Here is a 144,179-nt window from a genome sequence, read left to right on the forward strand (position 1 = left end):
TTTTGTGTGTTTGATTTAATTCGAACCTACACTAATTCAAAAATGTCCCTAAAAAATTTCAAGTGAAAATCTCATTTTCAATTTCCCTTAAATTAAATTTCTGGTATGAGTGAAATTGGCTCACATCCGTAAAAGTAGAAATTCTATCGAGGTGATCCTGAAGAAACAGCAAACTGGACGCTTGGTTAATCGAAAAAAGTTAAATCCAATGTTTTATATTAGAAGATTTTCTATGGTAAGTACCTCCTTTCCTTCGGTCAAACTGGCATGTTTTACTTGAGCAAAGTAGGACGTTCAGTTCTGACATGTATGTCTGAAGTCTTGGGAATTTTCAAAATAACGAACAAGAGAGGAAAAAGTCATTGAAAATTCGAGCTCCCCCACATCGGCTCTAACCGGAGCGTTTCTGACTCCCCATAAAGTGCAATTGATGGGCTATCCGCTGTACAGCCCTGATTGATGCACAACAACAAGAAATGTGTGGTTTACTGGTATATAATGACTATTATCACCTCGACTATAAATATTCAGATCGTCTTTAAAGGGACATTTCAGTTTAATTATACAGATGTTCTTCACATCGCTCTTCTGCTTGAATATAAAGACTTTCTTCACCTCTTTTTAAAGGTTCCTTTCAACTCGGGCTAAAAAGACTCCCTTCAGCTCGCTTTTTAAAGACTCCCTTCAGCTCGCTTTATAAAGACTCCCTTCAGCTCGCTTTAAAAGACTCCCTTCAGCTCGCTTTATAAAGACTCCCTTCAGCTCGGTCTATTAAGACCCCCTTCAGCTCGGTCTATAAAGACTCCCTTCAGCTCTGTATATAAAGACTCCCTTCAGCTCATCTATAAAGACCCCCTTCAGCTCTTCTATAAAAACTCCCTTCATCACTCCCATAAAGACTCCCTTCATCTCGTCTATAAATACTACCTTCATATTCAGGTCGTCTATTAAGATTCCCTTTGGCTCGTCTATAAATTCTGCCTTCATCTCGTCTATAAATACTCCCTTCAGCTCGTCTATCAAAACTACAAATACAAATATCGATTTCTTGACTTTGACGACCCCATCTAAAATCCTATGAGCGATATTTTTGTAGAATATTTTTGGACCAAATTTTTTCTTGTTTCGTTTACGGTTTAAGAAACGGCAGAAGACGCACGAAATGTTATGAAGAAATAATTCTAATTGGACTACAGACAAGTCGTCTGAAAAATAACCGGTAAAAGTCGGAAACAAAGCTATGAAGCACCTAAAAATTAATTACGACATTTGTGTTCTTAATATACTTACAACGACATCCCCATTTTCCCCTTTTCACCTCCAAAATATTGTTGAACTGTATTTTCAGTTAAGTTCATACAGCACTCGGTGTAGTTTTATATAAAATCTGTGCAATATGAAAATATTAAATTCAATGACCCCCTTCCGTATTAAATCACGCTCCTCATAAATCAATCCTTTATTAAAAGAAAGAAAATGCTCCCATTGTGTTTGTTTACTTTACAAATACTAAATATATTTATTTGTTCCATTTTTTATGTATTCAATATAAACAAGATCTCGTTTCATGTAGTGGTGTTTTTGTTATCATTTTTTTAATTCATTCATATAAGAAGACACGATAAAATCGTGTACTACTCGCATTTTTTTTTATTATCCAAACGTATAAATGTGTAGATACCAGATATATACTCAAGATGCGTAGACATTATCTGTCAACACGACAGAGCAATTCCAGCCTACACTTTAATTTTTTATTGCCAAGTGGTGATAATAACGTTTAACTAAAACGCGTGCATTTATTTATCGAGTGGTGTAGTAGATTGTTGTTGTTTTTTTAGATTGTGGCGTATGCATTTCATTGTGTGTTTTTTATTTATGTAAAATATGTTTTTTTTGTTTGGTATATTAATAGGTGGGTGGATCGTAAGGTGTTCTATTTTGATGTGAAACAAATAATTTGAAAAGTTTCTATTAAGATGAATTGTTCTGTCATTTAATTTGTAACACCTATTGGTGTAAGGAGGTCATTTGAAAGCAAAATTTTATAAGGAATTTTTATTAAAAATTATAGATATCAATATCACATATATTTATTACCACATCCAATACATGTATTTTTAAATTGATTTAAATTTTAAATAAGTAATTTTTAAAACTGAATTTATGTCAATTTGTAAAAGTTAATAAATTATAAAACATATATATTCCTTAGAATTTGTATTCTATACAAATTGTCATTTATTTGCGTTCGGTGTCATTACAACAACATAAAAAAAATTAACCTAATTTACAAAACTATAAAAAGATCGATACGATTGATCATTTTTATAAAATGTGTGTTTTTGTTGTTGTTGTTTTATTTTTTAGTAAACACAATAAAAAGTAAGACACATCTATCTCATCGGCCGACCTACTTCACCTGATTACTGTGCGTACGCCACCAATACCACCATCGAACATTCCAATACAAATATTTATCGATTGGCTCTAAATCAAACACACACAAAATGCGCAATTTTGCTGCATTTTCTGAAGGTCGTACAAATTTAGATACGTTATCGATCTTTAGACAATAAAGAAGGCAACAAGAAATGAAATAAATAAATGCCTTTAGGGCTGATTCATTCAGTGATTATATTTCTTACAAATTGGAACCGCAGTGGATCTATTGATAACATTGATCATTTTATTATCACCTCGAACAAGTTAATCTTTAAAATGTCTTAAATTGGAAAGACATTTATATGGGGGCAATGTTAAAACATTGACCTCTGTAATCCTAAAAATCTAAAATTTCGGTCGAATATCAAAATCAAACAATTCTGCCAGAAATTCTTTTACCCTCTTTCGATTATACATTGAATTATATTCACCTGGCATTTTACTGTCAGAAGTTCAAATGGGGCAATGCTTTTGTGTGAAAAGAACAAACTATCAGGGCTTATATATTCATTTCGGGAAGACATGAATCGGTGTATGAAAGGGGATTGGTTAACCTCTAATCTAATATCAGTTCTATTAACGTAAGAGGACATGTTATTAATATTAATATTGTTTAATATTACCACACAAGAGAATGACCGACTTGTCATACAGTTCTGCAGAATGTTAATGTTTAGTGGAAGTTTTGTAAAGTGTCATATGGTGGCCACGCCCTTCCATACTGCTCACTTGCTGGTTTTTATACCCTCCAACATAAGGTGGACTGTATATTAAATGGGTCATTCCGTTTGCAACACATCGAAATATACATATATGGGAAATTACAAAATTCTTTTGAAATTTTAATTAAAACAAAACGTTTTTTGAATTTCAGATTTTTTGGTTGTATGGTTAAAGGGAATACGGGTTTTCCTTAATCTTCTAAAATATGCGACGCTTTCTTCTTCAAATACTTTTAGATGATTGTTAAATATCGGTAGATTACTCTCATAAAAGTTTCAACTTTAATATTTTGGATTCCCATTGAGTAGAAAATGTCCCTACCAAAAATTATCAACATTGGTCTAGGTTTCCGAGTAGCCCCCATATAATGGAAACTCCCATTCTTAGGTATTTTGTGGGTTTTGGACACGTTTTCCAACCGAATTGGCCTTAAATTTGATTTTTCAGGTTATCATGGGGTGTAAAATCTTTCTACTAAAAATGATCAATATGGCATCACCTTTTTACGGAATTCCCCATATAACACTATATTCCAAATTTCGGGATTTTGGGAAGCTTGGACAATGGCTTCAACCAAATTATCTGTAGTTTTATATTTTGGATTCTCATTGAGTAGGAAATTTCAATGATCAATATTGGCCCAAATTTCAGGGTAGCCTCTATGATTTTGGGAGGTTTGGGCATGTTTTAACCGAATTCGCTCTAATTTAATTGATTAAATTCGTATGGGATGTCGAATCTTCCTACCAAAAATAATCAAAGTTTGGTATTGCTCCCATAGAACGGTACCATCCCATTTTCGGTATTTTCCAATCGATGGGGCTGTAATTTGGTATAAAAGAGTTCTGGAAGGCTGACATATATACAAATTTGTGCGGTGTATATACATATAGGCTCAGGTTTTGATATGATCCCATATAAATGTGCGCATGGAAGTGGCAACAATTTGATATATCGGATTCCTTGTGAATAAACAAATCAATTAAAAACTCGTTTAAATTTTTTTCAACTGAAGTGTCTGCAACTCGGAACACTATTTTTTTCGGAGCATAAATAAACCATTACATAAAACCATAAAATAGACAACATATAAATGTCCCGATCGTTAAAAAAAAATTTAATGCACGCCCCGTGGTTGAGGGTATATAATGTTCGGCCGGCCGTACTTAACGCAATTTTTACTTGTTGAATATGAAGTAAAGTGAAGAAATTGAATGCACGCCCCGTGGTTGAGGGTATATAATGTTCGGCCGGCCGAACTTAACGCAATTTTTACTTGTTGAATATGAAGTAAAGTGAAGAAATAGCACAGAATAGAATATAATAGAATAATATATTTAAAAGTATGTGTACGCTGATAATATAGAGGGTGAGATGAAAAAACAGCAACTAACTTCAGACTGCTGTCATTTCTAAGCCACTCGTCCGAAAGCTGTTAAATTTTTTTTCCAGTGACAGCTCATTATATTGTTTACAAGCGTACAAAAGCATTTTGGTAAGAATTTTCCAGAAAAAAGTTATTCGTGATGGAACAGAACGTAAATAGACTGAAAAGCGCTAAAGAGCATGGCCGAAAGTGGTGAACTGTCGAATTTGGTTTTCTTCGATGAGAAAACATTCTTTGTCCAGCAGTTTGTAAACAAACAAAATGATCGTGTTTACTTGCCAAAGTGGTTAGCTAAAAATGTGAACCTTCGGTTGGCCACCAAAACTCAAGCTCCAGCCATGGTGATGGTGTGGGCCGCCATAACAGCCGATGATAGCTCTTCGCTCGTATTAATCTAATATCATCAGAATATATGCTGAATATTATCGCGAAAATATTCTGAGGGGTGTACTAAAGCCTTGGGCACGCAAACATTGTGGCCGCAGACCTTGGACATTCCAACAGGACCATCCTGAGTGCGATGGTGGACGCGAGAATGGTTAAAAATAAGGTTCCTCGCTGTTAAATTTTTTCTAGTGACAGCTCATTATATTGTTTACAAGCGTACAAAAGCATTTTGGTAAGAATTTTCCAGAAAAAAGTTATTCGTGATGGAACCGAAATAATATAGACTGAAAAGAGCTAAAGAGCATGGACGAAACTGGTGAACTGCCGAATTTGGTTTTCTTCGATGAGAAAACATTCTTTGTCCAGAGGCCGCAATTATGGCATAAACACCGCGAATTTCTACATGGAGAAGGGGATTGGGCCAAATAATAAGCGTGCCTGTATTCTATAGCGTATATATTTACTCCTGAATGACATAGAGCCGAGAAGTTAATAGTATATCCAAGAGGAGTGGTTGACCTTTAAATTGATACCAATTATATTGTCGCATGTACTCGGATGTGGGAGTTACATTTAAATATTTACAGGTGCTTACGTACTATGATATTATTTAATAACCTATTACCACACTGGAAGCGCAAATACAGCGCGGATCGCTTTGAAATTTTCCATGAGAATCCAGGAATGGTCAAGGATAACGCCTATAATTTTCGGTGATGATCAGATAATAATATTGGGATGAGGTTTTTTTTCTAGTCCATATATTGAAATTGAAAGTCGAACATCATAACACAACCCACCGTGAAGGGAATCTGGACAAGTAAATATATAGCGAAATATTTTCCATGCTCAGAATATATAACCACAGAAAGTTAGATTTTCGTGGAAGTTGTGTAGGGTAGCATATGGTCGGCCCCGTCTGACTATACTGCTCCGCTCACTGGTTATTTTATATATGTAAAATGCCGTCTTGTTTGTTTTATGAATCATACCATTATATTCTTTATTTGTATTTAGTTATTACAACAATACGATCACTGTGTGATAAATGGACAAGCCAAAACAAATTGAATTCCATTTACCCCCATAAATTACAGTTAATATTCGAAACGTTTCTGCTTTTCAATACACAAGTTCAAAACTGAATTCCTTATAGGAATTTCACATGCGTAGCTAATGTATTCTGTCTCTTTATTTTTTATGCTTTTTAGCCAAAAAGCGTACAACAAATGGTTCCGGCTAAAAAAAATATTATGTGTGTGCATTTAATTCAGACAAAATAAAACAAAAAATATATAACACCAATATGTTTTTATATCATACATCTGTATGTCGTTTTAGTTTTAATGTATTGCGTGGTTCGGTGGGGCTTATTAACTAAAACAAGACAAATGGAATACCACACATTAAAACAAAAAACAAAGAAATTGTTTATATAAAAAACAACAACATCACATTGTAGGCGTTATTACAGAATTTATTTTCTTAAATGAAGAAGAAAAAAACTAAAGATGAAGAACAACAAAACCAACAAAAAATCTGAGAGTTGTCTGAACTTTTACCTTGAAACTGAATCGAAGAAAATTAAAACAACATTTTGTAGACAATCGAATGGTTATTACATTTAACCCATTCGAGGGGAGATAGTATTTTACATTTTATAAATTACATGTAGTTCGATAAGATTCGTTTAAATTGAATTCTGTTGACTGATGATGACTACCTCTCTTTTTTATTTATGAAGTAGTTTGTTCACAATAACTGTGTTGCCATTAAATGATAAAAGGCAAACATGTAACTGCTGCTGCTGTTGATGGCTTTTTATTTCGAACTGATAAAACAATAAACAATCCACCAGCATAGATATCACCATAATCAGCAGCAGTGCGGACCTATACGTCGTCATCATCCGAAATAAAATAAAAAAAAACATGAATAAAAAACAATCTGATATCAACCTACGTAATAATAAAGTTAGGCCAAGCACCACCACCACCGGCACAGCAACAGATACTTGAAAGTCTAACGTATAAAAATCGTAACCAACAACAACAGTTCAACAACTTTTACTTGCTAACCATATTATGGAAATGCTGTCAGATCATAATCATAGACACGATCCAAGATAGTCGGTGGTTTTCCCCTTCATCCAGAGTTCGGGTGTGGGTGTATAATTAAATTTCATTTCTCAATGTGGAAATTTTCATGATTATAACTGACATATCAAAATAATAAAAAAAAACAACACTCTCATACAAATTACGAAAATAAAAAATCTCCAAAGATCTTAAAATGTCCGCCCAAAAAACACATTTTCACATACACACTAAAAGTATTTTAGTTTTTTTTTTCTCAGTCCAGGGAAGTGAGGAAGTTGGGTGTCTGCCTAAAAAGTGTAACATGAAATAATCCCCGACAGTGCGAGACAATGTTTTGAAGTCATAAGTGCATTAAGGTGCTAATGCGGATATCTCTTGTGTCAGCTCTGTGCTACAACGTGCGAGAGGGGGTGCAGACAACCATAATAGCTCTACCGCTTGTCATTTTGTCATATTTAGTGTGGCGGAAGTCAATCATAAAAATAAAAACTTATATTTTGACATTAATTGTACACGCACATAACTTAAGAAAAGTGCACATTGCTAAGCTCTTTTTTCGTTGGTGTTGTTGTTCTTTTTTTGAAGTGAGCAAAAAAATTAAAAATATAATGCGCCGGCGCAAATACTTTAAATGGCGTTTAATGGATTTGCTTGCAGAGATGCCAAATTGTGGAAATATTAAAATGTGAATTTGTTATAACCTCAACGATAATGTGGAGGACTTGTAAAATATGTAACAACTGGAAATATTGGTCATAGATACCGCAGAGTCCGGTTTTATACATAGATCCCGGAGAGTCCGGTTTATACATAAATTTTTCCTACAATGTTTGGTATTAGGAATGATCTACATTTGTTCGGTCTCTTTTAGGTATAGACCCATATTACGTATCATTTTCCCCCATTTATAAAGGTTTCGCCCGCTTACCAAAATAAGGCGAATATTCCTACCTACGATTTCGGAATTAACATTTCCCATGTTGTAGTGCTACAAAAGTCACATGCATACAGCACACGATCTCTCTATATACCATAACAACGAATTCGCATGACGTCCCCATAAGTATCAACCGCGAAAGCATTTACCCGCGTTTTCTACAGTACCATATAATTCTCATTCAAACATAAAATTTTCAGTTTTATCCGAATTGGTTGTATAGAATACTTTTTATGGGTACACATTGTGGGAACTGTTCTACATAAAGGCTTCGACTTACTGTTCCATGACCGTACAATCATCTATGCCAACTGGAGGGCGTGGAATACCGGAAACTTGCTGGTTAAACTGCTCAGGCTGATGTCTCCACCACTTACGGAGTTTGGACTTCTTTTCCGAAACTTCACGTACGATTGACTGTCACGCATATAATTCATTAACCCATATTTCCATCTTTACTGGAGGAAATTCTTCTCGACGTCTTCAAATAGTATGACTTTGTTGACGTTTTCAAATGATGTAGATAGGTCAAGCGCTACCAATACAACACGATGACCCTACCTGTTCTGGTTTAGTCTTCAAGTTGTCTGTGATGGTTCGTTACTGGCGACAAAAGTGAGATCGGCCTGTACGATTAACCTTCTCTAGTATTCCTGCCTAACTTAAGAAGCGGTACCTACCCTGGCTTGTCTTCAGAACAATGTGGTGGCTATCGACAACATTACTGTTTTGGCATCACCATAGGTATTATGTCCGAATTTTAGATTGTTAGATCATTCAGCGTTTCCGTAACCTTCTTTTCAGGTTTCGGTAGTTACTTAACCGTAGCCAACAGTTCACTCCACCCATTAACAATATTTCAACAATTCAGATGCTTTAACCATTTATTTCGCCGCTTATGCTCCACAACTAATCAGCCGTGAGCTCCCTATATCTGGGATCTGCGGGTTAGAACGACGGATATCTTCGCGTTCTATGCCAACTCCTTCAATTGGGAATTTGGGTATTTGACCTGCAGAAATAAATCTAGCGCCTGCATCTGGGGTTCCGGAATATATTTTTAGCAATCTGAACCGATGGTTGGTGAATTCTCTCAACCTCTTTCAGTCAGTATTCCTTTGGTTAGGGTATGTGCGGGGTTCATAGGTGACGAAATCAGGTGGTCTATATATGGAGACAATTATATGGACGTTGTCTGATATATGAGAAATGACAGGCTGGCAGTTAACACCATTTATTAAACCGGGTTACACGAATATATAGAAATAAATTCTGATAATCTCTCCTAATTTTGGTTGAGGTATGCGCCGTCCTCTGCATTTGAGTTCGAATTACATTCAAATTTGTAACGATCTCAACCATTCAATTCCTCGGAGTTCTTAAGGATTAGACATCTTAAGAATTAGACATTAGGCATCATTTCATGGCGAATTATGCATTTACATTCTTAAAAGACAAACCTGGCTAAAGGATTTAAACCGACTGACTATTTAAAGTAGAGTTATGTAATCTCGTTCCTGGACCGGTTTGTTCTTTTTTGGTTCACTCCACAAAAGGAATTAGTTTCACAGTTCCGTTAATAAAGCCAATGAACAGGAAGATATAAATGAACAATTGCATCAAAGGAACTATTGAACGAGAGAAATTAACGAAAGGACTAGATGAACGAAAGAACCGGACATAAAATTAGTTCGTTCTGGAACGACCCAACTATATGAACGAGAGCAGAAAAACAACGAAAGGAACTAAATCATTCCGTTTTTGAATAGCGCCGTTAAACTAGTTCGTTCTGGAACGAACTAAATTAAATTTGAACTAAATTAAAGTCATCAAGTCGATATTGGAAACGAATATATTTTAATATTTTTGCTTACCATCAATCCATATTGAACATGCGTTTTAAAAAACGGTAACCATGGCAACCCCTTTGGCGAACAGCAAACTTCGTTTCTTGGCCTTTATGTAAAATTAACAACAGCGTGCTGAATGAACATTTTGTACAATCTTTGTCTATTTTCTGTTTTTGTGATCACACATTTGTTTGAAGTGCGCACTTTAGGACGGCCTACACGTAAATGCACTGTTAGCTTGACTGGTGATTTGGCTCTAAGTTGTAGTTTTACATGTCTGGGCGGTTTATCACGGTGCCGCCATCAAATTCAAAACTTCAAACAGCCAACAACAACAACCTGAACCCAAAAGAGATAAAAATATGCGCACAAATAAATGTTAAGCGGTGTTATTTCGCATTTGTTGTTGTTGTTGCTGTTGGTATTTTTTAAAAACAACCAAAAACTTGAACTGGGGAAAAAACTATAACCAGAAATTCATAAAACAGCCAAGTTCAATTAACAGCAGTGTTCAAAAAACACAACCAACCGAACAAACAGTATTTTTGTATGAAGTTTATTTTTAAACACTTCCCACATCATTGTAGAAAAAAGCCGCTTTGCTATTGACCATAAAAAAATGTGAATAATTTTTGTGTTTTCGGTCGCCACAAATTGTTGAACCATAACCAACGTCGTCGTCGCCGCCGCCGTTGATGTTTGGAACAAAAATGGGGAAGTAGTTGCCAATAGAGTTGAAGTATAAAAAAACAACAACACATGAAAAGGGGGAAAATATCATTAGCCAGAGGGAATAGCTGAATGATACACTGCCAGAAAATAATGTTTTAAGTGATCGAAATTTTATGGCCTTATCTTGAATGGCTCTTAAAATTATCTGTGCGTTACTTTTTCTAAGTTTCGTATGCTGTTGTGTTACATACCAGCCACAGCAGCATCTGCGGCGGCTCGAATGTAGCAACGAATCATGTGTGTCTGATTATTGTTAGTAACATTCCATTGCTTTCGACAAGCAATTTGGTTGGTAAAGCTGGTTGCTATAGCTGCTGCTTCTACGGACTTTATCTCAATTGTTTTGTGCCAAATACTTGGTCATAATGATTTTGTTGTAATGCTTTGTTTATTTTTGTTTTGTTGTGTATGTGTGCTTAAAGAACAATTCAACACCAGTCCAAAACCATTCGAAAACATTCGAATATCTGAAGAAACAGAAGAAAAAAAAATCCCATCTTATTTTATGCAATTGCGGTTAACCATTTGGTTCACAGTTATCGGCATATTTTATTTCGTTAGTTGGCTTTCTGTTTTTTATAGTATTTTCTTTTGTTGGTTTATTCGTGGCCCAAAATGAATGAATACGCAGCAAAAGAGTGAGAAAGAGCCGTTAAATACGTACACTATTCGCACAAAAATTTGCATAAAATTGCAACCGCATTATTTGACTGGTTTGCCATTTCTACGAAATGGGATGGGCAGCAGTTAATGGTTTAGTAACAAAACACAACAACAAATGTCCCAATTATATCTGACGAGAGGTGTCTAGGCTTTGGCAAGTTTGTTGTTCATTTTAAATATATACATTTTATATTTCAGCCAGGAGAAGAATAGAAGGCCTCGTATAGAAATCGCATAACGAACATACCTTCTATGGTCATTATACCCAAAGATATACATGTTATAATTCATTCTAAAAGTTTCAATACTTTCAAAACCTTTTAGTAACGCTCATAGAAAAAATATATAATGGGGATGAAAGCCCTTAGTAATTGTGGTAGAAAACATTACATTCGCCTCTGTTCCGAACCGTAAAATTCTAAACGCGCTGGATTTGTCATTGATAAAGAAATATTTTACAAATTTGTACATAACGGTACAAAAAGTACATAATTCATTTTAAAACAGTTGCCATATAGATGTTCCGCCCACATTTAATATATTTTTAATTTGGTGCAATTTGGGTTCCAAATTCCTGCAACCCAAACGTGAGGGGAGCAGTAAAGTCGGCCCGTCGGACCTTATTATAACCTACACAACCCCCACCGAGCTCTAAGTTTCTGCGGATCTATATTCCGAGGCTAGAGGACAACAGCTACTCTATGGCATATTTTCCAAATGTTTTCCCGGAGTAAAAAATATTCCATAAGATTTAAATTTTCTTATTTTACAACAAAAAGTTTTAGATCATTTATGACTTTCATTAAAATTGGTTGGTCAGATAGCCTTCACCATGTATAGTTTGTGATGTTCGCTTGTAATTGTGGCGTCTAAAGACGTCATTGACCATAAGCGGGCCGAACTTTTTACACCCTCCACCCTGAGGATGAAATACATAATATATTATGTTGGAGAAAAAGAGATCCATTATTTTTTCGGCAGATGGCTGTACTCGTAAATTATCGATCAAACAAACACAGTAAAAATATATTTTGCTGTTTTTTGTTTGGTACATTCAGTTGTGTGTTACATGGTGTCAAAAATGGAAGTGAACAAACAGAAAATTCGGTACATTTTACAGTTTTTCTTTGACAAAGGCGAAAATGCAACACAAGCGACTAAAATTGTGAATGGTGTTGCATCAAACTCCTATTGAAAATGGAGAAAATCGGTTGAGATTTAGATATAGCTCCCATATTTATTTTTGTCCGATTTGATATAAATGATGCATCAAACTCCTAATATTTTTCCGATTGTGACAAAATTTTGCACAACGCACAGAATCAGGTCCATACTTATGTTGCAATCGGTTCAGATTTGAATATAGCTCCCATGTATAATTTCGTCCAATTTTATGTGAATGATGCACCAAACTCTCAATATTTGTCCGATTGATACAACATTTTGCACGGAGTACTGAATTAGGTCCAGATTGATGTCTGCGATGTTTTGTTAAAATCGGTTCAGATTTAGATGTGGCTCCCATATATAGTTTCGTCCGATGAATGATGAACTAAACTCCCAATATTTGCCCGATTGGGACAAAATTCTGCACAGAGTACTCAATTAGGTCCAGACTGATATCTGCTAAGTTTTGGTAAAATCGGTTCAGATTTAGATATAGGTCCCATATATAGTTTCGTCCGATTTTTTGTGAATGATACACCAAACTCCCAATATTTGTCCGATTGGGACACAATTTGTATTGCGAATGCAATTGAGGAAACAATTAAGTGTGATAAGGGCATATGTTTGTCCTATTTACTCGAAATTTGGCAGAGGGTATTAAATATAGAGTGATAAAAAAATGGTGTATGCAACGGTTGCTCAATTAGGTCCATGTGTTTATATATAGCTTCCATACATAATTTTACTCCATGTAATACTAATGGTACTCCAAAGAATCCAAGTCTGCCCGTTTGATATGCAATTTTTCATAGATTTCAGAATGGTATGTGTATGGATTTTTTCAATTGGTTCAAATACCTATTTGGATAACACATTTAATTTTGCCCGATTCCTTCTCAATGGTCCTCCAACGGTTCTATGTCTGTTCTATCTACAGGATATTGTAGATATTAACACCTCTTGTATGTACCCAAAGTGGTGAAGAGTATCATATAGTCGGCCTCGTCCGACTTTTGAACTTTCCTTACTGGTTGATGTTAAAGAGGCACCTCGCACAGGTACACCGGTCTTCCATAAAATCGGAGAAATGGTCGAAGTTGACAGGCTTGTTAGCAGTCATAATATAGGCTAGGAGCTAAAACTGGATCATAAAATTGTTTTAACCCTTTGACGTATCAATTAGCGCAACGAAGTTCGCTTCCAACTGTTAACACACAACTTGCATTAGACTTTGTACTCAACTGCAACATTTTTTTGTTCACATTATTAGCTGAAAATAACGGGAAATTGCAATTCTCTTTTCATCAAATGTACACTTCTACACACCATGAGTTAGACTCGTGGTGTGTCGAATTTGGCTCGTCTTCAAGACAGGCATTATCAAATGCATACTGGTGAAAAAAATACCCAAGGATGTCACGATATGTAAGTTCACGCACGGCATCTATGTCTATGGCACAACGGCCTCTTTTGGATGAGTGCAGTCACAATAGAATTCATTAAACCAGTTTTTCACAGTTCTGAAATGATTTTTCCGATAACTGTAAACAACACAACACATGATCGTACGTCAATCCGTACTGAGTATGTTATGCAATATATAAACTCCAAATGGGAATGTCAGACTTCTATTAGAAGAGAAGTATATTAACATGAGAACAATATTATATATGATATCACTACGAGGCATGTTATAACATTTAAAGAATTATTAATCTTCTATAGAAGATTTTCTGTTTTTATTCTTTGTTCTATATTAAAATTATTATTGTATTACAAAACTGTTTATGTATCATCATTTTCTATGGTTCAATTTTGTGACTCAATCGAAAAAATTAGTACAATTTCTAGAAACCACACAAAACTAGAATTTATAATTGGAACTCAGTTTTAATAAATTTTCGAACTGAATCACACTTTTGTATTATTTAAAAAATAATACAAAATTATGAGTAAACAATGGTTAATTAACAAAGTTTATGCATGGATGGTAAAAATGAAGGCAAAACTGAATTTTGTTCAACAACCGTAGATCCGCTTCTTTTGTTTCATTTCGTCGTATCCCAAGGGAGACAGCATTTCAAAAAAAAAAAAAAAACTTCTAATGCATTAACTATTTCCTCTTTTGCGTAATTAGAACTAACACGAACCTTATTTTTACTATAATAAATTTAATTATTTCAATATTATAAAATAACAAAAAATAATACCAATTACGAGTAATCTAATTTGTGGGCTAATAAAAAATCAAAGTCCCAATTTTTTTTGATCGTGTTTTGTTTTTGCATAATAATTAATTTATGGAATTTCCTCGTCACATTATAACAAAGAGCCAACAAGCAAACAAAAAGCCTAATTATGTACAAAAATGTGTATAGTAATTATATTTTATGCATTTGCTTATTTTGGGAACGACGTCGGCTACACATACGAACAAAATGTGTGATAAATGCTTTTACGTGATTTTCTGTAAAAATTAGCTCTACTAACGAACAAACGGACGACATCAGTAATAATAACGCCGCCACAATGTAATTTTGGTAGAGGGGAGGGGCGAGAATATTCATTGCTAACAACTGGAGTGCAAAAATGGATTGCGGCATTTGTTTCTTTGAGACTCCATAACATACACGAATCTCGCCTCGTCGTCGAATACCCTTCGTGTGCGTCATAAATTATGACAGTTTAGTACTCGTATATGAATTATCATCATCATCTCCACTACATCTTATGACGTTATCGTGCAATTACAATCAATAACTGACATGTTTTGGTCAAATGTCAACAATTTGTTTTATAAATTCAACACCTGACCTTGTTGTGATGGTGTTTTGTTTTTAATTATCCATTTTGCCGTCATATATAATTAATGTAAAACCTAAATAACCTAATGTGAATAGTGTATTGGTATGTGATTTTAATGTCCAAACGTATATGGTAGTAATAAATTGATCTTTTAAGCTATACGGAGTAAATAGAGTAATTAAAACTATATTAGGGTAGGTTGACCGGAAGCCTCCCTACTACAGGGTTATCCAAAATGGACTTGACACATTTGCATTTTATTTATGAGCACACCTTTATACTAATCAACATATTAATGTCAATTTATTCAGTAAATTCGATATTTCAGTATATTGATGTACACGAACGAACAACGTCTGCAAATTATAAACAATTTACTACCGCAGGTTCGTTATAAAAATTTGCAGTTCAAAAAAAATACGTACGTCTCTGATTCGATTTTGTTTAAAAAATCGTTTGGAAGATAGTCATTGGCGACAAATATGGATCTATGCGTATGGACCGTGTGAGTCTTCGAAGACGAGCCAGATCCACGAAATATTTCAAAGCTAATATTCGGTTGTTTTATTGGCAAAATAGGTTATGTGAAGACCTTTCTTCTTGAGCAATGTAGGAGGTCACCCTGCCAATGCACATATCAACTCGAACTAGCACATTTTTGACCGGACCAAAAGTGGAATTGATAGGTCTTCCATGAGAATATATTCTATCTTTAAAAAGGTCTTACATCTTAAAGATACCACTTATCTTCATATGACATCTAGAAGCTCTTCCACATACAGAAGATCTCTATTTTCAATTTTTATTTTCAAAAGACCTCTAGATGTTTCCTTAAGGCAGAATAACTATCTTAAGGAACATCTAGAAGGGTTGTATATAAGTCCTAGGAAGTATTCACTATATAGAATACATTCGTAATGACATTCTTAATGTCATGGAAGGCTAAATAGGGAATTCTGCCCATATAAGACCGCTTAAAAAAAACTAAACATGAAAGCTTGTTTTTATACCCTCAGTGTTATGGTTAATAAGAATATATACATATTTCCTTGGACCACACAATTTAGAGTCGATTTACAAATGTCCGTCCGTCTGTCTATCTCACGATATCTCTCTACGGAAGTAACCGATTACATCTAAACATAGCATATATGTATTTCAAACTGAAATCTCTTTAAAAGATGAGGTATATCGGTCCAGTCCTTCTGCCAACTTCCTCACTAAATGTTAAACATTTTAATTAAACTTAATTTTATAATATCATGCGAACGGACTTTTGAGTTGAACCAAACTTGGCACATCCTAATATCTTTACTGAATCTAGATCAAGTCTGAAGATGGGACCCAGCGGTTCATTCTTTCTGGTACCTCCCCAAAAAATGTCAAAATGGTCAATATTTATAAATGCAATGGAATTGCCCGATATGATCCAAACTGTGCACATCGTAATATTTCTATCGAAGATAAGGAAATCGGTCCACTTCTTCTGGTTTGAAAACTTTATATGAAATTAACGGAATATTCAAATGTCGTCCAAATTTTGCACATAGTAACAGTCTTACCTATTCTACATCAAATCCGAAGATGAGACCAATCGATCCACTCCTTCTGGTTCCTAACATACAAATGGGTCAACATTTTGCTGACAATTCTTAGGTTGGGAAAAAAAAAATCCTTTATCCATTTGAACTATAGGACTTTATTTAACATGCTTCAGAAGGTTCAAATATGCACCGTTTTGTTGTATGATTTGTTTGTTTTTGTTTTACAGGTAACTTTATAATGCCTCTCTCATAGAAGTACTGCTCTCAAAAAAAAAAAAAAAATATATATATAGTATTCGATTTTCACAATCCTCCCCATATACAATTTTTTATCATTAAAGAAATTTTGCAGTGCAAGAAAAATATGATAATCGCTTGGTGCCAAGTCCGGACTGTATGGCGGATGCATTAAAACTCTCCAACCAAGTTCCCGATGGGTGACCTGGTGAACACGACAGGGTAGATTTTACGACTGCTAACATTCCGGTCAACTTCGATCATTTCTCCGATTTTATCGACATATTCATAATGAATTTCTTTTCCCCCCAACCTAACATTTTCTATTACTTCCTTCTTATTATGATGCGAACGGACGATCCAATTTGAACTAAATTTTGCAAATAATATTTGAACTATGCCTGTATAATTTGGAAGATGAGATTTATCGGTCCACTCTTTCTATTTCCTCACTCACAAAGTTTCAAAATTTTAAATCTTATTTGAAACGAACGGAGTAGCCGTATTTCATCCAAAGTTTGCACACCGTAGTATGTTTCCTTAAATAGGTCAGATTCGAATATGGAAGCCGTCAGTTCACTCCTTCTGGTAAATTTCCCACAAAATGTAAATATTTTGACAATTTTTTAATCAATTATTTTACGCAAATATTTTTTCCAAACATAGTCTAGATGATAAAAACATATACCTCAAGGAAATCGCAATAAAACCTGTGTGTAATTCCGTAGACCACCGCCATCCATAGACAACATAGACGGCAACACCGTTGGACACTTTTTTACTACCTCCCGAGGGTCTTCCAATTGCAGAAGAAAAAATTTCAATTCTCCTCCATATTCACAAGAGTCCTCCGTTGGTCTTCTATCCTCAGAAGACCTTTAGAAGGTCTACCATCTTCACAAGATCTATAGAAGGTCTTCCATCGGCAGGAGACATATATAGAAAACCTATTAAAGCTCCTCTATCTTTACAACACCACTACTTTTATAAAGAATACCTATAAAATGCATTTCATGAGGTTTCCTACATACCTCTAGAAGATAGACATTAAGGTAGAATTCTACCCATGGAAGATCGTTTAACGATTCATCCATGGAAACCGTTTTTTTAAGAATTCTTCTAGAAACTATTTTATCCGTGGTTGATCTGAAGATGCAATACTATTTATAAAAGACCTCTTGACGGTAGTCTACCTATAGTAAATTTTTAGAATGCAGTTCATCTATGGAAAACATTTATAAGCTTTTTTTACATATATAGCGGACATATATAGACCGATTATTGATAAATCGGCTTATATTTATAGAAGACATCTTTAACGAGGGTCACAAACTTTTCTTCTAATTATGAACAAATTTTACAAAACCTGTCTCTAGACCACTTCTACAAGAAAGACCCCTAGAATAAATTATATCTATGGAAGAACTTTACAAAATCTATCTGCTATAAACGTCTAAACGATCTTCAAAAAATTGTTTTCGGGCAGTTATTCTCCTTGCAACTTCTTATATACCATCTGTCAGTGTAATGCAGACCCCCGATCTTGGTTCTTATCTATTGAACATATTTCAAATATCTCCTTAAGCCACAACGACAATGTCAATGTTATTTGTACCTGTTAATAAATAAATTAGCTGGCGGAAACTTCAAAGTTGATGACACAAATAGAGGTAAGTAAATAAAAAAAAACTTAATCATGACAAAGATAAACCGAAAAAAGTAAACAAAATGATCTCAAGCAAAACTCAGAAAAAAAATCGCAACTTATATTACTAAATACAAAAATAATACAACAATAGTAAATTTTGTGTAAATCTTCGGCTTGGAACAAGTGGAAAAATAAACAAAACAGAAAAAATGCGTAACTAAATTAAGATATTTGCGGCGTCATTGATATGGGCCAAATGAACACAAAACAAAAATTTAAAAAAAAACCCAAAAAGGCCAAACCGAAAATAAACACTTGTTTCATATTAAGTGAACAGCAGCAAAGGTAGAAACAACAACATTAAAATCCATAAAATTACACACACTGCATATGGAAGAGACAAACAAAAGCTATGGCCAAAAAGGGATCCCAATATCCATTTATGATTGGAATTGAAATGACTGCATTGCACTTTACGCTGAGTGTGTTGGGATCCAAAAATAACCAAAATTAATGTGAGAATGCTTTTCTCAGCTTGATGGGTTGGGGTGGATGGCTGACTGCATTCGGCATTTGATCGAATTTGGGATTTGGCTGTTCGCTTGGTGGTAAGAGACCTGTTGCGATACATATACGCACAACACATAAATTCATTATGAAAAATGGAGCATGTAATCTATCATATGACTATCGATACGTTATGATATATTAATGCTAATTTTGTAATTCGATTCGAATTGGAATGGAATAGAAAGGCATTGTTACTTTTTTCTTATTAGAGGGTCATTAAAACGAATTCAAAGAAGAAAAGTTTCTCTAAAAAGATCCATACCAGTGAATGGCATTCAATCGAAGAGTAGCAGAGAGATATTGGTAATTTGATGTTTTGTAGTTCATAATGATGATAATGACGTTTCAGAGATTGATGCTGCCGCTCCCGCTGTTACTGCAGCTCATTTTAATGACACATGCAGCAGCGGCAGCAGCATGTTGGGCGGATTTTAATGTAGCTTTATGTAAATTAAGATGTTAATGACATACTACAAAAACAGCAACAACAATAGTAACATCAACGACAACTAACTGCCATAACTATGACTCACTTTTTAAATGAGAGACACACACACATATTTGTTTGAAAAATCGTAGTTATGTTCAATAAAACTGGTTGGTTTGAAAATGACAGGAAATACATTGTATTATATTTAGTCATCTATAGATGTATCTTTTCTACATCATCATCGTTGTCATCTATTGCCACCTGTAAATGCATAAGGCGTGACGTGATTGAAATAATATGTGAAGAACAAGTGTGTGTATAGTATCCACATCGTAATGCAAATCATAAACTGATTTCATTGCAATCGGATATTTTTCTTTTCTTTGGAAATATGAGCCGTGAAAAAAATCTTCAATAAAGCTTTGAATGAGTTTTGTACTTAAAAGAGTCCATGTTTATGTGTGTTAACTCATGGCAATTAAGTTTCCATTGCTATTGGCAGGGTGGGTACGGAGTTAATGAACAGAAAATGATGAATAGTCTACTAATCGATATTTTTTCGATTTTCCCTACAAACCCATAAAAAAGCTGACAGATCGCGGGTACACAAAAATTTCGGCGAAAAAATAGGTTTTTTTTCAAAAAATGTTCACCAAAATATATATATCAAATAACTCAAATTCGCGAGTACAACAATCCTAAAACTGATAAAATATATATATGTAAATACAAAATACTTATTACTTTCTGTCGATTTTGCATTAGTTTTTATACCCTACACAACAACTGTTGTCAGTGCATTATAGCTTTGTGCAGCCCTAAAAGTTTGTAACGCCGCGAAATATTGGTCCCACCTTTAAGTATACCTTTAAGTATACCGATCGTCATATCTCGACTAGCTGAGTCGATCTAGACATGTGTGTCCGTCCGTCCGTCCCTCTGTCCATTATAATTTGTAAACACGATACAGGCCACAGTTATGGACCAATCTTCACGAAATTTTGCATGTAGGATGGGTTCTGGCCAATGAAGACCCCTATTGGTTTTGGGAAAGATCGGTTAATATTTAGGGGATGAAATGGACCAAATACTGATTTTTCCGGTTTAGCGGGTCAAATGGACCCTGACTTTTGTGTGAAAAATGACAAAATTTGTATTTTATAGCGTATATATTTACTCCTGAAGGACATAGACCCGAGAAGTATATATTATATCCAAGAGGAGTGGTTGACCTTTAAATTAATACCAATTATATTGTTGTATGTGCTCGGATGTGGGAGTTACACCTAAATATTTACAGGTATCTCCGTATTCGTATATTATTTAGTAACCCATTTTCGCTCTAGAGAGCGGAACTATAGCGCTGAACGCTTTGAAATGTTCCATGAGGTTCCAGTTATGGTCAAGGATAACGCCTATAATTTTCGGTGATGATCAGATAATAATTTTGGAATGAAGTGGACCGAAAACTTAATTTATTGTGTTATTTTAGATTCGATCTATAGAACACAAATGAAAGACGAACATCACAACACAACCCATGGTGAAGGAAATCTGGACAATGAAGGGAAACTGTGAGGAAGAGGTGCTGTTTACCTTATATCATATTTTGGATAGTTGCAATCTGTGAACAGAACTTTGTTCTAAAATTGCGGAAAAATTCGGGGCTCAAAGGGTTAAAGGTAGATGCAGATACTTTTTCGAAAACGACGCATAATAGATATAATTCTCATTTTGTAGGCTTCTACTTACACTTTGGCAAACATAAAGGGGTGAACCTCGGCTTTAGCTATGTTTCGAATTCCTACATCTAGAAAGAATAGGCCGATAAGTGTACTAGGTTCTGCAAAGCTTAATTAAAAAAAGATAGTCCGTTCGCATGATAATAAAAAATAATTTTCAGCAAAAATTTTTGAACATTATGAGTGAACCTTCGAAATTGAATTATGTTTGAAAGAAATATTAGGTTGGGGAAAAAGAAAAGAAATTAGGTTGAGCCGTCGAAAATGTCGATAAAATTGGAGAAACGATCGAAATTGAATCGATCATAAAACTGTTTTAAACCATTTACACAAAGCTGGAATCAAAAAGATGCTCGATGTTTGGGTGCCACACCAATTAACAGAAAAAAATAGGATGGATCGAATTTCCATCTGCGAAGCCTTGGCCAAACGGAATGAGATATACCTACTTCTTAAACGGATGTTGACTGGAGATGAGAAATGGATCACATACGATAACCCTTTGCGAAAACGATCGTGGTCAAAGAGTAGTGAAACACCTCAAACGGTGGCCAAACCAGGACTAACGGCCAGGAAGGTTCTGCTATGAATTTGTTAGGACTGGATCCGCTAAACGCAAAATTCTGATATATTCTGTCAACAACTGGACCGTTTGAAGCAACTCAAGCAATTGACCAGAAACGGCCACAATTGACCAACAAACACCTACAGTGACTCGCCAGAAACTTCGGGAGCTTGGTGTGGAAGTTTTAATACATCCGCCATACAGTGCGGATTTGGCACCAAGCGATTATCATATTTTTCTTGCGTTCCAAAATTTCTTTAATAATAAAAAATTTTTATCCAGGGAGGATTGTGAGCATGACTTCTATGAGAAATGCATTATGAAGTTACCTTTAACATGCCAACAAAGTATACCACAAAACGGCGCATCGGACATTCCAAAGCATGTTATATTAAATCCTAATATATTACGATGTGCACAACTGGAATCAAATCGGATATTTCATACCATTGAAGCCTTGTGTATAATCTTGTATTCACATTTAAATATTAATACTGCAAGGGACACTATATACCTAAAACTTAAGGATTTCGAAAAATCTTAATACAAGTATTTCAAATGTCTTGGAGAAGGGAAATATTGCCACACCTCCAGACGAAACTACACCATTTATTATAGAGCACCAACATGTAGTGATTTTTGTACATTAAATTGAGTATTACCCTGTAAATGTGTACGTACTACAGTATGTATTAAATTTCCTGACTATTTTACAACAAATGTTTTATGGTGTAAACTATAATATTTTTTTTTTTTTTTTTCATTCTGTTGCAAGTTTATTACGATTTTCCATTTGTTATTGCTTTTGTTTTCAATGTATTTCTTTGGGTGTCAGCATGCTAATTAAAAACAATACACAAAGCAGTTTATTAAAAATCTCAACTAAACAAATTGTACTCTATATGGTAAATGAAAAGAGAGGTTGGAATAGGTATGATTCCGAAAGGCAATAAAAGTCAACTCTTATCATGTAGATCATCTTGAAAGAGAAATTAATAAAAAAAACATTTACATGAATGATCCTTCGCCCTAAAAAGGCATAAAAACTCAAAAATTCAGCTTGAGCCAGGCTGGGATTTGAACCCTTGTTCCCATCATGGCATCTGTTGATTGTTGTCCGGCGCCTTAGCGTTCGAAGCCACCTTCCTATCTGCCTAAGGTTGCACAATATGCAGTTGTATACCATTGAAGAAAAATATTGTAATCTGTATGGAAGAAGTCCGTCACTAAAAGGAAAATCTGTTCTGAAAAGGAATGTTCTGGTGTGATGCCAAATGTCCGAACCTTGACACGGTTGAATTTAATTCGTAGATTCAATTTCGCAACAATATTCGACATAAATACAACTTATCAAGTAAATACATTTGTAAGCCACATTGCCCAATATGTCTGATGAGCCGCTTAACCAACCGCGAAACGGGTCGCATAATGGTGGGAATGTATTATTTCTCTGGCTTTCCTTTTCATTGCAACTCCGATCATGTAGCTCATCTCGAAAGAGAAATTAATAAAAAACATTTACATGACTGATCCTTCGCCCTAAAAAGACATAACAACTCATTGTTTTTTTTTCGTTAATAAATAATATTACATGACATTTGTTATTCTTATTATTTTTTTCAAAATACGTTTAGTCCTGATTTATATTAGGCGAGTTCACATGCGGCAATTCTTATCGTTCTCTTTTGAACTTGCTTCATGCGTCTATACAAGGCAATTCGGTTGCAAACAAATATTTTCTGAATTGAATTATTTTTTCTTACATGACACTACAAACAAAATACACAAAACGATTTTTTTCCATTTCTATTCCCCTTGCCCCTCTCTCCAGCAAATAAAGACTTTGGGCAAGTAAACTCGCCTAATCTAAATTGCGACTTAAGAATTAAGCTCCATTATTCGTATTTTGAAATTACAGTGGGAAAAGGTTACAATTTTTGCTATCAATGAAATGAAAATATGTAATACCAAATTTAAAATTATCAGATTAAAAAACTAGTTTGTTTACAGTGATCCTTAGAGTAATAACTAAGCCTGTATTAAATTTCTAATATTTCATGTTTTATATTTTACTCGCTAACAAAAACCTAACTAACATGGGTACAATGAAATTATTACAGAAGAACAACTCGGAAACTTAGTAACAATTAAAATAAGCAGAAACACTATGGGTAAGAACATATAATTATTTCTGTGGAAATAAAACGGCAAATCACAACAACAATTAGCGGTTAATGAATTCTAAGGAAAAAAGGTAAAATTGCAAACAAAAAATATGCCTCTTAGCAGAATATAATAAAAACTTCTTAACATTTAGTGTAATTAAATTTAATATTTCGCTACAATAACATTTACGTCAATTCTGGATTCATAATGTACGAGCGATTATGAATGAAATTCATAGAATCTGTTCGTTCTTTCTTTTCTCATGTATGTTCTTTAGGGTTCGTGAGTTATTCTTTTATATGTAAAAAGTTTAAATGAATCATGTTTATTTAAATTATGCAAAAAAGTTAAAAAAAAACATTTAAAAACCACAATGGTTGTTGGGTTTGTTTCTAAATTAAATAGCACTTGGTGGGGATACATTTGACAATACTAGAGCGAGAATTACTACAAAAATTGCACCAACGCTCATCGATTTGGTTGCAAATATAAACGAAAAATTCCAGACATGAGATTGATAAATATACTAAAATTAAAACCATTTGTTTTATATTCTGGATCAATGCATTATCCGAGAATAAAAAAATAATAATAATATCCTCGAAACCAAAATGAAATCAAACTATTAGGTTATAAATCACGTCTGCGTCCTTTGAAATACCTTAAATGGGTCGGGACAGTCCCATAGCAAACCTTAAGGCTCTAGCTCTATTCGTTAAGTCAATATTATTTGAAGTTTTCGCGCACTTTCGAATTTTCCACATGACGTCTTCTCACTACAAACGATTCCCATACAAACTTTCAAAATATGATTCGTTTAGGATTTTGATACAAATCTGGATTTTCTAGAAAAAAAAACATGTTTAATAGCACAAAGCCACAAACAAAATTAATACCACTTAACAATATTTTTGAAACAAATCAAACCCAAAACTTTAAATATCTCAATATAAGGAACAATTTACTCGAACCACTTTAAAACCCAGTGAGCGGAGCAGTATAGTCGGACGGGGCGGACCATATGATAACCTACACAACTTCCACGAAATTATAACTTTCTGTGGTTCTATATTCTGAGCTTGGGCAATATTTCGCGATAGTTGACCGTCTAGAGGTAAACAAATATTCATAAAACTAATATTCAGTACAGCCCTTCTAATTACTTGTCCAGATTCCTTTCACTGTGGGTTGCGTTCGACTCGAAAAAACACAACAAATTAAGTTTTCGGTCCATTTCATCCCAATATTATTATCCGATCATCATTGCAAATTACAGACGTTGTCCTTGACCATACCTGGATCCTCATCGAAAATTTCAGAGCGATCAACGCTATATTTTCGCCCTCTATTTAAGGTAACTCCCACATCCGAGTAGACACGCTAAATATTGACCGATCTTTATCAACAGGCATGCTTATTCTTTGGTCCGATTCCCTTCCCCATGTAAAAATTCGCGATGTTTGGGTCATAATTGCGGCCTCTGGAGCGACCAGAAAATCAGATAAAAATAAAGATTTTGATCCATTCATCCCCTAAATATGAACCGATCTTTAACAAAAACAATAGGGGTCTTCATTGGTCATGCATAATTTCGTAAAGATTGGACCAATATTTTGCGGTGTTACAAACTTTTGGGTTGCACAGGTTTATAATATCCTGACAACATTGTTTTGTAGGGTATAATAAACATATAATAAATAATATAAAATTCGGTATGAGCCTTTTGAGCTATTGCCTAATCTATGAAGTGATAATTCTAGTTCGCATAAATAAATATCGCATGAATGTACTTGATATCATTCGAACGGTCATTCCGATTTGAACCAAACTCTGTACAACCTATTATCTTTACCAAGTTTAGCACTTCAAGCACTTCAATTTTATACCCCCAAAAATAAGGGGCGAACATGACGATTTTTTATTGTTGAAACAAAGGAAGTCAATGTTTTCCAGGTTTTAGGATACAGTAACTGTGGTGTTGTCCAAAAAGTCCATTACTAGACTCTATCACAAACGTCAAACTCAATTACACGTAGCTCAGAACAGTTAAAAATTCGCGATAATTTTGGAATTCTCAAAATATGACAAGATTTATGTAAATAGTATATCGAATATTTTTTATTTGAAGTGCATGTTATATTTACACAACTTTTAACAAAAAGTTTTTTTTTTAATATTTAAACGTTTGTAAACATTGACAGCTAAATAATGGCATTTGAAAACAAAAATATACAACTTCCAATATAAAAATAGTTTTAACAAACATTCCAGCCATACTTACCAATATCAACTTTGCTATCTCAGCTTTGGCTTGGCAAAAATCAAGCCATTATTATTTATCCACAATCCACACACTATAATGTGACAGACAGACAAACAGCGAATGAATATTTCGAAATAACTTTAAAATAAAAAAAAACTCGTCAGAAATCGAAATGAGCGCACTTCCAGTGTAAACGTAGACAGAAAAAAAATTTCCTCCTGTATTGTTTTAAAATCGCGTTAGGTAGACAGACGACTTCGCTGTTGTCAGATGGAGGGATGGGGTGCCGCGCGACGTTTCTTAAGGAGCCAACAACAACAATAATAACTTGCTTGATTGTCGGCAAAAATGTATTTCTTTCTTTGTTGTTGGTGTTTGGTTGTATTTTCGGGAATTTTATTGTTGTTGTTAACACTCACACGCGATCTAGTATTCTGAGCTCACGTTTTGCAGATGCGATGACGGTTCTGCCACAACTCACAAAAAATTAAAAACAATGCAGCAACAAAAAATATCATACAGCGTTTATTGTTATTTTTTTTGCTTCTTGAACGAATATTAACGGCTGTAGTTTTGTATTTTGTTAGTTTTTTTTTCAATAAAAGGCCACAAAACTTGTTTTAAATTCTCTTTAGTTTTATTTTTGTTACTCTTTTTTCTTTCAACTAGTATTCCTCCAATTGTTTACGGGTTATCGTAGCCACACAAACACAACACGGTTATTCTATTTTTTTTAAATATGTGGCGGCAATGGCAAACTTTTTTATCCGCCGAACTTCAACTCGAAACGAACTCACGCAACGAAAAGTTAAACATCAACTGAATGAAAACACGGCAACAATTCAATGTTTTTGCTAAGATCACCACAAAATGCGGAGCACACACAAAACAGCCAACACTGCCTCAGATAGTCAGTCTCTCTTGTTGCTCTCTGTTGTGTGAGGCCGAAGCTCCCCTTTCCCACGTAGCAGCAGCACATTAGCATCATTAACAATGTTTTGAGTTGTGTGAGTTTGTTATTGTTTGTTGTTGTCGTGTGGCCCCCTCAGAAGAATTAGAGAGCGGTAGAGTACGAAAAGAGGCAATTCCCATTCAAAAGGTGCAAAATATTTTAAGTGCTGCTAACATAATATGAACAATTCAAAACGTTATGTTTGTGAATGTCGTCAGGCTCCACCATACAGTAGGCATTCAAAATACATAAAATCGTTTGGCACATAGAATGGAGGGAGCTATGATAAAACATGGTGGACAATCAAAGCTTCACATCGAAATCGTCATTGCATTCACGATAACCCTAGATATAACTTAACTTTTGGGAATATGCACATGTCTGTCCATGTTAAATTGTAAACAAAGAACGGGTAGCAGTTATTATCCGAATGAGATGAAATTTGGCACAGCTCATTTATTTGGCCCAAAGACAAACAATATTGACATTTGTGAAAATCGGTTCAGATTTAGATATTGCTTCCACAAATACATTTTCCTCCGTTTTTAGGTAAACTAAACTCTCAAGGTGTGCCCTATTAAAATAAATCGGATCAGATATATATATATATATATGTATATATAGTATATATATGCATATATATATATATATATCTATAGCTCCCATACGCATTTTCGTCCGATTTTATGTAAATAGTGCACCAACATCCCAAGGTTTGTCCGATTGAGACGACATTTTGCATATCAGATTTAGATATAACTCTCATATATATTTTCGTCCGATTTTAGGTAAACAGTGACCAAAATCCCATGGTTTGTTCGAGTGTATTGAATTGAGTTTAGAATAACGTGTGTTACGTTTCATTGAAATCGGATCATATACAGACATATCTTTTATATATGTTTTGGTCCGATTTTATGTAAATGTTGCACCAAAGGCCCAAAGTTGGGCCGATTGGCACAATTGCACGACGCGCTGAAGTTAGTATAACCTTACGTGAGGAAAGTTTCGTTGTTTGTCCGATTGAGACTAAATTTTGTAAATGGAATTGAATTAAATCTGAATGGCTATAGAATAGCGTGTTTGTTAATAAAATCCATTCAGATTTAGATATAGCTCCTATATATATATATTCGATTTTATGTATATGGTGCATCATCTTCCAAAGGTTTACCCGATTTAGACGAAATTTTGGATATCAAATTCAGATCGGTGTCGGTCTGTCCATTATAATTTTTAAACACAATACAGGCCACAGTTATGGACCAATCGTCATGAAATTTTGCATGTAGGACGGGTTCAAAGAAGACACCTATTGTTTCTGGTAATGATAGATAAAGTGGACAAAATGCAGATAAGTGTGCACATAAGTAAAATCAATGAAAAAATGGAACAATGTTATTTTTCTGCAATTCGCGATCTAATAATGAAACAGAAAGAATATTGTTTTCAATACTTATGTATATTTATTGTATTAATTTATTGTGATGGTTTGTAAAAAATAACGACTGCTTTTTAATTTGATATTATCGGTGCAGCTAAATGCAAAAAAAATTAATGTGATTAGGGGGGAAAGTAAAAATATTATGAGCAGTTATCTTAAATGTGCAGGTATGAATTGAGAGGGATTTTAAGAAAAATAAAGTGTATTTTGGGCAGAAAAATCAAAAATTCAGCTATGTTCATGGTAGCTAAATCAAAACTACTAATATCCTAGATGAGTAATTGACCTTTGAATGTATACCAATTATATCGTTGTATGTACTCAGATGTGGTAGTTATACTTAAATATATACAGGGGTCTACGTATTTTGATATTGACTGCTTGGTCATGGACGACACCTATAATTTTCGCTGATGATCAAATGATATTTCGTGAAAGAAAAAACGCGATCTTGTTTGTTTGGTTTTCTAATCGCTCTAGACGCCTCTAATATAATCCGAATATCAAAAATTTTCCATGGGAACGCGATCTGACCAACTATTTTGAATGTCTGTCATGATAATGAAGGTCAATATTTAGCGGCTCAATGATTTAGAATGTATACACCAATTAGTACAGTACACATGTTATCCTCTTCTCTATTTTGAAAGGCGCATAACTTGACCAAAAATTGAATTTTTTAGATTACTCTTTTGATATGTGTCGTACATAATCAGGTCTTGACATATCGACGCCTCCGAACCATAGTATGCTAAGTGAGTTTTTCAGCAGAAGCTCTCAAAATACGGAAGTTTCTTAAATCTTACGTGCCATGCTAAGTACATTTCTGCTTATAACTTTGGTTTGGATCGGACCGTAGTATCTAAAAATTTAATGAACTTTAAAACATGCTAAGTCGACTTAGCATACTATGGTTCGGAGGCGTCGATATGTAATATAAAAAATATATATTTAAAAATATATTTACTAGCTGCGTATTAAATATAAGTTCTAAAAACATTTTGTTGTCTGTAGGCAACATTGGACATCATTTATTCGATTAGAAAAGGCACATATTGAGACATAAAATATTCAATATTTGAAATTAAAATTTTAAATCATTGAATCATTGAAAAATCATTTAAATATTGAAAATGTTCTGTATAGATGTATTTTACCATCGATGAACCCGGAATCAATTTACAGAGCCTTCAATTGGATCTAGAAGTGAACATTTGTCATAGATATTTGTTGCTTTTGACCTTATAATTAATGGAGAAATAGCGCTATATATCTGGTTGTTATTATTAATTAATAATAATATTACGAATACTGTTACGAATACTGCGAATTTTGTGAACATTTTGAACTTTAAATATTCTTAACATAAATAAGAAATAGAAAGCCATATTATTAAAATGTGACTTATCCTTTTTTATATAGATATATTAGACAGATAGATTTTATTTCTGAAGAAGGAGATAAATAGTATGTTCCGTACTACAAGAATCTACTGCTTTTTACTACGATGAATTTTCCTTTATGATGTCGAAGAAAATAGTAAAATCTAGTAGATACGGGGACAGACCAAATATTATCGAACTGTTCGTATCTAAGTACAAAAAAAGAAAAAAAATCATCGACTTTGGTTTACCTTTTCTTGGATATGCCCATATGCATATTTCCGAAAGTAATTATGCATTTATTTAAATACATAAATAATTACGAAGATGTTCTCATGTTAATTCAAATTTAATATTTTTAAATGTTAATATACATAATCGAAGCGCCATCTTGTGATCAATAGTAGAACCACTGAATGTGTGTTATTAACAGCAACGTAAATATTTAAAATACCAATGCATGTTAACGCAAGCTCTTCTGTTAAATGAAAATGTCTCCAAAATGTAGTTTGATAGTTAACAGAAAAGCTGTTTTAACAACATTAAATGAAAATGAAAAGCTACACGCTATTATAACGGATTGTTAACTTTCGATCAAAAAATCTTAAAGATGCTCCTCCTAGACAGCAATAAAGCACAACGGGTAAAAGCCAAATTAAGGCTTAACGATCCAATCATCCATTTAAAAAAATTTCAGATACATCTTCTTTTGGCCAACAAAGCAAATTCCCATATTTTGTCTGGTCTATGGGTTAGTTCTGCATTCATCGTTCGACCGACCGCATTTTCTTATAAAAATGCAGGCAGGCTGGCTGTCGGTCGGCGGACTTGTAGACAGTCTTTTTTGTACTGGTTAGTTGCAATACTTTACAGCTGGTCGTCAGTTGTTGTTTCATTCTTCTTGTTTGTGTACACAACCAGTGGCATTTGGCTTGTTTTGGTTCTTCTTCTTTTTCTTGTTTGACTCTTCTGTTGCTGCGGTGGCTGCAGGCCAAGAAGATGATTGGCGAGTTGTTAGTGTGCGAATTGGGATGAGGATGGGGATATCTGTGCCAGAGCTAAATTTAAAAGCATCAACAATTGTATGTAGTTTATGTTTTGTGTTAAGCGTTATGGCACGAGTGACCCATTTTCCTTTCATGAAACGACAGCGAAAATGCTGGTCCGCATAGATGGCATCGATACATGTTTGATATTTTCATTGAGAAGCTTACATTGTGCAAACATTACAGTAAATGATCTCTATTAAAATCAATATTTATGAATCATTAGAAATATTCGATAGATGTGTAGTTTTTTTATGTGTTTATGATTTAAATTAAAATGTTAATGGAACATAATAAGGATCTATTATATTTTTAATGATTGTAACAGTAACCCACATTTCAAATCGATTGCTTTTAAAGTGATTTTGATAAGCGCTTTCCAACAAAAAGCGGCTAAATATTTAAGGGATTTTTGTCCAGCTCGAATTAAACTCATTTATACATTTTTATAGAATGTTTGATCATAGACGCATACCGTCCTCAGGATTTATTTTTATGTGTTGTTCTGTAGAAATAATGAACTAGTAATTTTATGTAGGAAAGGGTTTCTCAGGGTACTGAAGATTTTTTATAGACAAAGGAAAACGTTAAATTAAGGAACTGACCTATTTTATTACCGAAGCAGCTTTTCCACTCCGATTGAGAATAATCAAAATGTTTTTGAATGCTTTAGCAGAAGTTTCTCACGACGAATATCCTAGTGCTGGAATAAAGAGGAGTCATTGCTAACAAGTCAGGACTGCAAGACGGATGACCCATTAATTTATACGATCATTGTGCGAAAGCTATTATGAAATTTACACATTTCATTTCCAACCCTATTGTAATTGGTTTAAATTGTTTCAGATTTCTATGAAGCCGAGGTTCACTCTTTATAACTCGGGAATTATTAAAGTACTTAAGGAAAATTTAATAGTTTTGGATTTATTGATCTGTCGTTGCAAACGTTTCATGATATTGACCTCCAAAGTTTATTTACGTGGATGCTGTGTCTACTTTAAGGTAAACCCAGTAAGGGAAATAGTAAAGTCGGACTGGGTCGCCTATATGATACCCTTCACCACTTTGGGTATATTCTACTTTTGTATCCTTACATGTCAATGTTCCCTCGAAGGAACATAATCATGTCTTTCTGAAACCTATGATAAATTTAATTTCATGCGGGCAGATTTAGAATCGCCTGCGTACCATGTGACAAATTCATGGAAACCGATTTATAGCAAAATTAATATAAGCTATTCGGTATGCCGCAGTGTTAAAAAATTAATTTCAATAAGACATTAATTTCAACCGAAATACATATGGACCAATTTCAAAAAAACGCAATAACGTCATTCAATTCTCCATTTGATACGTTGTGCAAAATTTCGTCGTAATCGGACAAACATTAGGACTTTGATGCACCATTTATTTACCTAAAATCGGACGAAAATATATATGGGAGCTATATCGAAATCTGAACCGATTTTCCCGAAACTCATCATTCTATCCTCAATTCAGTACGCTATGCCAAATTTCGTGCAAATCGAAGGGTATAAAGGGACTTTGGTGCACTATTTACCTAAAATCGGACGAAAATATATATGGGAGCTATATCTAAATTTGAACCGATTTTCACGAAATTTAACACACATCGTTCTAGACTCAATTCAGTACGCTATGCCAAATTTCAGACGGAAATATTTATGGGAGCTATATCTAAATCTGGACCGTTTTTTCCCAATTTCAATATGGTTCGTCCTTGGGCCAAATAAATGAGTTGTGTCAAATTTCATCCAATTCAAATCAAAAATGCTACCTGTACTTTGTTTATAATTTAATAAATCGACTTAAAAATTGATTCAATTGTTAGGAATCTGAGTAATTTGATATATATATATATATGTATATTGTGTATGTAGTATGTACGGCTTCAGAGTAATACTCATCCGAAGGTTGACAGTTTGTGCGATCAAATTTCTAAAAAACATATTTTCCGGCAAAATTGTTAGGTCTTTCATTGGATTCATATGCGTACCAGTGATCTGTAAGCTTTTTTACGTTTTGGGTAAAATAAAATCTCCTTCATGAAAATGCTTCTACTTTTATATTAGAAGGTCTCCCCTATGAAGTAGGGGAGACCTTCGTCACTTTTTTTAGAGCTCTATATCTCAGTACTTATTCAACACATATAAAAAATTTGTGGCTGATTATTGTCCTCTGACACTTAATTATAAAAACAAATTTGTACAGTTTTGTAAAAAAAGTCAAATCCGCCGAATGTGCCCCAACCGGGGGTAGCTTCGGCATTTGATAAGGCACATTCTGCACCATAGTCATAGCCTGGTAATTATCATCGATATCAGTCTGGTTGAATCCTCTAAAGGCTCTATATGGTTTTAATATGCGACAAAATGATTGAATTCTAGGGTTATATTTTCTAGTGACGTTGAAATCTCAAGGTCGCACTCACCATCAGAAATAGGTTTTTTTCTATCGCATTTTCGTCAACACAAGTACGTTTAGTCTTATATATGTAATTTCGAACCATATTAAAGGATTATTTTTAAAGACAAACTCAAAAACATTTTAAGGAAATAATATTGCACTGTATATGGCCGAATGTGCCCCACTTTATATTTTTTTCAGTCTTGTAAAACATTATATTTTTAAATATTTCTATAATAATACACATCGTAATAATAATATTGTCTAAAATGTTGAAAAGTTTTATACACGAAATACTTACGAAATCGAATGGAAATATTACAAAAGCATCTGTAAAAATACAAAAACCCGTGCATCTAAATAAGTTTAATAGCTAGAAATTTCAAACTGAATAAATGACCCGTAACTTTTTTAAAAACTTATTTATGGGAAACTAAATTTTATATTTCAATGTTATATTTCAGTGGTATTTGTGTAGGGTATAATATGAACGGTACCGCCAGACTAGTGAGTTCCGCCCACAGGCTTTTTTATATATTTTTTTAAATATAATATTTTTACACATTTTTTAATCCCATCTTTATAGGGAAATGTTACATTCTCTGTTTACAAAAAATGTTTTTTCTAGAATGCCACACTGCTGAGGTTTTCACATTACCGTTAAACAGTTTCACAAACTTCACTTCCTGAACTAATTGGTACCAGGGAAAACACATCATATAAATGCAATAATTTGTGCCGTTATGATGTTAACAATGCTCTGGAATTTGACATCTTTGAGAAAAAATCGCTCATTGCTGTTGTGAAGTTGCCAGTGAAGTGAAGATGGCCCATATTCGTTGCGTTCCGTTTGTCGACAGCACCTTCAAATCTATGCCATTTCATCAACATGAATGGACGGAGGCGGCATGTTGTAAACGACGACCCTTTTTGTGTTGATCTTGTTGTTAATTTTCCTGATTTATTTTCATTAGAAATGTGAAATGTTACAAGTTTATTTTAATGTTCCATTGTTTTGGACCCTTTTCAGTCTCTCTCTCTCTACGTATCTGTGAGACACGAAGAAAATTTCCTGTTTATTGTTTTCTGGTGCCAGAAGTGTGTTGCAATAGTTGTATTCGGTTGTTTGCCGGTAAGTCATAAAACCGATGTAACTGTAGATATACAATGATACTTACATACCAACAAACATACATTGTTATTATTTTTATATTTTTTTGTTACTAACCGCTTCGTTATTTGAGAGCCTGACAGTATTTGTTCTTGTCTTCGTATTTTTAGACAACGTGTTTTTTGGGGGTTTAACTTGCAGTGCAACTGTTCAGTTGTTCGTTTGGCCAAGTTAAAACTGGTTTTTAGGTTTTCCATTTCAACTGTCGCATTGCAAATAATGAATTCCCTAGAATACGTCAATCAGCTAGTTTGGTGTATATGTATATAATACATATGCATATTTACATTAGGGAGGATCGAATAGACTATAAAATGAGGAATAGTAAAAACATTATCATTACAAAAGGATATAGTCATAAACAATTAACTTCTGTGTGGGTTCTAGAAGAAACTGGACCGAACTTTTTATGCTTTATATGGTAAATTATCTACATGTACGTCTTTATTCCCTTAGGGAATCAAATAATAACTTAAAGACATTCAGTTTGGAAGTTGAACCAGAAAAACCAACACATCGGAAATTAAGTTGGATTATCATCAGCTTTATGGCTAATGAGGGTATATACACTTTGTTACGACAAAAATGTGCCTCATCGGAATATTGGTTTCGAAGATAAGGAATATCGGCCCATTCCTTCTGGTACCTGCCCCCACAAAATGGTCAAAATTGTGTTAAAATTTTTTGATTAATCTCATGCGAACGGACTATTCGATTTTAACTGAACTTTCTAAAATTTATTATTTCTTTAAAAATCCTCTCGTCTGTGTGCCTTAAAAAATCACAGCCTCTTTTGGTCGTTGAATATTTATTTTATGTTGCTCCCTCTGTATGTCAGCAAAACATTTTCTTAAAAGACCCACACATCTGTAGGTCGATGGAAAAATATTGTTTAAAAACAGGCCGAAAAAATATCCTTCAAAAAGTCCATGCCGCTTTGGGTCTTTAAACAAATTAAAACGAGTAAATATTTCATAAGGATCGGACGGGCAGATCGTAACCCTTACGTAGGTATATGGAAATACATTGTAAATTGTATTAAAGATCAAGTTTTATATTTTGTGTTATCGTTGATTGTCAAAATGTCTTACCAAAAACGTACAATGGCCCCCACATAAAAGTCTTATCGATTTGAATGCCTACCTCATAGAGTATGGTCTTTATACCATCCATCCGAACTTGACGGCGTCTTATTTTTGAAAGATTACGAAATTTCCTACCCCTCCTAATGTTCAACAATTTAGTTTCGCATGTAGGTGTGAGTGTATAACATGTATTTACGTTATGATAGCTTTTAGTATAGAATTACTCTTCGACACGGTAGAGTAGAAATACAGCAGACCTGTCTGCTGTATGTTAAACAATTACCTTTCTTTTAATTTCAATTAGACAATATAATTAGAAAAGAATGAAACAAAGCTTTTCTGAATGCTTTCAAGTGAATGTAGCATAGAATGGGATAATTTTACAAGTATTTACGTTTCATATTGTTTTTTAATTAATACCAAGATCAAATTACATGTAAAATATCTTCCAGAGCGTAGTTGTTTCTAAATGGTTTATAAATTGGGAAGAACTACATTTATTTGTTGATTCAAAGTAATTGAAAGTTTAAAATATTAAACTAAAAATGAGTTTTCATAGACTTAGGACTTTTCATATGGGACATTAAAACACAATCTTTATATCTTCAATTGTTTTAAAATACAAAACAATAAGTTTTTTTATTTTTATCTTTAATAACATCGAGGGATTACACAATTTTCCGAAAAATATAACATGAAAACATTTATCTTGTATGATTTTTGAAAGAACAAAATTATTGTTATTTTTTGTTCACAAACATTAAAATAACCGATTTAGTGTCTGTTTCACTTAACCTCCAGTTAAATTGTGATATTGTCTGCTATAGAAACGTGTGATTTAATACTTTACCACTGTCCGTCAATCTGGGCCATAAAAATTCCGTTAAGATTATATCGAAAACATAAATAGTAGTTCATCAAGAACTTCACACAAAACAGAATTATGAAATGAAGTTAACTTTATTTAATAACAGGTAAAACGTGTTAATATGAGATTAAGTCGACATAGTTGTACCTACATCATTCACCATATGTTCAGAAAATTATTTTCATTGGAAATATATATATATATATATTTTTTTAATTTTTGTAGAAATGTAAAATCGGAGAACACATGTCTATTAACGAATAAATATCTAAGATCTTTTTAGTAGTTAGCTGGAAATTTAATGTCAATCAAATAATTGTTTTATATTTAGAACATGAAGGAAATTACGAATTAAAAAAATAATAAATATTATCAAATTTGTAGGATGCATTTAAAATCTTAAAAAGGGTTTTTAAATAACATAAACTTTTTTGAATTAACAGTATTTCAGTATCTGTCACTTTTGAAGCTACTATTTTTTGACAAAACATCCTAACATCGTAAATAGATTTTCTCTGAAAATGTCATATTACAGACACTTAGATTGGAAAAATTCAACGTACCGAATATAAGACGGAACCATGAGCATTTTATGGAAAGAATTATTTTATCCATCGGAAATCTAGAATGTCAAATAATATCGACTTCGGTGGGAAAATGCTGCTAGAATCCCGACAATAGGTCGAAACCTATACAAGGGCGCATCATCATAGTGGCACTAACATCTTAACGTCAGATTTTCTCTAATAACGGAAAAACCGATTGGTAAGGTTTCAAAGAGTTTCCCAATCACTGCCTCAGAGAGCTGCCCTAACCCTCCGATCCTCTTGTAGCAGAGAGCAATTTACGTAAATTGTAATTTCCGCCGCCCGCTCCCATGGATGAATATCCATCAAAGTCAATGGTTTTGGGCAATAAACGTAACGAGCATCATCATTCGATCCCTGAAGAACCAAGGGTGAGACAACTTATTTTTGAAGTCAAAAGTGAGATCATGAAAGAGTTCCGCGTACAATGCAACAAGTAAATATAGGGTAATGGTTTTATCTCTCGCTCTCAAACCCTGAAAGGAAGGACGACAGAACGGCTGTAAAATTTAAAAACGTAACTGTGTCAGACCCGATATGCTGCGTGTGTTGTTTCTAGGAAATCCCCGCGCCCCAATCTCGGTTTCAAAATTATTATTATTTTTTTTTTTTCTTTTAAATCTCTTCAACTCTTGAAGGTATAGCAAGTTTCTCTGTGAGTATATAACTATCGTATGATAGAATAAATCCAATCGTTGAATATCTTCCTTACTTTTTAAATTATTTTATGGTAAAAAATAGGCGATTCCTAAAACAATATTTTCAAAGTTTCGCCATCTTTTTAATTTTTGGAATTCAATTTGGAATTTGCGGATTGCGATGTTCCAGTGAGAAGTTATGATGCCCGTCATCAAAAATGAGGATTTTTATACCCTTCACCACACTGTGGCACAAGGTATTTAGTTTTGGTGCATATGTTTGTAACAGGCAAAAGGTTCCTTTTGAGAATAAGCATAGAATCACATTCTGAGCCGATTTATGCATGTCCGTCTGTCCGTCCATGTATTTTTGTGAACAAAGTACAGGTCGCATTTTTGATCCGATTTGGTAGTACATCTCACTTATTTGGCCCAAGGACGAAACCTATTGAAATTGGAGAAAATCGGTTCAGATTTAGATATAGCTCCCATATATTGTTTCGTCCGATTTTAGGAGACAAAATTTGGCCCAGAGTACTGAATTAGGTCTAGATTGATATATGCCAAGCTTGGTTGAAATCGGTTCAGATATAGATATAGCTCCCATATATAGTCTCGTCCGATTTGTATACCCTTCACCACATTGTGCTACAGGGTATTATGTCTTTGTGCATATGTTTGTAACAGGCAAAAGGAAACGAGGTAGACACATGGTTCCTTTTGAGATTATGCATAGAATCACTTTCTGAGTCGATTTATGCATGTCCGTCCGTCTGTCTGTCTGTCCATGTTAAATTGTAAACAAAGTACAGGTCGCATTTTTGATTCGAATTGGATGAAATTTAACAAAGCCCATTTTTTTGACCCAAGGACGGACCCGATTTTATGTAAATGGTGCACTAGACTTGAATGACGTCATTGGGATTTGTTGAAATTGGTGCTAATGCAGCCATATGGATTTCGAACGGGTGTCTGATTGAAATTAAATGTTTAACAGTATGTATCAATTTTAATATAAATTTTTTTCCATAAATTTGTCTTATGGTACTCAGACGACTCTAAATCTACCCAAATGAAATTAAATTTATCATAGGTTGTAGAAAGACATGAATATGTTCCTTCGAGGACATTGACATGCTATTTCAAGGATACATATATACAACATACCCAAAGTGGGGAAGGGTATCATATAGTCGGCCCAGTCCGCCTTTACTACATTCCTTACTGGCGTCAAAATTCTGGACAGAGAACATATCAAGGCGTCTATTGGTGCTTTAACCACACAAAATATCCTTTGGCCCTGCTTGGCACTAGGTTCTGAAATTCAATTTTTTTCATGTCAATGTTATATAACATTTTTCAATTATTCAATTATAAGTTATATTCACAAAAATATGTCATTTGTAAACCGTGGCCCACAATGTTATAAAAGTTTAATGAAAGTCCCCAGATTTCAAATATCTATGCTCATGTTGTTTATTTTAATGGCTTAGCCTCATTTTCCATCCGAATTAGTTGTACTTTTAAAACCCGCGCTTTTGAAGCGTTAAAAATATTTTACAAAAATTTGTCGCAATAGGTCGTTGTTTCGACACAGCTCCCATGTAAGTGTTGCTATCATGGCATTCCGAATTCCTGGAGGTTGAAACAATTTTTTTTAGAAAAATTCTATATAAATTTCTCTGTGTATGTAAATTATTTGACATAGCCTCCTTATATAGAGAAATGCGTGCTGCCCATTTTCGGTAGTTTTACTCCCAAAGTGAATATAAGTGGGCATTTCGGATGTCTGGTGAATAAAAAAACGTATTTAATTAAAGGCTCCGCTTAGTTTGAACTGTATTTGAACGATGTATCCTTGGGTTTAAATGATATATAGACTATTTTAAAGTTTTTTTATTTTTTATCACCATCATACCACAGTGTGTCACTCTTTTTCTCACTTCAACATTTTAGCAATCGAAAAAATAACCTTAAGATACTCCACCGCTTGTATTGTGTGGGAAAAATAAAACAAATTAAAACTGTAAAAAAAAAACAATAATTCCTGATGCAGTGAATTTGTAGTTGGTATGTTGTTATTGTAATTGGGGGGCCAATTTACACAAAAAAAGTCTACACAAGACCCGCACAGCTAGAAACAACATTCACACACAAAAACGGTAGCCGTTGAAAATGAATGGACGAGAAAAAAGCTTTGAGATTGCGCAGTGAGAAATCTACAACAGAGCTCGGTACGTTTTGGAGACAAGCGGCGCTGTGTTTGACTGACTGACATGCGCAAAACTTAAACCAGTTATGAGACAACTTTCATTACGTGCTGACGTTTCGAACGGATCACAACGTTTCAGTTTGGATATGCCGTCGTCGGAGTAAAACGGTTGAATTTTTGTGTTTACAACGAAGTTTTAACGAATTTTGAAGACCGTCACCGTCATTGCCGTGTTTTAAACTGTGCCGACCCGTGTGCGTTCGCGTGTGTTTGTATGTGTGAGTGAGTTTTTCCAACATAAAGTGAGTGAGTGATTGCAACAAGAAGACATCGACGTCTCGCCAACGAAACACTTTGGCATTTGTACAAGAAAAAAAAACGAAATTTGTTCGTTGTGTTAATTGAATGTGACAGTCGGATCTAGTCGAATTATTTTTGGGAAAAGGTGTGAAAATCGAAATTTAAAGAATTTATTTGGTTGAGTTAAAACCAGAAAAAAAGAATGCTAAGAAAATTTTCGTAATGGTATTATCAGTGGACTTTCATTTTGGGCTTTGGACCAGATAATAACGTTGTTTAAATTGAAAAAATTAAAGCGAGGTCAGCCAGTTAAAGTTGTTGCCGCTCAGATATTGTGGTTATTGTCGTTCAGTGATTTTGTTGTTGTTCGTGGTGGTGTTGCTGCTGTTGTTGTTTATTTTTAATAAGCCCAGTTACTTTGTAGTTCGTACTGGTTGCTGGTTATCCCCTAGTTCAGTCCATAATGCAATCGTGTTTGCAAGCTTAAATTTTAATTTACTTTTTTTGTTTTTGCCTAAAAAGAAACACACACACACGTTCCAGCCAAAAGTGATTAGTGTGGTCAAGTTGTAGTGGTGGTAAAAAACAAAATAAAAACGAAATACGGCAAATGTGTAACAATATCCAGTGTCCGTGTGTAAAGAGAAAGGATTTTTGAAAACGTTGGTGGTTCGTTGTTATTTTATATTTTCAATAACATTTAACGTTTATGGAGTCAATGATTTCTTTAAATAAAACAACAACAACAAAATTCAATACAAAAAATTGAATTCATTTAAAAGTCCAGTGTAAATAATGCCTTTTCAATGTGGGTTGCATTTAAAAATATATAAATCGATTAAGTTCTCTACAATGGAAAAAAATCTTAAAAAAAAAACAATCCCATAAAACTCACAGTTATATAAAAAAATTAAAATAACACCAAGTGCGAAATGTTAACAAAATTTGGATTCCGGTTTGAAAACAAAAACAAAAAAACCGACTGAAAAAACACAAACAGCAGCAGTCGCAAATAAAAATAAAAACAATAAAAGTTCTCGAAAACAGCAGCAAGCAAAGTGAAAAAAATACACATTACCAGCTCAGCAATGAAACAAAAGACTTAAGACACAAACATGTTTGCAGTTCAATCAGATGTTGCACAAAATAAAATAAAAAACAAACAACAACAAAAATACAACAACACACAAATTTGGATATCTTTGCAATTTTTCTACTTTGACAGAAATGGCAGTTTTGCACGAGTAAAAACTTAAACAATATATGGACTTTTTACAATTTTGTGAAATATAACATAATTTATGGGTATCACTGCCCCTCATCGCCATATAGGCAAATTGTGAAGAAATTTGAATATCTCTCGATTTTTTGTTTAATGCATTTAAAAGCCAAATAACAAATATCTACGAAAAAGGTCACTTTTTTGTTGGGCTACTTTTGGGGAATGGATTTTAATCTAACATACATTAGCTAATTGGAGGATAGAGTTTACGTCAATATATTATTTGCATATTTTTTATGTGAATTTTTGGAATTAAGTGGCATTTTAATCCAGATTCCAGGTATAGAGAATATAAAAATTTTAAATATGCTTTTAACACATTCTAGGATGATAATAAAAATTAATATGGGATGGGTTAGGATGACTGGATTGGCCTTCATTTCGAGGAACGAACCCATTTACTATCAAATTCATAAAAAACACATTTCTAGTTGTGGTTCGTAATGTTCATTTCCGTAACCATATGCTATATCATCTCAAAGAATCTGCTTTATCTCCGAGAAATTATTATATTAAAATAACAAGTAAGGGTCGAACATTTTATACAATCAACCAAGAGGAACACATTCAAAATACTTCAAGTTCATCAGGACTTTTATATGGGTGCTATGCCATGGTAAAAAACTTCCAGGAGACTTCCAAAAAAAATCTAGCTGTCGATTTTCACAATCTTCCCTAGATACCAATTTTTTATCATAAAAGATATTTTGCAATGCAAGAAAAATATGATAATCGCTTAGTGTCAAGTCCGAACTGTATGACGAATAAATTAAAACTTCCCAACCAAGCTTCTGAAGTTTCTGGCGAGTTACTGATGATGTGTGTGGCCTAGCGCTGTCCTGGTGAAACACGACTCCTCCCCTGTTGGCCAATTCTGGCCAATTGTTATCTTCAAACGGTCCAGATGGTGACAGTAGAGATCAAAATTTAGCGTTTGGCCACATGGCAGCAACTCATAATAAATAATCTTCTTTCAGTCACTCCAAATTCATAGCAGAACCTTCCTTGCCGTTAGTCCTGCTTTGGCCACTGTTTGTGGTGCTTCGCCGCTCTTTGACTACGTTCGTTTTCGTACAGGTTTATCGTATGTGATCCATTTCTTATCTCCAGCCATTAATCGTTCAAAAAATGGGTCTATCTCGTTCAGTTTGGCCAAGGCTTCGCAGATGGAAATTGGATCCATCCTGTTTTTTTTTCTTTTTATTGGTATGGCACCCAAAAATACAGCTTAATTTTGAACCCATTTGTAAATGGTTTAAAACAGTTTTATGGTCGATTTTTAGCTCCTGGGCTTCGATCAATTATCCGATTTTATCGAAATTTTCATAATGGATTTCTTTTCCCCCCACCTAATATAATAACGTCAATATTTATAGCGTGTTTGGCATAATGATATCTTATTATGATAAACACTTCATACGCATCTTACACCTACCATATTCTACAATTTATACGAAATCTTTAAGTGTACATCGATATATATTTTTTCTATGAAAGGATCGGGTAAAAGTAAACAGGAGCATTGAAACATTTCTTGTATTTGAAGACCCTACATAAAATCTTATGAACGACATATTTTAAAATATTTGTATGTCGGAAAATATTTGTTTGTGATATTTAGTCAACTGTGAATGAAAATAATAAATAAATTTTTAACAAAAATGTTACTCATAGAACTTTACTGAACATTTTGACCATCATGTTCGATAGGTTCCAGAAGTCGTGGGTCTACATCTTCAAATTTTGTCTATGCTTATTACGATGTCCACACCTTTGACAGGATTCGAACGAAAAGTTATATCTAAAGTTGAAAGGATTTTGACCTGATGGATGCTCATATATTCTCGAAATACTATACGAATAAAAATTTCTTGCGACCATTTTTTTTTACCTTAAATATTTCTCCTCTCAAAAAAAGTAGTATTATTTTTCCATATTAGATTTCAAACCTAATTCGTTTCATCATTTAAAACACAAACATATATATATACAACATTATTTGTATTTTACTACTATCATGACATCTTCAAGTACAATCTGTATGCAAATACTGTATTGTATTTGTTGTTATGTTTATCAAACTTTTTTTCTCAATTGTAACAAACGACAGATGTTTTTTCGGATTCATTGAAAAAAGTCATTTAAGTTTAAGACATACATTTTTGAACATCTGTGTTTAATCTACATTTGGATTGAAATGATGATAGTTAAACTTTATCCACAAACATTTGTGTATAGCAAACTTAATAACGAAAAGGAGGGAAGAAAGGGTAATGCTTTTAAAAATTTATGAATGGGATAAATATTGGATTAAATTGTATTCGATCTTTTTATCTATTTAAAACGTTTTATAAAATACACATTTAAAATCAGTGAGCAGTATAGTCGGACGAGGCCGACCATATGATACCCTACACAAATTCCACGAAAATATAACTTTATGTGGTTCTATATTCTGACCTGGGGCAATATTTCGCGATATTTGCAATGTAAAGGTCAACCACTCCTCTTGGATATACTATCTTCTGGGGTCTATGTACTTCAGGGTTAAATATATACGCTATAGAATATAGGACGAGGCCGACCATATGATACCCTACACAAATTTCACGAAAATATTACTTTGTGTGGTTCTATATTCTGACCTGGGGCAATATTTCGCGATATTTGCAATGTAAAGGTCAACCACTCCTCTTGGATATACTATCTTCTGGAGTCTATGTACTTCAGGGTTAAATATATACGCTATAGAATACAAATTTTGTTATTTTTCACACAAAAGTCAGGGTCCATTTGACCCGCTAAATATTGACCGATCTTTATCATGGTCATAATTGCGGCCTCTGGAGCGACCAGGAAATCAGATAAAAATAAAGTGTTTGGTCCATTTCATCCCCTAAATAATAACCGATCTTTACCAAAAACAATAGGGGTCTTCATTGGAGAGAACACATCCTGCATACACAATTTTGTGAAGATTAGTCCATAACTGTGGCCTGTATCGTGTTTACAAATTATAAAGGACAGTTGGACGGACACACATGTCTAGATCGACTCAGCTAGTCGAGATATGACGATCGTCAAAATATATTTTTCATAACCCACACCTTCATGAAAAATATATTTTGACAATGATCCCTGACCCTTAAAACTATATATTGTTCAAATCCACTCCTTCAATAGATTTTGAAAACATATATTTGTAACCAGTGAGCGAAGCAGTATAGTCGGACGGGGCCGACCATACGATACCCTACACAACTACCACGGAACTCAAATTTTCTGCGGATGTTTATTCCGAGCCTGGGCAATATTTCGTGATATATGCACCCTCTTGTCCGATGACTGACATATTTTCCAAATATTACACGTATTCAGTACAGCTATTGTCCAGATTCCCTTCACCATGGGTTGTGTTGTGATGTTCGCCTTTCATTTGTGGTCTATAGATCGACACGAAAATAACACAAAAAATTAAGTTTTCGGTTCACTTCATTCCAAAATTATTATCTGATCATCACCGAAAATGATAGGCGTTGTTCTTGACCATAACTGGAACCTCATGGAACATTTCAAAGCGATCAGCGCTATAGTTCTGCTCTCTAGAGTCATAATGGTTTTCTAAATAATATAAAAATACAGTGATACCTGTAAATATTTACGTGTAACTCCCACATCGGAGCACATACAACATTATAATTGGCATTAATTTAATGGTCAACCACTCCTCTTGGATATAATGTCAACTTCTCGGGTCTATGTCCTCCAGGGGTAAATATATACGCTATAGAATACAAATGTTGTCTTTTTTCACTCAAAAGTCAGAGTCCATTTGACCCGCTAAATATTGTCTGATCTTTATCAAAACAGGAATGCTTATTCTTTGGCCCGATCCCCTTCTCCATGCTAAATTTCACGATGTTCGGACCATAACTGCGGCCTCTGGAGCGACCAGAAAAACCGATAAAAATTTAGTATTTTTTCCATTTCATCCCCTAAATATTAACCGATCTTTCCCAAAAACAATAGGGGTCTTCGTTGGCCAGAACCCATCCTACATGCAAAATTTCGTGAAGATTGGTCCGTAACTGTGGCCTGTATCGTGTTTACAAATTATAATGGACAGACGGACGGACGGACACACATGTCTAGATCAACTCAGCTAGTCGAGATCTGACGATCGGTATACTTAAAGGTGGGTCTAGGACCAATATTTCGCGGCGTTACAAACTTTTGGGGCTGCACAAAGCTATAATACCCTGACAACATAGTTGTGTAGGGTATAAATATGTGTTTAAAGATCCACGTCTTAATAACGCTTGCAAAAAATATACTTTTAAAAGCCTATTAAATAAATAGCCCTCAAAAATATATATTTTTAAAATATATATCTTAATTTTTTTTAATTTACACATTTAATAACCCTTGTAGAATATAGCCCTGGAAAAAATACATTTTTAAAAATTATTCATCAATATAAAGATATATTTTAAAAATCCATAACTTCAATAGCCTAAAAAAATACATTTTTAATATGTTATCAGAAAATCTTAGAAAATATTTCATTTGCATCACCAATTCAGTTATTCAAAGTTGTAAAAATTCAAATTAATTAAAAAAATATGTTATTGTTTTTATGTAAGTTTGAAAAAAAAATGTAGTAGTTTTTCAAAAATTATTTTTTCGATGATATTTAAACACTCTTATGGCTACAAAAAAATGATTGAATTATACTTGAAAAAATTTTTCACATGCCTAAAAGTTAGTCAATTGATATAAATTTGCCATCCACAATATATTCCCCATTTTTGTTAAAGAGTTGCAAATGAAACAATAAATACCGTGTAATATTTCCTGTGCAACACAATAAAACTTTAATTACAAGTGTATACACCCAAATTCCCACCATCCTTCCATCGGACACATAATTCTCCGAAAAGAAGGAAATATTAGCCTCTAACAAAAAATAATTGCAGAAAAATAAATAATCCGCTTAACACACAAAAATATGTCCTCCAAATTTTATGTTTGATTTGCAATTTATTTTTTATTTACAACACCACTCTATAATAGTTGTGAAGGAATAAAAAAGAAACAAAAGACTTAAGAAACGAACCTTATGTTAATTTATCATAAATTTTCTTCAACAGCTGCAATTTTCAATTATATACAGTCTAACAGCACAAAAAATACAACATCATATAAAAATAAACACGTGAGAAAATTGAAAAATATTCAAGCATAAAAACAATAACAACAACAGCAGCAACATGATCATCAACAACACTTGGGTGAAGCTCCTTATGGGCATGGTAAATTTTTATGATAAAGAGTGATTATAAATTAATTGCATATTTGATGTGATGGCTATGACTAGATAAAATTAATAGAAAATAAAATTGAAATGAATGAAGAGAGAAGAAAGGAGAGAGATAAAGTGTTGAAAATTTGCAATTGTTCGATAAAGTAAATGATGTATTTTCAACAATGAAAAATAGTTAATATTAAAAACTTTTCTCTAAAAATAGTAACATAAGCAAAACACCACTACAACAACAGCATTAAATTCGTGTTGTGTACTAAACATATGAAAATCTTTTCCATTTGCCACCAGGTCTTTGGAATAACAAACATATGGACTTTTTGTCTTAATGTATATTTGTGATTATTCTCATAAAGCATCAGCATAAGAAAATAAATCTTCATTATTTGTATGAAAAATCACGAATTCATCAACTGGTTACTGGAGATAAATCTTCGAATAAAAACAAAAATACAAAGAAAAACAAATCAAAATAAACAAAAAGTAAAAAAAACAAATACCCAACAACAACGAAAAAATTGCGGGTAGTTGAGGTTTGAAAAAAAGTTTATAAACCCAAGTCAAGTATACGTCTATCAGCCAACAACCAGTAAGCCAGTAATTGCATGTACCACAAATCAGCCATCAAACAAACATTCATCCCGAGAGTCAGCAGCAGCACAAATAAAAAAACACACACACAGCTGTTATTGTAGCAGCAACAACACAGCAGCCGCTGCCGCTTTACATAGTTCAACAACATTTGACGTGTTGCCGCGCGCAATATGTAGTACGTTATTTTTGTGCATTAAACTTAAATTTACATAATTTAAAGAAAAAAAATAAAATAAAAACAATCGCCATCGTCAACAAACTTCAACAGCCAGCCAGTTCAACCACAAAATATTTCAAATTGGTATTTTGGGGGAGAAGACAAACAATTTCACTCGATACCTTTTTTATCTAATCAGCTATTAGTAGTGCACACATAATAATAATACCCTGCATAATAGCATAGCAACATAGAGAACATTGGCTTCTTCGAGCCTTATGAATATGTTGTTAACACCCATATTAACAACGACGAGTAAAAGAAAAATGTCATCACCACTGGGGAATAACTTCAAATTGGAGGGCCGTGAAAGAGTTGGAGTCTTATGGTTATGGATGCTGTTAATAATGGTCACATTGCGTGACACATCATGTCAAGGTAACGAACTTTTTCATATTTATATTTTATTTTTTTTTAGTTTAATAAGATGAACGTTATTTTTCTTTAATTTATTATTAAGTGCTCGTTATTATTAAATGTATTAATTATTTGCGAAAATTGAACATTTGATTAGTGTTTACACAATATGGAATAATAATTAAGAGTGTATTTATTTATAGCAATAAATTTTTAATTGAAGCATATAATGTTTGCATACCAGGGACGTGGTAAATCCACATAATAAATATCATACAAATGACCATATATGAGGTGAAACTTTGTATACCCATGTGGGTGCATTCAATATTTCTTAACTTTTATACACTCAGGTTAAACGGGATCTAAATAGGCGGGCTCTTTATGTGGAGCAATGGAGGGGGAGAAAACATTGATTAGCTTTTTTTTATTTTTTGAAAAACAATATATTACCTTGGTAATAGGTGATGGCGACAGAGGCCTGTGTGCTTAGACGTTGGAGGGTAAACGACAAGTCAACTGATCGCAGAGGATATTCTTATCAATTGTTCCAATAGGAGAGTGGATATATGTAACAAATTGAGCAAAACAATCATCACTATGTCTTCTCCTCAGAGGGATTTATAGAGGAGATGCCAGTAATGTCAATCAGCATTCGTGATTGACTGAGCTCGTGTAGTTGATGGGCAAAATATCTAGTTTATACAGGGGTTATGTAAATACATAGATGTATATTAGAAATTTTATTGAGAGGCCGTTTTCGACTCACCAACAATTGGGAATGTCGGAAATACAGCCACTTGTGTGAGAGAATTCAGGTAAAACCCTCAAATTACAGAAAGTTAAGCGTAATCTTTATTTGGGGGCTATGCCACACCATGGACCTACATTGATCATTTTCTGTGTAGATGTATGTAATCCTCCCAGAACCCGAAATCCCAATACATAACCACTTCTATTGGAAAATGCGTATAAAATTATCAAAATACCGTGAATGGGAACCATACCAAAACGTGGGGAGTTATTGATCACAATACCAAAGTGTTGGTACTTCAGTGGGAAAGTGTGACTAAAGTTGTCAAAATGTTGAAAATAGAACTGGACATTTGTATATGGACTTAATTTGATCAAGAATATATGCACTTCGTATTCGAAGATTTATTTGGCCGATTTCTGCTTTGTTTCGGGTTCATTTCGAATGTATGCTCGTGTAAGAAATGTTCAAGGATTTCGGGGTGTGATTCTCCGTTTTTGAGAGAGCGTCATTAGTCTTTGAACTAGCGTCGGTCAGGACTGAATCCTTTAACGCCATACAAAGATTTTATGTCATCAATGCACTCTTATCGTGATGGTCCCTGTTGAATGTTGTGAAAAGTGGCCGCACGAAAATGTTAATTTAATTCTTTGGCAAATTAATTTTAAGTTAATGTGAACAAAACAACACATGACAATACTTACAAGAAATGCCAAATAGTCCATAATCATTAAAATTATTTTTAAAACCTACGCCTCTCATTGTCCTAGAAAAATATATATATTCTTATTCACGTTTCTATAAGCCGTATTTTTCAAATGCACACCTTTAATTGTCTACATTCCGAGCCTATGCGACATTTGCACTCTCTTTACCCCTCAACATCTCCGCTGCGGCATCTTTTCCAAATCATACTTTCCCAGAGTAAAATAATCCATAAGATGCAAGTTTTGTTATTTTTTACAAAAAATGTTATTTCATTGACCCGTTAGATATTGAGACAGCCATTCGAATTAGTTGGCATTCCCCATGGACATTTTGTGGTGTTCGGCTTATAATAGTGACCCCTAGAACGACTAAAAAACCACACAAAAATAAAGTTTTCGGGCTAAATGTTACCTGATCATTAAAGGTGTCGCCCTTGACTATAACCGGAACTGCAAGCAAAATATCAAAGACATCTAGTAGGGCTGTAGCAATTGAAAGGTCAATCACTCTTCTTGAATGTACTGTCAACTCCTCCGGCCTATACCCTTTAGGAGGAAATATATAAGCCATAGAATGCAATGTAAGTATTTCTCACACAAAAGTCTTGGTCCATTTAAACCGCTAAATATTGACCGTTCTTCAGAAAAACAGACAAAAATGAAGTGTTTGGTCCATTTCATCCCCTAAATATTAACAGATCTTTGCCAAAAACTTCTTTGGCCGAAGCGGTTCTACATGCAAAATTTTTTGAAGATTTCTCCATAACTGTGGCCTGTAATTTGTTTACAAATTATAATGAACAGATGGACGAACGGACCGACACACATGTCTAGATCGACTAAGCTAGTCGATATAGTAAACTGTATACAAAAAGGTGGATCTAGGACCAATATTTTGCGGGGTCACACAAAGTTCTAATACCCTCACAACGTAATTGTGTAGGGTATAAACATAGTTTTTATTTATAAATCCACTCATCTATAGTCCTAGAAAAATACGAATTTTTTTTAAAAAACTTGTTGGATAGTCTTTAAAGGTATTTCCATATATATCTATATTTTTTTATAATCACGACTCGAATAGATCTTCAAGCATAGTTTGTTCATTTTATTTTTATTTTCATGGAAAACATATTTCACCCTCCGAGAACACAAAATGCATATTACAGCTACATATATTAGAAAATGAGACCTATGTAAAACAATTACATTGTACTCTAACTTATAAATACATATAAGGCTATGTTTTCAAATTGTTAGGATCATGAAAGTAAAAACAAAATTGTAAGTAAGAGTTGCAAAACGCCTCCAACACATTTCTCCCCTGCGAATGAGCATTCGAACCACTTAACAAACAAATTTCAAGTTAATCATTTCATTTTTGTTTGTTAACTTTCAAAAAATCATATCAATAATGGTTTCAAAAGTATTCCACTTAATTTTAAAGTAAGTTTTTACTTTTTCTGCAAAAACATTTCAATTTGAAAAGAAATATTTAATGGTCTTCATTGATATACCAATTACAGACAATGCGTTTTGAACAATTTCGCTTTCATTCAAATATTTTTTCATACCCCCTACTTATCGGCAATCTTCAGACGTCTCTGTGTGTGGGTTTCGTTTTTTTCGGTGTTTACATTGATTTTCGCATGTTCAACAACACAACACCAATTGGTGTTAGCTGCCAAAAATAAATCTAGAATAACACATTAAAGTGTATCAAAAATCAAACGGAAGTATTAACACGTTTCACAATATTTGCCCATTACTTCACACACAATGATGGAATAATAGCATAAAAAAAAGCAATCCTAGCGTAAAAACACTTAATAATATGAATCATAGAAATAAAAAAGATACTTATGATTGCCACCCTCTCGAATGGGTATAAAAACAAATTGATTAGAATTTATATATTTCATATTTCATCAAAAGACGAGACTACTAAATTTTTAAGTGCCCATTATTTCAAAATGAAAGGAAATATACCACTTTGTAGCTTTTTAATTTGCCCATAGTCAACAAAAAAATAATTCCCCGAAAAATCAAAAAGAACAAGATGATGATGTGAGAGAAAAAAAAAACACACAAAACTAGCCTAAGAAAACAATTTTATCTACATTGACCTTCATGGTTGGTTGGGTTGGTCTAATGTGAGCGGTCGTTTTTTCATCGTTCACAAAGAAGCTTCAGAAAAACACCTCCTCCGACAGTGCCCAATTTTTCACATGCTAGTTATGTTTTCATCGTGAATGTGCAAAAAATAAGCACACACAAAACGGAAATATATAATTTTTCTCTTTTGGTTGAGTGTGAGCTTCTGACAGCGTGGTGTTATAGTAAAGTTAATCTTAATGTATGTGAGTGTTGTGTGAGTGTTTATTTTTACTGTATAAACAAAATTATGTGAAATAGTTGTCAAAATTATATTAAATATATTCATGTTTGACATATATAATTTTAATTTATAGCAACTTGTTTTTTGTTTGCCAAACAAATTAACTAAAACAAAAGACTTAAGAAACAAACGTGTTCTGGGTCAAAGTAGTTTAGTCAGTGTAGCTTATGTATATGTATATAATGCAATTATGTTAGAGACGTTAGGGTGTCAAAACAATTGACATATAACAAACATGTTAATGTTAACATAAACAGAATTATAACGAAATTATTTAAATAACGGTCTGCAAATTATAACAAAGTGGTGTCAGCTAAGAGAGTTTTTATAGCATTTACCTCACTGAGGTATAGGGTATTATGTCTTTGTGCATATGTTTGTAACAGGAAAATGGAAATGAGATAGTCCCATGATTCTTGGCATAGAATCACATACTGAGTCAATTTATTTAAGTCGATTGGCACAACATTTTGCACAACGTAGGATAGTCCACCGTGTGCCAAGTTTTATTTTAATCGGTTCAGATTTAGATATAGCTCCCATATATATTTTATTCCGATTTTAGTTGAATGGTGTATCAAACTCTTCATGTCTGTTCGATTGACACCAAATTTAACACAACGTTCTAAAGATAGTATAGCCTAACATGTGTAGAGTTAAGGTATTAAATTGCGCTTAGAATATTGCGTTTTGTAAAAATTGGTTTAGATGTAAATATTGATCCCATATATATTATCGATTGACTTCATGATAATTGAGCACCAAAAATGAAATGAATTAAGATTGAATTTTGAATAGCGCTCTGTGTTGTAGCATAATTAATACTTTGATTTAAATCGATATACATAATGTTGTCCTTTTGTGCAAAAGCATTCTTAAATCTGACCTATTGAAATGGAATTTGGCATAGGTTACCGAGGACCTGTGTGTGGATTAATGTAGCCAATAAGAACTGATTGTACCAAATTTCAGCGAATTCGATTTTAAGAACCCCAAAATACGAAAAAAGGAATGGGATGTACCGTTATATGGGATCTACTAGAAAAAGTGGATAACGAATAATTAAACTTAATCAATACTATAACGGGTACAAATGTACCCGGTTAGTGATCAGTCCACATATAGATATATTTATTTTAGTCCAATAATATCTCCACAAAAAGGGACGGATTGAAACTATCTGAAATATTTTCCAAACATGTGTGTACTCGAATAAATAAACTGTGGCTGGTTGAACCATCAGACCTGCAGCTCAAAATTGAAAAAAAAAGAAAAATTCGAAGTTCTTAATTTTTTGTCTTGAGTATAGCATTGTATATAAAAACGCACATATCCTCTAATGGACATGTTCTATGATGGAACCGAACTATAGTTGCAGCATTAAGATTTCGTTCCACACATTGAGGTTCCAGAAGACTCGAACAGTATTAGTCTAGAACTATGTTTCTAGAAAGCTGATGAGTTCCAAACATCTAATTTCGTACAGAATCCGCTGTTAAGTGAAGCATTTCCAATATTTTTTCTTGGAGGGTAGCTTTCAATTATGGAGGTTTCAAGGAAAATTATATAATCACAACAACTCCAAATCCTCCCGTGACACAAGATTAGCGATAAAATGCGTCAATCAGCGTAGCTGTGAAATCACCCAGTCAGCATTTGTAGTCTGTGGAGGGCCACATAGAGGTACCAAATATATAACTACGGCAAACTTTGAACATCGTAATATTTCTTCCAAACATAGATCAGTACGACGATGACCGAAAGTTAATTTTATTATATCATGCGAAAGGATTTCAATCAAACTTTGTACGATATATTATCTTTTCCAAGCATAGATCAATTCCGAAAATTTGACGCTCTCCTCTCACATAAAGGGTTAAAATTGTCACTGTTTATAAATCAACATAAGGCGAAAGGAATATTCGATCTGAACCAATCTTTGCACAACCGTTTATTTTAGGCGAAAGGAATGTCCGATTTGAATCATAAATCAACATACGGCGAAAGGAATATTAGATCTGAACCAAACTTTGCACAACCGTTTATTTTTACCAATTCTATATTAGGCGAAAAGAAAAATGAGTTACATTACATTGCACAACCTAATATCATTTCCAAACCTAAATCAAGTCAGTCGGTCTTCTGTTTCTGGTACCTACCCCCAAATGGTCAACACTTTATAAGCTTTTAAATCTAATTAAAAGCATAATAAAACCTATGTGTAAATCAGAAGACCTCCGCAAACCATAGTTTATATCTGTCGGCGACACCGACTGACACATCGGTATGAAAATACGGCTATGACCTTGAAAACACATCGGCTACTACACTGCGTATCATAACTATAGACGCACCCTTAATTCAATTGGTATGTTAGTTGACAAATAAAATAGACCCATTAAGAATTCATCCGACAACATGGAAATGTCAAATAAAGTATTCCGTGGCTATAAAATGCTCCCAAGGTGGCGGTTACCGAAATATAGTTATTTCTTAATACAATATTTCGGTGGCGGTTCCTTAATGGCCTTGGGAGCATTTTATAGCCATTATTTGACATTTCCATGTTGTCGGATGAATTCAATGGAATACGTTCAAGTCTTGGAAGACAAATTATTGCCATTTTGGGAAAGCAGCAACAATCAAGGACTCGTTTTTTAGCAGGACAACGCACCAGTTCATAAAAGTGGCCATACTCAAGTATGGTTAAAATCGAAAAATATTAAAATTTCCGACCAGAATCCGATCGAGAACATGTGTGGAATCTTGCCTCGTCGTGTCTATGCAGAAAACCGCCAATACCAAACATTATTTTATTTCCAAGAAGTGATTATCGATGAATGGCGGTCAATCGATGAAGACTTGCGAATAATTTTGATCAACAGTGTGATGGATAAAATTTTTGAACTTATTCAAAATAAGGGAGGCCCTACCCATTATTTATAAAAGTTATTTTATTTTATTTAAGTTTTAAAAAATAAATTTTTCTAATTTTGTAAAAGTGCGTCTATAGTTATGCAACACCAGCAATTTTGAAAGTGCAAAATTCGGTGAAACCATAAAGAATAAATTAATTATTTTTTGTTGAATAATATGTGTTTTTGATCGTTTTATTGTGAACAATAACTTAATGGGTCCATTTTATTTGTCAACTAACATACCAATTGAATTAAGGGTGCGTCTATAGTTATGATACGCAGTGTATATTTTTAGTTACAACGAAGATGATTCCGTAACGTTGTTGTAATACATGTAATCCATTGTTGTAAATTATCTTAACGAATTTATCTCTGCTTATTGGCCATTTACACACAAACAAACATACGTAATATTACATTTCCATTTTTAACGGTTGATTGCGTAAAGAAACGTACAGTTACTTTTAATGTATGTCGTACGAGTTGACACAGCCGAACAGCGAAGGGAATTTAATACAAGGCATGTGCTATAAATTAAAGAGAATACTTACCGCAGCAAATTGCGAAATAGATGATGGTCTTCTCATATGGGATAGATGGGTGGAATTGAATGCTAAAAAATATATATAAAAATATAGAAGAAAAAAGTTAATAATTATTGGTGTCATATAACAAGAAAAGAAAATTGCAAATAAAAATTAAAAAAAGAAGATACAATTATGTTATGTGTACACAATTATATCCATATTTTTATATGCTCATATAAAGTTTATAAATTTGATTGATTTATTTGCGAAATCTTGATTTTATTGCATTAAATTATTTTGCAAAACATTTTTTGCAGTATTTTGCAATTTTATGGCTCAACTTTGTTTGTCTATAATTGGTTATGGCGCCAATTGTATTTCCTTTTAGGTTTGAAGAAAAAAAAAATAATTTAAAAATGACATAATATATATTTTTTCAACAGACGTTAGCGGTGGAAATCAGAAACCAGAAATTATTCCCATAACTATTTCAAAAATCGTTTTAATTGACTAGTTTACAATTAACTTGTGGTTATAAGGAAATGCATACAAGTTTTTCAGTTAAGCTTTTGTGATTTTTATTTTTAGATAAGGTATTATGTTATTTTGGGGATATGGTACCATGCTGTAACTGTAAATGTACAAAGGAGTGGTCATTGCTGTCAGCTCAGTCTTTTGTCTAAATCAGTCTGATGACTTCTTTCAGAATCCATATTTCAGATTTTGTCTCATTTCTCTGCCTTTGTTAATACTTTCCAAAGAATGTCACAAATGTTCAATCAAACCACTTCAAACTTAGACTCCATAGCACTTAAGACATCATGTTAATGACACTCAAAAATGTCAAACACCTTCTCTTTTTTTATTTTTTGATGTTAAATACTTTCCAATAGTTATCAAAAAATATGAATAAGGAAAAAACTACACCAAAACATGACAAGAAAATCACCAATTACCAACAAAAGTAGTTCATCCAGTTTCGCTTTCGTTTGTAAACAAAATCGAATAAAAAATATCAATTAAGTGTCATGTCTTTCTCTCACTTAAAAAAAGCTGGCAAAAAATTGTTTGCGGATACGCAAAATGGAAACTACAAAGAAACAAAAACGAAACATATGCTGCCAAATAAATGTTTAACGACAAAACAGGTTAAACTACATTGACGTCAGTGACTGTAAATCCTTTACACTGGCATATGGCGGCAATATACACAGAATATACAAATAGTGTTTTTGAGGAAAAACTATTGAAATTTATATCTGGTTTTAGATTCATAATTTTGTTGAATGTTGAAATTTTATTTACAGGAGTCGGCGAATTTTGCAAATTATAAAATATTCCGGTTTTGCTATTAGTGTTGATTATTACCTTTTTATTTAAGGAAATTAATGTTTCACAGGCTTGAGAAAATATTCGTTTGAAAATCCACGCCTCTTTGGTTGAGGATTCTTTGAGAAAATATTCTTTAAAAATCCACGCCTCTTTGGTTGAGGATTCTTTGAGAAAATATTCTTTAAAAATCCACGCCTCTTTGGTTGAGAATTGTTTGAGAAAATATTCTTTAAAAATCGCCACGCCTCTTTGGTTGAGGATTCTTTGAGAAAATATTCTTTAAAAATCCACGCCTCTTTGGTTGAGAATTGTTTGAGAAAATATTCTTTAAAAATCCACGCCTCTTTGGTTGAGAATTGTTTGAGAAAATATTCATTTAAAAATCCACGCCTCTTTGGTTGAGGATTCTTTGAGAAAATATTCATTTAAAAATCCACGCCTCTTTGGTTGAGAGAAAATATTCATTTAAAAATCCACGCCTCTTTGGTTGAGGATTCTTTGAGAAAATATTCATTTAAAAATCCACGCCTCTTTGGTTGAGGATTCTTTGAGAAAATATTCATTTAAAAATCCACGCCTCTTTGGTTGAGGATTCTTTGAGAAAATATTCATTTAAAAATCCACGCCTCTTTGGTTGAGGATTCTTTGAGAAAATATTCATTTAAAAATCCACGCCTCTTTGGTTGAGGAAAATATTCTTTAAAAATTCTTTGAGAAAATATTCATTTAAAAATCCACGCCTCTTTGGTTGAGGATTCTTTGAGAAAATATTCATTTAAAAATCCACGCCTCTTTGGTTGAGGATTCTTTGAGAAAATATTCATTTAAAAATCCACGCCTCTTTGGTTGAGGATTCTTTGAAAAAATATTCTTTAAAAATCCACGCCTCTTTTGAGGTTGAGAAAATATTCTTTAAAAATGAGAAAATATTCATTTAAAAATCCACGCCTCTTTGGTTGAGGATTCTTTGAGAAAATATTCATTTAAAAATCCACGCCTCTTTGGTTGAGGATTCTTTGAGAAAATATTCATTTAAAAATCCACGCCTCTTTGGTTGAGGATTCTTTGAGAAAAATATTCATTTAAAAATCCACGCCTCTTTGGTTGAGAAAATATTCTTTAAAAATCCACGCCTTGTTTGAGAAAATATTCATTTAAAAATCCACGCCTCTTTGGTTGAGGATTCTTGAAAAAAATCTTCTTTAAAAATCCACGCCTCTTTGGTTGAGGATTCTTGAAAAAAATCTTCTTTAAAAATCCACGCCTCTTTGGTTGAGGATTCTTGAAAAAAATCTTCTTTAAAAATCCACGCCTCTTTGGTTGAGGATTCTTTGAGAAAATATTCGTTTGAAAATCCACGCCTCTTTGGTTGAGGATTTTTTGAGAAAATATTCGTTTGAAAAACCACGCCTCTTTGGTTGAGGATTCTTTGAGAAAATATTCTGTTTAAAAATCCACGCCTCTTTAGTTGAGGATTCTTTGAGAAAATATTCTTTTTAAAAATCCACGCCTCTTTGGTTGAGGATTCTTTGAGAAAATATTCGTTTAAAAATCCACGCCTCTTTGGTTGAGGATTTTTTGAGAAAATATTCGTTTAAAAATCCACGCCTCTTTGGTTGAGGATTCTTGAAAAAATATTCTTTAAAAATCCACGCCTCTGAAGTCCTTGGAAAATATTCTTTAAAAATCCACGCCTCTGAAGTCCTTGGAAAATATTCTTTAAAAATCCACGCCTCTGAAGTCCTTGGAAAATATTCTTTAAAAATCCACGCCTCTTTGTAAGCTTTGAGAAAATATCTTTAAAAATCCACGCCTCTTTGGTTGAGGTTTAAAAATCCACGCCTCTTTGAGAAAATATTCGTTTAAAAATATTCTTTAAAAATCCACGCCTCTTTATAGAAAATATTCGTTTAAAAATCCACGCCTCTTTGGTTGAGGATTCTTTGAGAAAATATTCGTTTAAAAATCCACGCCTCTTTGGTTGATTCTTTAAAAATCCACGCTCTCTTTGAGAAAATATTCGTTTAAAAATCCACGCCTTTTTGGTTGAGAATTGTTTAAAAAGAAAATATTCGTTTAAAAATCCACGCCTCTTTGGTTGAGAATTGTTTGAGAAAATATTCGTTTAAAAATCCACGCCTCTTTGGTTGAAAATTGTTTGAGAAAATATTCGTTTAAAAATTGTTTGAGAAAATATTCGTTTAAAAATCCACGCCTCTTTGGTTAAGAATTGTTTGAGAAAATATTCGTTTAAAAATCCACGCCTCTTTGGTTGAGGATTGTTTGAGAAAATATTCGTTTAAAAATCCACGCCTCTTTGGTTGAGGATTCTTTGAGAAAATATTGGTTTAAAAATCCACGCCTTTTTGGTTGAGAATTGTTTGAGAAAATATTCGTTTAAAAATCCACGCCTCTTTGGTTGAGAATTGTTTGAGAAAATATTCGTTTAAAAATCCACGCCTCTTTGGTTAAGAATTGTTTGAGAAAATATTCGTTTAAAAATCCACGCCTCTTTGGTTGAGGATTCTTTGAGAAAATATTGGTTTAAAAATCCACGCCTCTTTGGTTGAGGATGCTTTGAGAAAATATTCGTTTAAAAATCCACGCCTCTTTGGTTGAGGATGCTTTGTGAAAATATTCGTTTCAAAATCCACGCCTCTTTGGTTGAGGATTCTTTGAGAAAATATTCGTTTAAAAATCCACGTCTCTTTGGTTGAGGATTCTTTGAGAAAATATTCTTTAAAAATCCACGCCTCTTTGGTTGAGGATTCTTTGAGAAAATATTCTTTATAAATCCACGCCTCTTTCATTCTTTGAGAAAATATTAGTTGGTAGTTAGGGGATTTTGTCCTTTTTAGAAATTTTAGGGGATTTCAGACCTTAAAAAAATAATAATATTTTTGGGGAAATTATTTTGTATCCGATACCTTTAGTAACACAAATGTGAATTTTTTCTTTCAAAATATTTTCCACATATGCATTTCATATGACCGAAAGACACACAAGTGCATAATTTCATGTTTTTGTTATTTAAATAACTTTCTATGCCGTTTGTGATGTCAACTTTCAAATTGGTAATTAGGTATGTGTTTTGTTGAACATTTTCTTTAAACAATGAAAGTTGAATAAAAGCCAAAATAGTAATATTAAAACTATTATAATAAAGAGACAATAACAAGACAACATAAATCAACTTATTTTTGCAGTAGTAAAAACCCAACTTCTTTCTTTTAATTTGTTACTTAATACAAAACGGTGAAAATTGTGTAATATTTTCTTAAGCGTTTTGTATAATATATTCTTTGTGCAAAAAAAATTCAAAGGTCTATTCAAAATACTATTGAACTTTGCGATTTTTATCTAAACGATAGACATTGAATTGAATTTAAAAGAAATGCCAGAGACGTCATTCATTCAAAACTTGTATGGATTTCATAATCATAATATATTCAAAATTTGTTTTTATTTGCAATATTTTGGTGATTTGCTTTTTGTGTTTTTATTTATTAGTTTAAAACTTTTATTTTCATTTTACTTTGTATCAAAGCGATAAATGCAATAATCACATGAGTCTCACCATGGCCACCTCACTCACTCATATGACGTTAAAACGTGCCAGTCTGCCTCATACATGTATTTTTGGCTAAGGGTTTGTTTGTCCCATAAACATGTTTAACCACTTTTTGTTCGTTAATTTCATTGGATTTGTTCATTTTGCCTATGGGGGCACAATAGGGTGGTAGACTCGTGTGATATAATTTACGATAATATTATTAATTGAAATCCTGTAAGTGTTTGGTTTAATGGCAGGGTCTTTAGTTCGGAAAATCATTCATGTTCGAGCGAAGATTATAGGATCTCTCCTTTTTGTAAGTACATAAACGATATTAGTTTCTAATGTCGATGTTGTAAGAATTTTTGGGAGAGGACTTATATTGCCGATAGTTACAATAAATTCCTTGTTAATATAAAGATTAATGCTTGTTTAGTTTAGATCACGCTTTATATGTCAGGAGGTACCAGGAAAAGTTGCGTTGTAGACCCCATATTTACATTGAATATAGATTTGGTAAAATATTCAATCAAGTCTTATACTCCTTACCGTACCAGAAAGATTGAACTGATTGATCTCATCTTCGGGCTAGATCTAGTCTTAGTAAATTTTTTTTCGAATTACAAAGTTTGTCACTGGATTTTTTTTATACTAGATTAGTTTGGGATGATATAAGTTTGATAAAAATATTAATGTGCTCAGTTTGGCTAAAATAGAATGCATCGTCTGTATAATACTATACATTTCTCTTAGCCTTTTTTTACAACAAATTTTGTACCCAACAAGCTACATCTATTGAGATCTTGTGGGCAGCAGCCAGCACGATAGATGGACGTACATTCCGAATCGATATCACATTGTCTGAAGTGGTTTTGGCGCAATGAAACTACTTCGATAAAACAAATTTCCATTTTGTTAAAGTGTATATACCATCGTTAGCCAGAAGACTGTGGTCCACCTTTGGCCAAGATAGCTACTTCTAAACGTTCTGTCATCGATTTCGAGAATTTGTTAGTATATGTATATGGAATTGTGGAAGAAATATTTTGGTCAAACAAGTTCGACGGTGTTAAGGGGACCCCCAACATTTCCACAATTTTTAACAGGATGACAAAGGAACATGCATCATTTTAAAGGCTTGGTACTTCATTTTAAAAAACTCGGTTAAAGAGGAGGTATTGCGGATGAGCACATTAAATGGATTTCAAATATTTGTAAATAGAAGATTAAGTACCTCTCCAGACGTTTTTCATCCGAAATCCCCTAAAACTCTAATAAGCAACCACGTCATCAACATAGAAATGGTGGGAGATAGCGTCATCCAGAGGAAAATGGCAACACTAAGACTAAAATGGCAACACCTACTACTGCACATAATTCAAAGAGACGTTATTTCTAGGCAACGATAGATGATTACCGCAGACCTACTAGGACTAATCGAATAGTACGGCGATGGTTTGTAGGCCATCGTAATCCTGTAAGCGGAGCAGTATAGTCGGACGGCCGACCATATTATACCCTACACAACAACCACGAACATTTAACTTTCTGAGGTTCTGTATTCTGAGCCTGGCCAATATTTCGCGATATTTGCACCCTCTTGACCCATTATAGGCCAACAGCTCCTCTTTCTAAATCTGATATAATTTTCTAAATCTTGTTTTCCCGATGTGAATATTTACGCCATAAAATAAACATTTGGTCACTTTAGGCTTTGGTTGATTTGACCCTCGGAATATTGACCGAAGTATTTGGTCACCGTGTGATGTTCTGCATAGAGCGACCCAACATAATCGAAAATTATAGACGTCGTATTTAACCATAACGGGAGCTTCATGTAAAATTTCAAAGCAATCAGCGCGACATTTTCGGCTACTAGAGGTCAACCACTCCTCTTGGATATACTATCAACGTCTCGGGTCTATGTCATTTAGAAGTAAATATATACGATCCAGAATATAAATTTTGTCCTATTTCACACAAAAGTCGGGGTCCTTTTAACAAGCTAAATATTGACCTCCATGCAAAACTTCGTGATGTTCGGTTCATAATTGTGGCCTCTAGAGCGACCAGAAAAACAGACAAAAATAAGGTTTTTGTTCCATTTCATCCCCTAAATATTAACCGATAGGGGTCTTCTTTGACCAGAACAGTTACAATTGCTCAATAACTGTGGCCTGTATCGTGTTTATAAATTATAATGGACAGCGGACGGACGGAAAAACATGTCTAGATCGACTCAGCTAGTCGAGATATGACGATCGGTATACTAGATGGGTCTAGGACCAATATTTTGCGACGTTACAAACTTCTGGAGCTGCACAAAGCTATAATACTCTGACAACACAGTTGTGTAGGGTATAAAAATGTAAACACATCGTGGTATTATTTAAAAAAAAATAGGTGTTATCGTCCAGATCCCATTGAGTGTAGAACATTTTTTTCCATATTTTGCAAAGATATTTTTTCGATTTTTTTGTTTTCCTAAAAGTTTTTTTTTTCAATTCCTGCTGTCGAGTTGTACTGTTTCATATATAAGGCTTTGACTCTTAGTTATTTTTCAACGGCCTTGATTTTGGAAGTCGCCAAACTCTTTTCGAAATAGACATATTAAATAAATAAGATAATAACCATATATGGGCATTACGGATATGTAAATTAGTTTTGGTATCATGGTTAAATTGATTGAGCCAACATGTAGGAGTTTACAAACAAAATGATGGACAATGTGTCAGTAAATGTGATCAGTTTATTTAAAATATATTTTTAATTCACCAACTGGACTATATCTAAACATAGCAAGCAATTCCCAACAGTTGGAAAATTGACATAATTTACACAACAATCTCCATTCTCTGCTTTACTCCATAGAAACAAAACTAGAACTGAAAGCTTTTTTTGTTTCATTTATTCCAGAGTACAGGAAACCAGTTTGCGACTAAAATTATGAGTTATTTGCACTTCAGGTTTTATTTTCAACTTGTTGTTGTTTTTTGTTTCTATTATTATTGTTACCTAGAACCACATAGAATGGAATATAAATTGTTGTATTTTATGCAAATAATAAAATTACAAACAAAAAAACGTAGAGCTGGAGGAGACTGGTTTATGGCGAAAGCGCCGGCATCTCCGTATATGTTAAATAAAAATAGAAATAAAAAATAAAACAACCGTCTCAACTACAACACAAAAAAAACTAAAACAAAAACAAATCAGTTAGCACTTGAGTTAATTTACGTCATTTGCTGGTTTAATCTTCTCACAGATTTTTTGTTTTTGCTTCAGACACAACAGCAAACTTTAAATACATACGTAGATGTAGATATGTATAACACTGTTAAACTGTTCAGACAGTTGTGTATGTCTGTCATTATCGGTTTGTCAATATCCAGAACTGGATGACCTTTAAAAGTTAGTTTGAATTACATGGCATGCATGTGGAGCAGATCTGTATGTTCGCATACATGTGGTCATATGATCATTTAGACCTATAAAGATATAAACGAAGGTACAACAAGAATAAGAAAAACATTACAAAGAAATACCATTGTAATTATCATCGTCATCATTACCGTCTATCCTATTCATGGATTTGTGTAGCTGCATTTCAATGTTGTTGTAGACATTGACCAAGAATTTGAAAATAAAGAAATAAACTTCGAAACAGCATAAAAAAATGTGAACAAAGTCATGATGAAGATCAGCTGAAATGAAACGGAAATTGTTTCGCATCGATCGGTCAATAAATCACCAATAGTTTTTATTTTCGGGGTTATACATATACCTATTTTGTGTGTTTGTGTTGAAGCTTCCGAAAAATAGAGTCTATATGTATTTTGTGTGTGTGGAAGCTTCCGAAAAGTAGTGTATGTCTGCGGTAGTGCAATTCTGTTTTGTGTGCTTCATTTGTATAGTTTTGTTAATTATACAGGTTTTAAATCAATATAAATTGCCCGTATATTATTCACCAAATGGAGGTCCATTTTACGTCTTTTGTGTAAATTTTAGTTGTGAGGGTCTTGTTTTCCCCTTAACAACATTACAAAATACTTTTATGTGTCTAAATCACAAGGACATTTTGTGTAACTGAATGTTAGGTCATAAAGATTATGGTCGAATGAATTGTACAATGTCCACTGTTGTGTATACCAGGAGGTATACAGTGAGCAACAGCCCGGCAGTACAAAATGAAAAAATTCGCTGTTGCAAACATAAATTTACTGTGAAAAAAATTCATTTCGGGGTGGGGGGGTCTCCCTCCGGGCCCCCCAAGATTGAAATGGCAGGAGGGCGCCCCCCCCCTGCGTACGTCCCTGGCATCCCCCTCATCTAGGACAAGCTACATCATACATACTTCATACTACATACTTCGCTGAAATAGAAAAGAAAACAAACTCATGGACTAATCATGTAAGATGACTATGATTTGTGGAAGCCCTATCATGAGTACGCAAATTTTAAGTTTGAATCTCACTCTTGACTTTTAAACCGTTTGAAAATTGTTCATCAATGTTTACAATGAAAAAAGGGGATTTATAATGACAAACTAGCGGGGATATATAAAAAAATTAATTAAAGTGCTCCAGGAAGAAAAATCGCAAAGGAGGAGCTGTTCAAACCATAATTCAAAGATTTCAGAAAATAAAAACATACACAATAATGTGGAGATTGATCTGAAGACTTAAACAACATGGATTTCTTGGACAAGATGCTCGTATCATGCCATTTATATCTATTTAATTTTGTAATTAATAAAAATGCATTCTTTTCGATGACGTGTGTGATTTCCGACCACTGGAATATGTGAATCCAAAAATGTCAATGTGATTTGAAAGACTACATGTCTAGCTCTGAAACTAGGATTATTGATATCGAACAAAAGTTAACAAAATGGCGAAGCTATGAAATTTTATTTTTGGAAAATTCTTTATTTTCGTCCACCAACCAAGTTAGAAAATACGGAAGATCTTGACCGATTAAATGTGTCCTAGTTCATCCGAGTTCGGGAAGTTTGGAACGGATTACTAGCTCTTGAGTTATAGCGCCCGTAATTAAAAAAAAAAAACTGTTTTGAGAAGTACGCGTTTAAAGTTTGAGAAGTACACTTGCAGTCGCATGATGCTGACACAATAAATGTGCTATATCTTCAAGAGTTGAGATTTTTACGTGAAATTTTAAAGGGACATTCTTAAATTAATGTAGGTTCGAATTAAAAAATCAGTTTTTTAGAATCGTGATTGAAGGAGCATTCAAATGCAAGACTCTCCAAAGGCATTGGAAAAATGGTGGACGTATGAAATTTAATTTGTGAAAATTCAATTTTTTTACCTCAAACCAGGTTAGAAAATATGGATGATCTTAACCGATGTTTGGAATAAGGAGTTCAAATTTGGAACCGATCGGATTATTAGATTATTATCGTGCCCGCCAAAAGACACAGTTTTGAGAAAACGCGCTTAAAGTTTGAGGAGCACTCCTGTTGTCGCATAATGCTAACACAATAAATCGGCTATATCTTTAAGAGATGTAGACTTTTTTAAGGAACATTCTTAAATTAGTGCAGATTCGAACTAAAAAAAAATTGGTTTAATTCCGTTCAATTATTGGCACACACCAGTTAATTCGGTCAATGAACGTGAAGATTTCGAGATCTAGCACTGTTCGTTCCTTTTGTGGAATAGTTTCATTGAACTAGTTCGTTCTGCAATATTTAAAATAGAACTTTGGAAATTTGTACTTACATTGTTACTTCTCACAGATGCTTCGTGTTGACATGGGGATATTATATTATAAAAAAGTCACCAAATTTTAAAAAGCTGTATCATTATATACACAGTTGCTTTTGTACTTGAAATTGAAAAACGGTCAAAATGACCGCCTTCGGCAATCTAGTGTTAAGGTGCTTACAATATAGTTCGGTCCATGATGGGCATATCAAAGTTCTTTCACATTTTCGGTATTTTGAAGATTTTATACAAATTTGTCCGAACTGATTGTAATATGGCATTTAATGCTATTGAATAGTAAAAAGTATCGTTGTGTTCGATGTGGATCCATATTTAGGCATTATGAAGAACTTAGCTTCTTGGAGAATAAATGCATCGTTCCATAAAACTTTAAATATAGGTTAATATTTTTTTACATGACTCTCATACAAAGACCACATTTAATCAGTACGTTGATATTCCTAGCTCAGTTTTTCAACCTGAGCGTTAATAATAATTTGGTTTTCCATTCCCCCAAATAAACAACACACCAGCAGCCAATTTACAATGACATAGTCTCTATTCAAGGGTCCCGAACCTTTTAAGAAATTTTGAATGCACACCAAATGGCGTAGGATTACAACGTTGACACGGCTGAATTTAACGATGTTTTAATTTTAGTTCTTAAATATGAAAATGATCGGTGCACGTTTCCAAATACGTAGCCAACACCCACTTAACAGTAACAACCCTTTGTATTTTCAATCTAATCTTCAAACGAATATTTTACATTACAGAGAATAAGTTAATTTCCAAAATAAACCATGGTTTGGCATAGTCCAAAGTACCGATCCCACTTCATTTTAGGTATTTAGATATGGCTGTAATTTGGCGAAAGAGTTCGAACGAACCTATAATTTTTATTTGTTTCTAACAAGCATTGTACTTATTATCACTTCCTTTAAACCACCTGCCATAAAAGATAACACATTGCCATAAAATTTGAAATGCGGGAATTTCTAACACTTACTAAATAACCTTCTTATCGTCTGCAGAACGATAAAAGGAGTACACAATTTTTCCAACTACCACCCCGCAGCTCGCACCACTGCCATATCTATTTGTTTTGGTCCCACTTTATTACAAAATGTTCTTGGAATTAAATGTTTGTTTCGTTTGTTTGTCTGTCTTGGCCATTCAAATGCAATTTGGTAATAGCAACAAAAAATCCAACATCACAACAGCGCACAGCAACAAACAATGCACATTGTATTCAACTTCGAGCAATTACACTGGCAGTGCTAACTAATAACTTGTTTAACCACTTCGAAATAAAAAATACAACAACTTCAGCATTTAATTAAAACATTTATTTGTGCCGAAGTGGTTGGTGTTGTTGGAACCAAAGCGTAAAAATTATTCCCGCATTATGGTGAGTAAACCTGAGAATTTTCATGAATGCAGTTAAATGTTTGGAAAAATGTTATCATTGTATTTTTTATGTTTAGTTGAGTTGTGTGCGTGTGTGTGTGAGTTTCTCACATGGAAATTAGTGCCTAACACAATATTGATAATTGTTTGAAAACTAAAAAACCGGTAAAATACTAGTAGCCATAATAACTCTCACTCTTTCAACAACGACGACAACAACAACAAAAAGAGGAATAAAGACTGCCGCCTTGGTTGCAACAAATCAACCAGTAACACCCAAACACCTTTTATAGGAAGTGCTGCTGCTGGTAGCCAGTCAATAAAGTAATTGGAAAGGAAATTGTAAAAAATTAAAGTATTTTAATTATTGTTATTTTTTGTTGTTGTTGTCTGCTGTATGTCTGTTACAGAATGCCTGCATTAATCGAAAGTACAGACATTTGTGTATAGGTCAGTACGTATGTGGGTCGTTGTGTTAATTTATTATTTGTATCTTTGCTAAATGGCTATAGAGTTTCAAAATAATGCCTTAAGGCTAGAAGTTTTACCAGTAGCAAGAGAAGAAATCGAAGTGGATATATTAATTGCTAATTGTATACTGGTTTTGTTATGGCTGGCATGAACACATACACCTTTATATATTTCTCTTTTTGATATTCCATCTTCATTCAAAGAAATTCAAGGTTTTTTGAAATAACATAATTTTTTAATATTTCAAATTTGTTTTTCCCCATATTTCAAATCCTAACAAAGAAGCCACATTTCCATTTTAATTTATATTCAAATATTAAACATTTTCCATTTGGAAAATAATTTTCATGGCATTCAACAACCTTTCTGTCTCAAAAAAAAACAAAAGATTTAAGACACAGACTTGAATAACCTTTGAACATTTTATTTGTTGTTGTTTTTCATTGCACGTTTGTCCAAAATTTCCAAGTGAAAGGTTGAAACCTCGAGAGACAAGTGTTTAATTTTCTACAAAAACAACAAATAATTTATTCCACCACAACAAGTTGAAATAACGCAGCTAATTAGTTTTTCATTCCCATGACCAAGATCAAGAATACTGTCTAAATTTGAATTTAAAATGTTTAAGAAAAAAAATATAAGAAAGTGTTTGTTTTTTTCTTGAGAAATAAAAAGCAGAACATGCCTTGAATAATTATGCTTGAGAATTTTTGGTTTGTTTTTGGCCCAAACTACTAGAACATGATAGCAATTTTGAAAAAACAACAACAAAGCAATTGTCACATAAATTCATTTATAATTGTCCAAAAGCTTTCTTTTCTAATATCTTTCTACATTTTTGTAATGGGATTAAAGTTTTAAATTGGACAGCAAGTGAATAAAAAAATAAATATAATTTCTTTGTCATGGGGTGATGGGGTCATAAATACACATCGAGAGAAAATGTAATGCTATTCTTTTTTGTAGGGGCTTTAGAAGTTCATTTAGACTTACGAAATGCGAATATAACCTGAATAGATGAAATGTGGTCAAATACGACATGTATGGCTTGTCCGAACTTTTTGCATTAGAATTAGGCATATCAAGAGTGACTCCATTCTTGATTTCAAAATTTCTTTCCAAAATGAATATAAATAATTTTAAATGACATTTAGGTTAGTAAGATGGAAGGTTTTTTGTCCTCCATTAAATTATAACTATCAAAATATAAAAAATGGGTAGGAATTGCTATATGTGTCCATGATAGAATTCGGGAGACAAACTCATAGTCCATAAGTTTGTGCGTTCGTCCGTTGTAATCACGATAGAGATCGCAATGTTTATGTTTTAGGATATGTCTTAGTATTTTTGGGATTAAAATGGCATATATTTTTTACACAAATAGCAATGCCCCATTTTCGATAAATTTAGCCGCATTTGCCAAACAAAGTGGCTGTAATTTGGTACTTCGGCTTTTTAGAGTACAAAAATTATCACTATACAGATTCTATCCATATAAGGGTTCCATCTACTTTTCCTTATTTTGAAGGTTTTTCCTACATTGTCAAAAATTTAAAAATAAATAAAAATCAAAAATATTTTCCTAAATAATAAACCAGTGAGCGGAGTAGTTTAGTCGGACGGTGCCGACCATTTGATACTCTACACAGCTACCATTGAAGTCTAAATTTATTTTAATCTGTATTCTGAGCCAGGACAATATTTCGTCATGCTTCCAAATCTTTTTTTCCCGAACCATAAAATAAAATATTGGTCATTTTAGATTTTGGTTGATTTGACCCTCGGAATTTTAACCGACCATCGTCTAACTAGCCGTTCTAGGTATTTGGTCAGATCTCCTAAACCGTGGAAAATATGTGATGTTCTGCATATATTAATGACCTCTAGATCGACTAGAAAATCGGTGTCGACTATAATTATGTTAAGGGGTGCAATATAATTATAGTCGACACCTTCAAAAATAAGGTTGGGGAAAAAGAAATCCATTATTAGTGATAGATTTCTCGTAAAGTATCGATCAAACAATTTCAGATTTAAGGTTATGGAAAGGTAACATTTCGCAGTAAAAAAAATATTTTTCTGTTTTTTATTTCAATTGTGAGTTACAGGGTCATAAAAATGGAAGTGAACACAGAGAAAATTCTGTACATTTTACAGTTTTTCTTCGACAATGGTGTTTATGGTTCCGATACTGTAACAGCCAATTATCTGCAATTTTGGTTTCGTAGATTCCGTTCAGGATTTTTTGATGTTAAAGATGCACCTCGCACAGGTAGGTCGGTCGTCGAAAATGTCGTTGAAATCGGAGAAATGATCGAAGTTGACCGACATGTTAGCAGTCGTAACATCGCTCAGGAGCTAAAAATCTACCATAACTGTTTTAAACCAATTACACAAAAATAATAATAACAATGAATCTCTTTTTCCTCAACCTAATACTTGCATATAACTCCCACATCCCACTACATAAAACTATAATTAGCAATTTAAAGGTCAACCACCCCTCTTGGATACATTATCGACTTCTAGGGTCTATGTAATTCAGAAGTATGTATACGCCCCAGAATACAAATTTTACATTTTCATTCTTTTTGTCATTTCTGGGTCGATTTGATCCGCTAAATTTTGACCCGCCTTCATTAAAACAGTAAATTTTATTCTATGGCCAGACCCGTCGGTCATCCCCTAAATACTAACGGATCATTATCAAAAACAATAGGAACCACTGAAGGCCAGAATCCATCCTACATGCAAAATTTCGTGAAGATTGGTCCATAACTGCGGCCTGCATCATGTTTACAAATTATAATGAACAGGCTGAGGACCACACATGTCTTGATCGACTGAGCTAGTCGAAATATGATGATCGGGATTCTTAAAGGTAGGCCTAGGACCAAAAAAACTCTCTTCAGTTCATTTATATAAAGACTCCAGCTCGTCTATATGAATGATCCATTCAGTTTTTTTGGAAAATTGAATCTGAGAGCCAACAACTATTTTCAGAAATTGAAATGACAAATTAAAATCACAAAAATTGTAAAAGGAGGAGTTCCATTCAAAATACCTAAAAAACACACAATTTTCTGTGACGCTTTTCAGCCTATTACAAACACGTTGGTTGGAAATCCCTCTTACGCATTTAAAAAAGTATAAAATGAAACGAGCCTTCCAAACCCTTTTGTTTGGAATATTCGTTTAGAGCCTTTGTAATATTTAATATGGGACCGGTTCTATATATTAATGTTATAGCTAAGCATGGACCTATAATGAAAATTATTTGCAGAATTGGAATTTTCATTTGTACGTTGAAAATATTTTACGAAGATGTACAGTCACTTCGGGTGCAATTGGTTGTTGAAAGCCTCAAAATGCCATTACATAATGTTTCCTCCATAAATCCGGTTTATTTTCATAAGATTTTTAAAATATAGGCTTCAATTCAATGAAAATAAGTAACAACATCGAATCGGGCAGACAAACTTTTTATATCCTTCAATATAAGGTGGACATCCAAAAAACCTAAAATCGATCGGGACATCTTAAATTTTTGGTAACAAGATTTGATACACATTGAAAACCTAAATTACCAAAATATAGCCACTTTGGCTGAAAATATCGACTATTGTGGTTTTCTACCCAAAATTACAGCCAATTCGGTTAAAAAAATATTCCCTAATTACCGAATATTACATGGGTGCCAGGGACGTACGTCCCCCCGAAATGAATTTTTTCACAGCAAACTTATGTTTGCAACAGCGATTTTTTTTCATACGTTGGTGATGGGTGCTGTTCCAATGAAGCGATATATTCCAATTTCAGTATCAAACATCCTGCGAGTAGTAGCAATTTATGTCCACAATTCTACAGTTTTACCTATCGTGATTTCAACAGACGGACAGAGAGACAGTCAAACATTGCTAATACTATATGTGGTCTTTGGTGAATATTTCGAGGAGTTCTTATTCTCTTCTTATGGTGAAGAACCATAACTATATCGATAAAAAAACTGTCACTAAAAAATTTTTACACCCTTTTAACATCTGTTAGTTCCCTTCATATTCAAAATGACATTTTCTGTGTGTAAAAATATGATGTAAATAAAAATATTTGTTTTTTACTATTCCCTTTCGCTTTCCTTATTACCACGACTGGGGTTTTTGGAGTTTATCAACAACTGGTCATCTTTATAATAGGTAGACACCCATTTTTTTCGTTTAATAACACAACCAAAACAAATCAGCATCAACGGCATCGTCATCATCATCCGCTTCCACATCATTCCCCATCATATTTCTTTCTTCATAAATGTTTTGTGTCTCTGCTGGATGATGATATAGACTTTTTTTTGGTGCGTTTAGCAGATTTTTGTGTGCGAGTGTGTGTGTATGTTGATGGTATCAATGACGCCGGTACCTTTACACGACGAAAACAAAAACAAAGACAACAAAAAACAACTTTCTCCAAATGGAAACTTAAACTGTTTTGTTGTTTACGAATATAACAACAACAATAATAGTAGCATCAACGATCGGCATTGACGAGATTCGATATCTCAAAAGAAGACAAAGAAAAAAAAATTGACCAAAAAATTCACTTTTTTGATTGTTTCTTCCATCATTATATTCTTATCATTAATTATGTTAATTATATGCAAAACCACATATACACACAAATGAATACATACTAACATTCCATGTAAACGCCGATCTTTCTGTATCAAATAGAGTTGAAGTTATGTATGATGTTTTCTGTGAATGAGTGGAGAGCTCCACAACAAACTATTAGCTCATGTTCGGCATCTAAGCTGGGAATGAATGATACAACATTGTGACGCCATTTTTTGCTGTTGTTGGTTTGTTTTTTGTTGTTAATAATTTTTGTTTTCATTTGCTATGAATCACGTGTTGGCAGGTGACTAACAATAAAATATTCTCTTCCACTGTTTTAGGGGAAGAGGAATAAGATAAATAAGTTCTATAATGAATTCGGTGTGAATGAAAATGAAATTGTTTAGAACTAGCTAAACTAATTGTTGAAAGTTAAACGCTCAACATATTTTATATTCACTTTACTGAAACTATAATTATTCTTTTGTTCGAGCAATGAATTTTAAACATAAATAACTCAATCCATGAAAATTTAAATTTCAACTAACATACTTTCCAGAAAAAAGAGCATTGCTCAGGAATTTGGCTACCTTTTAAATAATGGATATTTTTTTGATAGATCAGCCTCCCAGGAAATATTCAAACGCTTTAAAAATTAAGTAAAACTACTTGGAATTATTGTTACTGTTCGACTATATGATTTGATGGGTTAGAATAGAAACCGCATTCATAATAAGAATAAATAACAGCCATAACAGGTTCCGACATTTTATTGTTGTTCCATTGCCTTGAATTAAAATTTCGTAAAATATTTAGGGATATTCTGATTTGAAATAGACTTTAATAACATACCGGCGTTGGCCTGGGGTGAATTCCGAAACCTCAATATATCGGATAATCGTCACATTATTGCGAGGTAAAAACGTCGTTAATTTCCCCTAGGCTGAATTTTTTATACACTTCGGCAAGGGTATTTAAACATCGGTCGGATCCCTATATTGGGGCTATATAACAAATATACTCACATTGAAAATTATCTGCCTCCATGACTCTTATTAATTGAGTATCCGAAATACCAAATTTGGACTAGGATATCAAAAATACGCAACGCCGCGAAATATTGTGTCTAGACCCACCTTTAAGTATACTGATCGTCATATCTCGACTAGTTGAGTTGAGTAGACATGCGTGTACGTCCGTCTGTCCATTATAATTTGTAAACACGATACAGTCGACAGTTACGGACCAATCTTAACGAAATTTTGCATGAAGGATGGGTGCTTGCCAATGAATATCCCTATTGCTTTTGGTAAAGATTAGTTAATATTTAGGGGATGAAGTGGACCAAATACTTAATTTTTGTCCAGAGACTCCAGAGACCTCTGGAGTACGATTTTCGGCTGAAATCACAAGAGAGGCTCTAAATACTTCGAAAAAAAATTTTATGCATTGCCACTACTACTAGGAAGTTTGATTTTGAAAATCGTATATAATGATTATCGTTTTGATCGAGTTCCCACAATCAGAAGGTTGAAGCGTTTAATCGCATTTGTCACCAAAATGGTCTTAACTTGGCACTGCGGATTCTTAGATAGTAAACACCGCTATCGCAGGAAACAAATTTTCAATATAAATCGGAATTTTCACTGATTCCGCTAATTTTTTTATGTTGATTGTCCTACAGGATATTCCATCCTATTTGCCTGTTAATAATCATTTTAGATTTCCAAGTAATTGAAAACGTCTTGGCAAAAAAACTCATATTATGATAGACTACGAGCGGGAATCGACATTGACATTGTGGTAGTGACATTTGACTGCCAATGAGAATACATATAGACGATTCGGTTGAAAAACTTGTCCAAAATTTCCAAAATACCGACTTGGGTCAATATTAGTAATTTATAATACGGAGATGTGAGGATACTATATATTGGGATCACTCAGATCAATATCAATAATTTTCAGTACAAGGGTGTGCTATACAATGAAACCTCAAAATACCAAATTGCAGCCAACATGAATGCAAAAAGGTGTCCAAAATCCCTAAAGTATCGAAAATTGCGGGGTATCGTTATATGGGGGCTATTCTGATACATAGGACAACACCTAATGAGAATACAAAAAAAAAAAACAATTTACCTTTACTACGGTTGGTTAAAAACGTGTCCAAAATCGACAAAATACCGAATATTGAGGCTACCCAGAAACTTAGTTCAATCAGAACCCAAAATACAAAATTACAGTTAATGCGATTGAAACAAATCGAAAATAACTTGGACCAATGTATTCCATTAGCAATACCAAAGACCGGGAGTACTACCAATGTCTGTGAACATTTTCAGAGCTCTATCTTAAATATTTCGATCTCTCGCCTTATGGTGGACGGTATAAGAATATGTTTTCTTAATCCAATCCTTAAATAAATTTAATTAATACACGGCTTACGAATTTTTGTTATTTTTAAAATATAAAAAAATTTATTTCTCAATAAATATGTAAACATTCAAATCATGTTCATTGAATCCACATGTATTAATTAAATCCCAATAATCGTTAAATATTGCCTCCAAATGATGTTATATAACTAAATTATCTATATATTCTCATTCCCTATAAGTTACGTAGTATTTAGTAAACTTGTTTAAAGAGGTGGTCCGAAAACTCCTTTCATTTTCAAATCTAAATTCAAATGATGATTCAAGCTTCGGATTCAACTCACCTTAGCTCATTAATTAATAAGCGCATGTTTGTAGAAAACCTATTAATCACAATAAAGAAATTAAAAGCAACAACAACAATTTTTAAATTTATGGAACACAGAAACGACAAAAACCATCGACATTTGGGAGATATAATATATTTCTGGGATAGGTAAGACTTTTCGGTAGGATTAAAAATAGAATGTATAAATTATTAAAAATCAGTCTGAAATAGTTTCTGTGGGATATAAATCTTATAAAGGATTTTGGTCCTTCAATTCCCCTATTAAAAAATGGCAAGTATTTGTTTGTTAAATATATTATTTAAAATATTAAACAGTGGCACACATGTTTCTAGTTAATTTTTTCCAGAAAAATAAACAAAATAGGTAAAAGGGCCTCCTTACTTGAAGTCATTTGAACATGTTGAACTATAACATAAATAATAACTGGCTCGTAAAGTCGAACCGACAAAAGCAAAAAACTGGTCCACACTAAACGTGACATCATAAAGTACTTGTTGTTGTAGTTGTCGTTTAATGTTCCAGTTTTAAATAATATATTCAAACAAGAAACCTGACAACAATAATGTTAATTGTTGTTGTTGCTTTACTTCAGTTGTTTGGGGGTAAGGAGAAACGGTAAACCGATCTTTGTTTGACCTGTCTAAGCCACTAACTGAATTTACTTTTCTGTTTATTAATTATTAACGTAGCAACACTTGCGACTGGTTTCGAAGAGGAAATGTTGATGAAATAACTTGGTACTTAAATGCTTAAGTGCTGTAATAACAAATTGTTAGTCCAGTGTGATAAATGAAGAAAAGCAGAAAATGAGGAAGTGAATGATTATAAAGTTATTTGTGTGTCATTTTGTATGGTTGGTAAAGAGAGACGGGTGCCAGGGGCATTATGTATTTTTATTAGAAAATTTTCGAAATATGTAAAAATTATTACAAAAAGTGTAATTTCTCCAAGATATGAAATAAATATTTTAAGCTCAGTGATGCTTTAGGGTGTGGATGGTAGTAAAACATTGGCTTTGAAAGTTTGTTAAACACTGCGAGATTTGAAATCACATCAATACAATATTTTTCATAATAATCATAGAATAGTGATTCTTCGAAGCAAATTTTCGCCTGTTTATGCAATGTGGTGATATAACCACAATTCCTCTTGAATATCTTGGGATAATAAAGTTGTGGACCGCAATTAGTTTTCCTCAAGTTTTCGGAGAAATTTGAAGCAATAAAAAGATTATTGCGCACAATAAGCATCCGAGTTCTCAGCCCCACCTGTATGGACTTGGTGGTGATACATTTTGAACCTCCTCCCATGGATCTCTTTACCACGTATATGAAGAAAATTTCTGTACAGCTTCTCAAATCGTTTTATTATGCGGGAGCCCCTTGGCTGGAGAAATGGTAGAAAATACCAGATTTTTTTTTTAATTAAGTGGAATCTAATTCGTATTTATCTCGGACAGTTGATTTACAACACGTGCTTGACATGTGCTTGCTTGGATTTTAAAATACTATTTTTAAGGACCAATAGATGCGTAGATTTTTTAATAACATATTTTTCAAGGATCAACGAAGGCATAGATTTTGTTAAAGATTGTTTTAAGTACCAACGAAGTCGTGAAAGGCGTTGATTTTTAATTAATATTTGTCAAGGGCCAATACATGTGTAGGTTTTTTAAGAAATATTTTTTCAAGGATAAACATAGGGGTGGTTTTCAAAGATTTTTTTCAAAGACCAACAAAGGTTCATTGTTTTTTGGAAGATAATTTTTTCAATGAACAACAAAAACGTATTTTTTTTTAAAGAAGTTTTTTTTCTATGACTAACAGAGGCGTAGATTAAAAAAAGTGTTTTTTAAAAACCAACAAAGGCTTAGATTTTTTAGTTTATATATTTTTTTAAGGACCAACAAAGTCGTCGATTTTTTAAATAATATTTTTTTCAAGGACCAACAAAGGCGTTGATTTTTTAATGAATATATTTTTCAAGAACAGACAAATGCTTAGATTTTTTGAAGAATATATTTTTCAAGCAGATTAGTTCAACAATAATTTTTCAAGGACCAACAAAGTCATATTTGTTCAAAGAACTGTTAAAGAAGATTTTTTCTAGAGCCAAAAAGGTGTGATTTTTCTCAAGGACCAACAAAGGCGTACACTTTTTAAACAATATATTTTCAAGGTCCCTTAGGGGCGTAGATTTTTAAAAACAATATTTTTTCCAGGACCCTTAGAAGCGTAGATTAAAGATCCAATAGAAACGTGGATTTTTTAAGAATATTTTTAAAGCTCCGACAAAGGCGTAGATTTTTTAAGGAATATTTTTTCATGGACTGCTTATATTGTTTAATGAATATTTTTAAGGGACCAAAAAGGGGGTAATTTTTTGCAGATTTTTTTTCAAAGACCAACAAAGGCGTAAATTTTATTAAAGAATATTTTTCAAGAAGAAGATTTTTTTGAGAATATTTTTTCAAGACCCAAAAAGGCATTGATTTTTTTAGAATATTTTTCCAAGGACCAACTAACATGAACATTTTATGAAGGACCATAAGATTGTTAAAGGAATATTTTTTAAGAACCCTCAGAGGCGTAGAATATGTTTTCAATAGACAACAAAGACGAAGATTTCTTAAAGAATATTTTTCCAAGAGATAACAAAGCCGACAAAGGCTTAGATTTTTAAAGAATATTTTTTAAGGGCCAACCAATGCGTACATTTTTTAACGACTGACAAAGGCGTATATTTTTAAATGAGTAATTATTTTCAAGGACCAAGAAAGAGTTTATTATTTAAAGAATAGTTTTTTTTCAAGGACCAACAAAGGCATCAAGTTTTTATTTTTTCAAGGACTTTTTAAAGTATATTTTTTGAAAGCCAAAAGGTGTTGTGTTTTAAAAATATTTTTCAAGGGCAAAAAGTCGTTAATAAATTTTTTAATGAACAAAGTTTTTTTTTAATATTTTCTAAAGACCATAAAGGTGATGGTTTTTTAGATATTGTTTATTTAAATGACCAACAAAGGCGTGAGGTATGTAAAGATTATATATCGACTATCGACACTGTTACAACGACGATATCCAAGTGTCCCTCTTAACTGTTTAATATCGTCTACAATGTTTATTGCTTAGAGTGACTAATTTTACCGATGCCTCGACCGTTACCACATTGTCATATACTTTCTAACGTGTTATTAATTAATTTAATTTTTATTATTTCCCTTCTTTAGTCACATCTTACCCCCTGTTTATTTTATGACACATTTTAAAAGTTCCATATTTTCTCCAATGCGTCCAAAGTTTGTTCTTTTTGACCTTTTGCCATTTAACGTCAAATAAACACATACACATTTGATTGACAGTTGGGTTGACTCAGTCACAGCTGTAGCTTTGATAACTTCGTTATTTTTTTTTTAATTTCGGTGTTGATCAATTTAATGACGAAATGAAAGTTTCGTTGATAGCATTTTTTCAACTTCATTAGCTTTTACCATGACCAACCTGTTGTGGTGGTTGCCATGGCTGGCTGATCGATTGGTAAATAACGTGTGTAAGACATGCAAGTCAAACACGCGGTGGGACGTTCCCCTTAAAAAATAAAAAAAAACATAGTTGTTAAATATTTATCGGCTTATGTTGTTAACTTTTGCACTTGACTCCATTGAAAAATATCCAAAAGAAGGGAATTGCGTTAAGAATAGTAATTAGAGGGGGGATTGTCTGCATACACTTCTGTGTTAGATGATTTGTGGTAAGGCAAGTTTATGTGTTGGCGTTTGTTGTTGTTTTCTTGTTTTGTGAATGCATTCCAATGCGATTAACGAGCATTTTCAAGAGGTCACATGGATTATTATTTTTGAATATAATATTTAATAAATTTGTATTTTGCCGAATTTATATTGGTTGTTGATTAATGGGTATTTAAAAAAATAAATGTTAATAGAATTTATAAATAAAAATTAATCGGTCTATTGTCATTTTTTTAATTGCGTGCAGTAAAGGGCTGATACTTTTGAGAAATCATGAAAAATATTTTTTAAGGGTTTTGGTCGCTAAGGTAAGGCATTTCATCTATGGAACATATGTGAGATATAATGCAAAGATAAAGCATATATTGGATTTATCGACAAGACATTTATTCAATTCCACCAACATTTTAAGCACGTAAATGACCCACAAAATCCAGGAAAAAGTAAACAAGTGTTGAAGTTCGACCATATTGAATTTTTTATACCCTACACAATTTTTGGAGAATTTTTTGAAGAATTATTACAATTAAATGTTTATTTTGTGGAGTGTATTTTTTAAGGTTTTCATTAACTAGGGTTTTTTATTTCTAAGACTACGTTAAGCTTGGTTTTTGAGAGAATATATTTTTAGGGCTACATTTAGTGTTTTAACGATAAGCGAGGATTTTTGGGGGACTATTTTTAAGGACTACTATATATACACTCCAACGTCCACGTTTTTTTGCCCCTGTAGGCCAGTACAGCCCCATTTTTATACCCTTCGCCATAACGTTGGAGACCCCGTAATATATGGATATATGTATTATTACTGTAGGTCAGTACAGCCTCATTTGTATACCCTTCACCATAACGTTGGAGACCCCGTAATATATGGATATATGTATTTTGCATTCCCACATACAAGTCTAACCAAATTTTACTTACACTTTACGTTGGTCCGAAAGGCATCGGCCTGGTCGAAAAGAGGTGTGGTGTACACCACCACATGTTTAATAGCAGAACATACACTTAAGCCTATGAGTGGCTTGTTGTGTGCTCTAAAGAAGGAATAAAATAAGAAGATGTAATTTTTAGATTTGGTTTCCCAAATCTTCTAGAAATTCTATTTGTGAAGCCCTTCAGTTTTTTCCATACATACCCTCCTTAGGTCGGATATTTCATGTGTGTCATTTCCTTAAAATTTGGTTCGGAAGTTTGAAAGGCTGGACAGTGGCACAGGAAATGTTCCAACGTTTCGCTGTCTTCTCTTCATGCTCTATACCAGTTCATGCTCTACACCAATTTTATTGGTAACCCCCATATAACGGTAATCCCAAATGTTCAGTAATTTGAGCTCATTTTCCAATCGAAATCGCTGCATTTTGCTATTTTGTGTTCGTATCGGGTAGCAAATTTCTCTACAAAAATTATTAATATTAGCCCCCTATTGAAGGTACTCCCCATATAACCCCCTTTTTATACCCTTAACCACACTGTGGTACAAACATATGTCTTGTACATATGTTTGTAACAGGAAAAAGTAATCTGGATTGAGAGTCGATCTTTGTATGTCCGTCTGTCCATGTATTTTTGTGAGCAAAGTACAGGTCGCAATTATGATCCGAATTGGATGTAATTTTATATAGGTCACATATTTGACCAAAGAATGAAGCCTATCGAAATTGGAGAAAATCTATGCAAGGAAATTATAGAAAATCGGAAAATTTGTGTACTCTTGTACTCTATACGGTTTAACGGACGACAATGTGTTGTGTCGTTTGCAGTGAATTGTGACCATTTTCCTCAACTTTCGACGTGGATTATCTAAACAGAGACGATGAAACATTGTGCACCATGACAATGCGATCTCTCAAATATCGGTTCGAATGACTGGTCAAACGTGAAATTTAGGACAAATATCCACATTTTCATTATAAAGCCATAAATATATAAAGTAGTCTTCGTATAAGCTTCCAGTGTCTGGAAGAAAATATTAATATAGGTCGTATTAGTGTCTAAATAGTAAGGTCGAATAATAATATTGGTGAAAAGTAGGACAGAACCAACTAATATAACTGACCACATATTTATATACGTTTTCAAAATTGGGGGCCATTTAGAATAAAAATATCACAAATACTTTGCCAAGAAGAGACCATAATTGAGATAAATTGTACACTCATCATTAGGATCTGAAAATAGCGTTTATACTTTAATAATACAAATATTTTCAGTATCCAAAACATAATCTGAAAGACAATATTAGCATTATATTTATATTTTCAATTTAGATAAAAAAACAAATTTATTAATTAAACACTTTTTTTCTTCTTCTTACAGGTAAGCTCATTTCAATGACAACGAGTGAGTAAATTTAAGAATATATTCAGGGTATATACACCAATATGTATCATTGGTACAAGCACAGACCTTGATATTAAATTTGCAACTTAGATTATCGAAATGACATTTGCAAAAATCATTTGCAAAATTTAAAAAAAATTAATACAAACCACAAACTGGTTGTTTCTGAATTAAAACCAGCTCGATGAATTTTGAAATTATTTAATAAATGATGATGACATAAGAGTTTTGAACATGTCATTTGAATTAACATATGATATAAATCACAAAGATTTAAGACACAAACCTGAATATTTACAAAAATTAAGAAAACCCGGCGATTATTTTCTGCAATATGAAGAATTATGGGAAAATCTTAAGAAAACTGTTTAGAGATTAACAACAGCAATCAAAACGTTTATAAGCTGTTAAATGTTGTGCAAACAACAACCGGCCATTTAGTTTTTCTAGTAATCTTTTAAAACAAAACTGATTGAGAAAGGAAATACTAATCAATTAATATGCAATGCCGTCTATTGCAAAATATATATTTTTCAATTGCATTGCAATTGATTTTTTTTACATCATACCAGAAAACAACTTTCATGCAGCCATTACACCTACTTAAAATGTAATTTTTTGCTTCTACTCCAACTTCTTCTACTTATTGTGGTAAACTATTTCTGCGATCACTGTATAATTTATTTTAACGACATAAATGTAATTCCTAGACAACAGAGGAAAACATTTTTTTTCATTTTCATTTCACGACAATATGTTAAAGTCAAAAACCTATAATTTCCTCTTAAATTGATATGTAATCATAGAAGAAAAACCACAGACTTTAGTTTGATTTAATTATATACGTATGTAGCTGTAATAGAGCGAGCGTAAAACTACCTTATTGTCGGATGATTGACATCTTGGCGTTGGGAGTAATCGTATCGTAGTCAGGAAGCTTTATTTTTAGCTAACCATTGGCGGTTGACAAATAGTCCAAATGGGGTTGCATGAGAAACAGTATCACATATGCGAAGGCAATTTGTTCATATTAATAAATATTATATTTACTTTCATTTTTTCCTTAGTTAAAAGAGACCGATCAAAGATTCATTCCAGTTATTAGGAAAACATTTTGTCGTGGAAAGAGTTCAAATGAAAATTTATCTTCAAAGATAAATTGTTAACTGGCTGTAAGTCAATCAACCGTAGCATTTATTTTATGTATATGAGATGTCCAATCGTGTAAGAAAGATAGGTGTGAATATTATATAAAAGTGATTTTTTTAGCTATTATCTTTTTTGGCAACGCTTGGCAACTAAAATTGTACTACGCCAAAGGGTCAGGAGCTGTAAATCTGGTAGCATTGGCATTGAGGGCTGTGCAAAGCTAATGAGTAGAGTATCTAAACCTGTTTGGAAATTCGCACTGAAAGTGTGCGAAAAGTTTAGTTTGACTGTCATTTCCGGAATGGTGTAGTGCAGTGAACAGTATGCCAGACTACAAATCGATCGGTCCCGGATTATAATTCTAGGGGAAGAGGAAAAATTCTCCCAAAGTGGTTTTAACATAACAGTGGTGTAAGAGTAGAAAATAGCGCCATGCAGAGGAAAATGGCAAAACTAAATAAGTAATGACCCCAACCTAGGCAACAGTATAATAACCCCAGTGGAAGAGGAAAATTTCTTTCAAAGTGGTTTTCAAATATTGGCAAAAAGAGGCTTATGTCAGGAGGTTTCGAATGTATTTTATCTAGAGGGTGGGTACACATATAAAGAATGGCAACACTGAATAAGCAAGGACGCCAACCCTTCAACACAGTTCAAGGGGGGTGTTGTTTCTACGCAACAATAGATGACAGCCACATCATCTACTATAATCCTACGGCAGACAAATCATCTACCTAGCTGGAGTAAAAATAATTCAATAACGAAACAAACACAAAATTACGATTCTGTGTGGAAGACATATACTTCCATGAAGTGTATCAGATCAATTAAAAAATCAAACATTTCATTGTAAGCTTCAATTTTTTATAGTAAAGGTATCAGTGCGGGTTTTCGAACGCCCATGAGATGTGTTGTTTACATGGAATTGAAAAATCAATTTGTCAAAAAGTTGTATTATTCTATTATTCGACGAATCCGTTAAACCCCGAAAACCCCTTATTGTCCCCTTTAGACAATATTTCACGAAGTTAAAAAAAAAAAGTAAAAAAGTGTCAGACGGTGTTGCCGACAGATATATACCCTCACCTTATGGTCTGCGGATGAGGTCTTCGGAGTTATACACAGGTTTCATTATTATTTGTATATAAGGTATATGTTTTATTAAAGATGTTTCAGATTTTATGTTAATCAAATATATATTATTAACCCTTTGGTTCCGGTCCATTCGGCTGATATTGGATTTATAAATATTGAAAATGTTGACCATTTGTGGGGAGTTACCAATGGGCCCGTTGCATGTTATTATAAAATTAATTTTTTGCACAATTTTGACCGTTTTGTGGGCGAGGTACCAGAAGGATTGGGCCGATATTCCCCATCATCGAACATAAACTAAGTTTAGATGAAATCGACTATTCCCTTCGAGATTTATCGTGTGCACCAGTCAGACGAACAACGGACGGACGTGTGTAAATCGACTCCCAATTTATTGAAACCGATTTGGTCCAAAGAAACATGGGGTCTAAAACCAATATTTCGACGAGGCACATTTTCATCGTATCAGTGTGTATATACCCTCATTAGCCATAAGGCTGAGGGTATAATTATACTCCACTAGAATGAAATAAAGTAGATAAGACTCCGTCATCTTACATTTGAATGTGATCATCATTTCACCTTCCTTCATTACCTTATCCATTACTACTTGTCAACTTATCTTCCATGAAAGTAATTTTAATTAACTGCAATTTTTATTTCCGATTACCATAAATGGTCCTCTTGGATGGTGTTTATAACATTTCCGGTTTGCATCTTCTAATAAAAATTGCAGTTTAAAGAAATTTGTTAATTAAATAAAAATAAAATTTTCTAATAGCCATTTAGATTGCCAAGAGAAAGTACCTAAAAATTATTGTAAGGGCACAATGAAAGTAATTACGTGCCAAAGCATTGCCAAATCTGCCGGTTCGGCTAACCACAACACTTAGATGTCATACCGACGATTTTTGATGTTGATTTACATATGATGTACAGCTGATAAAGTGACGTTTTTTCTGGCTGCATAAATAATGGCGCATAAGGGGCAAAATTGTTCAAAAAGGTAACATCTGCATGAACTCAAATCTTTTTCGTCGTTTTTGTTTTATTTGGTTGAACATGGAAAACCACTCATCGTTGGGCATGCAAAATAAAAACAGGAGTTCAGTGTGTGGTAATAAAATAATATGTGTGTGGTTTCTTTTTTTCTTCAAGGAAGTATAAATGCTGGTTACATAGGTTTTATTTTCTGTTGTAGGAAAATTGCATATTTTCACACAAAAGAAAAGTAACGGCGTTAAATATTTGCCTGGTATACAGCTGCAGTTATGCACCAACACCATTCTTCTTTATTTACCGTTTTCTTTTAAAGTGCTAGGAAAATAGACAATGCGTGGACATCACATGTCACAAGTGGATATTTAAGTTGTTTTTGAGTTCATTGTTATTATTATTGTTGTTGTTGCTGGGCTAAGACTCTTATAAAACGTGACGTTTCAATTAGTGTCATCCATACAATAAAAATTGCTTATAAATACATTTGCTTCGTTGATGAAACTGTGTCACGATTTAAAGTCAAAAAACGTCCAAAACTATACAACAACAACAATTAAACGAAAGAAAAAGACATAACTGACTGACAACAAACTTGTTGATATTCATAGACTAGCATCTTGAGGTATTGGTTGTGTGGTATTATGCTGGTTACACCTATTTGTTTGTATACATACATTTCTTTATTATGGTATGAAGTTCTTTTTGAGTTGGTCATAAGAAGTCACCATTTTTAATGTCCACTCAGAAATTCCATTGTTTTAAACATAACTTATGGGCTAACCTAATTCAGTGGTTTCATTAGGATAGGCCTTTTATTGAGGTTGACTGGCTGGCTTTTAAACTTTTTCGATTTATTCTAAGAATATTTATGTGTCTCAACTCTAGGCAGGTTTGTTTCTTAAGTCTTTTGATTTATTCATAACACACTTTTTTTGTTCTTTGGCTTTTCTTCTGTGAATTTATCCACTTTTAAGCAGAACAAGCAAAGTGACACGCGTTGTTGATAAATTGTTTACCGGGTGAGGTGACAATCATAAATTTGGCGACCATGTTGAACATGAACTAAAAACATTCTACAGTAGTTGTCAAAAGAATATCACTGCGTGCGTAACTATTTTGAGGTAATCTAGTGAAAACAACACAATGTTTTTGTGTTATTACATGGCTTAATTTTAATTTACAATCTGAATAAAAATATCAACTGAAAATATTTATAAAAATATTCAGTCGATTGAGAAAATTTAGCAATATCAATAATTAGTTGTTATGCATGCAATAATTTTCAATTAAATAATTACTAAACAACAGTTGTTAAGATGTTGACATTTGTTAGAAAATGTGTTAATTCAATTATATACAATATTGATTTGATATTCATGTCTAAATGGTTAGATATAATTACTACACATTATTTAGCAAGATTTTAAATGCAATCATGCTTTTTGCAAAATGTTTAAATGTTATGATATTAGACATTGCATAAACTTATTGAAAATTATGAAAATAGTGAAATCATGTTATAACATTTAAAACGCTGTACACCCCACCATAAAAAAAATTAAATTAAAAAAAATCTGGTTGCGTCAGATGATTTTTCATTAATAAAATGGACATAGACTTTATAGTGGGAATCGAATAACAAAATTTGAAACTGCGTATAGGACATTTAAAAGCATGTTTGGTCTTTATTTTTAAATCGCGCTGAATTTATATTCAAAAATATATATTTTTTGTTATTTGAATTTTGCCTTGTAAGGGCAGTGATCATTTCAAAGTAATTTTAAGTGATTATTTATACTCTTTCGATTCGAACTTGATGATCAAAGTTTTGCAATGAAAAGGAAAGCCAGGAGAAGAACCTACGTACCCACCATTATGCGATGCGTTTCGCCGTTGGTTAAGCGGTTCATCAGGCATATTGGGCTATGTGGCTTTACAAAGGTCGTACGTTGATAACTTGTATTTATTCCGCCCTGATGCGAAACTTGCATATGCGAATTAAATTCAAATTTATCAAAGTTCGACATTTGTCTTCATTCTAGGAACAGTCCTTTTAAAAGCAGATTTTTGTTGTAGCGATGGATAATTAATCCAAACACCTACAATTGCTTCCACGTTAAGTGGTCTGGCAACATTTGTGTTGCTCCGAGGACCGAAGTTCGAGCCCTAGCCGTGCTCAGCTTGAATTAATTTTTGTTATTTGAATTTTCATTGCAAAACTTCGATCATTAAGCTCGACTCGAGTGAGATTAAAATAATCCCTTAAAAAAATATTCTTTAAAAAATCCACGCGTTCTTTCGCCCCTAAAAATAAAAATTCCTTCAAAAGTCCACACCTTCTTTAGCCCTAAAAATATTCTTTAAAAAAATCCACGCCTTCTTTCGCTCCTAAAAATAAAAATTCCTTAAAAAGTCCACACCTTCTTTAGCCCTAAAAATATTCTTTAAAAAAATCCACGCCTTCTTTAGCCCAAAAATTAATATTATTTAAAAAATCCAAGCTTTCTTCTTTAACCCTAAAATGAATATTCCTTAAAAATCCACGCCTTCTTTAGCCCTAAAATAAATATTCTTTAAAAAGCCACTCCTTCTTTTACATTTTAAATAAATATTCCTTAAAAAATCGAAATAAATATTTTTTAAAAAAATCCATTTCAAGTTGTATAGACCTTGAAAAATTATTCTTTAAAAAATGCACGCCTTCTTCAGTCCCTGACAAAATATTCTTAAACACAACGTTAGGTTCAGCCGGGCCGAACTTTGTATACCCTCCATGAGGTTGCTTTCAAAGTATATAAAATTAATGGGGTTCCTGAAAAAAATGGGAATTATGGAACTCAAAGTATGTTCAGTCTTATCATAACATGAGTTTTTTTTTTTTCAGAAACCCCCATTAATTTTAGATATTTTTAAAGTCATCCTCATGTTGAAGGGTATAAAAAGTTTGGTCCGGCTCGGTCAGTCGTATTTTACATCGAATACGGTTGAGAAACATGTTCAAAATCATCAAATTACTGAATACGATGTCTGTGCGAAATTTCAGAGCTTTGTCTTAAATATTGTGATCTCTATCGTGATTTCAATAGACTGATTAAGAAAATAAATACTCTGTGGGGTCTGCGAAAATATTTTGAGGTGCTACAAACGGAATGACAAACATAATATCCGCTATCTTCTTTAGCCCCTGAGCCTTTACTTTTTTAAATAAGAGGTATAATTAGAATTGTTTAGACAGTATTTTACCCTTTGAGATCTTTATATGTTAATCTACAACAATATCGGTTGGAAATTCGCATTATGACGGACTAACCGATTTAGTTCCTTAGTGTTCCTTAAAGGAAGTTTCTCAATCAAGGTCAAAATTTTCTTTTAATTTGTTTAGTTTCCAAGTTTCGCTCCGCTTTTTACAGCCTTAAAGAATTGAATTTTACATAAACGAATGTCGGTGTAGAATAATTGTAGGGTTTTCGGTCTTATTCGCCTTTAAGGTGGAATCTGATCAAACTTTTTTGGAGAATTAGGCCACACAATTTCCATATGTGTTGGATATAACATTCTTTATTGACATTTTACGATTTTTTTTGAAAATTTACAAATTTAGCACACAGTTCCCAAGAAATGAACCCGAAGCATTTTGCAAACATACTGCCGATCTTTGAAACAACAATCGGACATTTTATGAAAGTAGTATTACTGTGAAAAGTTGAAAATTTAATTTGAGCTGGAATGGTTAGCAAAATATATATTAAATTTCCCTTATTCTTGTACTATTTTTTTTTTTTGCATTTACTTCTTTTGGTGTTGTTTTGTAAGCTATTTATCTATGGAATTCGAATTTTAAACACGTTTTCGTGCTAAAAATTTGTGGCACAAAATATTAAGTAAACACAACCCACTAGCCATGAAGTTGCACAAGCGATTTTTCTCTTGTATTTGTAGTTATGGCAGGTGGGGTCATTGTTCGCCATTGTTTTTCATTTACAAAATATTTAACATAAATGGGATTATGCAAATGGCTAGCTAGAAAAATATTAGCAACAACAACAAAAATTAGTACATATCTATTAAGGTGTGGTGATTTAACATGAGCTTTAAGTAATAGCCTTAGTAATGCAGAAAAAACAAAATGAATTGCAATTAAAATATTGTTCAATAATAAATCGCTCATTGTATATATTCTCATAATTTTTCAAACAAATTTGTATTCTCTATTTGATCATAATGTTTCATTTATCTCCAATTTTATTCAGTATTAAGAGTTTTCCCTTTCATCTTCAATAGTTGTTTTTCTATGTTTTGACTGACATAATTACCCTTTTCCAAATGTAGCACAGCATGCATGGAAATTATGTAATAATGATGTTAGTAATGTGTTACACATTTATGGTTAACAAACTATAACCTTAAAAAATGAGTGAATGAATGAGTGATTACAAACTTGACAGCCTGACTTACCTAAATGAGCTGAGTGGTTGACTGACGATCTGACTGGCGTTAAAATATTTTAAATGTTTTGAACCCTCCCAATATTTAAGACCGTCCGACCGTCTTTGGAAAGTGTTGTAGTGATTACCAACCGTTTTGTAAACGAGATTAGATCTATCGTGGCAATGTTGTTACATACAGTGAGGAAAATGCGTATAGGTACACAATTATAACTTATTATTTATTATGAATAATGAATATCTATACTAATAAAAGAGTAATGCGATTGACTGAAATACTGACCGATTGACTGACTTAGCGATTCATCAGTGAGGGGCACTCTTGGTCCAAAGGAGTTAGATATGGCTTTTTTTTTTTAATTCGTACTAGAACGTCACGAAAAGTACTAAAAAGTAATAAATGTTGGACCATTTGTGTTTGGCGAACCGGTGCAGCTAGAACTCTGAATCTCCAGAAATATTCCGAAAAGTACTAAAATGTATTAATTTTTGTACAACGAAAAGTACTAAAAAGTAATAAATGTTGGACCATTTGTGTTTGGCGAACCGGTGCAGCTAGAACTCTGAATCTCCAGAAATATTCCGAAAAGTACTAAAATGTGTACAACTTCGTAGCATGTGAATGGATGGAGCTAAAAACTTGAAATTTGGAATGCGAATTAAGGTTGAGAAGTAGGGTCGATATAAGGAGGTGGTTTTGAAATCGTGTACTCATCTATACGAAAAGTACAATATTGTACAAATTTTATATGGTACCAAATTTAGATTTGGGTGAACCGATAAAGCTGGAATCTTGACATTTGGAGTTAGGATCACTGTTGGGGGGTAGAATTGAGCTATTTAGGACGTTTTGGAAATTCCTACTAATGTTAACTAAATTTTGTACAATTTAAATTTTAGGTGAACTGATGTATGACGTCTTGGAAATTTGTACTAAATTGTACCAAATGTGATTTGGGTGAACCGATTGAGCTGGAATCTTGAAATTTGATGTTAGGATCACTGTTTGGGCTTTCTACAAAGTTTTGATAATTCGTACTAATGTGTACTAAGTTTGGTACAATTTAAATTTTGGGTAAACCAATACAGCTGGAATCATTAAATTTGGAAATAAGACTACTTTTGGGGTGTACGATTGGGATATGTAGACAATTTTGGATAATTGTACTAATGTGTTCAAACTAGTACCAAATGTGGCGAACCGATAGAGCTGGAACACTGAAATTTCGAAATAAGGATTGGGATGTCGAAGTAGTTTTGGAAATTCATACCTGTGGGTACTAAATTTGGTACAAAATTTGGTACAATTTGAATTTTGTATGAACTGATAGAGCGTTCATCCTGAAATTTGGAGTTAGGATCATTGTTGGAATGTAGGATTGGGCTTTGTAGAAATTTTTGGAAATTCGTACTAATGTGTACTAAATGGTACCAAATTTGGATTTGGGTGAATCGATAGATCTGGAATCTTAAAATTTGACGTTAGGATCACTGTTGGGATGTTGGATTGGGCTTTGTAGAATGTTTTGGAAATTCTTACTAATGTGTACCAAATGTGGATTTGGGTATACCGATAGAGCTAGAACACTGACATTTGGAAATAAGGTTACTTAGAGATTGGGGTATGGATGTATTTTTGAAAATTCAAATTATAATAAATTTTTTACAATTTGAATTTCTAGAATCCTGAAATTTAGAGTTAAGATTCCTGTTGGGGTGTACGCTTGGGATATGTAAGCAATTTCGGAATTTGATACAATTTGGATTTAGGTGAAGCGATAGAGCTGGAATACCAAATATTTGGAATCAACATTGCTCTTGGAGTGTAGATTTGACGTTTTTAAATGTTTTTTTGGAAACTCATAGTTATGTGTACTACATTTGGTATAATTTGGATTTAGGGTAATCCTGACATTGGTAAACGAGATTTCTATTGGATTGTATGATGTAGGTAGTAATGGAAATTTGTACTAAATTTGATACTATCTAGGTTAAGGTGATCCGATAGAGCTCGAATCCTGAAATTTGAATTTAGAATTACTGTTGAAGTGTAGGATTGGGGAATGGGTGTAGTTTTGGAAATTTGTAGTTATTGGTACCATATGGTACTAAATTAGATACAATTTTGATTTACGTGAACCAACAGAGCTGAAATCCTAAAATTTGGAATTAAGATTACTTTTGGATCGTAGAATTGTGGTATGTGTGTAGTTTTGGAAATAAGTACTTATGTGTAGGTACTAAATTTGACACAATTTGAATTTTCAATGAACCGATAGAGTTAGAATTCTAAAATTTGGAGCTAGTATCACTGATGGGGTGTTGGATTGGAGTAAGTAAGAAGTTTTCGAAATGTCTTGTTAAGGTAGGTGCTTATGGAAATTTATATTAATGTGTACTAATTGGTACTAAATTTGGATTTGGCTAAACCTATATTTTAGTGTAATAATATAAATTTGGAAGAAACATGAATTATTTTTGAAACCATTGCCTCCAGGCAAAATATAAACAATTCTACTAAAACAAAATCGAATGTCTTGTGTACTACTAATGTTGCATTTTTAAAAAGAATCCGTGAGGGTACTTTAATAAATATATTATTTCAGTTCTGTACCTACTTACTGACTCTAGACTGTAGTATGTTACACAAATACCCTCATGTGTGAAAAAATAACGCTACGCCCCCCACATTTTTGTTTTGACATACCACACAAAGCCGACGCTTTACAAATAACATTAAGTATTTATATTTTTTCCTTTCATTTGTTTAACACTTGTATTTACTAAATGATGTTATGATTTACATCAATTTATTTTATGGTGTTTTGTTAAAATATTTAGGCTTAAAAATATACAATGCTACATGCGCAAACAAAACAAAAGACTTAAGAAACAAAAGTAATCATACGTAAACAAGATTGAGTTTACTAAAAATAACATGTATACGTATATACTGTGATGTGTATGAAACAATTTAAAATATACTTATTAATTATATTCCCTGTATTAAATTTGAATTAACCCAAATAGTGTACCCTTACCTTCCTCAACAAACAACAGTGATTCAGCCAGCCGTCACTCACCATCAATTCCCCTTGCTCAACAAATTTCGTTTAATATTCCAGACGATTAAGCTAATGAATCTATTATTAGTGCACTATTTTTTACACCTTCGCGTTAGATAAAACTCAGTAACTGTTTACATTGTCATGTTGTTGTCAAAGGGGAACAAAGTGTTTTTCGTTTCATGTTTACTCCCCATCCGTTAGATGTGCAGTGACAGAGGATTGCGTAGGCAAGACATTTACCGGCAGCTTTAATAAACGACATGTACTGCAACGTTGCAAAAACACCAACACTTGTTGGGGTACTAATACAAAAAATACAAAAAAATGCCATTATAAGGATAATGAATAATTTATAAATGTTTACAAAATATGTCGATGTAAATGAAAACTGCTGCATATATAAAACATGATGGGATATGTACGTAGTTAAAGTATTTTAAATTGTATTGTATGCAGGTGTATGTATATTGAATAGGTTTTGTGTTTTCTATAGGTGTGGCAAATTTATGATTGTGGTGAGTGCAGCAAATTAAATAGAACGCTGGGTGTAACTGTTTTAAAAATAGATTCAAACTTTTGTGTTGGAAATTGTTAAAGTAAACAAAAGTAAAAAGGCACAAATATAAAACACTTGCGAATTTGGATTTTTTGAAGGGAACATCTCGGTTGAAAAATAATACTAATTCTTAAAAAATACCGAAAATGGAGCGATATAGTTATATTTTTTGTTATATCAAAAGGTGGATTGATTTGTTTTCGGATCTACCACGTTCTGCATATATGCCCCCCAGCGTCATCCCCTTGTTCTCAGATTTTGATGGCAAGAAATTTTTTTGTGGAATGAAAAGTACTTCACAATTGCATCACAATTGCCTATCATATATGTCGACGTTTAGAAGCTGTGATTCCAGCTTCACTATCCACATCATATATGTCTAATATAGTACTGGAGGTACCACACACTCAAATTAGAAAACAGAACGAAAAACTTGAACAGTCGGGCCCATTTTATGGGGTTATGTAAATCCATGCAGGCATATATGAAACATTTTCTATGGACACTTTTTTATTCACAGGAATATGGAATTTCAAATTAAATTCACTTTGGTTTGTAAAAATAAGAACTATATCCCAATTGTTGGCTTGTTTCTAGCCGCATTTTCCATATTAAATTTGTCTAATGTGACATTTAAGATTCCCGATGGAGCTTCCCAATATATCAAAGAGTGCTACATGTTTTATTACTCCAAAAACCAAACACTCAGGTCGGACAACTAAAACTTAACGAAACGAATTGAGCGGAGCAGTATAGTCGGACGGAGCCGACCATAAGATACCCTACACAACTACCACTGAACTGGGCAATATTTCGCGATAATTGTATCCTCTTGAGGGATTAGAGGTCTCTATATATTTTCCCGTAGTGAATATTTCTGTTCATTTGACCCTCTATATATTGAACGATCTCCTTCCCCGTGTAAAATTCATGATGTTGTCTCTCTGTATAAACTGGAAACACAAACAAAAATAATGTTTTCGATCCATTTCATCCCGTAAATATAATCTGATATCTACTAAAAACAATAGGTGTCGATCTCGACCCCAAAATCTTCAAATAGTAGATTCACCTTGTACCGGTCTTGAAAGTGCAAAAGCCCTACTACAGGTGTTGTATATATAAAATAAATTCTGTATAAATAGGACCCTTTCTGTTGTCTTCTACAATAGATTTATAAAAGGCGTTTTTTCTGACTTTTAATTTTCCTTCAGATAAAACTAACTCACTTAACTTCGACAATTTTTAAAAATCTTCTTCATAAGAATTTAATTCATCCTCCGAAGATAGGGAGTATTTAGGTGCATTCCCTATTTTCGGTCGATCAGACAAAAATTGGCTGAGATATGAGTGTTATTTATGCAAAGATACAAACTACGAACAAATTTTCCTTAAAAAAGTATTTTTCAAAGCGGGATTCGGTCTTTATATGTTTTTGTAGCATTATTTTACACATACAAACATTGTCTTAAAGCGAGAGACTATTTTGACGGATTTATATGGCGAAGCTATCAATTTTTTTATATTAAAATCAAAATTAAGCAGTCCACCATTATTAATGGATAGTTTCTGATTTTGTTTCGCTAAAGGACATGCTTATTAGGTTCAATAATAAACTTATAATCATTTCCTTACACAAATATATGTTGATCGGTTTGATTGTTTTCGAACTATAGTGGCAAACCGCTTCAGTAAAAACTGTGTTTCGTAGTCGGACAAAAAATCCGAAATAGGATCCAGGTGTGATCTTTCATAGAAAAAAAAAATTAGTTAATTTTGGTCTTTTACTTGTAATAATTTCTTCAAAGATGTATTTTTGCTGCACAATATGTGACAGTAACCGCCAAACCCTTTCAGTGTTTTTGTCGAATAAAATAAAGAATAATAAAGTAATAAATCATTGAACTGAACTTCAATAAGACAATAATAAATATTAAAAAAAACAGGTGAATGTGAGTGGCTTTGATATATATTGTTCGACTTTGAATTCAAGATATACAAAAATCATATAATTTGAATTATGAAATTTGGTTAAAATATTTAAATAGGTTTATTTTAGAAATTTATTGTGAAAACTATTAAAAAAATAATTTATAAATGCATTGAAGTATGAATAAAATATTTAATTTATTAAAATAACATTTAAAGCGGATGTTTCAAAAATTCTCATCATCCATTCATTGTTTTACACAACTAATCACCCTAGATGCCATTGTGGAAAAGGGGTTAATAGACAATTTAATAAATCTTATTACAGGGAATATATATTTTTTAATATGCATTGTGTATTGTTACGAGATAACTGATTATAAATTCACATTTATCAAATTAAAATGTGGAAATTGTTAATTTAAATATTTCACATTATTACAATGGACAGTGGTGCAAAACATTAAAAAATAGAAATATTTTATATAATTTAAAAATTTATGCGCTCAAATGTGCACCCTGTTAGGGTGTCTTAATTTCAAGGTCGATCAATATAGATCAATGTCACTCACATTCACCTGTTTTTTTGTTTTTTAATATTTGTAATTGTTTTATTGAAGTTGAGCTAAATGATTTATTACTTTATCATTTTTTTATTATTTTACACCACTGTCCATATTTTTTCACTCATTTACCAACCATTTTACTTCTCAACAATCAACATCTTACAGTAATAATCAGATACAAGAACAATAATCAGTAGATAGTCTCACGTGAATTTACAACATTTAGAATGTAGTAGAATGATAATTGTAGGGAAGTGTGTTAAAACAATTATATTATAAATATACATATATAAAATACTTTAACTAATACACTTGCCAACTTACATGGTATGTGTGGGAACATTATGTCTGAAAATAGAAGATAAAACATTTTATGACGTTTAATTATTTTGTCTTTTTTTTAATTTTTGTGTATTGTTCTAAACTGACATACATAGCTAGAAATTTTTTCTGCGAAAAAATATTAAATGTACACGTTTAACAGTATTTAATGAGTTCACATGAGATCAGGTTTAACATTAACAATGGATCATTTAATTCCGCAATTGTATACCTATTTAAACATATTGTGAGGGTATTATAAATAAATATTTGGTTATGATAATTGGGGTATTAAATTGACGAACAATTTTATTTTTGTCTGTTCTGCTAAGATCTCTAGAGGACGCAATTAGGATATTACAAACCACATCAAACTAAATATTGTTTGGCGCCTTCTGATATTTCCATTGGAATGTTTGACATTTTTTTAGCATAAACGTACCATGTACGCTAATGTTATGTGTTGTTTACAGTGACTTGAAAAAAATTGCACAAAATAAAATGAAATTTACTCGTGAATATTTTCAAACGATCGTTAATTGCTCAGAAAACCTTTTATCTACGAACGCTAATATATCATAAATTAAAATTAACTGTCATATTATTCTCAAATATTTACCATAAAATATATATCATTATAAAACAAGACAGATCGTGATCGTATAATTTTTTAACAGATAGTAAAACGAATTTGTATACCCTCAGCCTTATGGCTAATGAGAGTATATACACTTTGATACGGTGAAAATGTGCCTCATAGAAATATTGGATCCCATTTTTCTTTGGGCCAAATCCGTTTTAGACAATTTGGAGTCAATTTACACATGTCCGTCTGTCCGTATATCTGGCCGGTTGGTGCGCACGATAACTCTAGAAGGAAGCAACCGATTTCGTCTAAACTTTGCACATCGTAATATTTCTTCCAAACTAAGTTTAAGTTCGAAGATTCGAATGTCGATCGACTTCTTCCTGTACGTCCCACACAAAATGGTAAAAATTGTGCTAAAAATAATTTTATAATATCATGCGAACGGACTGTCCGATTTGAACCAAACTTTGTGCAACCTATTATCTTTACTAAGCATAGATCAAGTCCGAAGATGCGATCTTCAGGTATCTCCACCACAAATGATCAACATTTTCAATATTTTTAATATTAATATCTATATCAGGCGAATGGAATGACCGATTTGAACTAAATTTTGCACAACCCATTATCTTTACGAAGTCTAGATCAAGATGGGACCCATTGATTCACTCCATCTGGTTAAAACGTTACCAAGTTCTCAAATCCGCATCGATTGGATTTGGTGTTACATTTCGAACAGTACGGATTTATATCAGAAAAATTGGTATTAAAAGAAAACAGAAAACTATATATTAGATGCATTAATAAGCACAAACGGATTGTTTTTGTTGGTCTTTGTGGATGAGACCAATTTCAACCTTCGGTACGGTCATATAACAAATAGGATACCCAACAAAATATAATATATGCGCAATACATTTATTTTTTATCTCGTTACTCTGTACGGCATCTAGGAATTTGGATTAACTTTGTTACTTTTTTTCCACAAAATAATAAATCTATATGAAATTTTGGAAAAATCTGATAATAGAATTGAATACTTCATTATAGTGGATGTAACTATACGGTTTTTGCATTCTGTAAATATATAAATTATGGGATCTCAGGTGAATATTTCGAGGTGTTGCAAAAGAAACTATATAATTATTCCCTGATGTTTCTATATAAAGAATTTTAGTCAAAAAGTTCGAAGAGGCCAAAATATGTTCAACTAAATCCATTATCGTGTTAGATTCAATTATGACGTAGAGGTGGTAGAAATTTTCATTGATTTGATATTGTTTTACTCTATTCATATTATTTTTATAAAACGAAAAACAATCGAATGACAACACAACACAACATTTGTGCCCTATTTATCTTCGTGCAAAAACAACTGTAATTTCTTGTCAAATGATTTTAATCCCCCCACGTACAATTTAATTCAATTTTTTTTCTTCGGAATAGAAAAAAAAACATCATAAATAACGGTTCATCTCAAGTCAATAACCTAAGATTTATAGCAACAAATCGTTCATACATATTCGTGTGTCACAATCGGCAAGATGGTCTAGAATGCGATTTTGTAAAACTGATATTCGTCATTCGTATGTGGGTTATTTGTGAAAATTAAGTCAGAGCAAAATGACGATGCGACAAACGTTGAACGGTTTTCCGCTAAGTTCGTCGTCTACCGATTCAATTGTGAATTAATTTATACGTTTGCTAGTGATCATAGCTTAGTTTATTGTTGTTGTTGGTAGTACGAATAGTAGAAACTTTAATGTACAAATATGGATTGATGCTAGCTTAAACGGCAAAAAAGCAGAGTAGAGCGACAGATGATGCTTACCTCTTTTATACAATGTCTGGGTAAATGAACCTACAGTTCAATAACCCCCGTCTGACAACAACAATGGAGGCATATATCGAATGCGAACATAATACCATATTTGTAGGATTTGGAAATATTTTGTTGAAAACTGTGACAGTGCTAAATAAAAATAAGTTAAGTAATTGTGTTTAATTAGCACTATTAAGTTTTTTATTATAAATAATAGTTTTAAGTTTGTTTTTATTTGTTTTCAAAATTAACCTAAATTCTTGTTCTTTTTCTTAATTTGTTTACAGTTTGCGGACCCCCTGCTGTGCCCCTGAATGCCAAAGTACAGACAGTCTCCGATGGTACATCAATACTGGAAGCGAAATATGAATGTGATCCTGGTTATGAATTATTCGGATCCTCAACACTAAAATGTGACCCACGCACTGGCTGGGAAAAAGAGCTGCCTTTCTGTGGCAGTAATGTGGCTTATCGTAAACCGGTCAATCAAAGTTCTTATACCCGTTCTGGTTCAGCTCATTATGCCAATGATGGTGAACCGGGAAATAAAAATCCAGATGGTCAACAATGTTCCGAGACACAAAAGGAACCATCGCCTTGGTGGCGTGTAGATCTATTGACCCCACAAGCTGTACGTGTGGTCCGCATAACCACACGTGGTTGTTGTGGTCATCAACCATTGCAAGATTTGGAAATTCGTGTTGGCAACAGCAGTGCCGATTTACAGCGTAATCCATTGTGTGCTTGGTATCCTGGAACTTTAGACGAGGGTATAACGAAGACATTCACTTGTGCCCGTCCTCTCGTTGGACAATTTGTTGCAATTCAATTGGTCGGCGTTGAAGGCAGTTTAAGTTTGTGTGAAGTTGAAGTATTCACCAATGATGAATTCTCGGTTGATCGTTGTTTAAGTTCGAAGTTGGGAGTTGACACTGTTCTGACAACATTTTCGAAGACATGCTATGAATTTCATGTAACCAAAGGGGAGACTTTCGAAAAGGCTCAACAAACGTGTAAAGTAACAGGTGAGTTTTTTTATTGGTATTATATATTAATAACACAAAAAGAGAGGACTGTGAATAAGCGTGGATATTAAAAGAATATTTTTTAAAGACTATCAATAAATCTTGTTTATTGAAGAATATTTTTCTAAGGACTGTCACTAAGCGAATATTTCTAAAGAATATTTTTATGGATTGTCAATAGGCGTAGATGTTTAAAGGATATTATTTTAAGGACTATCATAATCGTCGATTTTTAAAGAATATTTTTAAGGACTATCAATAAACTTGGATTTTTTAAGGATATTATTTTAAGGACTATCAATAAGAGTGGATTTTTAAAGAATATTATTTTAAGGGCTGCCAATAAGCGTGGATTTTTAAAGAATATTTTTAAGGACCGTCAATAAGTGTGGATTTGTAAAAATATTTTTAGAGCCTATTAATAAACGTGGATTTTTAAAAATATTTTACGTAAGGACTGCCAATATGCGTCGATTTTTAATGAATATTTTTAAGGAATGTCAATATGCGTGGATTTGTACAAATATTTTTTGGCCTTTTAATAAGCGTGGCTTTTTAAAGAATATTTTACGTAAGGACTGTCAATAAGCGTGGATTTTAAAGAATATTTTACGTAAGGACTTTCAATAAGCGTGGATTTTTAATAATATTTTTCGTAAGGACTGTCCATAAGAGGATCTTTAAAATATATTTCAAAGCATGGATTTTTAAAGAATATTTTTTGAAAGGACTGTCCATAAAGGGATCCTTAAAAAAATATTTCAAAACATTTCAAGATTTTTTACTGACTATCAATAAGCGCGGATTTTTAGAGAATATTTTTATAAGGTTAATTTTAAAAATATTATTTTTTAAACTATCTATAAGTGCTAATTTTTAAAAAAAAAATTAACAACTCTTTGAAAACATATTTCAAAATGAAGCTTTTTAAGGAAATGTCTATTAGACCGAAGCATCCTCTATAAAGAGAAGGGTGTTATTGGACGACGGTAGTGTCTTATGGGATACCAAAGGGTGTTTAAAGACTGAAAGTTTGTTTAGAAAACGAAAAGATTAAGAGAAAACCAAAAGTTGTTGTATAAGACTGAAGGATTTTACAGAAAACAAAGGGTCTTATAAAAATGTGGATTTATAAAAAATTAATTGTTTAAGGAAGATGATCGAATGATCTCACAGAAGACCGACCAATAGAAGGCCAATGGGTGTTAGAAGATGAAGGTTTTTTTTTAAGACGAAGACCGAATGATCTTATAGAGAAGCGAAGGGCTTTATAAAATACTCTAATAGGGTATATAATATTAATAGAACAGAATATTGTAGAAGATCGAAAGATGTTATAGAAAGCCGAAGGGTCATATCTTAGAGCCTTATAGAATATCAAAAACATAATAGAACTCACAGGCTCTTACAGAATATGGTATTTTCGAAGACCCAATGGTCTTATCGCAGATCGATGTGGCTTTCTGTCCAGAACGAAAGAGACTAAAGAGTCTTGTAGCAGCCTGAGTGGTGATACAGATTAATTACTATTACTGACAGAATGTTATTCCCACTATTTTTAATTTTTTGATTCCCAAGACAAATTTTGAGGATATGACTTAGGAATATATTTAAGAACACATATCTTAGGCGTCCGACTTCTTAATAATATTTTCGATTAAGGTTACAACTTTTGAGATGAATTTTATATAGTCAGGGGATCTTGAAATATTAATTTCAGGTTATTGGTAAATTATTAAAGTTGTCCTCGCCTGGATCCCAATAAATATGCAAAATAATACCGGATCATAATTGTAACTGTTCTTAATTTTGGGCAACTACTGAATATATTTCCATATAGTAAATCTCAATACTGGAAACATTTTAATGGAATATTTTTCTTTGGACCGATGTCAGGTTTTTGAGGCAACAACTAAGAGAGGGAAGTTATTAACCTTTCTGCATTCGTTTCCTCTAGAAATTCCCTCACAAATTGTCAAATATTTCGACAAATTTAAAAGGAAATACAAATCCACTCCCAGAAAAAAATATTGGTAATAATTCATTTGGACCAATGAACTTTACACAGATATTCACTTGAGCATTCCTACCACTATCTCTGAAAAACTCCATCCATTTAAATTTAAATGTTGCAATTAATATTTCAAGCTTAAATAATTAAAATTGCTCGCCAGAAATACATATAAGATATTTCTCACTATTTATGAAGCACAAGGTTAACATTCATATTTACAAAAAACAGCCTATAATTGTGTAGATATACGATTGACCTATGTTCATGACTTTTGACCTGCTAAACTTGACTTTAAATCTTTATACAAATAACTAGGAAACATTATGAGTACTTTTTGTTTTGACATCAGTTAAAATTTTTATACAAAAAACTCTATAATGAAATGAAAAAATATATATTTAATTTTGGTTTAAAGAAATGCATACTGCAATATTAATTGTCCACAAAATGTAATGTAGTTCATTTAATGCCCCAAATTAGTTTTTTAATTATCAAACTTTAAACAATTTTAAGTACATATGTTTTTCTCACTTTTATAGGTGGCGATTTGGTGCACGATTTTCGTGGAGCTGCAAATGATTACATACTCTCGGAATTGGAAAGACGTAAATCAGAACTTAAAACGCAGTTGGTGTGGATTGGTGCACAAAAAGAACCCGGCATAACTTCACGCACATGGAAATGGGTAAATGGTAAGTGCACGTTAAACAAGTAATATAACTAAATTCAAATGTGTGTGTATATAAAAAAGTGCATATAACACGTTAAACAGAATAGAAGTCAATATAATTAACAAATTAATTTAGCACAATTCGAAATGAAGATATTTATATGTCTTATGCTCTGGAGGAAGCTTTAAAATATTTAAACAATAAGATGTATACATTTTGAATTAAGAATTGAAAACTGACTAATTGCGAACATAGCGACGCCTCCGAACCATAGTATGCTAAGTCTGAAAAGTGATTTTTCAGTAGAAGCTTTCAAAGTATGGAAGTTTCTTATATCGTACGTGGCATGCTAAGTACATTTTGCGACCAAAAAGCATGAATTTAAATTAAGGATCTCCAAAAACGTGAAGAACTTTAAAACAAATATATCCTGTGACAAAATTGTGTTCATATTTTGAACACCATTCCGGAAATTCATTTTTGATGTGTGTAGCTTCTAGCTGAATTTTGAAGCCAGAGTCTTTAATTTGCTACATCGTTTTCTTAGAGGATTAATAACCTTAATGCAATTTTACACAGAGTATCCTGCGTTTTCTCAGAGAATTAATAATCTTAAGGCAACAATTTTACACAGAGTATCCCGTATATAAATTTGTGTTGATTGATTCTTCATAGAGCTTGGAACGATCGAAATTTATTTTGGGGATTTTTAAAGTGATTTTAGAAATTTTAAAATGTGTACTCTATATGTAAGAAATGTACTAAATTGGGTACCATTGGTTATGGCCGAGCAGTTTTAGATGGATACATAAATGGTCATCGATTTCAGAGTTAAAAATTAGGATCAATGTTGGTATAGGTGTTCAGAAAGTTTTAAAGAACAAGTACACTTTTTAAAATCTTTGGCATAGTTGGCAATGGTACATGCTGAAGTAGTTTTGGTCAACGAATGCGCGATATTATGTGATAATCCTATATCAATTCTATAAGGATTTGGAGATGGTGAAATTTTGATAGGATCGGAATTTAGATTTGTAGAAAATCATGGTATAATAATAAAAGGTAACAGCAAGTGTTGTTGTACAACAAACGATACACCAACCACATGGAAATTTGTTGTTGTAAGTTCTACTAGTGTCAACGTCATTTGACAGAAAAATGTAAACAAACAAATAAATTATTATCAAATTATATTTATTTTGAAAATTATATATTTTCGAATCCTAAAAATAAAATTTGAAAAAAATGAATGAAAATCTATCAAATTTATATTTCTATCGCTTCCACATCTTTCCTATAATTGAGCCATTGCCACTTATATGTGTAACACATATGAAAATGCAGGGAATTGCGAGTTATTCCATGAACAAAGATTTGTTTCCTCAAATTTGCCCAGCAGGCAGATTGAGTAAATTGAAAACCGGAACACATTTAATAAGAACAATTTCAAATTGTATGCGTTCCCAATTTTCCTGTTGGGTGATTTTTAAAAACATAATTTGTCAAATTCATATTGACACTAGTGCTACGTTGGAATCAAATCAGCTTGGATTTGCTGTTACCTTTTATAATTGTACCATGGTAGAAAATATAAGTTGTGTCCGAAGAGGCTGCTCCATTTTTTAATTTGAAATACACGTTTATTAAAAATAAAAATCCAGTGCAGTGGGAGTTTGTCAAGCAAATAAATATAGTTTCTTAAAATTTTATACGGATTTGCATGTATATAAATTAATTCATTTACTTTATCCGACAATATATTAGTTTGGGGAAAAATAAATCCATTATTTTAATATGAACTATAGAACTATCGGAATCTCCGATTTGAGCCAAATATGCACGGTTTTTTTTGTATGATTTGTTGCCATTTTAAGGTAACTTCATAATGCATCCCTCATAGAAGTCCTGCTCTCTATGTGTGCGGCCTAGCGTTCTCCTGGTGGAACATTACCCCTCTCCTGTTGGCCAATCATAATAAATAATCCCCGTTTGGCTTCACAGATGGTAATTCGATCCATCCCCTCCTGGGCGATGTTACGACTGCTAACATGCCGGTCAACTCCGATCATTTCTCCGATTTTATCGACAATTCCGACGACCGGTCTAATGGATTTTTTCCAAACCTAATATTTTTTAAAAACAGAAAGAAAACCCAGTAACCTTAGTATGACCTTTTCCAGCGGAATGTTAGGCTGTCACCCCGTTCGGTATTAAACGCAAGTTTTTAGAAGCCTTAGAACAGACATGGCTGTCGAACGAGGCTTTATTGTCGATAGGTGGAATGTATCTACGTGTTTTCCGTGTATCTATTCAAGGATTTGGCTCAGGGTGAATATGTGATTTATGGTGGATATGCCTGCTATGGAGGCGATCTGGCTTCAGTCGTTCACACACCACATTGGAATAATACTAATTCCTTGTTTTGTGTCCTTTTTTGCATACCGTATACGGGAGCTGAGTTTCCAATCATTGGGTATATATTTCAACATTATTTAAAAATAAAAAGAAAATTATAACATTATTATTATTCTTAGAAAATGTACCCTACTTCAAATTACAGTGAACAAAAACATTGGATGGTACGTTGGTTTTGAATATGAAATTTAGAAATAGCCAGAAATTCTATATTAGGATACAATGGATATCCTAATATAGATTGTCTGAACTAAACTTTAGATTTCTGAATAAGCAGAGTATGTATATAAGGTTTAGATAAATAAAAATGACGAACCAGGAAAGAAATATGGGAACTTTTTTCATGATCATTTTGGATCAAATGAAGGATGGTTAAATGTATCACATGACCGCCATCCACGGCATAAAATCAATTACTTTTTTTAGCAAACATCATTGACGATTCCAGAGGACGTAGGCCAAGGGTATTTTTTGCACATCGAACTGACATTATTGTTCGTTGTTTTGGGAATTTCTATGAGACAACTTCTACCATATCTAATATGCACAATAAGTCGTCATAATTAGCGTAAATAATGCCGAAAAAGTTTCCATGGCTATCGGTGTGCATGTACACATTGATATAACACCCATTCCTTATATGCCTATACCAATGTTTTTTTTTTGTGTTTGGTAAAGGTTCCCGTCGTTTTGGCGGACTATTGTGTGTTTAAAAAACGAAAGTTATTTTCTATTCATTATTATTTCATTTGTATATTTTTAACAAAAATTATTTCTAATTATTGTTTACATTGATTAGCCCGTTTTGAATTCCAAACGCATGTCTCTCTATAGACTTCAAATTGCTTATAATTTTTTGTCTTTTTTATTTAACCTTGATTATTACCATTTATTCAGTTGGGCTGATTCATTTTCATAATTTTTTTCTTTTTTTTATTTCTCGAATTTATTTTGAATTCTTTGTTTGTTTTTGTTTACAGGTGAAATAGTACAGAAACCAGCTTGGGGCAAAGATCAACCGAACAACTATAATGGCGAACAGAATTGTGTGGTATTGGACGGTGGCCGCAATTGGCTGTGGAATGATGTAGGCTGCAATCTGGATTATTTACATTTTATATGTCAGCATGGTAAGTGGTTAAGAGTTTTGTTCAAAATGAGAATTCCGTAAAAAGAATTTTTGATATGTTTAATGTCGTGGGAGCATATAAAACTAGCAGTTGATTAAAATGATATTGAAAGTTGTTTAGTCATTTATTTAACTTACGAAGTGTAAAACTGTACTATTCATTTATTATATTAGATAAAACAATGTTGAAAATGGATGTATATGTATTGTCGTAAAGTAAAGTACTTTCATCGTAAATTTTGCAAAATGTTTGCCTAACCCTGGATTTAATTAATTAAATTCAGTGAGAGTTGCGTATGGTTTCAAATAGTCGACCCCTTTCGACAATACTGCTCCGCTTGCTGACATCATCGAACGTGACTTTGCACCCAATCCGTGTCAGGCAATTTTAGAACGATTTGGAAATGCTGATCCTTTTAGCTGGCTGGTACATTCCATAACCACGAAAGCACCCGGTTTGGCTCAAATAATTATCCTAAACTTGAATAAAGTCGGAAAATGATCATCATTTAAAAATGAAGTATACGGTTTGGTCAAAATCGTACATATTAAAACATTTAAGAAGTCTACTTAAAGTCTCAAATAATCTCATTCGGTCAAACATCGTTAAATAACTTATGGAAGATAATTTAGTTTCTAGCTTCAACATAGACGAGTATCGGGATATGTACTCCCATTTTTAAAATTTGAAAATTGTGATCTTTAAAAATTAAGATGCGGGATATCAAGATTAAAGGACAGCATTTCCTCTTTCATTTTATTCGCCATCAAAACAACCATGTGTCTTCGCTGTGTAAATCATCTTGCCTGTGTAAAATTTAGTTTTTTATCATATTGATACACTGAAAATTAACGGATTATTTCCACAAGCTATAGGGATCGTCCTTGGACTGAACCGAACACAGCTAGGATATGATATCGTTGTACCAACAAACCAGAATAAAAATAAAACCATCGAAATTAGCATATGTTTCCAAAAGGAGTAATGTGGTCCCCTACAATTGTTTTCGAGGTATTACAAATTTAATTTACACTCCGCCTTGTGATGGATTAAATATACTTTCGTAGAGATAAGGTTAGTTTGGCATCGGTTAGTCTGGCACACTTAAACGATGGGCGCCAGATTCAAATCCCAGCAGAGGAGGAAAACAATCTCTTAATAGTAATACAATTTTTGTGAAACGATGATAAAATATATCCGAAGTAGGCTGACATTTTAGTCGCAGTTAAAAATGGCAGGAAATATTCTTCATTTAGAGAAAAAAAAACACTAAATATTTAAGGACCCCAACCCCCACTGCACAAAATTTCAAGTATATGTTGTTATAGGCAAAATAGGACAGGCTACAGCAGAAACACCATTTACTTAGCTGGGATAACAACATTATCGAAATTAAAACAAGGAAAAACTATGTTTCCGAGGAGACTAATGAGATTTCCTGCAAATATTGCAAGGTGTTACAAACGGAGTCCCAAAATATAATTTACTCTCCGCCTTGTGATGGATTAAATATAGTTTAAGAGGTTCGTAGTGCAATTGATAGTTTGTCAGACTAAACCTGAACATGCCTGAAATTTTAGTAACCAACCAATGCATCAATACATGGGGTCAACTTAAATAAAGAATGGTAGGATATAGCGTCGTTCAGATGTAAATAGTAAAACCAAATTAGCCAGGTCCCAAACCATTGCAGACAATTTCAAAGATATGTTTCTAGGCAACGACAGATGGCAGCCCCATCAGGACTACATCAGACCAATCATCTAAAGGGTGATTTTTATGTATTATATTTTTGCCAACACTGGTTTAAACAGCTCACGTACGTTTCGTGTTTTGTTTGACTGTCGAACATATTTTTGTGGATCTATAATTTTACTATAAAAATGCGTGTTCGGTTGTGAAATGTTAATCGATCCACTGATGCGGCTATTCGGGTTATTGTGCCTAAATTTCGCTGCAATTGTTGGACCAACATGCTTACGTATGCTGCGAACTGAAGAAAATATCTCAGATGTATAGGTCATTGTTAATGATGACCATAAAATTTTTGATTTTGGAGTTAAGATCAGCCAGAAGGATTACAGCAGTTACTAATATATCCAAAAAAGCCGCCGTTTAGTTCGGTTTATGCGGATTGTAACATAACTGCGAATGGTGGGCGTTATCCTTAGATGATATCCAACTTTGTTGACCTGAATACGAGAACTTGACTTGCATTTGGTTTTAACAAGACGGTGCCACATACAAAGCACAACTGTACTCATTGAACATTTTATTTCATGTTCGGCACCGGTCAATTGGCAGCCTAGATCGTATGATGTGACCACTTTAGACTATTTTTGTGGGGCTATGTTAAAGCTCATATTTATACAGACAAGACCGCTTCATTTGATCCATTCCAAGGCAATATTCAGTCATTTACTCGTGTGATTCCGGCCAAAATGTTGGCCATTTAAGAAGCACGCGCGTTCAATATTTGGACCGTGCTATCGATTCAAATGGAGATTCCATAAGTTTTCTAAATTTTATGTGTTTAACATTCCCACAGCTCTAAAAAATCAACTGGAATAAAACAATGAAATAATCTAATAGTGCGTTTACATTGTACCTGGTTTCTTTAACCCAGTGGGTTTAAATTGTCAATTTCATTGCATATAAGTCAAAGAAAAAATCCTCATACAGTAGGTTAACCCTGTAGAAAGTTCTAATGTTAAAGTCGTTTAACTCAATAACTAATCGAAAACTCTATATGAAGATTCTTAATAGTACGAGCGGATTAAAAAATTTATGATGATTGATTAAATTGATCTTAAAACAAAAATTGTCAAAATGAAAGCAAATTATTGAAAAATCTTATAACACATACCCAAATTCATTATCCGTACAGAACCCACTTTACATAACAATATACAATTATTTTACTAAACATAAATTTATTAAGCACTCAACATATCCACTTTCATTAATAATATGTTGCAATATGTCAATGGTTCGGATCCACTCTTTCTTTCACATCATTTTATTTCATAATAACGACAACTACTCTCAAATTACTTTCCTCTTGTTATCCATTTGATTTTAACCGAGTCACACAATTTCCTCTCAAATACTTTTCCTCTTCCTATTACACATTTTACTGCTTTCATCTTCGGTAATAACGGCAGGCCCGTCGAAATTAAGACCTTCATAGGAAACTATCAATTTTCAATTTCCAATATGTGTTTTTCTTTTCTTCTTCGCCGTGGTGTTCATATTATTCAATTATTTGTTAAACGAAGTGTTAAAACTTTCCAAAAACAACAATAACTACAACGTCAATACCAATTTTTTATTAACGATTTCCCTTTTCAATTGAATTTTCTATTTTTTTTCTTCTTGTTACAGCTCCGCTATCTTGTGGTTCACCCGATTCACAGCAAAATACAACAATTGTTGGTAAAAACTATACCATTGGTAACAAAATACAATACCAATGTCCCAAGGGTCATTCATTAATCGGTGATGCAGAACGTACATGTCGCACCGATGGCACCTGGAGCGGAAAGGCACCCACTTGTATATGTATGTATGGAAAACCAAAAAAAATATATTTGAAAACAAAACAAAAGAGACAAACAAAAAATCAACAGCAAATCCCACAACGTGCATATGGAGGCATATATGTAGAGCTACATAATCCCCACATTTACTCTATTGCATTGTTGTGTGTGGTTGTTGGCCTTTATACCATTTTTGTTAATACTATTATCATTTTTTTTCGTTCGTTCGTTTTTTTTTTTTGTTTTTGTATGCAGATGTCGATTGCGGTCCATTGCCGGAATTGGAACACGGTACAGTGCAATTGTCTGAACAGCGCACCAGTTATGGCGTTCAAGCAACTTATGCATGTCACGAAAATTACACACTAATCGGTAACGAGAATCGAACCTGTGATTTGAATGGTTGGACTGGTAAACAACCCGAGTGCTTGGTTGATTGGTGTCCTGAGCCACCAATGATACAAGGCGGTACGGTAACCGTGAGCAATAAGAGAGCTGGTTCCACTGCGACCTATGAATGTGAAGCTGGTTATGTTCTGGTTGGAGAACCGGTAAGAATCAAAGGCCCATGTTGATTAATTCGAATTTAATTAGCAAAGAAACGAATCTTTTTAACATTGGCTTAACAGAGTGTTTAACAGAGCTCTATTATCGTTAACATTACTACAAAATAAAGTTTTAGCTATCCTTTTTGCAGTGCTAATGATTAGTACTCTTCAGATGTTTTCCATAGGTACCTATACTGACTTGGGAGAATTGTCCAGGAATGCATATTAGTCATTTGTTTAATCATGATAATGTTAACGATAACAGAGCTCTGTTAATCACTCTGTTAACACTTTGTTAAAATTAGGTTCATGTTTTTTCTAAATAAATTCGAATGTAATTTTTTATACAACCATAAAATACGATATATAACCATGAATTTTATATATAGATTATTTCCTGTGGTCTTGGAGGAGAATGGTCCAGCAAGGCACCATCATGCCGTTTTGTTGATTGTGGTTCCCCAGCAAGACCTGATCATGGCTTAGTCACATTGGTAAATGGTTCCACCACTGTTGGTTCGGTGGTCAAATATGATTGTGAAGAAGATTATTGGTTGGATGGCAATTCCGAACTATTCTGTACCAAAGAAGGCAAATGGTCTGGAGATGCGCCCGTTTGCGAATTGGTAACATGTGATACACCCAATGTTCCGACAGGCTCCTATGTCGTTGGCTATGATTATAATGTCCATTCAAAGATACAATATAATTGTGATCCGGGTTATGTTCTAAAGGGTGATCCCATACTGGAATGTATGGACAATGGTGAATGGAGTGCTGAGGCACCATTTTGTGATTGTAAGTCCAAAGAAGAGAAGATTTAAATGAAATACAAAATCTGAATAATTTGAATTCGTTTTAGATATTGATTGTGGTGAAATTACTCCCATACCATATGGCTCATTGAAATATACGAATAATACGACATATGTGGGTTCTGAGGTGACTTTCAGTTGCTCACAATCACACAAATTGAATGGTGTCCCCAAGAGAATTTGTTTGGAGACGGGTGTATGGAGTGATGCCTCACCTAGATGTGAAGGTAACAACATGAAAGAGGAGGGGAATTAATTCGATAATAATATGTATTTTTATGATATTTACAGAAATCCGTTGTATGGAACCTGTGTTGGCTGCCCATAGTATTCTCTCTGTTACCGGTAATGATCGCATGTATGGCAGAACTTTAATAAGGACCTCTGAAACGTTGTCGAATGCAGCACAGACTTATAGGTAAATCTATGGGGAATTACTACACAAATTTAAGGGAGTACAAATTGTGAAATTGATTATAATTTAGTATTTTGGGTTATACAAAATATTAGATAGACCCCATATAACATCATCTCCCAAATTTAGATATTTTTCGGAAGTTTGGGCACGTTTTTATACCCTACCCTACAATAGGGGTATTGTGGCTTTGTGCGGTCCAAAGAATTTGTAACACTGGCAAATATTGGATCTAGATCCACCTTTTAGTCTACCGATCGCCATATTTCGACTAGCTTAGTCGATCTAGTCCTCCGTCCATCTGTCCATTATAATTTGTAAACACGATACAGGGCACTTTTTAGCCCCCATACAACGGCACCTCCCAACAATTTTCGGGAGTTTGGACACGTTTTTATACCCTACCCCAAAAGCTCGTAACGCCGAGTCACATACCACCTCTTAGTATACCGATCGTCATATTTCGATCTAGTCAAATTAACCTAAAATATTATATTTGTCTGTTTTCCTAATCGCTCTAGAGGTCAGAAATTTTACATAGAGAAAGGACCATGGAATAACTGTTTTTATGTAGATCGGTCAATATTCAGCGGGTCAAATGGGCGCAGACTTTTGTATGAAAATTACAACATATGTATTCTATGGTGTATATATTTACTCCTGCAGGGCATAGACCACAGAAGTTGGTAATATATGCCAGAGGAGGTCAAACATTAAATTGATACCAATTATACTGATGTATGTAATCGGATGTGGGAATTATACGTGAATATTTACAGGAGCCCACCTATTCTGATATTGTTTAGTATTACAACTACCACACCAGAGGGCGGAATGTTGCGCTAATGGCTTGGTAATTTTGCATGGGGTTCAAGGATCATATTCGGGAATCAGATCACATTCGGGAATCAAATAGACCGAAAAGTCTATTTTTCTGGTTATCTAGTCGATCTACACGTCATAATTATAAGACGAACATCAGAAATTTTTCCATGGAGAAGGCGGTCGAATGGCCGTTTGTTATTTTTAAATTAACAAAATATATGGAGTCGGGTTTTTTTCTATTTTTGGGATTTAGGTATGTTCAAGTTCCTTGCCGAATTTTACAACCTGAGAATCGGTAGTTTGTTATTTCATTATATATGGGTGGCATGGTAAGTTGCGATCAATTGTAGATATTTTGAATCTGCACCTCATGATGGAGGGTATAAACGTTCGTATCGGCCGAAGTTTAGGCTCTTTTTATTTGTTTTCAATACTCGTAAAATTCTAATTTACGTATAAATAACGAATAAATATAATTTTATCCTGTCCCTGAAATAGCATTACTGTCTTTCTTTATCTCCCTGAAAGCCGGCTAGCTGTAAATTATCTTTGAGGATTAATATTTACTATTCTAAAATAATATTGAAAATTTTATATTACCAGTTGCATATAGATAACTAATTTGAATTGTATGTACTGATTTATTCTATTGCTCTGATTAAATATCTAATCTCCGAACTTTGTTATTACCTAAAGTCAACATTGGGGTTCAAAGTGTTAAGGTTATTGTAAACAACAAGTACTCACTCAAAAATTTCTTATATGTGTTGGGAGGTCATATTTACTTATTTTTTACACGATTTTTTTTTTTTAATTTACAGAATTGGTGCCCTGGCCAAATACCGTTGTGAACGTGGCTATAAAATGGTGGGTGAGGCCTTGGTCACCTGTGAAGATAATGGTCAATGGAGTGGTAATGTTCCAGAGTGTGTATGTAAGTAATTAAAACGAATTTTTCTTATAAAACAACAACACCAACAACAATAATACAATAAATCACCTCTCAATAGATGTTGAATGCGGTCCACCACAAAATATTACCAATGGTAAAATGACCTTGGCCACAAATGCCACATATTATGGTGCTGCTGCTCTCTATGAATGTAATGAAAATTTCAAATTAGATGGTGTATCGCGACGTTTGTGTACTGAGGATGGCACCTGGAGCCATGAGGCACCACAATGCGTAGAAATAATGTGTGATGAACCGGAGCTAAGTGAAAGTGTTATCGTGGAAGCGGGTGAACGTTCAGTGGGTTCATTGGCTAAATTTAGATGTCAACGAGGTCGCATTATGACCGGTAATGATACACGGATTTGTCAAAAGAATGGTCGCTGGTCGGGCAAGAGCCCAACATGCAAACGTAAGTTGTTTAAAATTAATTTGTAAAGGAATATTGGTAATACTTCCTATATTCTTATATTTATGTCATGCTTAGAAACGGTAATTTAAATAACTATAGATAGACTGGGGAATTTATATTAAAAATGTGCTGCGAAATGTCTGAGAGACCTAATATCAAAATGAAAGGTCGTATATCTCAAGATGACCTGTGTAGGGTCTTCTATTTCTGGAAAATCCAATAAATGATGCTCTCTAACTATGTCTTAGGAAGTTTTCAGTTTCTTCATCTTGAGAAGGTGTTCTGCTCCTAGAAGAAGCGTAGAAAATCTATATTAGCCTTCTATGCCACGAAAATGTTTTATAATACCTTTTGATCTCCTTGAGAACTTCGATTAAAAAATGCAGCGAAATATCTGAGAGACACACAATCTACACGAAAGGTCACATATTCCACGACGATTTGTGTACGGTCTTCTCTTTGTCCAAAACCTGTGAATGGTGTTCTAAATTTAGAAGATATGCCTTAAGAATATTTCAGTTTAACGAGATGACATTCTGCTTCTAGAAGACATATATAAGTTTTCTTATTCTATAAAATATGTATGCTTTTATATCACTAAGATGTTGCGTAAGGTATTTTGACATTCCTAGGAATTTCTATGAGAGTCCTGCTACATAATGGAAGGAAAAATATCTCAATAAGACCTGTATAAATTTGTAAGGTCAGTCTTAAGAAGTTTTCAGTTTCTAGGTCATTATAGAGTATTCTGCTCCTATCTTTGAAAGATCCTAAGAATGTATTAATATATCTGGAATTCCCTCATAAGGTACCAAGACCGACCCTACCCAAGTGTGTTGGTTAGGAAGGTCTTCTATCTACAAATGATCAGTAGAGTGTCTACAATCTCTAGAAGTTCTTCAATTACCAGAATACTTCTACAAGTTTTTCGACATCTAGAATACCTGACAAGAAACATTTAGTCTCTGGGAGACAATTTTAATGTTGTTTACCTCTGGTAGACCTGTATATGGATTATTATCTCCAGTAAAACAGTCCCAGTATTGAAAATCCGTTCGAGTCTGCCATATTTTTAATAGATCTTTAAAATCTTACGATTTTTAAGATTGATAGCATAATTTGTTGGTTCATGTTTTGGAATAACCCCCATATATCTGAATAGCCTCATTCGCCCATGTGCTGCATTTCGAGTTTGCTCGAATGTGAAACATTTTCCCAAATTTGGTGTGCTCCAATCCGAATTCCCAAAAAATATTGGGAATATAATTCGAGCACATATAGCCTTGTGGATTGAAAACGAAATGAGATCTTACGTGTTTATCTGAGCACGTACAAGTTACAAAATAACCCTGAAGTAACATTTAACGTGTTTTTACAATATTTATTTAAAAAATACAGTATTTATAGGGCTCCTTCCTTTCAAAAACAGCGAGTAACATTTTTGAGATGAATCTGGCAACTCAACCACCATATGATCAAAATAAAAATAGAATCTATAAAAAATCTACTTTTAAGATTTCTTGCAGATGTGTGCATTTTATTATATCGATGTTGACAAGAACCATGCTCCACTTGTTTATAGGGCGTCAAAAAATGTTTCTAAAACGTAACCACTGTCTCCTAGAAGCCCACTATTTTGCATATCATTTCCTCTTTTGTTAATGCTGCCTAGCTGCGCTCATATGCCAAATAAAAACATCATGGCTGGATCCTGGTCTGCAGCTGTCCACAGCTTGGACACACTTTGTCTTCCAGTACTTTCATTACTCTCCACAATATTTTACACATTGTTGTGCGATCAACACTTATATTTAAATCATTTACCACTACCCTCTGAAACCCACCAGCAGCCAGAAATCTATAGGTACCTGCTAACTGGAGGCTTTCGGGAATGGCACCCTTGTGTATGAAAGGATCCACTTCTCTCAAAATATCCGTAAATGCTTATTTTAACACGTTCCAGTATCATTAGACTTTTTCTGGTAGAAACCAGGGCAATTAATAAGCCAGCATGCATATTTTTTCTTAATTTTGTTGGTAAAGAAATTGCAAATTCCAATGAAACATATGTTTTTTTTTATTGAACACATTTCGTAACATATTGAATACAGCTATGCTTTCGCTCGAAATTGAGCACACCATTTTGCACAACATGGGAATTTAAAAAAGTATGGGAATTCAAAAACTTTCGGAACATGTCACATGGGCGATTATCACCATTTTGAAGTTCAGATTGTCTGAATCTCGGAATATGAAATATTTTATCGTTGAAAATTATCCATATCCATCGGATGTAGACCATTTAAGTATTTCCAAGGTCCCAGTCGCATTTTTCAATAGAGCGGAATAAATTTCGTGTTCTCAGAAGAAAATGTGTCGAACTATATTTTCATATTCTATACTAGCATCTTTATAACTGTCCTACTTTTTTAAGTGTTTCACTTTAACCCTTTGAGCCCCGAATTTTTTTCCGTAATCATAGAACAATTTTCTGTTCACAGATTTAATGCAACTATCCTAGATAGGATATGGATAATTTTTGACATCGCTACATCCTTGCATTCGGGAGATACAGTACATTCTTTCTGAAAAATAAAAGCCCAATATCAAGAAAACCAAATGCAAAATCGACGAAAAAATAATTTTAAATTATTCTCTATATTCTGTTTTACAAGAATCAAAAATAATTCTGACGGCAGAGTTCGTATATTTCAAATACGAAGCGATTTAAATAATTTTTACTGTATACACAAATTAGTACTGTACACATTTTTGCCCTCTTCTCCATATTAAAAAGCTCATAACTTTACCAAAAATTTGAATATGTGTCGTCCATAATCAGGCCTTGACGTATGCAATCCAAAGAATATATATCTACTAGCAGTATATTAAATATTAGCTCTAAAACATTTTGTTGCTTGTGGGCAACATTGGGCCACAAAGGGTTAATTTGGAATTTTGGGTCCTTCTTCTGATATCACGTCCATATAAACAACCTGTTCTAACTTGAAGTATTCTTCAATATCTTAGAAGAATTTTGGATCAAGGTACATGTAATTTATCATTTAGGGTTCTCAGAGGGTGAATTACCTCCTCGTCAGAGGGTGAATTACCTCCCCGTCGTTTTAACATAGATTTCAGTTAAATTGTCAGCTCAATTTTAAGTATTGTATTATTTCAAATCGACCACTTTCCAAAAGTTTTAATATTGGATCATGATCAAACATCGGTCCTTGTTTAGACCTGTTCTCAACTTTTTTGTCCCGAACAAACTTTTTTTGTATTAATATTCTGATGTTGAAATCCTTCATAAGGATTTTTTTCCAATTTTAGTTTCCATTCCCTATTGCCGACGGTATTTTTAAACAATCTCTTATTTCTTTTACAGCTGTTGACTGTGGTCGCCCACTACCCATCGAAAATGGTCGCGTTATTGTGGTCAATGAAACGACAATTTATGGAGGATCGGCAGAATATCACTGCATTCCTGGGTTCAATCGTATCGGTCAATATTTGCGTAAATGTACCGAAGATGGTACATGGAGTGGTGATGAGCCGCGATGTGAACTAACAGCTACTGAAGCACAGGAAAGTTCTGGGCTTGGAACGGGCATTGCAATTGGAGCTACAGTTATTATAGCTCTTCTCTTCTTAATTGGTCTGATATTCATACATCGCAATAAGGCTAGGCCAGTAAAGAATACGGAAAATATTCAAGCTGCTGAGAGTAAAGATGAGCGAAATGCAGCGGTTATGTCATATTCTACACTGGAGGCAAATACTCGCATGAGCATGGATAATGGACCACCGGCCACATTTAATACATTCCATGGTGCGGGAAGGGGGCTGGCAAATGGTAATGGTTCAACGGGAAGAGGTGGGTTTTTCCATTTCAATTTTAATTAAATAATAATTAAAACCAATTATTATATTTCATTTAGAAAACATCTACGATCAAATACCCAATGAACAATTCTATGATGCCCCCTATGAGATGCGCAACAATGATGAGGTCTACGAGCCAGAACCCTCAGCGGGTAATGTTATAACTATCAATGGTATATCTGTGAGATAAACACTTTTGTTAGATAGTAAGAGGAGGAAAAAATTGTTTTTCAAAAGTTTTACATCGAACAGCTATAATCCAAAAGTGTGTTGAAATAGTGTTTTTATTATTTTTTAATTCTAAATTTTAATTGTACGTATGTTTTTGTGTAATTTAGTTTATTTTGTTTGTTTAAGAGACTCGACTGTATTATTTCAAATAATTGGTTTTTATAGCATATTTTAATTAGTTTGTAAGTGTAAGTATATAGAGACTAGAATATATATAGGAATGTCACATATAAGCACGCTGTCACGTTTTGCATAACTCAAAATTGACAATAAGATATAACTTTTTTGTAGATTTGTGTAAAAATGAATGAAGATGTACTGTTATGTTTTTTCTATCTATTTCATAGAGTAGCTGTATATTCTTCTAATATCGATTTAGTTGTAAGACCTATTGTACATATGTATTTTATAAATAGTATGTGATTTCTTATAACTTTACTATAAATATATTTATTATTTTGGCATGCTACTAATTTACTTTTTTCCAGATGAGAATATATTTGTAGTCGTAATGCGATTATTAAGCATATTCGAATATAGAATAAAAAATATTGATACATAAAAAATAAAAAAAACATTGGTTTTAATTTTTGTTAAAGCTATCAGTTAAAAAAGTAAAGTTTGACATCTAAACATCCTTGCATTCGAGAGATACAGTACTTTTTTTCGAAAAAAATGCAAAATTCGCACAATTTGAATACGAAGCAATTTAAATATTTTGGACTGTATACACAAATTACCAAAAAAAAAATTTTTTTATATGTGTCGCCCATAATCAGGTCTTGACATATGAAATCCAAATAATATATATCTAATAGGTGCATATTAAATATACGAACTTGGATGGATACCTTATAGTGGAGCTATAATAATATATAAAATATTTGTGAGATGAAGGAAATTTCCTTCTGAGAACCTGAAAAACTAAATTGTATTGACTTTGACTGGACATTTCAACTAGGGCCTTGCAATTGTCTGAAATGTATTTTATTACATATGTCGCTTTGTCGGAATCTGTATTGAACATTTTCTGCAAGTAAGTAGTACACCCTCTGTTAATTATAAATTACAGTCAGTCACATCGATTCAAAATTCGGTTAATGTCAAAAATTAATTTCTGTGTATAGTGGCTATACTAAAAGAAATGCCAACGTTAACAAGTAAAAAAGACGTTAACATATGCCCGGCCGAACTTGTTATACCCTTTATCTCGTAGGGTGCATTAAAAATTCCTTAATTCGATCGGCACATTTATATGGGTACTACGATATTGTGTTATTTAATAGTAGGTCGTACCTTAGGTAGGTCGTACAAGCTCTGAAAAAATAATATTTCCAATTACCGACACTCTAATTGAAAACCTTAAGGAAGACTTTTTTAAATTTATTTTTAGTCACTTCCATGAGAAAATTCGGCAATAATTTATTAAAAGCGAAAAAGAAGCGCACAAAATTGTATATAAGTCAGCCTTCCAAACCTCTTTATACCAAATTTCAGCCCAATCGGTTGGAAAATGTCTTCAAACACTCAACATGGGATGGTACAGTTTTATCAGACCGTATCCTGAGCTTGATAATTTTTGAAAAAATTGTTCTAACCCCCAAAAAAAAACATAGGTAAATGCTTCTAGTTATACCCTACACAACTATGTTGTCAGGGTATTACAGATTTGTGTAGCCCCAAAAGTTTGTAATGCCGCGAAATATTGGTCCTAGTCCCACCTTTAAGTATACCGATATCTCGACTAGCTGAGTCGATCTAGACATGTGTGTCCGTCCGTCTGTCCATTATAATTTGTAAACACAATACAGGCCACAGTTATGGACCAATCTTCACGAAATTTTACATGTAGGATGGGTTCTGGCCAATGGACCAATCTTTTTGGAAAAGATCGGTTAATATTTAGGGGATGAAATTGACCAAAAACTTTATTTTTGTCGGTTTTTTGGACGCTCCACAAGCCGCAATTATGGCCCAAATACGAAATTTTGCATGGACAAGGAGATCGGGCCATAGAATAAGCATGCTTATTTTGATAAAGATCGTTGAAGTTGATAGCATATCGAAGAGGAGTGGTTGACCTTTAAATTGATACTATTATATATACTCAGATGTGGGAGTTACACTTAAATATTTACAGGTGCTTACGTACTGAGATATTATTTAGTAACCCATTACCACACTAGAGGGAGGAAATATAGCGCTGATCGCTTTGAAATGTTCATACATTATATGGGGGCTATACCAAAACAAGGACCGACATCAATACCAAACATCCTATGAGTACTAATATTCTATGTGCAAATATTGCAAGTTCTACAGTGATTTAAACAGAAGGACGGGCAGACAGAGCTATGTCACTAATTGCAAATGTAAAATCAGATTTTCTAATTAAATAAAATGAATCCAGAATGACGTATCAAATATAAGAAAAAAAATATTTAATTTCTTAGCAGTATTTAACATCAGAATATCATGAAATCGTATTTTTTATGTATTATTGTCTTAAAACTAGCCAATATCGGTTTATTTGGAGCCTACTTTTTTTATGTATTATTGTCTTAAAACTAGCCAATATCGGTTTATTTGGAGCCTACTCCGAAACTAAAGTCAATATTTATAGTACAAATGCTTCACACCCAATGAGAATTCAAAATACCAAAATCTCCTAAAAAACGAACAATAGGGGATAACGTCATAAAAAAAACTTTTTTACAACAACATTTTTCTATAAATGATCGTTTCGCATATTTTTTACTTGTTTTGGGTTAAGTAAATGATTAAGCAAACGAAACATTTTGGTATGTACTTCAAGAAACGTGGGGGTGATTGGTTTTTTGGTTGCTATAACCTATACAATGGGTTTCGGTCAAGAAAGACATCTATATTGTATCTTTATCTTGGGTGGTGGACCAAAGGAGCAACAGCTTAAAATAGACCTGTTTTTTTTCTGGTCATTTGACAGGTCATAATTATGATAATTATGATCGGGAAACGACGAAATTTTACATGAATGGGAATCTCCACCATTATATGTTGATGATTATCTTCGGATCAAAAGGGATTGTGTGAACTTTTTGAAAAATTTCAGACTGACTTTCCATTATGTGACAATTATTTCGCATTTCCAACCAATTCTTAATCCAATCCAATTTCTTAAGCGGGCCCTCCAATCACGATTTCAAATTTCTACGATTTTTAACCGGCTGGCAATTGAACGTGCTTTATATTGAAAACTTGTTACTTTGCAATGGCTTAACGTGGAGAGACAATAAGACCACTTTTTCTGGAAATTTAAATTTTGATACAGATTGGGGGCTACTCCAAATAGTGTACCAAACTGATAATATAAATATGCGAACTTAAATACCAAATTACAGCCCATTTGGGCGAATGTGGGACTAATATTTTTAAATTAAAATTTAATATAAATTAAAAATTAAAATATCCTCCGGCACAGCTTGGCACTAAGTTCTGGAACTTTTTTAGAGAAAATCATATATATAAATTTTAAATAAGAAAATTTTGGATTAATATATGCAATTGATACAGCAGGCATCTATCGTAGAAAAGGTAAACTAAAGTTAGTGTTTAGCGTACGAACTGGTTCGTGTCCTGACTAACACACCTGACTTTGTTAAATTCGAAATGAGATAAATTATCTTTATACAAAAACGTGCAGAACCTTTAACAACAATTTTTACATTTATACATTTTAAATGCATAACAAAAATAATGTAAATACCTAACAGTGAACACATGATTATATACATATACAACTCTGTTTTCTTAGTAGGATTTATTGACATAAATTAATGTAAATGAAAAATCGTACTTTTTTTGTAGCATGCTACATTTTCGTTCATAGTACCCAACCTGTTTAGTAGATGGCGTCTTCTATATTTTATTTTTTTATTTCATAAAATACAACATAGTTTCTTTTTTTCAGAGCATAGACATAGTGGTTAAATGTACTTACTAACAACCAGCGTGACCGCTGACATTTTTCGAAAAGTATCACAGAAAGTATCATTTTTAAAAAAAAGGGCAAAAATCTTTTGAAAAGGTGGCGCAAAAAGTGGCACACTATTTTTCTACATATTAACATGGAATCTGATGAAATTATATATGGACGGTACTTACAAATTTTAAAATCAGTCAAAAGCTAAGTCTTATGTTCGAATATTTCAATACCACATTATTCTCATCCCAAGCCTGTATCCCATGAAAAGTCATTGTAGACTCTATTCGATATCCCATGGAAAATTTCGCCTCAATTGGGAAAAAAGTCGGGTCTTAGGCGCACCATCTTGTATACGGGAGCTATATCTATATCTTAATCGATTCTCAATAATTTGGATAGGCTAAACAAATGAGACGTACTAAATTGCATCCCATTCGGATAATTAATGTTACCTTCATTTGGGTTACAAAAATATTATCCGTATGTCACACACTATCCGTATGTCATCAAATGCACAATAACAATTCCATGTACCACAGGATGTAAAAATTCTAAAAGACAATTTCAATAAAACCGATTGAAAAATGGTGCACATAAATATTTCTTTAGTAGATATCTTCGTGTACCAGCATTTTAAAACAAAGTGGCAAAATTGCACAAAATTTCAAAAAGTGGCACATTTGGTATCAAAATAAAAAAGTGGCACAAGAGTGGCAAGACCGAAAAAAAGTATCAAAATTGATACTTTAGTGGCACAACGGTCACGCTGCTAACAACATTTAACTGCAATTTCCTTTCTATACAACGCAAATCTTTTTTAATTCTTTTGGAGTAGTAGGAATTTTATATTTCAATTATTTTAATATTTAATTTATATTTAAGTGTCAATTCATATAGAATAGGAGGTAAACTCATATTCTGATATTTTTCAAGTACTTCATTAACCTAATTACAAAATTATATAATGAATATACGACTAATTATATAACTGCTTAAAAACGTGTCCTGCAGCGATCATTTCAGTGATTTAATCTTCCCAATTATTTTTCGTATTATATACAATTTTTTGATTTTTTATAAGATTTATTTTCTATACACTAACAATTTTTATATGGGAATTAGTAATGACGTAAAAACTTGGAGGGTCCTTATAATCATTGGATGTTTAATATTTTATATTTGGGTTTGTTGCTTTATTTACTAGCAGTACTAGCCGCATTAATTATTCAACTTTTCTTGTTCTTTGTCATTTGCTTATATATTTTGAAAAAATTTTTATTCACAAAAAAATAATTTAATCATTTTTCCAAAATCTTTACATTTCAAGATTACATTATATCGACTAACACTTATACTTATGTATATATGTATTATGTAGGTTAACATATAAATTTATGAAGTGGTTTTAGTTATATACTTCTGTTTTTAATCCATCTGATTTTTTGCTAAATCTTTTTTAATAGCCTAGAATCGGATTTTTAATATTTTATCTAAAATTTAAATATATTCGTATTTTGGCAACTGTTGTTTTGGTTTAATTCAAACGGAATTCAATATTACATTTTAAAAATTAAAATCTCCTTAAAAATATAGCTTTCAAATTGCAAAAAAAAAAGGAAAATATAAAAAACTCCGACATTTTCTAATAGTTATAAGTTAAGGATATTTCCACTGATACCCTACCTATATTTTAGCAAAAACCCTGTTAGAATAATTAATGACAGTTCAATTTCATTTCAAAAAAAAAAAAAATGATAGAAAATTTATTTTTTATAGTTCACCTGACGTGTCATAAATTAATTTTCGGTTGTGGGAAAGTTTTTACAAATGAAAACTTTGAGCAAAGACGGGAAATTAAAAAAAATCTAAAATTATTTTGTTAATGTGGAATTTAAAACTTTTACTTGGGCGATGCGTTCCCTGGGTCCGCTACTATAATATATTTTTATTTTTCAATATTTATGATTCCCAAAAATGTATTTCCTTCCTTTGCGTGGACTTATAAATACTACAAAACAGAAAATTGATTATTTTCTTAACAAATAACAAATTTGCAAATATTTTAACCAGTGAGCGGAGCAGTATAACTAATATTCAGTACAGCCCTTCTAATTCCATTTCCATATTCCCTTCACCGTGGGTTCTGTGGTTATGTTCGGCTTATAATCGTGGCTTATAGGTCGACTCGAAAAAATTAAAAAAAGTAAGTTTTCGGTCCACTTCATCCCAAAATTATCTGATCATCGCCGAAAATTATAGGCTTTATCCTTGACCATAACTGAAACCTCATGGAACATTTCGAAGCGATCAGCGCTATATTTCCGCCCTCCAGTGTGGAAATGGGTTACTAAATAATATCTGAATACGTAAGCACCTGTAAATATTTCAGTGTAACTCCCACATCCGAGTACGTACGACAATATAATTGGTATCAATTTAAAGGTCAACCACTCCTCTTGAACATACTATCAACTTCTCGAACCTATGTCCTTCAGTAGTAAATATATGCGCCATAGAATACACATTTTGTAATTTTTCACACAAAAGTCAGGGTTCATTTGACCCGCTAAATATTGACCTATCTTTATCAAAACAGGCATGTTTATTCTTTAGCCCGATCCCGTTTTCCATTTAAAATTTCGCAATGTTCGGGCCATAATTGCGGCCTCTGGAGCGACCAGAAAAACGGAAAAAATTAAGTATTTGGTCCATTTCAACCCCTAAATATTAACAAATTTTTACCAAAAACATTGGGCCGAACCCATTCCCAAAATTTCGTGAAAATCGGTCCATAACTGTGGGCTGTATACTGTTTACAAATTATAATGGACAGACGGACGAACCGACACACATGCCTAGATCGACTCGTCGAGATATGACGATCGGTATACTTAAAGGTGGGTCTAGGACCAATATTTCGCGGCGCTACAAACTCTTGGGGCTGAACAATGCTATAACACCCTGACAACATAATTATGTAGGGTATAACTAGGTTTTCAAATTTCTGTGATATGCTAATAGATATGATTTACATCCTTAATCCTTTAAAATATTTGACATCAATAGAAATTGCTACTATTTCTGATTTATACCATTTTTAATTACTATAAAATTAGTTCCAAATTAGATGAAATACAATTTTATTGAGAAATAGTTAAAATCCATCTGGTAAAAATGTGGAAAACACTAAATCCTGTTCTGTACCTACTCCTAAGACAGACGCTAAGCGACTAACAGGCAAAAACAATTTTCCGAGTATTTAAACCAAATATTTACCAAACGCCATTTACACAAAATGCTTCATGGATATACACATTTTGGAAAAATGAGGATAGGGTCAGCAATTTGTTTGTGTAAATATGAAATTTGGAACGCTATCACTAGATGGCACATGCATACTAATGGATAAGTAATCAATGCCTAACTACACATAATAAAGAAGAAATACCCTGCAGCTGAGCCAAAAAAAAGTACAGTATCATATGCATTAGGGAATACACAAAAATTTAAGCGCGAACTACAAAGGTCATAAACCCACCACTTTCATTTCGTTGCATCTCTCCCTTCTTTTCCTCTAAACAGGTAGCAACTCATAATCATTTTCAGGGATACAGGTAAAACCTAACATTTCACATAAATAATTCTGTTGATGGCCGAAAAAAATCAGTTTCATTCGCAAGCTGTTGCAACTCATTTCACAAACTCAACCTACGCACTGTGATATTTTCAATAGATCAGTGCCAACACTTCGAACATCCATCGATCTAGAATTATCGTCTCATTGTTTCGCTCACGAGAGAACATTGAGGGATCATCATCATGATTTTGGCAGCTCGAAAACATCTCTTTGCTACCAATATCATATTCTTCTTCATCATTTTCGTCATTCAGAAATTCATTCAGCTTTTCTGCATCATCGAGGAGAAGGCCTGCAAAAATGCCAATTGTCCCGGGGACAAACGATGTGATGAACGTTGTGTTGTATCAACTGGTGTTGTCCCAACATCTTCATCACCAGCACCCACTATGGCAGCTGCAGGCCTACTGAGTTCCTCGTCCACATCCTCATCCAATTCGACTCCATCACCGTCACCACCACCATCGCCAACACCCCCAGTGAGAGGTCTAAGACTGATTCCAATGGCCATGCGTAAGAATTTGCGTAATTTCGGATTCGGCGAAGGTCACTTCCAACTGTTCGTCGAAGAGAAACAACGCCAGAAGTACATATCGAAATCGCGCCTGAATGCGGCCGTAGCTGAAGTCAAACTCAATCCCAATTAGCTAAACCGCCAACATTTGCATCAGAGTAATTTGGACAAAGTTGAAAAAAAAATCAAACCAAAAAACTAAAATCGATCAATGTAAGCAAGATCGATTGTGATATATTGTTGGTACTATAAAGTGATCCTGTGATAGGCTTATCAAAATAAATTCTTACATATCCAATATGTCTGAGAGCGTGTCTGTCTGTCCGTCTTGATATAGTACTAATTCATTTATTATTGGTTTGCAGCATAGAAATTAGTGTCCCCCTAGAGGATATTATTGAAATGTGTCACATTTCCTGGACTCATAATCATTTGTAATCACCGCCATTATTGGCACACAAGACTGCATATTTTTTGTTCAACTCTGAAAAGCAACAACAATTTTAATAAAAAAAAACAAACTTTTTTACAACAACATTTTTCTATAAATGATCGTTTTGCATATTATTTTACTTGTTTTGGGTTAAGTAATTGATTAAGCAAACGAAACATTTTGGTATGTACTTTAAGAAATGTGGGGGTGATTGGATTAGGTGGTGGACCAAAGGAACAACACCTTAAAATATACCTGTTTTTCTGGTCATTTGACAGATCATAATTATGATCGGGAATCGACGAAATTTTACATGAATGAGAATCTTCACCATTATATGTTGATGATTACCTTCGGATCAAAAGGGATTGTGGGAACTTTTTGAAAAATGTTAGACTGACTTTCCATTATATGACAATTATTTCGCATCTCCAATTCTTTTGCTTTATATTGAAAACTTGTTACTCTGCAATGGCTAACGTGGAGAGACAATAACACCACTTTTTCTGGAAATTGACATTTTGATACAGATAGGTTTATTAAGTACGAATCCATCGATATAAAAAATATGACCTATTTTTTATAAGAACTAACAATTAACAAAATGGCGGAACTTTGATTTTTTGGAAAATCGCGTATTTTTGACCACAAACTAGTTAAAAAATAAGAAAGATCTTCACCGATTGGCTTTATCCTAGTTCATACGGGAGCTATACACTCCCAGAGAAACTTGTCAACATTTGGAACCGATTGGATTATTAGTTTTTGAGTTATCTTGCCCGCCATTCGTAGAACAAAGTTTTGAGAAAAATGCGTTTAAAATTTGAGAATCACTCTTGCCGTCATTTGATGCTGACACAATAAATCGGCTATATCTTTAAGAGTTGTTGAGATTTTCACTTGAAATTTTGCAGGGACATTCTAGAATTAGAGTAGATTCGAATTAAAAAAAAATTGATAAGAACATTAATTGAAAATAAAACATGGCTGAAATTTGACTATTTACGTTATTGATAGTAAAAAAATATCTAAATCTGAAACGATTTAAATTAATATCACACAGGTTTTTCAAAACTCTAGGTACGTAGGTCCCTTGGTGTACCATTCCCCTGATATCGATCGAAATACAAGCGATAGAGTTCGTTCTTGTCCCCATGAGGTATGCTAAAAATGAAGCTCATGGTTTTACAATTTCTACTTTCTTATGGTTTGGTATTAAAAATATAAAATGCTGCACTTTTCCAGTATTAAAGGTTTAAGCCAAAGCATACCCAATATATATTTGGCATTCAGTATTCTTGGTGAATAAAAATGTTCTTCCCAGAATATGTGCAATATACGTCTATGTTTTTACATAGCCCCCATAGAAAAGTCCAGTTTTATTTTCGAGGTTTCGAGGTCAATAAATCCCATACAATGGCATTATTCGAAATTTTGTCAAATTTTCTAACGGATTTTGCCGAAATATATGGAAGTTTAATAGGGTGTATATAAAATATTCACAAAAGTCTTGGTGCAGTGCGATCCCAGAAGGAAATGTGGGGTTTTGTCTAATATTGTGGCGACATGTCTCCATATTTTCAACAACATGTCTACATATCATGTAATAAGAAGAAGCATTTGTTATGTTAACGGTTGTGCTTCTTCTTATTTTTTTTTTTTTGGCGGCAGCAGATAAAACCGCGAGTTTAAGTTTTGTTGTTGTTCTTTGTGATCCAAGAAAAAGAGTTTATTTTTGATGGCGGGCATGATAACACCTCTCTGGAACATCGGAATCCGGAAATTCCAACTGTGTACATATCTGGCTAGGAGTTTTGACTTCGCACAACAATGAACAAAATGGCGGAACTTTGAATTTTTTTTTCTTTTTTGACCACAATCTAAGTTAAAAATTAAGGAAGGTCCCCATTTCCCAGAGAAACGTGTCAAAATTTGGAACCGATTAGAATATTAGTTTTTGAGTTATCGTGACCGCCATTCGTAAATCACTGCTTCGAGAAAAATGCGTTTACAGTTTGAGAATCACTCTTGCCGTCACTTGATGCTAACACAATAAATCGGCTATATCTTCAAGAGGTCTTGAGATTTTCAATTGAAATTTTGTAGGGACATTCTAGAATTAGAGTAGATTCGAATTAAATCAAAAAATATTTGACACCGAGTGATTATTTTGAAAGCATTTAAATCTCATATGGTCATATCCATCAAGAACCGTGTATATGCCTCCCCCATCTATTTTGGATAAAATTATTCACGTATCGCTATATGTTATGATGCAATTGCTCAGGAATATGGCTTATAAATGGTGATGTGATTTCTTAATCCTGGTCGTTCAAATTTTATAACGTTTAAGAATTAAATCACTTAATTTTTATTTATTAACAATGGTTCTTAGCATGAATTGGAAAGAAAATAGTATGAAAACGGAAAAGCTCTCAATTCGTGAACGAATTTCCGTTATAAATCCTTAAATGTCGTAGAACTATTCAATAGCTAACGATGGTGTAGAATAACGCTAGAAAAACAAATATTTTTTGGTTCTCAGTGGTTTGGTTCTCACCTAATTCGGATCATAAACGTGACTTGTACTTTGTTTACAGTTTAACATGGGACATGCATAAATCGACTGAGAAAGTTATTCTTTGCTTATGCTCAAGGGAACCCTGTGTTTATCTCGTTTCCTTTTGTCTGTTACAAACATATGCACAAAGATATAATACTCAGTACCACAGTTTGGTACAGTCCCGCGAGATCCCAATGTACGTTGCTTCAAAAGGTTACCTAGTCATTTGCTGTCAAGATCAACAAAATAGAGGTTTCTAACTCCAGCTGCAGAAAAACATACCCTACTATCACTGAGATGCTACCATGTTTGAATGTGGGAATGATATTATAAGGAGATAAGCCCATATTGATCTCTCTCAAAATTTTTCCGCGTCCATCCGATATTTTTGTATGGAATTTGGACTTATCCGCGATTACGATTATTTTCCAGAAGTTATAATCCTTATTTTGATACTTTGGCAAAAAAAATATAGCTTTTTGACGACGCGAACAATTTTTTCTGACAATTTGTCGATGTAATTTCGCTCTGTTTGAGGTGTAACACAAATTTCAAAATCCCGTTTCAAACTTACAGCCAGTTGTACACCACATACAGAAGGATAATTGCGGATTTGGCGAAATAGAAACGATCGTGCCTTCTTGATAACTTGGAACGGTTTATATTTTGTAGCGCTTTTTCAATTGGTCACTTTTTTATAACTGGATTGTAGTGTAGAAACACTGCGCTTTATTATATTTGCAATATTCCGTAACGATTTTCCATCAATGTGAAAATCTATTACAATTTTTCGTTGTTCGTCTGTTTACATAATTTTCTACCTATATCGAGTTGTCAAACTTGAACAGCGCCATCTAGATTTTTGTTTTTCATATACAAAATGAATGTCATAAATTTTTGGATTTTGTTCGTTACTTATCTGTTATTGTTAGTGATTTTTTTAAACTTCTCATGGTTGTCCGAATATGGATATTGAATAGCGAACATTTTGAATTATTAGTTTTTGGAAAGATAGTAATAACAACTTTAGACATTTTCTTTTCATGTTGCTCTTGCTTGCCCATTAAGAAGGTCAACTCCACAGGCACTAACGATCATGTGTATAGTAGTTTTTCCATGTTTTCAGCATAAGGTAGCATGGTTTACACATTTATTTACTGTTTCCATGTATGATGAAGGTGTTTGTTATATGTGAAATGATTCCTTTACCAATAACGAAAAACAGGCCAAATAAAAATAACCATCTTCAAATGTTTGTTCATACAAAAAGGTCTGCATGTACAATACACATTTTGGCGCGTGGTTTTACCAAATACGTCACCTACATAGATGGTGGAAAAGGGTAATCGCAGGCAATAAAATTATTAAATATTGACAATAAGAAAACGCGCGAAACTTGGTGTTATATTTCACATGGTCTCAGGTAGGGACATTATTGATCACATACATAACTACTACATATTTGGTACTTATTAGATCAGGTAACTATTCTGGTGTATATAAATGACATCATTTCAACGCAATTGGTATCAGTCACAATTGGAACTCAGCAAAGAACGATTTCAATTAAACTATTTCTTTATATTTTGTACAAAAAGTAAATTCTAGTAACCATGATTTTGGCTGCTCGTAAACATTTGTTCGCCGCAAACATTTTCTTTTTCTTCCTCATTTTAATTTTACAAAAATTCATACAAATCTTTTGCATCATCGAGCAGAAGACCTGCAAAAACTCCAATTGTAAATCGGATAAAGCCTGCAGTGGAAGTTGTGGTGCATCAACAGCGAAATCTCCTTCATCATCCAATATTCCAACGACATCAACTAAAAATCAGCCAAAGAATTTTGGATTTCTACCAATGGCAATTGATAAATCCATGTGTAATTTTAGTTACGGAGAAGGCAATAACCAAATGTTCGTTCAAGAAAATGGTATTATACTAATCTAATACATCTAGTTATATGTTTATATTTTATTTCATAGTGCAATTAAATATGTTATTTATACAAATTAATATTAAATATAAGTCTCATATAAGATTATGTAAAAGCTATTAACATGTTCTTATATAATAAATACAAATATTAAACTATTAAAAATAAAAAATGTGTCTATCTTTCCAAAGAGGTCACTAAGTCCGAAAATTTTTTAAAATCTTAAAATAAAATGTAGGAGTTCTAAGGGATAATGTTATTTCCGTTCCAAAAACAAAATTCGAACATCGAAGGAAAAATGTAAAACGGGTTCTTAATCAAATACTCTTTTTTTTTTTTTTGGTCCTAACGATACAGTATTGTTTACAAGTTTATTTTATATTGGTGTCTTAAAAATCTCCAAGCGATAGCAATTGGGCAGAATTAGGACAGCAAACTAAAATATTTTTGTTAATTTCTCTTTCGAGACGAGCTACATGATCGGAGTTGCAATGAAAAGGAAAGCCAAAGAGATACTACATTCCCACCACTATGCGACGCGCTTCGCCGTTGGTTAAGCGGCTCATCAAGCATATTGGGCAATGTGGCTTATAAATATATTTACTTGATAAGTTGTATTTATGTCGACTATTGTTGCGAAATTGCATCTACGAATTAAATTCAACCGTGTCAAGGTTCGGACATTTGGCATCACACCAGAACATTCCTTTTCAGAGCAGATTTTTCTTGTAGTGACGGGCTTTTTTTCCATAAAGACTACAATATTTTTCTTTAATGGTATGCAACTGCATATTGTACAACCTTAGGAAGATAAGGAGGTGGCTTTCAACGCTAAGGCGCCGGACAACAATCAACATATGCCATGGGAACCAGTGGTGTATCTCTCTGGCTTTCCTTTTCATTGCAACACCGATCATGTAAAACTCAAAACTGAAAAATTCAGCTTGAGCCCGGCTGGGATTTGAACCCTGGTTCCCATGGCATCTGTTGATGTCCGGCGCCTTAGCGTTCAAAGCCAACTCCTTATCTTCCTAAGGATACCTGAAATTGATCAGGACAAGTATATGGGTGTTATGGCGAATAAATTACTACTAGGATAAAACTCAGGTTGGAAATTTTCCCAGGTCCCAGAACAATGACGCTTGAAGATTAATAAAGGTTATGATTATATAGGTGCTAAAGAAAATCGTGGACTGGTATTGAAAATTTTGTGCAGGAATATTTGCCATCCAATAAAAACCAAAAAATCTAATTGGATCAAATCCGGTTGAAAACCTAATAATGTGGATTTTCTTTACTGGAACCTACCCCGAAACTTGGATTAATATTTGGTCTGTTCCCGTACTGCAAAATCTATTATTTTTTACTACGATAATCATTTTTTTCCTTTATGATATCGAAATAAATTGTAAAAAATAAAAAATAGGAGTTCGGAACAAACCAATTGATACATTTTTGTATGTATTATAGTACGTTTACATTTAACCGGATTTCGTTAACCCAGTGGGTTTCAATTGTCAATTCCTTTGAATATATGTCATAAAGTAGGTTAACCCGGTAAAAAGTTCTAATGTATATGCCGTTTTAGAACAAAACAATTAGAACAAAAATATCGATTCGGGTGAAAAATGTGCCCAAAATTCTCCAAATATGGAATATTGAACCACGTATTCCATTCTAAATACCAGGAGTAGTAGCAATGTATGTGCAATATTTCAAAGCAATATTGTGAGCTTAGTCATGATTTCTCAGACAGTCGATCTTGGCTACATCGATCTGCAAATGTAATGACACACTTAATAGTGGGGGTATAATTAAAGTTGTTTTATTTAATTTTGGCAGGAACCGGTTACCGTTATTCGATACGCAATATGGCCATTGACCCGATTTAGAGAAACAACCGGGAATCAGGTTTTTTTGAAACCGGATTTTTAAATAATAACAAACGTCCAAAGATATTTTAAACAAGTAATAAAGGTTAGTCGGTGTTGTAGACAGATATATACCCTCAGCCTATGTAGTTTGCGGATGTTTACGGAATAGAACACGGGATTTATTTAATTTATATGCTTTTATTAAGGACTTGATCATCTTTGGAGATTTAATTTATGGGGACCCCATTCTCGGGGTCAAAATTTTTTTTTGATTTAATTCGAATCTACACTAATTCAAGATTGTCCCTACAAAATTTCAAGTGAGAACCTCAAGAACTCTTGAAGATATAGCCGATTTATTGTATCAGCATCAAGTGACCGCTAAAAAGCTTCTCAAACTTTAAACGCGTTTTTCTCTTTTACAAATGGCGGGCACGATAACTCAAAAACTAATAACCCAATCGATTCCAAATTTTTACACGTGTGTGTGTATAGCTATCGGATGAACTAGGATAAAGCCAATCGGTGAAGATCTTCCTTATTTTTTAACTTGGTTTTTAATAAAAAAAAGGCGATTTTCCAAAAATAATTTTTCAAAGGTCCACCATTTAGTTAATTTTAGAGCGAAGTCAATAATCCTAGTTCATACGAGAGACAGACATGTACTCTTTCTAACACCGTTGGAATTTTCGGATTCCGATGTTCCAGTGAGGAGTTATCATGCCCGCCATCAAAAATAAGGACTTTTCTTTAATTACAAAAAACAACAACAAAACAATAACAAAATTTTTTTGTAAATTATTTTTCTTCTCTTTTAAATCATCAATTATATATGTGCAAAGTTACAAACCTTAACAAGCATTTGTATTCATTTTCCAGCCCATTGAAAAACTTGAAAAATTAAAATCGAGAATGGGGGGGGGGGGTTCCCTTAAATCAAAATTTTATTGTGAATACCCTGGCATCAACCTATTAAAATTTGTTGGTATGTTTTTGTTGGTATGTTCTGCAACGCAGTGAGAATTCAAAATAAAACAGTAAGGAAAGTAATAAAGTCGGACTGGGCCGACTATATGATGCCCTTCACCATTTTGGGTATATTCTACATATGTATCCTAAAAGACGACACGTTTTTTTATATATCTATATCTGAAACGATTTCGGGGAAACTTGCCAGAGACTAATTTATATTACATCAGTACGTTGTGTCAATCGGTCTAGATATGGATATATTCCCGAAGCTTAGCAAAAACATTTTAGACTTAATTCAGTACCCTATACCAAAATTCATGCAAATCGAAAGGCCGAAACTATATATGGGAGCTATATCTAAATCGGTACCGATATTCACGAAACTTTGCACACATCATTCTAGACTTAATTCAGTACGATATGCCAAAATTCGTGCAAATTAAAAGATTTCCAGGGACTTTGGTGCTCCAATTACCTAAAATCGGCCGAAACTATATATGGGAGCTATATCTAAATCGGAACCGGAACAGTACGCTGTGCCAATTTTTGTGCAAATCGAAAGATATATAGGGATTTGGTACACAATTTATCTTAAATCGGACGAAGATATATATGGGAGCTATATCTAAATCTGAACCGACTTTTCCCAACTTCAATAGGGTTCGTTCTTGGGCCAAACAAGTGAGCTGTGCCAAATTTCATCGAATTCGGATCATAAATGCGACCTGTACTTTGTTTTCAATTTAACACCAACAGACGGACGGACGTACATGCATAAATCGACTCAGAAAGTGATTCTATGCATATTCTCAAAAGGAACCATGGGTCTATCTCGATTATTTTTCCATGTTACAAACATATGCACAAAGACATAATACCCTGTACCACAGTGTGGTGAAGGGTATAAAAACTAGAGCGGATCGACATTGACAACTTTTTGAGAATTCCACCTATTTAATTAGTAAAAACATGCATGCATTTCTCAAAATATCATAAACTATATAAAATATCAAAACTATCTGATTTTCAATACCAAGCATTCCCGAATAAGTAATAATACATGTGCAAAATACCGAAGCATATAAATATTAATAAAAAATATATTTTTATATTATTCTTAATTATTTTTTATTCTATTGTGTTTTAGTAAATATTTATAAATTATTTATTCACTTTGTGATTTGTTTCATATCCATTATCGATATTCTGTTGTCTCTTATATTTCGATGTACTGCTAGCATTGTGATTTTTCATTATCCTTGGAGAATATCCTTTAATTACTGGTTTGATTGTGGTTGTGGTTAATATTGGTGGTTTATCTGTTGAGAATTGCTTCGCGGTAGCATTCCGTAATAACCATGGGTTTTCTGTAGGTTCATCAATAAATGGTCTTGGAATAGTTGTTGTCATTGTCAATGGAACTTTTGTTGGTCTAAATGACAATTTCACTAATTGTTGTTTGGAAATATTATAGAGTGGTGGCTGCAAGATTGCAACTACAGACCAAGTAAATAAAATTTCTAATACCACAGAAAAAATTAACCTCATTTCGACTACTTTATTATTGAAGAGTATTTCGAGTACTGAAATACGAAATGTAATTTCCATAAACATTTATAGATATACTCGTATGTATGCGGGTCATTCCATTTTGGTGTAAAGTGCATTTGATGAGAAGAAAAACACTTGTGTACACAGTAAAGAAGATATGGATTCCCTAGATGCTACCGCACATTTACATTGTGATGTTTTGTTATTTTTCAATGTGTAGAATAATATCATAATAGTAAATATTTATTTAGTATTATAAATATTATGGGAGATTGTAGTTTTGACACCCAATATGTTTTTTTTACATTTTTAATGCAATAAGAAAGATTTGTATCTTCTATCTTGTTACGGAATATGTAATTATATATAATACTAGCATATACCCGCTACTTCGTTAGCGAATGTGGGATGTATTTAAAACCCTATATCGACCATTATTAAAATTTTAAAACCATTTAGTACGTATGTTCTGCCATAGTATGTTCTCAAATCTACCTCTATATCTCAACCCTACACACCCATTCCGACCGCTACAGAAATCTACCTCTATACTAAATTTGGTGTAATTTTTTACCATTTGTACTCTTGTAATACTTATTTTGAAAAAAAATCTAATATAGCTTCACCCAAATCCAAATTGAGTATCAGTTAGTGCACATTAATATAACTACCTACTTTAACAATCATAAGTACGAATTTCCAACACTTCCCATATACCCCAATCTTAATTTCAAATTTCAGGATTCTATCGGTTCATCTAAATCCAATTTGTATCACATTTAGTACCACTTAGAACACATAAGTAAACATTTCCATTACTACCTACATCATGCAATCCAATTGAAATCATGAATTAGATAAAATCTTAATTATAATCCAAATAGTATCAAATTTAGTACACAGTAGTACGAATTTCCAAAACTTCCTACTTAACCCAAACATACACTCCCACAGTGATCCTAAATCCAAGTTTCAGGATTCCAACTCTATTGGTTCACCCACAATTCAATTTGTACCAAATTTAGTACATAGTTGTACCAATGTCCAAAACTTAGTGCATAGTAGTACCAATTTCCAAAACTTCCTACATACCATAATTCTACACCTCCACGGTGATCCTAAATCAAAATTTCAGGATTCCAACTCTATCGGTTCACCAATAATTCACATTGTACCAAATTTAGTACACAGTAGTAACAATTTCCAAAAAATCCTACATACCCCAATTCTACACATCCACAGTGTTCCTAAATCAAAATTTCAGGATTCCAACCATTCGGTTCACCCACAATTCAAATTGTACCAAATTTAGTACACATTAGTACCAATTTTCAAATCTTCCTACATACTCCAATCCTACACCTGATCCTGAATCAAAATTTCAGGATTCAAACTCTATCGCTTCACCCACAATTTAAATTGTACCGAATTTGGTACACTTAGTACAAATTTCTAAAACTTCCTACATACCCCAACCCTACACCCCCACAGTGATCCTAAATCAAAATTTCACGATTTCAACTTTATCGGTTCATCCACAATTTAAATTGTACCAAATTTAGTACAAATTTCTAAAAATTCCTACATATTTCAATCTTACACCTCAAATGTGATCCTGACTCCAAATTGCATGATTCTACCTCTATTGGTTCACCTAAAATTCAAATTGTACTAAATTTAGTACCATTTAGTACGAATTTCAAAAACTTCCAACTTAACCCAAACCAAAATCTAAATTTCAGGATTCCAACTCTATCTGTTCACCCACAATTCAAATTGTACCAAATTTAGTACACAGTAGTACCAATTTCCAAAACTTCATAAATACTCAAAACTCAATAAATACCCAGTGATCGTAGATCTAAATTTCTGGATTCCAACTCTATCGCTTCAGCCACAACATAAATTGTACAAAATTTAGTACACATTAGCACAAATTTCTGCATATCTCAATCTTACACCTCAACAATGATCCTGACTCCAAATTTCTGATTCTAGCTCCATTGGTCCGCCTAAAATTCAAATTGTACAAAATTTAGTACCATTTAGTACGAATTTCAAAAACTTCCAACTTAACCCAACTTAACACAGTTGTACGAATTTCCAAAACTTCGTACTTAACTCAAACCAACACCCCCACAGTGATCCTAAATCCAAATTTAAATTGTACCAAATTTAGTACACATTAGTACAAAATTTTAAAACTTCCTACATTTCTCAATCTTACACCCCCACAGTGATCTTAAATCTAAGTTTCAGGATTCCAATTCCATTGGTTCACCCACAATTTAAATTGTACCAAATTTAGTATACATTAGTACAAATTTTTAAAACTTCCTACATATCTCAATCTTACACCTCAACAATGATCCTGACTCCAAATTTCATGATTCTAGCTCTATTGGTTCACCCAAAATTCAAATTGTACCAAATTTAGTACCATTTAGTACGAATTTTAAAAACTTCCAACTGAACCCAAACCAACACCCCCACAGTGCTCCAAAATCTAAATTTCAGGATTCCAATTGTATCGGTTCAACCACAATTCAAATAGTACCAAATTTAGTACACATAAGTACAAAATTTTAAAACTTCCTGCATATCTCAATCTTACACCTCGACAGTGATCCTGACTCCAAATTTTATGATTCTAGCTCAATTGGTTCACCTAAAATTCAAATTGCACCAAATTTAGTACCATTTAGTACCCATAAGTAATAATGTATTAAACTGAGTCCTGACCCCAATCCTACACCCCTAAAATGATCCTAATTCCAAATTTCATTGTTTCAGCTCTATCGGTTCACCCAAATCCAAATTGTACCAATTATAGTACGATTTAGTACTTTTCGTACACTTCTTTTCGTACTTTTTCCAAAACTACGTACATATCACAATCCTATACTCCGACGGTAATGTTACTTTCAATTTTCAGGATTCTAGCTCCATTTGTACCTCCAAATCAAATTTGTACCAAATATAGTACCATATAGTACTTTCCGTACACATGAGTACACGATTTCAAAACCATATCCTTATATCGACCCTACTTCCCAACCCTAATTCGCATTCCAAATTTCAAGTTTTTAGCTCTATCCGTTCTCATGCTACAGAATTGTACCAAATTTAGTACATTTTCGTACATTTCGGATAGTTGTAGTTCGAATTTCCAAAAACCCTTTGGTACAGCTATCCTACACTCCATCAGTGACCCTCAATCCAAATTTCAGAGTTCTAGCTCTACTTGTTCCCCAAATACAAATGATATCATATTTAGTACTTTTTAGTACTTTTCGTACCCTTCTAGTACGAATTTCCAAAAACCCAGCCTTATCTGTCACATTTGGGCCAAGAGTGACCCTCACCCAAAATTTCAAGATTCTAGCTTCAGCCGTTTCGTCTGGGCGTTGATGAATCGTTAAATCAGTCAGTCAGTCAGTCAATCACTTTACTCTTTTATTAGTATAGATTATTGTTATCACTACGAATAATCTGCAGAGGATAAAAAACAATTTAGTGTACATTATAGTGATCAAAACCAAGCTTAAGATGAGCACTCGATTTTTTTAAATCGTTGGGGACTTTTAAAAGAGGATTTATACCCTTAAACCTATGGTTTCGGTGGTATTCGGAATTACACACAGGTTTTCGCTTTATATAAGGTATATATATTTTTATCAAAACGCTTTCGGATTTAATGTTGATCAAATCGGTAACGGTAACAATTTTATAAAATATTGACCCTTTGTGGAGGAGGTACAGGAAGGAGAGAGACGACTGACAAAGATAATAGGTTTGCAAGTTTGGTTCAAATGAGTCACTCCATTCGCCTGATTTGGATTTTAAAATATTAACCATTTTTGGAGGATGCACCAGAAAATGTGGACCAATGTGAGTCCCATCTTCAAAGTTGGCTTCAAATCGGACATTTTACTCGCCAGCCAAATTTCTCGATTAAAAAGTTTACAAATAGAAAGCCATTTTGTTTTATACTCTCTTAAATTTGATTGAATATTTTACCGGTTTTGTGGGTTCAGAAACGGTTTTCTAGTAAAAAGTAGCAAAATTTGTAAAATTAATAGATTCTTGCAGGTTCTGGAAGGAAACTACTATATACAATATTTGGATGAATTCGGTTACTACCTTCGATAATTATCGCAGACAAACGGACATTTGTAAATATACTTCCAATGTTTTTAATCCGATTTGGTTCAAAGAAACATGGGGTCTAAAATCAATATTTCGATGAGGCACATTTTTGCGAATTCTTGAAGAGAAAAATAGTATCTCTTTGAAGAAAGTATTTAAGGTAGCCACGCCTATGGGCGGAGCCTAAAAATGGAGTTGAAAGAAATCAAGCCTATGGGAGGAGCCTAAAAATAGTATTTATGGAAACCACGCCTATCGGCGGAGCCTAAAAACTGAGTTTAAAGAAACCAAGTCTATGGACGGAGCCTATAAATAGGGTTTAAAAAATCACGCCTATATGTAAAGATACAAAATAGTTTCGAAAACCACGCCTAAAGGGCAGAGTTAAAAAATAGTTTTGGGGCTTATAAATAGCTTTGAAACAAAAAGCCACGATTATGGGCGGAACTAAAATAAAGTGGGTGGAGCTTACATACTATAATGAACATGCGGACGGACGGACACACATGTTTGGATCGACTCTGTTAACATAGAGATATGATTGGTATACTAAAAGTGGGTCTAGGACAAATATTTCTCGGCGTTATATTTCACATGGTTATATTTTTATCTGTCCCTCCCCTTCTGATACCTCCCCCATATATAGCTAACTTCTTGTATCTTCCATACGGATGTTCAATGTATAACAATTTTGAAGTCAGGATAATTACATCGTGGTCTCAAAAATGAGGGACTGGAATTCGACAAACTAAATTGTTAAACCATTATTTATTTTCAGTTGAAATTTCTGGCGAAAGAGAGCAACTGGTAAAATTACACTGGGCAACCCAAAAAATAATTACCGAGAATATCCAACCGATTATGAAAGAGGGACTAAAAAAGAAGATCTAAAAAGGGAAGGGGCAATATTCTCCCTTTTCAAGAATTTTGATACTTTTCGAATTATGATTTCTTGAAATCCTTGCATTTCAGGTATATAGTGTCTTCGGCAATATCTATATATATAAAAGAGCTTAGTGTTAAGTGAGTGACTGACAGATCATCGCCCAGACGAAACGGCTAAAGCTAGAAGCTTGAAATTTTGTTTTGTGTGTTGTTGTTGGTGTGTCAGGCTGGGTTTTTGGAAGTTCAAACTAGAAGGGTACGAAAAGTTCTAAAATGTACCAAATATGGTACCCTTTGTATTAGGCGAACTGGAAGAGCTAAAGTTCTGAAATTTGGAATGTGGGTCACTGATAGAAAGTGAGAGTGATGTACAAAAGGGTTTTTGAAAATTCGACCTATATAACTAGAATCTTGAAATGTTATATGGAATACAGGTTGGGATGTGGTGTTGATGTGTGGATATGCTTTAAGAAATTCGTACTTATATGTATAAAAAGTACAAAATGGTACTAAATTTGGTACTATTTGCATTTAGTTGGTTGAGAATCCGGAAAATCGGAATCAGGACTGCTATTGGAGCACAAGATTGAGGTAGCTTTAAAAAAATGTACTTATGTGTACGAAACGTACTAAATAGTACTAAATTTGGTGCAAGTTGGATTTAGGTGAACAGATAGAGCTGGAGTCTTCAAATTGTGAAAAAATGACTGTTGAATGTAGGATTGAAGTAGTTACTTATTGATACGAAAAGTACTATATGGTACCAAATTTAGTACAATTTGGATTTTGCTGGAAAGGATAGAGCTGAAATCATGAAGTTTGAAATTAAGATTACTGTTGAAGATTTAGCTGGTACTTTGCAAATTCGTATTTATGTGTACGAAAAGTACTAAACGGCACTAGATTTGGTACAATTAGGATTTGGGTGAACAGAGAAATTTGTAATAATGGTTGCTGTTGGAATATAGAATTGAGATATGGAAGCATAGAACTTATGTGTACTAAATGGTACTATATTTGGTACAACTTGATTATTTGAGAACGGATAGAGCTGGACTCCAGAATTTTGAAATTAAAATTCCTGTTGGAGTGTAGGATTGAGGTAGTTTAGGAAATTCTTAATTACAGAAAAAAAGTACTAAATGGTACCAAATAGTTTGCAAATTGTTTTTGCGTGAACGGATAGGGCTGAGATTCTGAAATTTTGAATTAGTATTACAGCTAGAGTGCAGGATTGAGATAAGTCAGTAGTTTGGAAAATTTGTCATCCTGTGTACTAAATGGTACAATTTGGATTAGAGTTAACGGATAGAGATCGAAAACTTAAGAAAAAAAAGAAAAGGAAAATTACAGAATTAAGGTAGTTTTGTAATTTCGTACTTATGGACAATTAATGGTACTAAATATCGTACAATTCGTTGTCTGTGAGCGAGAATCCTAAAAAAATGAAATTAAAATTAAGGTTGGAGTGTAGGAAGGGACATGGAGGTAGTTTTAAAAATGCGCAATTATGTGTACTAAATGGTACTAAGTTTAGTACAATTTAGATTTGAGGGAAAGGATAGAGATGGAGAACAATAAAATTACTGTTATGGGACAGGATTGAGACATTGTTGGAAATTCGAACTCATAAGTACGAAAAGTACTAAATGGTACTAAATATGATAAAATTAAGATCTATGTGAACGGGTAGGGCTGGTATATGGATTTTGGTAAGCAAATAGTGCTGGAATCTTTAAATGCAGACTCGAGATTATTATTGGAGTGCATGACTGAGGTAGATTTGGAAATTCGTACTTTGGGTACGAAAAACACAAAATTTGGTACAATTTGGACTTGGGTGAACTTGTACGACTCAAATCTTGAAAGTTGCAACTTAGGTTACTGTGGGAGTGTATAAAAAGTACAGAATGGTACAAGATCTGATACAATTTAGTGAACATATAGAGCTGGAATTCTTAAATTTAGACTTACGATTACTATTTGAAAGCAGGTTTGAAATATTGAGATAGATTTGGAATATGGGTACGAAAAGTAGGGAATGGTATCAAATATGGTATAATTTGGTCTTTAATGAACAGAAAGAGCTGAGATACTTAAACTAAATTAGGTACAATTTGGACTTTGGTGAAATTAAGATTACTGTTAGGGTGTAGGATTGATGTAGTTTTAGAAATTCTTACTTAGGGGTAAAGAAGTACTAAATGGCAGTAAATTTGAAACGATTTGGATTTGTATGATTCCTGAGATTTAGAATTCAGATTACTGTTGAAGTGTAGTATTGAGCTATGGAGACAACTTTGGAAACTCGAATTTATGTATAAGAATAGTAAATAGAAAATTCACTAGATTTGGAACAATTTGGATTTGGGTAACGGAGAGAGCTCGAAACCTACAATTTGGAATGTCAGTGACAGAGAGTTAGAAAGAAGGATCAAATGGTTTTAGGTACTAAGTGGTACTAAATTTAGTGGTGGTGATGGTATGGAGGTTGTCTTGAAAATGTGTACTTATGCATACGAAAAGTTCTAAATGGAACTGAATGTGGAACCTGTATGTTTCTGCTAAAGTATTTAATTGGAATTCTGATCTATTTTTAATCTATGTAATGGAAATAAGAAAGAGATTTCGGAAAATAGTGCTGATGTGTACGAAGCGTACTTAATTGTAATAAAGTTTAAATTAGATGTAGGAAAAAAAGGTGTAATTTATATGAAGAGTACCTAATTGTAAAAAACTTGATATTGGATGTACGAAAAGAGGTGGAATTCAGAACTGCAGTACAACAAATTATACAGTGTTCACGATTTCCATATGTTTTTTTTTTTTTTTTTTTTGTATTTTCCGCATACGAAGTAGCGGGCACTTTGCTAGTTTCTGATAAAATATTGAGGAATATTTTGGTATAAAACTTTAACCATCAACCGACTCATTGAAGGGTCTTTTCGGTCCCCATTTTCCAGAAGTGATTCAAAACGGGGTTTACTATGTTTTACTATAAGTCTCAGAATAGACTAAAACTCAAAAATCGGCCTAAACGTAAAAACTTAAAAAAACTAATTTTAGGGTTAAAATTGTACCTACTACTAGCTTTTACCCATTTATCCCACAAGATGTCGTATTAGAAGGATTGTATAAGGAATAAAAATATTCTCCATCAATTTTTAGTATAAGTCACATTTTGAACAAAAAATTCAAAATGTTTTTGTATTTTTTGTCAACGACATTTCCCAGTACTTTTTTCAACTAAGCGCATTAAAGTAACATGAAACTTATTTTAAGCTATTGAATAGTTTTTAAGAATTTTACAGTATAAAATTATCTATATTAACAACAATTTTGTTACTGACTTCAGATAATTTTATACTTAAGTTTCTTAGAAACTATCTTTCCTCTTTCCCCACTTTTAAAAATGTATCACTGGGAGTTATGCATAATTTTTAAGGCAAAACAACGATTGCGGGGACTGCCATAACGTTTATCTTTACACAAAAAATTATTTTTATGTTGTCATTTTATTTCACTTAAATTTTATTTTATATTACACATCTTAAGCGTAATATTCTACAATAATAATAATTTACACAATAATAAATATCACTGGGAGTTAAACTTCTAGCAAATAGTAATAATAATTAACCTAAATTAAACCGCAGTCCTTTACTATGGCACATTTCCACACCAGAAATGGACGAACAAATAAATTACAAAAAAATTAATTATAATTCAGTTCCTCTTCGCCATAATCCCATGGCATATATTCGTCATTTTCTCCAGCATAATCAGCCGAATCATCCATGCTGTCAACATCAAACATTTCTTCGTCATCCTCCTCCTCTTCGGGACAGGCAGAGCAACGGCTTTCATTGATGCCATAGTTGTAACAATTGGCACCGACGCACTCACAGCAGCCATCGTGAAACCAACGATAGCTATTGGAACCCTGGAAATACACAGAAATGGAAAAAAAATATTACAAAATTAATAACAAATCCTTTTCTGTGAGGTGGCAGTTCCATGTAACTTAATTTTGCTGTGGGATACTTACCATACTTTCACAATAATCGGAACATTTTTTATTATTCATGCAATTATTCAAAAATATCACTGTGCAATTAACAGTGGTGGGTATATTCTGCAATGGGGCATCCAGATCAGCATCTTCCGCGCCATATGGTGAGCCGAAGCCAAATGTCCCCGTGGCCATGTTGTAGTGACGCTGTAAACTATTGCGCATGGGAAAACGTATGGTAGTCCATTGACTATCATCCTCCTCCGCAGTTAGGGCATCAAAATACTCGGGTACTCCTTCGAAATCACCAATCTGTGATTTGGGGGCCAGTGCACTTAATGTGTCATTGTGTTTGGGACACATATCCAAGCAGCTGCAGCACTCCGTATACAATTCCCCTAAACAATTAAGGCAGTCCTTGCAGCAAAAGCAATCGGAAAGTTTGCACTGACAACTTTGTGTCAAGAGGCACTTGGATACCACAGAACCACACACAAACTCATTGCAGCCATCAGCCATGGCGGGAGTAATGATGATAGGGCAAATCAATGCCACAGCCACCACTGCACACCACACAATGCAAGGAGGAATCGCTCCCGCAGAAGACTTGCATTGGAACATATTCAAAGTGTCCTCCTACTTCGTCTTCAGTATCGACGAAAATAACAATTAGCAGCTAAAAATCCAAGAAATCGACGCACACACAAACACTATCACGCTGTTCACAACAAAGACGATTGTGTGACAAACAAATAAAGGAAAATTGATGTTGTTGTGTTGAAGATTGTCACAGAACTAAATTGAAAATTG

The 144,179-nt window shown here is 33.3% G+C and overlaps 3 protein-coding genes across 3 annotated transcripts; 2 read left to right on the forward strand and 1 right to left on the reverse strand.

Annotated features, from left to right (window-relative positions):
* The first annotated feature begins 48,218 nt into the window (after positions 1-48,218).
* LOC133321555 (sushi, von Willebrand factor type A, EGF and pentraxin domain-containing protein 1) lies at positions 48,219-116,922 on the forward strand. Its single transcript, XM_061530641.1, has 13 exons — positions 48,219-48,266; positions 98,291-99,028; positions 101,582-101,734; positions 105,109-105,258; positions 108,643-108,819; positions 109,053-109,348; positions 109,735-110,143; positions 110,208-110,387; positions 110,452-110,578; positions 112,222-112,334; positions 112,411-112,764; positions 116,153-116,641; positions 116,706-116,922. Exons 1-13 carry the CDS (start codon positions 48,224-48,226, stop codon positions 116,837-116,839), a joined length of 3,363 nt encoding a protein of 1,120 aa, XP_061386625.1. The 5' UTR covers positions 48,219-48,223; the 3' UTR covers positions 116,840-116,922.
* A 7,570-nt stretch (positions 116,923-124,492) lies between these two features.
* Positions 124,493-125,167, forward strand: LOC133321560 (uncharacterized). Its single transcript, XM_061530645.1, has one exon. It carries the CDS (start codon positions 124,664-124,666, stop codon positions 125,126-125,128), a length of 465 nt encoding a protein of 154 aa, XP_061386629.1. The 5' UTR covers positions 124,493-124,663; the 3' UTR covers positions 125,129-125,167.
* Positions 125,168-143,050: 17,883 nt separating this feature from the next.
* Positions 143,051-143,925, reverse strand: LOC133321561 (protein twisted gastrulation-like). Its single transcript, XM_061530646.1, has 2 exons — positions 143,406-143,925; positions 143,051-143,300 (listed from the first exon to the last, which is right to left on the reverse strand). The coding sequence occupies exons 1-2, from the start codon at positions 143,886-143,888 to the stop codon at positions 143,073-143,075; spliced, it is 711 nt and encodes a 236-aa protein (XP_061386630.1). The 5' UTR covers positions 143,889-143,925; the 3' UTR covers positions 143,051-143,072.
* Positions 143,926-144,179: the final 254 nt, after the last annotated feature.

This window comes from Musca vetustissima, unplaced genomic scaffold (assembly GCF_032173495.1).
Source record: "Musca vetustissima isolate MV318-11 ecotype Yass unplaced genomic scaffold, APGP_CSIRO_Mvet_v1 utg39374, whole genome shotgun sequence".
In the NCBI taxonomy this organism is placed as follows: Eukaryota; Metazoa; Arthropoda; class Insecta; order Diptera; family Muscidae; genus Musca; species Musca vetustissima.

What these genes read in the sequence shown, in the direction of transcription:
- LOC133321555 (XM_061530641.1), top strand. Translation starts at nt 48,224, where the DNA reads ATGCTGTTAATAATGGTCACATTGCGTGACACATCATGTCAAG. An exon ending in ATGTTCTGGTTGGAGAACCG is followed by an intron (nt 109,349 to 109,734) that starts GTAAGAATCAAA and finishes TTTTATATATAG; the next exon opens with ATTATTTCCTGTGGTCTTGG. An exon ending in AATGCAGCACAGACTTATAG is followed by an intron (nt 110,579 to 112,221) that starts GTAAATCTATGG and finishes TTTAATTTACAG; the next exon opens with AATTGGTGCCCTGGCCAAAT.
- LOC133321560 (XM_061530645.1), top strand. Translation starts at nt 124,664, where the DNA reads ATGATTTTGGCAGCTCGAAAACATCTCTTTGCTACCAATATCATATTC.
- LOC133321561 (XM_061530646.1), bottom strand. Translation starts at nt 143,888, where the DNA reads ATGGCTGATGGCTGCAATGAGTTTGTGTGTGGTTCTGTGGTATCCAAG. An exon ending in CCGATTATTGTGAAAGTATG is followed by an intron (nt 143,301 to 143,405) that starts GTAAGTATCCCA and finishes GTGTATTTCCAG; the next exon opens with GGTTCCAATAGCTATCGTTG.